Here is a 111,391-nt window from a genome sequence, read left to right on the forward strand (position 1 = left end):
CCATTCTTTCATTTTTCATCATAGATAGCTGAACGCTTTGTCCTCCAAACACAAATAGACAGATGTTTGCATGTGTAACCCACGTGTGATCTGTTGGGGGGGGGGGGGGGGGGGGTAGGGGGGGTGATTGAGATAAAAACATATTTTAGCGCAATCAGGGTCAAAGAAATGATTCATGGAATAACAACGCCTACATTTGATATTATATGACTCAGTTTGAGTATTTTGGTTTATTTTCTGTCATAAAATTCCTTGTTTTTCACAGGGGCACTGCCATTTTTAACCAAGTCGACAGAGTTTAGATTGGGTTTAAATACATATACGAGTGTTTCAGCCATCTGCTCGATTTGGGTTTTTTTTTCATTGTGTGTGTGTGTGTGTGTGATTGAATGGAAACATAAATAACGTAAATGAGTAGCCAGGAAATTTAAGTTTTATTGTTACCCAAGCGTATGACCCATTGATCAGAGGAGTGAAAAGGTACAAAGGTTGACATCCATATAAGGGCTACACATTACCAGAAAGGGTTTGTGATTGTCAGGGCAAATAAATGCAACTTTAAGGATCAGTGTGTAAGATTTAGTGCCATCGTGCAGTAAGGTAACAGATTGCAACCAATTGAATACCCCTCCCCTTCCAAGCAAGTGGGAGAACCTATGGTGGCTGGGAAACTTCCAAAAAAGGCAAAGAGTGTTTGGTTTGTCCGTTCTGGGCTACTGTAGAAATACAGCGGTGCAACACTATGGCGTTTGTGGAAAGAGACCTGCTTCCCATGTAGATGTAAAGAGTTAATTCTAAAGTAACAAAACCATTTCATAGCATTATATACTTATTAAAACATGCATGTGTATATAATTTTCTTGCATAAAAGAAATGTAAACTCCTGGTCTAATTTTTAGCAAGCTGAATTTTATTCAATACAACACTTAATTGTCATGAATCCAGTACAAAGAAGGGGTGTTATAGTACTGATAAACAACACATTAGTTACAGTAACTTTCTTGTGTTATTTATATGAGAATTTAGGTTCAAATGTTACCAAGACGAACCAACGGGGCCAAAAAATTTTTTTTTCATGCTCCAAAATTGGAAAATTAACACAGCAGTGTAAAAATAGTACCTGACTTGATATTACAACAGTGTGTTCTTGAGTTTTAAAAATACTTAAGTCAATTTCATAACAACCATTGAATCACATATTATAAGTGCATTTAGGTAACTTTTTCTTAGCTGCCCCTCAGCGACAGAATGCATTCAGGTACAGACATTGTAGATATTCCCATATTCCCAGATATTTTTTACATAAAGACTGGAGGCAGAGGTGTCTTTGTGGTTTTGTTTTTCATGTTTTAGTTGGTTAGTGGTCTGGTAACTAAATATTTGAGTGCATTTTGATATCTGATGTGCAGTGTATTTTATTGCTATTACTTATTTTTTTAAACATTCACTATTTGTAAAAGAAACAACAACAAAAACTGTACAATACTTAATTTATCAGTCTGCAGTAAAGCAAGATGAATGAAAAAAATCAATTCAGATGAAAGGGGGAACTTCTACAATGTCTTGTATCTTGAAATTTCAACTAAAAACTTCCCAACAACACACACACACACACACACATAAAAACCACACACACACATACACACACACACATAAACATATATAGTGCACAGACACAGACAGCTATGAGCAAAAAATGTCCAGGCTACTTGTATCTATTGTGAGCACTTTCAGTAGGAAATTACACTTGTAAAAAAAATTGAAAAGCCTTAACGAGTTCCTAGGAACACACCAATTAGGGAACCCAGGAGGTTCCTTCAAGACCCATTTGTCATAATTCATAACTTCACAAACCTCTATCATATGGAGGTTCTTTAAGGCGTTCCTTAAGTCTATGTTCACATACTGAAGAAGTCTACCATGACCATTTCAGCTCTTCTGGAGTCTAAAAAAATACAGCATTTAGTTTAACACTTGTAGGTGACACTGAGGTGGAAAAAGTCACAAGTAAGTCTAAAATGCTGGTACATTTGTCCCAAGTCAGGAGAGTCAGTTTGGTAATCAATATGTACTTAAACGACACAATCTCCAAAACATACTGACTTGTGTGATTATATTCAGTTTTTGATTTGTTTGTTTGTTTCGTTATCCTAGTGTTTGGTGAGGTTACTGGTCTTCAATTGAATTGAAGGGCTTTTTGGATTTTTGTCGTTAAGTATGAAGTCATTAAATCTGTGATCACATCCTGAGTGGAGTCATGTGACCCATTTCCACACCCCTAGTATTGTCTAACTTGAGCAACATAATTTTTCACTCTAAACATTTTTTTTGACTTTCCCTGGAGTTATAAATCATCATGTGCAACTCTGTGGTTGCGTTTGTCCAGCCAGGCCTTTAGCAGAGGAAAGTTGGTGTCCATCCAGCGGATGTTATCCTCGATGGTCTCGTAGGTCTGCTGGATACACCTCATCTCTGAGCCCGCCTCCTCAGTCAGAGAGCCGAAGAAGCTTTTTATCTGAATATGCAGAGAATGAAAACGTTAATACACAACCATGTTTGACATGAGATCCAACAATGCACATCCATCTTGTTAACAAGCTTCACACTAGAACAGCAAAGGGTTCTTTACACTGTCTGCTATAGATAAAAAATGACAGAAAAGTTGATATAAAACGCAACAATACAGAAAACAGTTTTGCTCCCATAAACCACCAACCCTAATTCTATATAATTTTGCAATCACTACTCAACCTTAAAGTACCAGAATACATAAATTATTACTTTGCATACAGTAAATACTATCTTCTTTCACATTTGAATCATGTCATTAATATTATTTAGCTACATTTGTACATTTGTTTTAGGGTATTTCCCTTTTAAATGTAACAGTTTAGCAGAACACGGAGATGTGGGACAAAGGTCGAAGAATTAATTTCAACCCATTTACACAGAAAGGGTCAAACCTACTGCAGCATCAGAACACCCTGCAGTATCAACTGGCTTGTTGTGGACACGCAGCCTCACTTACCTCATCCAGCATCTCCCTGGTAGAGTACTGATTGGTCACCCCAGTCACCATGTGTGCTATGGAGTGGGAGCCCAGGTCAAACCTGTGGCATTGAAGAAAACAGTTAAATGTAATTCATCACACATCTATTAACACTGTCTTTTACACTCTACAAAGGAATAGACATTATTTTAAGGTTTTTCTGATGTGGGCCATTCACAAATGCCAACATATTTTTTATGTTTATTTATTTTGAAAATCAGTTATGTGTTTTTGTCACTGAAATATTTTTTAGCCTTATGCAAAACTTGAATATATAAATACTTTAAATACTACTACTATGGTAGGCAGCATTTTTTGTATACAAGTCAAGAGCTTGTAAAGTGGGAAGCTGTCATATAACGGTACTTGATGGGACGGTTGTTTTAAATACAACTCCATTTTGTGATTTTGCCTGATAAGACCACCGTAAGTATATTTTTTTACATACAATTCACACATCTTAATAATTAGAGAGAAATGTAAAGGTATGATGAGTTGACTGACTTCTTGATCAGGGTATGCCAGTTGGCCCGCAGGAAGTCCCATCCTAGTTTGTAGCCACGGGGGTTCTTGCTGACTGAGACAACCACACCCGGGAGGTCCTGGGTCTTCATCACCTCACCACTAAGGCTCTGCTCCATCATCCTGTAGAAAGAACAACACGTGTAAGGAAGGACAAGGGAAAAAAAACTGGTACTGCTTCTTGAACTAAGATTTACTTAACATAACAAACACACCATTTCAGTTTGTCTTGCAGTGGGCTGACTGCCATCGCAGTCTTCATGCGGCTCTTTACAGACAGTTGGATTGAAGAGCGGTACTTCTCAAACAGATAGTCCCACCCCTCTGGTGTTCGAGCTCCAACAACAAACACAGCCATGGTGATGTCAACAGGGAGGCTGAAATACACGGAAGAATTTTTAAATGCCCACATATTTCAGGTTATTTTTAAAAAAAGTGTTCATCATAGTCATCATAATGTAACAATCAATCTAAAAATCTAGTTGTGTAGAAAAACTATGAAATGCAGACTGATGAGAAACAGGACCCTGACCCCTGACCTCATTTTGCCATCGGAGTCCCTCCACTGGTTAAAGAGGTGGGTGGCTTTTGTCACACAGGGAGCGTAATTCCTGACGCAGGCGAACAACAGCAGATAGCTTCTCAGCACTCGCTCAGACACTGAACCAGAGTCTTTCCACTCCTGCTGGTCGATCAACCCCCGGAACAGATCTACAATGTAACTCTGTGAAACACAAGCAGACAATGTAGAAATCAGTGCTGAAGTGGATTGTTCATAAATAAAATAACACCACAGACAGAAAATTTCTCATTTCTCAAATTTCTGTTCTACTTAGTTTGAGCAGCTAGAAATGACAAATAGTACTTAACATGTATGTAGAGCTGTTCAGTCTATGTAGAGAAGCATGACTGAGTGTGCATACTCTCGTTTTGTCACAAAAAAGCTTTGGCTTAAGTGTCTTTCTCAAGAGCTTAAAGAGAGCACTTCTTTCTAATTTTGAATGCCTTGATATTTCGGAGCTCTCTCACCAAGAGCCTTACTTCTCTGAACATCACACTTTCAAAACCCTGTTTACAAGTATAGTTTGCTGAAACAATTTCCTGCTCCTCCATCAAGTTAAACTACTTTTAATGTTGAAGGGGATATAACATGCTTTTTGGGATTTTCTGTATATAAACAGTGTCGCAGTTCCAAAACTTAAAACTATATAAATAACTGAAAATCAAAAGCCAAGGGTTCAGTTCCTTAGTCACTGCTGCTACGGTAGTTGCCAAGATTGGTCCAGGGTTTGTTCACGTTGTCCACTCATGCTTCTGATGAGATTTCGGCTCAAAGTTGTACAGATGTATTTGATAAGCTGACACTTGGAGTAAAGAAGGAAAATAAAAATTGAAATCCTACTACTTTTTTTTGTTTACATATCCTCCAAAGCCAGCTTAAGTCTGCTGAGGGGCTAACCAATCACAACAGAGTGGACTCGACAGGAGGGGGGGCTTAAAGAGACAGGAGACTGAACTGAGGGCTTGCCGAACAGGCCAGTATAACATAATATAGATTAAATGTATTCTATAGACATAAATGGAATATATATGAATTCTGTCTTCTCTAACCTTCATCTGGTTCTCCACAACAACCAGATCTCTTTTCTCCATCAGTTTGTAGAGAGGTACCAGCTCTCCGAAGCCCTGAGTCACAGGCATGATTGCAGTCTCTTTGGAGAGGTACTGAGACAGCTCCAAAGCCGTGTCCAGCCTGACCTTCCCGACACTGCAACACACACGACAGCCTTGAAATTAACAATATGCTAAAGTTTTGTCCATTTTCACAGGATATTTTGTTTTTTGACAAGCTAAGAAAATCTTAGCCCTAACCTTAAATAATACCTATGAAACGAGAAGGACTGCAGACAAACTCCCTTTCTAACACAGAGTAGGTATTTGCAAAATGTTTAAAATTTCACTGAGCTGGAGTGACTGTATCACTAAAACTACTCATTGCATGACAGAAAAATTATAAAAAACATATGATCTGCAAATGTTTCCAGACCTGACCAGCTGGAATACATTGTGGATGAGGCTGGCACGGTCATTGCTGCTGAGGGCTGTGTGGTTGTGTTTCAGCAGCTTGATAATAGAATTCCAGCCCTCGCCTTTGTAGTGAACCATGTAGTAGCCACTCATGTCCACATTGAACTTCACCCAGTCCACCTCCTCTGGTAGGTACAGGATGTCTGCAGGGAGGAGGCGTAAACACAAACTTTGGACTGGAAAAGACTTTATCTTGTATGTACAGTATGAGGGTAAAGGATGAAAATAGCAAACTAAAATCCAGCCTGATTACACTGAGCAACACACTCACCTGACTTTGTCTTAAGCAGGAAACGATGGATTGTGTTGGAGGCACTGGTCATGTAGGTTAGTGGGATCTGCCACAGGAATCTATCAATGCATAATGATTATTAAAATGACATTTAATAAAATAAAATAAAAACATAAAATTATAAGATATTCTATATATAATATCCTAATTTAAAAAAAATCATGCTGTGACCACATATGGAGCTGCTGAGGGTGTCACACTTCACACTGCTTGCTTGAACTACACTTTGTCGCCATCAGGTGGCACTATCAAGAATAACAGCAATAGATGCTACTAATTTGAATTTGAAATTATAAAGTATATACAGCTGTAATCACATAAACACATTCTAAAACACAGAACATTATATAGATATATAGACACAAAAGCAGGACAAGGGATCCTTTTGGAATAACAAATCCACCATAACAATTTCAATCTGACTTTTTACCCTTCAGTGAGCGAGGGATCATCTGTCTTCAGGTAACGCTCCTGACTGAGCCTAACCTCGCGACCTCTGACCTCCACAGTGACCAGCGGGAAGCCCTCCTGCAGTGTCCACGTGTCCATAATGGCCCGGACATCCAGCTCATCACCAGAGTACCATTTCTGCACATATGCACAGACATTAAGATACATTAGTCAGTTTTAGATATATTACATCTGTCACTGTTACATGAATTACAGTTTATACATGATGATTTTTTTGGTTGAACTTATTCTTAAAACTTACAGAGGCTTCAGAGTGAACGTTGCGGTTGGAGCAGAATTCTTTGTGTTTCATTCCGCCTTCTTTCAAATCATCTGAATTGCAAATCTGTTGGGGAAATAAGTTTAACAGAAATTCATAAGAGTACTAATATTGATGTTTACAGGAACACTCAACACTCAACACACCAATTGCCAAATTATGTTTTTACAATAGAGAAGGGAATTACTTCGGTCAAGTGTGACTCTCAATTACAATATGACAAGCAGAAAAACAGGTAACAAGACTAGTTTTAGATTTTATAATAGGTAATTAGATTATTATTATTATTATTATTAACCACTGAGTTAACTGGAAATGCAAGGCGAGGTATCACCCAATTAATGTGCACTTTCTGAAAACGAATTTGGCCATCACATCATGCAGAGGGATCCCGGCCAAAAGCATTCGTTGCATGAAGTTTCTACTTATTCATTTTGGTTTTCAAACACCAATTTCTGCCACCTTACTACAGTTACACTGATTAGTGTTCAGATTTAATTATCACAACAGTCAACAAAATAAGCAGAGTTTTTAGTGTGACACAAAACAATTATTGTTCCACATTAATATAAAAAGAAACATTGGTGATGTATTCCTCATCCACTTACTCACACGAACACATACTAACACACTAACACACACACACACACACACACCACTTACATCAGTCAGGCTCTCCCACAGGTGGCTGTTGACAGTGTTTTGGTAGCTGAAACGCTTGAGGTATCGGATAATGCCAATCTCAAAGACCTCAGGTGTCAGGAAATCTCGTAGCATATTCAGGATACATGCCCCCTAAAAAAATTAAACAGACATGCTGAAAAGGAACACATCCATGTTGTGTGATTGCTTCTATGAGTCCCCTTAATGGATTTCTAATGTTTTGTCTTGAGTTTAGCTTTGGGAGTAACTATTTATGGAATTTACAAATAGTGAATTCCCAGACACAGAATGAGACAAAAAGAGATAGACCTTGTCATACGACACATCGTCAAACATCTCCTGGATCTGTGTGGGGTTTTCCACAGGGGTGGAGACTGGGTGGGAAGAGCTGAGACCGTCTACCTCCATGGCCTCAAAACACTTTCCCAAAAAGAAGTCATCCTGGGATAAAGGGAGAGAAATGGAGAAAATGTAAGAGTGTGTATGTTTTGAGTAAGTGAGTTTGAGTTAGTTTCCTGTACTCTGCTCTCACCACATGCAGCTCAGGATAGGTGATGTCGAGAGAAATAAACTCCATGAATTTGGCAAAACCCTCGTTAAGCCACAAGTCATTCCACCACTCCATCGTCACCAAGTTCCCAAACCACTGGAACGAAAGGAAAACATATACTGCTTCATGTGCAAAGACAGGATATAATGATGTAATTCTTCAACATACTTTCCTAATACCAGCAACTTATTGTGAAACCATATTACAATTTTTATCCTACATTTTCTTGCTATCGTTGGTGGACAAAATTGATGCAGGCAGTTACCTGGTGTGCAAGCTCATGGGCGATAACTTTGGTGATACCCAGCTTGTCTGAAGCGGAGGACTTTTCAGGGTCGAAGAGTAGGCCCGCCTCTCTGTAGGTGGTCAGCCCCCAGTTCTCCATCGCACCTGATTGGAAGTCAGGGATAGCAGCCAGGTCTGCAGGGAACAACAGCAAAAATGTAAATATGTTAGATGCTGGTCTACAAAAATGTTTTTATACACATTATCTTCATCGTGCAGAATATCATTGTTACTTTACTGGCCATTTTAAAAACTGCAGCTTCCCTTTGAGTTGAATCCCCTCTTGCATCCCTCCTCTATGGTCCCTTTTTTTTTTTAAATAAATTCACTTTCCTACAGCTTGTCTGTTCAAATTAAAATTTTCATTCCCATGCTGTTTAGTTAAACCATCTTACCATGGAGTAACTTTTGATAAGAAGTTACTCTGGATGTCTAAATAACGGTCACACATGAAATGTGTTCATTTGCCATGCAAATCACAAAGTTTCCACTGACAACTGAGAGACCACATGCTGTTTGAAATGGTTAACAGAGATACAGGTGTAGCCATGAATGCTGAGTCTATCCTGTGCCATTTCTGTAGCCAATGAATGGTGTAAATAAGAACGTGGATCGAGTAGTAATAGCATAAATACATACTGCAGCTATGGTACTGTAATATCTTAATAACATGTACTTTTACTAACCTTGTTTGGGTAGTGGGTAAGGAATATCAAAGTAGTCATCGTAGAAGTCCAACAGCTTGACTGCAGCATCCAGCGCATAAGCTGTCTGGTCAATCTTCTCAGGCACAGCATAGATTGAAATCTGATAAAGAACACACTCTTCAGCATTAATATGGCACAACAGTAATATTTATTACTGTATCAGCTGTTACGCAATCATTTCAAATGTATACCATACCAAAAGTCTCTCCAAAATACTGTGCATACATTTTTTTTTGAAACTACAGCAACTACTACAACAGCCAGTCTATCTTCTTTACCTTGACACCATGCTGAGTAGTTCTGCTCACAGACATGAAGTCAGACACAATGTAGGCCACCAAGTAGGTGCTCATCTTTACAGTGGTGTCGAAGTGATCCTCAAGCAAATTGCCCGGCAACTCCACAGTTTTTACCTTAGAAACAAAGAAGTGTAGTGATGAAAATGGAGGAGTGAAACAAAAGACAAAAGAAAGAAAAGGTCAATGGGTCAAGTACAGATGGAAATTTTAAAATGTTATGTAGATCAGATTAAAATGAAAATACTTATAATAACACCAATAAAATGTCAAGTGAAATACTGCCAATAAAGACCTCATAAACTTATCCTGCAACGAACATGCATGAGGATCTATTAAATGTCATAGTATAATTAAACTACTAATTATTAGTAATAATTCCTCTTGGAGATCTGTATAAACAAAGTTATTGCACTGTTTGTGTGTACCTTGGGCATGTTGGATATGGCTATGTGGCGTGGCTCTCTTATAATACGGATGGTGTAGCTAGCCTTGAAGGCGGGCTCGTCAAAACAGGGGAAGGCTCCTCGGGCAAAGGTCGCTTCAAACTGTGTAGATGCCAGAACCCTAAAAACATATTAAAGTGAGATTATTTGTAACTTGCTGTAAGAAAAAAAACTGTGCTAGAGCTGCAATATCAATCATTTTCAACATCACTTTAACATCGCAAAACTTGTTATACTGTGGTTTAGTTAACATAAAAATGAGACATTTGTCAAGATTATTAATAGCCTCAGTCTCTTTGTAATGGTCCTGATGGTGTTTCAAGGTTGCTAATTATGTCCTCTTCCACTCATTGGTAGTTTTGCATGCTTATGTTTTTTCTATTGTTCCTTCTGTCATCTTAGCTATTACTGTATCCTGTAATATTTAGCTAAATTAATCCACTCAGATAAGGTGTTAATATACATAATCTACACTCATGTCTCAATAGTAATGTGATGATGATTAAATGATGACAAGAAAATTATGAAAATAAGTCATTCATGGTTTTACCGGACTTCTCCACTGCTGGTGCGGTAGCTGCTCTTGTAGAAACCATGGAAGCTGTCGGACAAGTTGGCAGCAAACCCCAGCTGAACTTCATACTTCCTACCTTTGGTCAGCACCTTGTCTGACACCAAGGCAAGCTGGTGGGAACGAGGATACTCCAAAACCTGCAGAGGCCTCACACCTTCAGGTGCCAGGAGCAGCACGTTGGATATCTGCATCTGCTTGGCATGGAGAATGACAGTGTTGGTGTCCTCCTTCACATCCAGCTGGATACGAACAACGCCAGTGAAGTCCAGGGTGGTGAGGTTAGGGTGAAGGCTCAGGTCATAGTGAAGGGGAAAGACGGTTTTGGGAAGCCTCATGCGGTCCCAGGGAAATGGCTGGCCATTGGTGGCTACAGGGGTCTCCTTGGCTTTGCTTTTATCTGGTAGCTGCGCTCCTGATGAAGGATACAAGGAGGCAAGCAGCAGTAGGAGAAGAGCTGCTAACATGGTGGTAAGCAGGAAATCCTCTCACCTGCTGGAGTGAAATAATACAGAAAGAAATACACATGCAGGGTTACATTCAGAAATACTAGTAGCTGTATCATATACTTTCTAATCACATTAAATTAAAATAATAAGGTAAGTTACTACCAGAAGTATTCAAAGTACTGATCATTCTTGGATAAAAAGGACCTTGCTTTATTATACAGTTAAGGTTGCAAACGTGCTACATGATCATTCAAAGATTAGTAATAGTTAATCAAACTAATCAATAGTTAATCAAACTACTAACACACAATATGTATTTGAACCGGACAATGACAACGCGAAAACAAGACAGGTGATATGCAAATGCAGTAGCCTACTTTCGATTTCACACGCGTTTCCTCTAATTCATCCACTAATTCATGTTTGCATATCCTGTAGATACAAAATGTGTATTTCACAAAAAACTGAAATGTTATGATATGTTCCCTGTTATTTCCCCAGTCTTAATATTAGTCCACAATAGCTCACAATACATCAACTTACTGTGTCGACTTGTGCACGAAGCTTCAACAAGACCGAAAGTGAAACAGTTACGGAGGAATTGCATGCTGGGAGAATTCAGAATATCTTAAGGTCACATGCATCACTTATATCCATAACTATACAGCTGTGTACACTGAGTTTTGATCTCAGGACGTCTTGTCATTTCTGCTGCTAATACACACAATCCAGAAAACATGAGTTGTAAAGAAAACCCGGTGTGTATAAGTATAAAACAATTCACGACCAGCACATTTTTTGTAAACTCATAATGATTACAGGTATAAAAAGCAATAGCTTCATAGGTATCAATTGTATCAGAATTACTGCAGAAGGAACCCATTGATTTAGGGAAACATGCAACAACAGGAAGTTCCGTGTTGAAATTATCTGCAATGATAATACTTCACCACTAGAGTGCGCCATAGCTTTGATTATCGGTGCTCTCTGTATTTTTCTGGTTGACCAGTTTACTATCATTTCCTGACTGATGATAATCCAGATTCTAACAATCCCACAGTTTTAAACAAATGTAAATAACAGAAGTAAAGTAGTTACATTTTTGTAATTGTTAACTTAGTTTAGTCAACTTAGTTTTAATAGTGTTGTTTTAGTTTGCAGCACTTTGATAGCATTTATTATATGTAGTAGGTAGGTTGTTAATTTGTTTTTTTGTCCCCCCCTTTAGGTACTGCAGTTCCTGGTGGAGTAGGTGGTGTCCTGGGAGCTCACTCACCTTTGATAGTTTGTAAGGGCACATTATTTAGTTGGTGTTTTTTGTTTTGTGTTCACAGATACTGCCTTCACACTATGGTTGGTGGCCGCAGTATGACTGTCACCTTCCTTTCCAGCAGGTACTGTTTAACTACAGCAGACAGTCATTGACAGTCGTTATCAGAAACACATCAGAAGATCAAGCCAAGCAAATTTGGCAGAAAAAAATAATTGCTATCAATTTCATTCTGTAGTCTTCAAACAACAGGGCATAAAGATGGTAACTATGCCAAGGATTTGGAGGTGTATAACCTATTACCTGCCCCTCAGTCCCACAGAAATATGAAAAGTCTTTCAGAAATATCTCTTAAAGTGACAGAGGAAGGACACCTCTAACTACCAAGCAAGAAATTACAATTATTTGTTTTCCCAACTCCACAAAGCTTATTTATGGAATAGTAAAAATAAATAAATAAATAAAAACCCCTGAACCATTCAAGTTAAGACATTTTGAACATTTTGACACTGGTGGTGGAAGAATATTCATATTCTTAGCACCAAATTCCTGCCTGAAAAATCCTATTTAAGTAAAAGTATCAGCATTAAAATGCATTTATATATATTTAGCTAGTTTAGTCCATTGGGTCCCACTCCCTGAAGGATTGTGAGATGATTAATGGGAGAGGAATTAAGAAAAAACAAAACTCTGAAACATAAATCAATTTTTTTTCTCTAATCTTTGATTTTTGGTCAAATATATTGTATCATTTGACCATGTATTAAAATTAAATCATTTGACAAGTTTAGAGGAAAAAATCACTACTTGGTGGAAATTGTCTGTAAAAGGTCAAAAGTCAGAAAGGTTGGAGACCACTGGTTTATGTTTATGTGTTGAATTTCTAAAGCTTGTTATATTATCCATTGTATCAAATCTTCATCTGAAAAATATCTAAAGCTGTCAACTAAATAGTGTGTAGTCGAATAGAAAGTAAAATATTTCCCTCTGAGTGGAAGTAAATGTACTAAGTTACTTTCCAGCCCCAATCGACACTAATCTAAAAAGTTCTTCACAATTTTTCCACATAGTAATTTGAATAGGAGCCCTCTCCCAAACTCTCCCAAACTGAATTGTATTAATGTAATAAGGAACAGAATAAAGGATTGTATACAAAAGAATGTTTTCCAACTGCCATACTGTCATGCCAAACTCTCAGCTTGAGCTTCTGTAATTCAGCTGCCCAAAGTACTATGCACAGATGAAAAGACATCTGAAATAGGTGAAAAACTTGCCTCTTAGTTACAATATGAATCAATTAAATCTATTTCAATAACCATTGATAAAACAAGTCTAATCTTCTGTCACTTGATGAGGGTTGCTCTTACATCGAGAGCTGCCTTGTCAGAAAACTCTCTCCAAATGATACGCTCACTTCAAAGGCTTGTGAGTATTTACATTTTCACACAGAGTAAACAAGCCTCTTTACAACAACCAAGCCTTGACACAATCTAAAACTCAAATATCTACAGCATATATATTTTAAAAAGTGATGCAATGAATTTGAACTGATTTACACCACCATAAACATATGCACACAAACTTACACAAAGGGGTAAAGTTCATCCCATTTGCAAACATTAATGAGTAAACTTTACGATGAGCATGTCACTTTTTCTCTGAGGGTTACTGGGTTGGACATAACATTTGGGATAATTAAACCAGATGCAAGGATTTCCTCCAGCATAAGTGTGGATTCATAAGCAACCTTCAATCCGTTTTCTTCATCCCAGACAGGAAAATGATAATTAAGGTGCTGATTGGAGTTCTGTGTGGTGCTGCTGTACTCACCGTAGGTATCCTAATCGGTCACTATGGGATCAGCAAGAGCAGCGGCTCAGCACCATCCTGGGTAAAAGATGTGGTGAAGGATGTGGACGAGACCCTCATTGAGAGGTTCCTGTCTGAGGTGAATAACATCGAGATTCAGGAGAACCTCAGGTGAGTTGATGTATGATAAGATAAGAAGTTTGTTGGTCAGTAAATCGTTATATTTAATTTGTTTATTTAGTGAAAGGGTAGAAAGGAAATACAGTCTGTGTGTGAGAGAAACAGTGTTTCATAATAAGTGGTTCATAAAAACCTATTTAAGCATTCAAGCAAATTTGGTATTTTTCTTCCTTCATCTGCACTTTTATGAAGTCCAAACAGAGTCATCTAGCCTAATAATAACTAAATATAAATAATGAGTTCTTCCCCTGATACTATAACTGGAGTTTTCTGGGGGTGGGGGTGTGGGGGTGGGGGTTGTGGAATACAAATCCTTTGTGGTTTTTCAGTCATATACTTTTCCATTCAAGTGACTTTTTGACTCCACTTTATCACACACATTTTTGGGTCAAATCTCTGTTTTTTATCTTAAACAGGGAGTTGACCAAAGTGCCCCATATGGCCACCACAGCTGGAGATGAGCAGACAGTGCAGCTTATGCTTAAGAGATGGCAGGACCCTGACTCTGGTCTGGACCAGGCCTGGAGAGAGGAGTACATGGTCTACCTGTCCTTCCCTGACCCAAACAACCCCAACAAGGTCACTGTAGGTGAGTCCACAGGAAAGGATGGTCACATTATTCTCTTCCAGTCGTTTATTACTGTAAATTTGAATATGAAAATCATTTAATTTAACCACAATTCAAGAAAGCTCATGGTTCAAGGGCAATTAGCAAGTGGCAGGTCTTTTTTTAAAAAATAAAATAAATCTAGATTTAAATGATCTGTAACATCTGTAGGATTGTTCTAGGAAAAACAAAAGTTCCCAGTTTCCCAAGCCACTCATAAATTATCAAAACCAAATCTTAGTTTTTGTGTTGTCTAACAGTGAAAAAGATTGACTTACTTAGTAGCAGACAAGTTACTATGAGTTACTATGAGTTGTTTATTTCAGTGAGTCCATCCAATGCCGTCCTGCACACTGTCAGAGAAAAAGAGAAGCCTTATACTGACGACCAAAAAGATCCTGAGGTGGTCCAGCCATACGCTGCATACTCCCCTGCTGGACACCCAAAGGTAAGAAGCGACATCACTGTATATCTGAAATTAACCAGGCTCTGGTTTGCACCAAGTGGACCTGAGACCTGGCCTCCTGTGGAAGACTGAAGAGGAAAAACACTTAAGAAGCATAAAAATAATTATTACTTCTAATGAAAGGGCACATGTGACTCTTAAGATTATTTGATTGTAATGGTGATTGGTGATGAAGAATGAAAGATAATTCAAATATACTTCTGACACCAGGACCAGGACATTCTGGGTTTAAAGAAACTAATGTTTTAAAAAGTGGTTTAGTAGTGATAAACCAAAGGTAGGTATGAAGCTGAGAGAGGGTTTGTCTATGCTGTATGTGTCTACAGTATATGACAATCTAAAAATGAGTGTGTTCATGCCTAGCTCTCCAGCATTTCTATTTCTGTATTGCCTGCTTAGACCTGTTTTTTTTTACTTTGGATTATTGCCTGGCCCTTATGGATATGTCTGTCTGTAGGACTGGTTTTCTGGTTTTGACCCTGCCTGTATCACTAAATAAATTGAGCTGAGTCGTGCAATTGAGTCCTACCATTACCGCCCGTTACAGAAGCAAATGTTAAAAAAACAGACAAAAAGTATAAGAGAACAATGTAAAAATCATTTTTTCTGTTTCTCTCTTAATTCAAAGCCAAATGTGACTGGTGGTTGACTGGTGTTTTTACCATTCTTAACTGACATGGAGACCTACAGGCCAAGTTTGTTGTATCAAGGACAGATAACATTACCATTTATGATGTAGACACACGTGAACAAACCAGCAAGAGCTTATCTTTTAAATAAGTCTGATTGATCTGTTATATTACTGCCTGTGACCATCAATTTCAGGGGCCATAACAAGGATTTTAATTAAAGAAGAGTCTGTGATAAGGAATTACAGTTCTTTTATCATATTTATGATATGATAAGATGAACTTTCATGTTGCAATGGAAATTTGTCTTGGGAAAAGTGTTAAACAGAGCTGCAGTCAAGCAATACATGACAAAATACATAATCAAAATAATACACAACAGACAAGACAATGTAGGGGTGCACTAATGCAAAAAGTGCTGCATACAACTACAAACTCAAAATACATGGCAATACCAATACCAGCTATACCCAAAGTGATTCAAGCCTGCAGGTTGCAGTAGAGCACTCAGACACCGAGTTAAGTCTATCTAGCTAGAAGAAGATAGAAGATATTGCACATAACCCATGATAAAATAAGTGAAACATAGTTTACAATGTAAGATAATAAATACAATCTGTCATAAAATCATAAAACATAATGCCTGAAATCATAGCAAATCACAATAATGCAGTAAAATGATTTGTCAGGGTGTGATGAGATGATTTTGTGAGGATTGTTATCATCTTCTGACATACTCGATTCAGAAATGTGGGGTGTAAATAGATCAGCGATTGCATCAGTGAGTTCTTACCACTGTTGGCTTAGTTTTGATTTTTCCAATATTTTCTAGGGGAAACTCGTATACGCCAACCAGGGGAAACCAACTGACTACGAGGAGCTGAACAAGACGGTGGACCTCAGAGGAACCATTGCTATCACTAGATATGGTGGAGCTGGAAGAGCTGCTAAGGTGAGTGGCACATTGCTTTAAGTTGTGGGTGACTTTCATATTGTTATCATGTTTATATTTGGTTCGGGCTTTATAAATTGAGCAGAAGCTATTTGTTCAATAGACGCAAAGAAACTTAAAATGATTCACCAGAAAGTGCCAGTTACATGTTAGCTTTTTGGAAAGTATAATAAATATAGTCAAGTTTTATCCTCATCATCATTATTTTAAACTTGACTTGCTGGGACAGATTTGTCTTTGCAGCACTGTCACTGTGAGTTCTGTTTTTGTGGCAGTGAAACAGAAAACAACATTTAGAGTTTAACTCATCATATAACTGGGCCAATGTGCTAAAAGTCTGTAAAAATATGCAGAAAATCTACAAAGTGCATTTGTTATCTCAGCTGCAACTACAAGATTTTTGGTATGGAAAGCTACCCACGATTCCCAGCAAACAAGTACATGAAACAGACATAGATACTCTTTATCAAAACCATAAAATCATAAAAATAAGATGTCATCATGGTTCCTCTATTGAAAAAGAGGTTGACAAATGTTAAAAGTGGTTACTTTTTCATGTATAAATGAGAAACTGACTTAGTGTTTATAGAGAGCATAAAGTGCACCATAAATCTGCACCATATAAGTGCAACATCCTTGAATGACTTCCTGTCAGTAACAGGTTTGTTTGTTTTTTCAAGAAGTTATATTGACAGTCATCACTTTTTTTTTACTAAAAAAAACTGTGCCCAAAACAAATGTACAAAAATGGTAATCACAAAAATTTAGCATTATCACTGTGTTTAATGGCCATTTAGTAAAATAGTGGTTCTGACTGAGGTTATTGTTGAAAAGATGAAATATCAACTATATTAAAACTTATTAACTGAGGCTGCATGTGTGTCTCCTCCAGGCCATCAATGCAGCCCCCTATGGTGTCATTGGTGTACTTGTCTACACGGACCCTTTGGATATCAATGACGGTCTCATGTCTGACACCAATGAAACATATCCTCACTCCTGGTACATGCCGCCTTCTGGTGTAGAAAGAGGTTCCTTTAACACGCACTATGGAGACCTGCTCACACCCTATCTAGCTGCTAAAGGTAACCAAACACCTGGACAGAAACAGCAATGACTGAAGAGATGTTTCTCTTTTATTGTATGTTTTTTCAACTACTGCTGAACTTTGGCTCCAATATTATGTGACAGGGGATTTTTTACAACAGTTGCAAACATTCACATAAAGATAAAAATCTGATGAAATGATTTTAAACTCTCACCAGGAGATGAGTCTATGACTCATTGTCATGAATTGTTTTGCAGAGGAAACCTACAGAATTCCTCCCGAGAACATTACAGGAAACCCTCCCATCCCAATTCAACCGATTGGATTTGAGGATGCCTACACATTAATATGGTTTGTGATAAGTCAAATCTGCATATGTAATTGATATGCAATGTTTGGTTAATAACACATTTTTACTTACATCCATTGGTTATTTCAGTGCACTGGGTGGAGTGGAAGCTCCAGCTGCATGGCGGGGAGGATTCAACTGCAGCTACAACTATGGTGGTCCAGGGTTTAAAACTACATCTGCCTTCAACAACAGGTTGGATAATTAAGGCATTAGCTGCATTGAAATCTGCACTATCTGTTATTTCACACAAGTTACGAAGAAATAAGATGAAGAAAGAATAAATATTTGTCCATGTCACCATGTAACAGCCTCATTGAAAACATCTACAGTGATTTTTTGTTTTGCTGCAACCCTGAATCCACTTCAAATTGTCTTCAACATCCCTAGAGAAAAACACTTCAGTAACTTTCTGATCAGATGCAATTTTACCTTGTCTTTATTTAATAATTCTTTAAAATTATAAAATAAACTACCGTTAGTTAGGCTGAGATCCCTCCTTGTTCTGGCAATTTAGCCTGAGTATCAGACTATTATTATTGGACTTAAGTGTAACTGAAATATGCTAGCAAAATGCTTAAAACAGCACGTAAGTATAAATGCAAACAACCTTACAAAAAAAAACACCAGTGAATTTACCAAATTTCAATACAAATTTCAATACATTCTGTTGAAGATGAGGCAAAAGTGGTGCAGTGGGATATCTATCAGTTTTTTGTTCATGTTTCTTCATACTTTTGAGTTTGAACCTCTTTTCTAGTGATGTGAAACTAGACATCTACAACTATGAAGAGATAAAGAATTCCTCCAATGTGATGGGAATTATCAGGGGGAGTGTCGAGCCAGGTGAGACTGTTGACCACGTCCATATCCATCAGAAGTCATTTAGCCTCAGTTTGTGATCACTCTAAGTGTGATATGTGTTGATGCATATGTGTATGTTTATGTCCACAGACAGGTATGTGATTTATGGGAACCATAGGGACAGTTGGGTCCATGGTGCCATTGACCCAAGCAGTGGGACATCAGTCATGCTGGAACTGACAAGGGTACTGGGCCGGATGGTCAAGCAGGGTGAGGAAATTTCATGGTTGACTGACCTACTGACTAACTGATGGAAATTATGGATGAAACGTGAATCTCTTTGCCTTTTTATGGCAGGAAAATGGAGGCCTCGCAGATCTATTATCTTTGGAAGCTGGGGAGCAGAGGAGTTCGGCCTTATTGGGTCTGCTGAATACACTGAGGTGATTTTCAATCCGCAAGTGATACACAACAGCAGGCAAAATCTAAATGTAATTGGAAATTGTATGCTGTCTTGTCTTCCCTTCAGCAATACTACAGCAAGCTCAGTGAACGCACTGTTGCTTACATCAATGTGGATATAGCTGTTTTTGGTAAGAATTTCTACATACACCATTTAAATGTAAACAGGCCAAAGCATGTAGAAACATACCATCTTAGACTCTGGGTTCAGCTTGAGATGTGCATCCATTAGTGGCACAAATTGTCACAAACTTCCTAAGCAGTAGCATTGGGAAATACATTTGGACCTTTCCAGTTTTCCAGAGGTTTGAAATAATGATCTAACTTGCCAACTAACTTATTGGCATAGATTATTTGTTCTGTGTTACAACATTTGTTACAACATTGGCTGCCAATGTAAGTTGTGTTTACTGACTACAAGTTTGGTTTTCCTTAGCCAACGCCACTCTCAGGGCTTCAGGTATGCCATCAGTGCAGAATGTCATCTTCAAAGCTGCTAAACAGGTGAGGTCTGAAATTAACTCAGATGTCACGTGAGCTGTTTGCCTGTAGCACTTTAAACTTGATTGAAACTGTCACCCAAATGCCAAGAAACTGTCACATGAAAGTGTGTTTATCTTGCAGGTCAAGGCACCTGGACTGGACTCAACGTCTGTGTATGACAACTGGAAACGATACTCGAACAGAACTAGCCCAGACCATGGACTCATTCCTAAGTAAGCAGTTACACCTTTCTGTGGCAGCAAATGATCCCACATGCTGCACTGCATCCTAGGCACACACATTCTCAAGAACTGAATTACAGAAGGAGGTTGTGCTTCAACAATGATTCTCATTGAATTGCTAAACCCAATATCCAGTAAGCATGTTCCAAAAATGTAAAAAGCTAGCACATATCAGATTTCCTATTCAAGAAGGAGTCTTCTTAAGACCGTCTTCAGACCAAGAACTGACAATATAACTTCTGCATCTCTCAAAGCAAAACTTCTATACTGGTGCATCCATACTTCATGAAACATGTGACTGAATAAATCTATAAATAAAACAATAATACTGCATTATTGAAATATAAGACAGGTTTCAATGCTTTTCATTTCCTTTTGAAAATGTGTCCTTTCCATTGTGAGTAAGCCTTTTCAATCAGTATGTGTTTTTGTTTATTAACTGTGATTTGACCATCCTTGTGTTCACATTTATATATTTGTGCAGCCTCGGGATATTTTGGGTCCATCTTTGCTTGTGCATTAAATATGTGTCATGTATTGATTGTTTTCTGTCTTCCTTTGACAGAATGGGGTACCTAACAGGAGCAGGGAGTGATTATGCTGCCTTTGTCCATTACCTGGGAATCACTTCCATGGACATTGCATACACCTATGACCGGGTATGACAAATGTCCTGATGAATTTACTGTGTGACATGTCTGGAAATCTTTGGAGGAAAGACTCACCGCTAAACATTTTTCTGGCAGTCTTACCTAATTCATATAGACCTGTAGGCTGCACATTTTTCACTGTTCATAGAACTTTTTGATTTTGCCACTTAAATTTTAAACCATTGGAAAGCAGGAGAGAGCACTTGCATAACACTGGCCATGATATTTTTCAAGATACATTCCCCCTCCCTGCCAACTGGGTCTTAAATTTATGGTACTATGTTGCCTTGGTGCAGTCTCATTTTACCTCACCTGAAATAAGCTGTCACAGAAGAAAACTTTTCATGTCAGTGTGTGCACATTCAAAATGATATGTGAACTAAACTCCATATTGTCAATCATGTAAATCCTATCATTGAAGACATTTTTCTTCCTATAGACTAAAACAAGTGCTCGGATTTACCCTGCATACCACACAGCATACGACACCTTTGACTACTCCTCAAAGTTCATTGATCCTGGTGAGCAATGCTTCCTCTCACGTTATCACATATTATATTTTCTTTTACCAAACCTCTTGTATGATTGTATCCAATAGAATCTCCCCTTCATGTATTTTTCCCACCTTCTTGATCCTGCAGATGATGCGTTCTTGAAAGTTACCGCTAGAGACAAATTGGTATATAAAGCTATATATTTCTGTCTTGCTTCCTCAGTAGATTTGTGTATAACGTTTCATTCTACCATGTCTTCTGTCAGGGTTCGTCAGTCACCAGGCCATTGCAAGGACTGCAGGAAACGTCCTGATACGATTGGCTGACAGCCTGGTGTTGCCATTAAACTGCAGTGACTATGCTGAGGGTCTGGAAAGCTACCTCAACACAGCCGTGACCCTATATGAAGATCAGCTAAAAGCTAAGGACATCTCCATGGGTAAGCACAAAACAACTGGAAATGTTTCAGTGATGCAGGAGAATATTAAAATACACAAAACACTCATAGAAATCTAAATGGAGTTCATTTTGGTTTTGTGTTTCAGTGTGTCAAATAGGTAAAATTGTGAATATAATGTCTTTATAGTTTTGACTTGTTGCTTCCATCTCAAAGCAGCTGGAACAAGAATAGCTGATGACTTACTGACTTACTGGATTCATATTTTGGACACGGATTGGCAAAATCCAAAAATGCTTCTTGTAGCAGGAATAACCAGAATTGATAAATACCTGTCTTCAGGCTGTACTTAAGAACAGAACAAGCAACAGATGCAGCATCTGTTTCTTGTACTAGCAGTCACAGAGGATTAGAAAGGAAAATGTGTTTTCTGAGAGGCTGCACAGCAGATGTATGTCTTGTTTCAGAACCATTAAAACGTGCCGTGACCAGCTTTCGCAGTGCAGCTACTCATTTGGATCAAGTAATTCGAAGTTCAGACCTGGCAAATGAAACGTAAGGGCACACACATACAGTATTGTATCATCATCTTCTCCTTCGCTGTCTGCAAAGAAAAATAATGCCACTGACCTCTTTCTGGTAGGCCGCTGAAAGTCCGAAGGATCAATGACCAGCTCATGCTGCTGGACCGAGCTTTCTTAGATCCTCTAGCCTTTCCAGATAAATATGCATTCAGGTAAGAAAATGATGTATCACCCTCATGACAAGATTAACTCTCTTGGGCACTCTGGGGTAAAAAGGAGTGGTGAACCCTGTTGATTCCTTACACTTATTAGTGATTGTAGTTTAAAATTCTAATAGAACCAGATCTCATCCAAATCATTCCTTTCTGCATGGCTGTAGCCATTAACACAAGATGTTATTGTGACTTAGTACATCTCTATTCATTGTTCAGCTGCCAATCATTGTTTGTCTCTCTACATTTCCTTGTGTATCACCCAGGCATGTTATCTGGGCCTCCAGTTCTGCCGGCAAGTCTACCTTTCCAGGTCTGGCTGATGCTTACGCCAATGCTGACTTATCAGGACAGCCCCGCGACTGGGAAAAGGTGCATTACCATCTGTCAGTCCTGAGCCAGGCCATTGAGGGTGCCGCCCACACACTGGTTGACGTCATATAGATGAAGGGGGAAGGAAAGAGGGAAGGAGAGTGGGACTGCAGTCAATCAGGGATTTTACAAAAAAAGAGACAGGATGGAGAAAGGGCAGCTAACAGCAGCACTGATTTCCTGTAGGTTGACATTACATGATGGGATTTGGGAATCATTGAATAAAGCTCATCAACTAACAGTTAGTATGACTCTTTGTGATGTTTTCTGTCTTTGTCATTGGATTGAAAATATTTAAATATTAAGAATCTTTTCATTAAAGCACTCATGATGAACTACCACAACAAATGTCTTTTGTAAATTATTCACCAACTACTATAATTTAATGCAGATATTTTAGTCTCCCCTGTGGCAAACTAAAATGTTTTACATATAGACAATGAAAATTGAGTAGAGCAGGCACATTATAGGCATTGCATTGTTACATTATAGCTGAAGGGTGCTATAAAAGTAATTTATTGGGTTTATGATCATGAACTTAAAGTTATTCAGTAGCATTAGTAGCATTTGTCAGCTGTAAAGGAGATTTATTTTTTAATGAAATATATCAGAAGGATTAGTCTACAAAATTGTGGCAGTGTCTGGCATAAACAGACAAACTGCAAACACATCAAAAACCACCAAAAATGTGTTAATTTTAGTTCTCTGTATGTAGTCTAAAACAGATAAAATCAGATTTGTTTTCATTGTCGCAGACCATTTCATGTTCTGCTTTTGATTTAGCTCCAGGTGATAATTAGCTCTGTGGTGTGTTGAGCATTGTTAATAGTTGAAGAATAAAATAATTAAATGGCTTTGCACAATATGGTACCTTTAATAAACAATGAGTTGATAAACCATATTTGGTGTCATACATTCTTTCCTTTTCAGCTTCTACAAATCAAGGCTTTCCTCCTAATACCTGAAAAACTAAAACTAAATAAAAACTAAACTAACACTAGTCAATTCTCAAAATAAAAATACAACTACGTAACCACGTCTTGTTAAACTAACTCAAACTAAACTGAAATTTTAAAAAAACAAAACGAAAAACGAAATAAAAATAAAAATTATAATTACCCTTACTGGTGAATTACAACCAGGCGGGTCTTTACTGCCACCTACTGTTGCGTTAGAGTCTTTATATTCCTGTTTTCAGTCGTGTGGGTGCTGTAAATAGGTGAAAATATGTCTCAAAACGAAGAAGAATAAGAAGTCATTTGTCAATACCGCTAGGCCAACTGCTACTGATAATAAATATAAAAACAACGTTATAAGGACAAGAATATGAGCACACGTTTCACTAACGGAACCATGAATGTATTAAGACAGATATAAAGGTCGGATCTTTACAGTGCTACACTCAGCGGAAGTAAACAAGGCAGGAGCTAGTCGTGTTAGCTACAGGGTGTGTTTGAGTTATCTGGGAGTAGCCTATCAACAACACAGTGAGACAGCTTACTGGTAATTCATCAACAATGTCTTCAGTTCATTGTTTGAGAGAGTTAATCAACGAGCGACTAACTGCTGCTGCTGAAGAAATATTCAGAGTTTTTCACAAAACTATCATCGAGTATGAAGAAGAGATCGACCGTCAGCGCAGACTGCTGGATACCGCTTGGAAACCTGAAATGGACTTAAACATTATAGGTCTGTAAGGTCTTAAGAAGAATATGACTCAAATGAGATCCCAGTGGTTGTATTTATTTGCCCCATGTGCATGTTTCTGTTGTTATATTTGTAGTAACCTGCTTCTTGTGACCTTTGTCCCTCCAGAGCTCCCACAGCAACATGTCTGTAAGGAGGAAGAGGAGGAGGAGAATCTCACTGACCAGCAGCTCTGCAACCAGGAGAGGAACTCCAGTTTGGACCAAGAGGACCCAGAGCCTCCACAGATTAAAGAGGAGCAGGAGGAGCTGGTGCTGAAGCAGGAGACTGAACCCTTTATGTTGACTCCTACTTGTGAGGAAAGTGAAGAGCAGACTCTGGACTTGAATTCTGATGAAACTCAGAGTGCAGCAGAGGACGAGCATGTTGTCAGCATGTCAGTTAAAAACTCTGTGATACCACAATTAAATAATGACGACCAGTTCCTTTCCCGTACCTCTCATGTAGCTGAGAGTCAAGATCACAAAGGAGGCAGACAAGGAGACTCAGGATCTACTAGAAATACAGAGCCAAAACCACATACAAGTCACCACAAAGGCGAAAGTCACACTGGCAATGAGGACAGTTACACCATGCTAAAGATTCACAGTGACACTTATACAGGGAAACCATCTTTAAAATGTGACACCTGTTTGAAAACTTTCTGTTCGACATCGGCACTGAACGCTCATTTAACAATCCACACAGGTGAGAAGCCATATTCTTGCGAGACATGTGGGAAAGATTTCAGATGTAATAGTGGATTAATGGCCCACATGAGAACCCACACAGGTGAGAAGCCGTACCTTTGCAACACCTGTGGAAAAAGGTTCGGCCAGTCGTCAAACTTGATAAGGCACAAAAGATTACACACAGGTGAGAAGCCATATTCATGTGATACCTGTGGGAAAAGATTTAGTAAAATGTCAGGATTGAAAACCCACATGACAGTCCACACAGGTGAGAAGCCTTATGTTTGCAACACCTGTGGGAAAACATTTTGTTTGACATCAGCACTGAACGCACATTTAGCAGTCCACACAGACGAGAGGCCATATTCTTGCAAAACATGCGGGAGAAATTTCAGATATAAAAGTGGATTGATGGTCCACATGAGAACCCACACAGGTGAGAGGCCGTATTCCTGTAACACATGTGGGAAAAGGTTTTATCACCCATCAAATGTAATACAGCACAAAAGAATACACACGGGTGAGAAGCCGTACCTTTGCAACACCTGCGGGAAAGGGTTTTGCAACTCGTCAAACTTGATAAAACACAAAAGAATACATACAGACGAACGGCCGTATCCTTGCAAAATATGCGGGAGGGATTTCAGATCTAAAGATGTATTGGTGGTCCACATAAGAACCCACACAGGTGAGAAGCCGTACTCTTGTGACACCTGTGGGAAAAGATTCAGTCAGACGTCAACGCTGAAAGCTCACATGAGAATACACACGGGTGAGAAGCCGTATTCTTCCTAAACATTGGGGGAGAGATTTCAGATGTCATTTGTTGAAAACCCACACAGAAAAGAAAAAAGACACACAAGGATCCAAACCAATTAGAGGCGATCTTCTTTCTGACTCTGGTGACCTGAAATTCCACATAAAAAGAGCCAACAAGCAAGCATTTTTCATAAAGAAGAAGCCACAAAATCTTTATGTAATAGAAGAGTTTATTATCAATGTTAACTTCATGTTTCACTAAGTTAAACTAGTGTGTCTCGCATTATATTACTGTGTTGCTCATGTGGGAGAAATGTATTTTTTAAAGGACTGTGCAAACATTGTTCTTGTACTATTTTTACTGATTGTCTACTATTTCCTGCTGGTTGAACTTCCTCCCTGGAGACTTGTGTATTTACATTCTGCATGATTCTCTTCAGCACTGTATGCTATAAAACTTGAAGCGACAACTGAGCTGAGTCTTTATTCTATTCATCAGACTGTATTACTGTTGGTAACACTAATCTCCCAAATTTCTGAACAATCTTCTTTCACATTAAGTGTATGGTGCCATTATTCTTCTCACTGCCCTCATATTTCCTTTACTTACTGTGACCATCTCTCTGATAATTGATTGTAATATTACTGTTCTTTTTTAGTGATAATAGAAGACTACCAGATTCACAACATATTTTAAGATATAAGCAAGATGATATTTAAGGCCATTGGCTCCATTCACTTAATTGTGTGGGTGTGAGCAGAGAAAGGGTATGTCAGCATGTCAGTAAAAACCTCTGTTGAACCACAACCATAAGTCATTTTTTATGGGTGAAATCATTTGACAAAAAATGAGTTACTTAGAGATGGAGAAGGTCATTTAAACAGACACAACAGATTGACATCAAGTCAGAGCACTTACATTTATATGGTGAAACATGTTGAGAGTCTGACATGATCCATTAACCTGCAGGAGGTCTGTGATGTCCTTCATGCGGGTCAACACCAGCCTCTCAAAGGACTTCATGACAGCAGGGTGATGGGCCTGTAGTCACTCAGTCCTGTGATGGAGAGTTTCTTGGGGATTGGGATGATTGTGGAGCATGTTAAGTGGGAGAGCAATTCACACAGTTCCAATGATCTGTTGAAGATCAAAAGACCTGCTACACATCCTCCTCACTGATCCTGAGTGCAGGTGGGGAGGGGTGAGGTGTACAGGGAACAGAGCGATAGCCATCTTTTAATATGGTATAGCAGTGGTCTGATGTGTTTTTATCCCTGGTGGGACTTTTAATGTGCTCTGTATATGTTGGCAGTTTCTGGTTGAGGTCTGCTATGTTACACTCTCCCAAAATAATCCTGTTTATCTGGATGTTAAATTTCCACAGACATTACCTCACTAACACAGGACTGAGGTGGGATGTACAACACAGACTGAATAAAATGGTTTACATTTGATGAAAAGAGTTGAGGACCTTTCCTCAGTTGAGGACCTTTCCCATCTAGACACCAACCGTTGTTTATGCTGAAGCAACTAACTATCAAGGACTTCTTCACATTTGGGGAATTTTACGATTTATTTAAAGATCCCCTTCAGCCATGTATGTATGTAGACGTATAAAATACATTGCTTGGAACATTTGTGTTTGGTATGGTTTTTCCACAAAAAAGTATAAATATTACTCTTTTTTTTTTTTTTTTTTTTTTTTTAAATTGCATCTTCTCCTTCCTCATTAAATGGTAATAATGAAAGAGGACATTAACAAATGTTCTGTGTGCTATTACCTTGTATCACCAGTAGGGTACGCTAAAGCACCACTGCTTAGCTCAGACAAAAAGGACAATTCAATGTAAGTTTTATCAACAATATTAAAATCTTTTTCCCCCTGATGCCTTTGCCCACAACTGCTGACCAGGGAACATAAAGACTCTGCTTAGGAGTGAAGCTCTCTCTCTCTCTGCTCCCTGCTGGCATGTTGCTTGTTGCCTTTTAATCAGTGGCTGAACACCTTGTATCTCTCTCTACACATATAGCTTCCAGCTCAACCCAACAGACCAGTTACTGTTGACTATGATGAAGATGCTTAATCTGGTCCAGGATGACTTGGCTGAAAGATTTAGTGTGTCTCAGAGTGTCGTTAGCTGAATGTTGAGATACTGGACTGACCTCATGGAAGGAAATATGTAGGAATACATTCCTTGGCTTCAGAGAGAAACTACCATTTCTAAATGCCCCGTTGCTTTAAAGAACACTTCTCAGGCACAGCACGCACCACAGACTGCTCCAAAACACCCCCTCCCCCAAAAGGCCCAAGCATGTAGGTGTTCACAAAACTAGCAAAAAACACAAGAGGCCTTCTCTAGAGCCAGAGTTTGGTTTGTCTGTTCTGGGCTACTATTGAAACATGGAGGTGCAACATGGTGGCCTCTGTGAAATAGGACCACCTCCCCATGTGGATAAATGTGTATGTATGATTAAAACACCAATGCCACTAAATTTGACACACTTCACTTTTAAGAGCCTTTTTTGCTAATTTATCTGCCTATTAATTTCCTTTAACACCCATATGAGCAGAGACCTGACAAAACTGCACTTCTAGACCCGTCCTTTAAACCTTTATGTGTATTTCTACCATGACATCTTATTTGAATTGATGACAAACCTGAGAGCTGAATCTGAGCAATTGACTATTTTTGAATGGCAGCAGATTCATTTGCCATTAGTGTATTGCAGGCATGACTGGCTGTTTTCTTAATGTGATATATATATAGACGTTCCCTTAGTATTTTGAAATCTTTTTTTAGCTAGGAGAGCATGGGCCTTTTTTCAGCAAAAGCATATTTGACATTCATACTGTTTGACATGAAAATTTGCACAAGTGCCCAGAACAACTGAAGTCTTTCTGTTCTTCGCCTCTGAGCTGTTTCAGTGGTGCAGTGAGAGTGTGTAGGAGTATGTGCCAATGAACCCAAGGATACCTTGAAGGTGACTGGTGAGAGAGAAAAATGACCATGTTATTTTCTCTCACGCAGATTTTTAAACAATCTGCCTGAGAGAGGAAATCAAACTGTAAACCTCTGTTGTCAGACTTCCTTTTATGAACACTAATCAGCTGGTGCTTACATGTGAGAAACTGTGTCAGTACCCTGGATGTATTCCTAGACAATATGCCAGACATTATGTCTATTATTTGCTTTCTCAAGCACACACACATACACATCCTGCCATTAATGTTGCCAGTTAAGTGCAGATAATTATGTTACATAGCCAAACTAAAATACTGTATTGTTATACAAGTAGGGGTGGAAAGAGAAGAAGATACCCTGCTTACATGTTAGAATAACCTAAAATATATATGTATATTTAAAATAGATACTTCATTTTAAGAAAATGGTTAAAAACATTGTCATAATTAAAGGTCTGATGCATGATCATTTTAATATGAATATGACCTCTAATTGCTCTCAAATTCGAAGGGGACAAATGATTCAAAGCAATATGAACAGACTTTTCTCCCAAGTAACTGTTACTGAGGTGAAAGTGGATAACTGTTGTTACAGCATATTCAAAACAGTGACAAGAAATACCCAAAAAGTGCAAAATACTACACCAGAAAAGAGGCTGTTGATCAAAAACAACAACAAACAGGTTCTACTCGCCAGTCGCAAAGTTTATTCTTTTAAATATACATAGACTTTTGTCCCCATCCATATTAAATACCCCACCACCCTTCCCTCCCCCATCATCCCTCCCTCCTCCCTGCCCCCCATTCCCTCACTCTCAATTCTCTGCTTTCTCCACTGCCCCCCTCCCATCCCCCCTCCCCGCCCCTCCAGAGAGAAAGGTCGTCCGGCTGAAAAACACACTCTACTTTGTGCAGCATATTGCTTATTAAGACATCTGCGAAAACATAAATTAAAAATACTACAGCTTGTTTATTTTTCTTTTTTTCATTTTCTGCTCCAACATCATACTGTTCTGAACAGAATCTAAAAAAAAAAGAAAATTTTAAAGAAAGAAAACAGCACAGTGTCCCTCAGTCTGGCTACATAAAATGAACTGGATTCCCCTGTTTTTTTCATGACATGGTATGACCCTCCTGGCTTGAACTGTACACAGCGGTCTGTACCATGATAAGAGAAATGGTTAGAAGGTAAATTGATTCTTCCACAGACGTCCTGAGTTGGGTCAGATCATGTCGGTGTGGGGTTTTTTTCAACTGATAAGACATCTGATCAAGATGACTGATCACTTTCACTAGTGCTTGTGTCTCTGCTCATCTCCTCTCCGCTGGTGTGTAAAGGATATAGAGGGGGATATACATCTTAACCACCCCACAATCGTAGCGTGTGCTAATTGTTTGTGGCTTTTTTTTTTTTTTTTTTTTAAATCACATCCAAACATGTGGAGTTATAATTATTGGTCTAGGACGATATTTGCAGCTGCAGGCAGAGTGAAGGACAGTGTGATACAGCACTAGAGGAAAACTCAGGTGTTTAAGTCACAAGGCATGCATGTTAACACTGAACTCAGAGAGTCGCCACCAGAAGTGTTTCAGCAGTGACGCGTGTAGGATGTGCTGTGCGTGAGTCTTGTCAGTCTGTTTTCGGTCTGTTGTGTGCATGTCAGTGTTTGTGCATTTCTCTGTACAGATGAAAGTATTGTAAAAGTCCTGCTTTTGATTGCCTGCATGCTGGCCTGCTGCTACACTAATGTTAAATATTGTTATACTTTCAGCATATTCTGTGAATGGAAGGTACGAGGAATGCCGTGTTTGGTTTGCAAGACATTTTCTTCCGCCAATTTGTTTTGACTGTTTGAATGTTTTTATGCAGGATAAATGTCTTAAAGTGGGACTTTTGACCAACACTGTATCATATGTGCACATGTGTCTTGTGTGCATGTGGCATGTCTCAACAAGTCTTATCAAGTTTTGTGTCCATCATTCTAGCAGTCTGTCTGTTTTCCTCCCTCCTCTTTAGGAAGCACAGGAGGGGCTGCGTAGGTGTTCAGGGAGGGGTCAAAGGGTCAAGCTGGGGTCACACACGGGGGGAGTACTTAGGGTTTCTTGGCACCTCGGTGAAAGATTTCAGCTCATAAGGGATCCCTGTGTCCACTTCGATGGATTTGCGGGAAAATAGCAGCCGGATATCATTGTGCAAGTAGATCTTCCCAGATTTGGAGCTCTGGAATCTGAGTCAGAAACAAAAAAGTGCTGTTAGCAAAATACCCAAAAATGTTGAAGGTTTTGAAACAAGCCAAAAAAAAAAAGCTGTAAAAGGAATTAAGCCTATTTGCTTCCTTGCCAAGAGTTAGATGAGATGATAAATACCTCTTTCATATCACATGTACATAAATATTAAGCTATAGTCACCAGCCAGTTATCTTATCTAACGAGGGGAAACAGCCTGGCTTTGTCCAAAGGTAACAAAAGACTACCTTCCAGCATTTCTAAAGCTCACAATTAACAGTATTATATCTCATTTGTTTAATTTGTACAAAACACACAGACTAAAAACAACGCTTTGTGTCTTCACAGGGGTTATGTGCAGGACTGTTTCTTAGGCAGATGCAGTGAGAGAGCCAGCCCAACTGTTTACCCCATTTCCTGTATTTATACTAAACTAAGCTAAGTGCCAGCTGAAAGTAGCCTCAGGTTAATTGAACTCTTGAAAACAAATGAAATTGAAATATCCCTTAAATTGCAGAAAATAACTGCAAATACACAAAAATAGCTTCCTAGCATTAAATTAAAATACAAATATAGCATTTCCTTACAGGCGTATAACAACATAATATGAATTATACCATTTTGTGTCTTTTGTGTTGATGTGTCCATTGCTTATGAGAAAAATTTCGGGTAAGCATAAAAAAATTATTAAAATAATCTCAGGATACTATTCCCAAAGTCACAACACAGGCTGATAAATCAACTATTTAAAAGTCAGGTGCACTTAAAGCATCAGCCGTACCTTAGATGTATCAGGTAACAGAGAATCTTCTTCCTGTCTAGCACTGTGCTCCCTGGAGACACCTCGCTCTTCCCCTCCGTGCCCTCCTCTACAGGCACCAGGAAGATACGATGGCGCAGGAAAGTCATGTGATTGACGGGCATGTCGCCGAAGTTGTAGGTCACCAGAAACATCTTCACCACAGTTTTGTTGGGATTAAATAAGGTCTGAGGACAAATGTCAGGACAAATCACCATTACAAAACAGGAAAAATAAGACAGCTAGCAATGATTTAGGTTGACTGGAAGAGAGTACAGCTCATCAAGTATGTAAATCAACTACGGTACATCTTTTTAGTATGGATAATATCAAAATGTTCCATGTCACTAAATTAAAGTATTGCACATGAGATATCTGTGAGATGTTTATAGGCAGCCTGGCCATTTCCCGAGCAAAGAGTGAGGTAAGGATGGAGAGAAATAAGATAAACTTACCACTTGAATGGTCCCTGCTTTGGGTATGCTGTATCCTTTCTTTCCAAGAGGCTCGAGGGATATCACCCCCTGTGAGAAAAAAAAAGCCATGTTACTGATTAAACATCCTTAAATCAGTGGAACGGTAAATAACTTATTGTTTGGCATGCATTAGTAGCTGTGAACTCTTAAAAACTTCTTAGAGAGGATAGCGGGTTTCAGTATTACAATAGAAGTTTTCATTTTGGTTTGACCAACTAATAAAACACATCTGTTTAGGTTCTGCCTGAATAACCAATTCATCATGAAAACAATACAAAAACCCCAAAACAAACACACACAAAAAAGCAGAATAACTCAAAAATGATTGCATAATGCTATAGTCACAAAGGCAGCTACACAGGGTATTATATTAAATGCCAATTTAACAATTCAAAGTGCCGAACTAAAAGATGACTGACAATCACCACTTTTATACACAACAATTCAAAGGCTACATGAGGCAGGGATCTCAGACAAGTGAAAACAGCTGGTTTACAAATGGTCCAGAATAACAACAGACACAGATTTTTATATCAACAGCATTGTTAGTATGACTAGACTATGACTGGTCCTACCTTATTTTGTTATATGATTAAATACAGTACCAGTACCATTCACTTGGATGAGAAAGTGTATCCAAACTTTTGACTGGTGCTTTATCTAATAAATGTATAGTGTTGTTCAGTGCTGATATGGACACTTGGTACAATATTTTGCATGCAAGGAAAAGTATGCCACATATTTTTTACATCTGGCTATACAGAGGCAAGCCAACATCAACCTCGTTAAATCCAGTTTTCTATTTGTTATTGTTCCGTGTTATTATTCTGACCTCTATTTTCTTCTCTTTCGAGTGCGTTATTTTCCTTCTAGCAAACAAAAGAACCTGCCATATGCAGCATACAGTGGTTTGTTGTTTGTTTTATTGTGACATAATGTGCCTACACTCACACATAATACATACTCACATACATAATCAAGCAGACACACACACACATACACAAACACACACAGACTGACCAGGAAGGGTGAGGGTGCGCTGTGCTCTGAGATGTCGTAGTATGTAACCTGCACAGGCAGGGTGACGTGTTGTGGGCAATACGAGCCACTGGCACCGATCTCTGCCGTGAAGCCTTCAATCCGGCCTGATGGGGAGAAGCGTCCCTTCAGTATGGACTCCTGAAAGACAAACGAGTACAGAGTCATCAGCAGGAGCCTTTTAAAAAGTGTCATCAGGGTTCATCAGGGGCACGGTTTACTGGTTGGCTGATGTAACAGAAGAGTGCCCTACTTTTGAATGTGAAATCTACAAATCCATACTTGATCTATTTATTTTAATTAAAACCAGATCAGTGTTGAACATAGTTATAAAATATGTATCTGTTGGCCAACAACACTATGAGCCAAGGTAGTGATGTGTTGACGCATCAACGGGTGAACCAACAGTGTTATAAATGCATATCAGCATTCCCCATCTTGAGATTTCTGTGTTAGCTACAATGACAAGAAAAGCAAGTATGTTTGACATGTTTATTGTATTATTTTGGCACTCGTTTGTTCTCTAGATCCTCTGCTAGTTTTCAAAATCCTGGGCGAGGCTCCACAACCATGACAAAAAAACTGCTAGTCCCATTTACAAACAGTGCAGGTCTCAGGCTACAAATACAAATTAAGAACTCAGCACTGGGAGGAACCTGAACCACTGTGTGTTTATTACTGGTATTCGGATATTTAGAGTGTGGGTACAATGACAGAAAATTCTGTACATTACACAACCTATCACAAAATTGTTGGTTAAAATGGTTAAAATTACATCTTATTAAAAGTCCCACAGAGAAGGTTGAAAAAACACTTAAGTACTCCACCAGTTTAGCACTGCACTCCTATGGCACTGACAGACTCACGTTGGACAGTTAAAAATATAATAAAATTGAATTTTTATTCCTTTTTTCTTGGAAAATTAGTAATTTATTTTTTATAATTTTTGTCATAATCTACATTAATTGTGACATTATGAATATTCTTTTATATTGTTGAGGTAGCAATAAATAAGGATTTTTGCAGGGGTTTTTTCCACACCCTGCACAATACCAAAATGCAAATGAATAAAAATGGTAAAATCCAAATTTTAAGATCTCTGAGCATTTGAAAATTGCTGATCACGAAGAAAAAAAGTACTTAGGACCTTCTAAATAAGGACTTAATATGTTGCCAAAGCTGAATTTATGCTCTCCTGCATCTGCAAAGGGTTTACATTGGCTAAAGTTTTGTATACTATCTTTGACCTGCAGCCGCCAGTGTCTCCTGAAGTTATTGGAAAAAACAACAACAAATTAACAATTTTTACCTCAAAATTGCCTAGTAGTGATCTGCTGATGGAAGATGAGGGCAAACTGGAACGTGTGGTACGCCCGCTGTCTGTGTGTCTGCCGCTGCGCAGCTGCCGACTGAATGTGAACACAAACCAGACCAGTGGTTAGTGGTTGAGATTACATTAATTTGACTTCACCAACATTTCAAGTCACTTTGAGTGTATCTAAATCCAGACACAAAACCCTGTAATTTGGAAAACAAACAACCCACCATAACTGCTTCAGTCTACCTGACACTGATCTTACATCCATTCACACATGTGCATACACCCAAACACACTTACTCTGGCCCCCGTGTACCTGCTCAAGTTTCAATCTTGTCCTCTCAATCTCCATTTAGTACAGTTTTTCTTCTATTTTAATAAACGTAGTATAACTTAAAAACGTGATGCAGCACTCACCTCTTTAGACGTAGCCCACTTTTTAGTCGCCTCCCTGATCTCGTGCAGTCTGTGGCAGTCTGAACACAGAGAGGGAAAAAGGGAAAATGATTAATTCATCCATCTCATTTAAAATCCTGATTGATATGTCCTCACTTATTGATTCAGAAATAAAATATTAAAAAACTAAATTCTCTGTACACAGTCAACTGAAGAATAAATAGGCATGTGTTTGTGTTTTAGTGTTTCATTAAGAGTAACTGAATGTGTAAAATGAGTAGTAGAGTATTTCAGGTGTCCTCTTACTTACTGGCCACTGACTATTGGACGTTGCATCACTCGTATAAACATTCCCCATTTCCACACTGCTGTTCCTTGTAAAGGCCACCCAACTGTCAGATGACTCGTCATTAGCCAACGCTAAGCTACCTGCTTGCCACTTGTTTACACTTAAGCCTTCACTCATTGTTAGCTTATTGGTATCACAGTATACAAAGACTCTCTACAGAGCATGGGGCTCTTCGTCAGCTTACTGTTGTTGCATCATTACATTTAATCAAAACCACAGAAAGCATTTTAGAATATTTCCCACCCTCTCTTTTTTAAGTTTCTCAAATCGCTTTTTATTTTCCGTAAATAACAGCACCTGTGACAATATAACCTCACTCCTTTTCTTTAACTATCGCTATCTCTTCCTCTGTGTCCCTATTTTGTGTTCTTGTGTCTTTCTTACACCTGTCTCTTTCTGCCTGTGCTTCCCTCACGAATACACTAAACCTATGTGATCCCTCTACTGTACGACCACCTAACTAGTGAACTAGTGAACCCATTGTAATTATCAGTACACTCCCCATCCCACGTACCCACATGCACACGCATTCAAAGCTCTTTCTGGCCTCCTTGTGTTCAGAAATGACCAATTCACTTCCAGAACCATTTTTTTAGGTGGGATGGATGTGTATGCATGTACCAGTATGTGTGTATTTGTATGTGTGTCCATGTGCATGAGAGTCACAGCACTCATGGGAGGGAACAATGGACGCTCCCTCAATGGGCTTTATTCTGGAGCTACTCAGGCTGTTCCAGCGTGGCGTGATAATGAGCCAGCCATCACTTCATTCTTTCACTTTTTCTCTTCTCTTACTTTGTCTTTTTTTTTTTATGTCTCTGCTTCTTTATTGAGCCAGACAAGACTCAAACATGCCTTACCATCGAGCACTTCCTTTCAACAAGCTCTTCCTTATTCTGGATGCAAATTCTTAGATGTCCTGTGGTCTACGGTTTGTGTTTTTGTCTAAAGTTGTACTATTTCACATGCAAATGTGCACATGCTGTGTTTTTATGTATGCTTTGTAACCACTCCATTTATAGTGGCTGTTAATTATGAATATAAACAACTGTATCACCTAGTCAAACAAAAAAAAGAAAAGAAAAGAGCTCTCCTCAGCTATCATTTACTTTCTGGATACGTTTTGTTCATTATAAATATGTTAAGGTCATGGGAATATTTTGTTACATCTATATATTCAGACACAGCTGCTATTGGAGATTTGTAACTACTGGGAAACACTTGCCAAGAGCAGCTAATTGCATTTCTGGAAAAAAAAAATAGTACTGAATATGATTAAATTCTGTGCAATTTTTGAGTGTCAATAAATTAGTTTGTCACTGTACATTGTGTGTAAAGGCAACTAGCTAACCATGCACTACAGGTGTTAGCGTCTTGTTGTCACGGCCAAGTTACAGAATAACTAACGATAGTTACAAGTTGGCGTAAAAGTGGGAATTATAGCTTGAGGTGACCAATTATTGTTTTGGTAGATTAGCTTGTACAAAGCAATTTCCATCAACAATAGAAACGTGTGTATGTATTTCAACATAAGTGTGCTTGTGTGTGTATGTGGTTATGTACATGAATGTGTGCTGACCTTAGGCCGGTCCCATGCGGAAGGCAGCAGATGGTTCCAGAAAGGTGCGGCTTTTGCATCTGTGCTGCGACAAGAGGCTGGGCCCATTCCTGAAGCTAGCAATGACAGCCTGCTCCTTTTGGAAGTGGAGGGTCCCTCATCTTCTGAACATGACTCCCCCGTGTCACTTGGGGACAAAAGCCTCTTTTTGGCTGGCCAGTGACCTCCAGAGGATAGACGGTGGCCATTACTGCTAGGAGTCTTCTCCCAGGAGGCCAGGCCATTAGAGGAGGTGGATGCAGCCTGAGTGGCACTTCGCTCCGGTGGGGAGGATTCAAGTCCAACTTCCCATTCAGTGGCCTCCCCTGGTTCCTGCAGCTCTGTGTGATGAGGGGGGGAAAAGGGGCCTGGGGGGCTGGTGGGGCTGGCGGGACTGGGAGTCTCATATGTGGATATTTCATATAAGTGGGGGCTAGGCTGGCCTCCAGACATACCATTACTACAACTCTCATTTCCAGGGCTACCTAGTGAGTAGGTGGGTGTGCGGCCCCCACTAGGTTGCTCAGTCCTGACTGAGCTTCCAAGAGAATGACCCTGATCACAGAGATGCCCATGTGGGTCACACATTGGGGGGGATCTAGGTGAGAGTGGAGCAAAGACATCAGGAATGGGCCTGTCGTGATTGTGCTGAGTTGGGCGTCGGGAGGGGTTGTGGCTTGGGGAGAGGGGTGGAGACCTGGGTGATAGTCCCCCCTCAGAGTCTCTGTGCTCCATCTGTGTGCAAGAGTATACAGAACCAGGCCCACCATGGCCCATCACTAACCCCATCCCCACATTTGGGGTTGGGGCTGGCCCACACAGCACCCCTCCCTCCAATGCTTCTCTGTCTGAGGAATCCCCCAGGTGGGGGCGCTTGTGAGTCAACTGGGGCTCATCTAGCCCCCTTTTCACACCCAACCGAACAGGTCTCTGTTGGGCATCAGTGTGAGATTCTGTGGAGGTAGAAAATCCCCCCAACTGGGAGAAAATGGAGAGCTGGTAGACCTTTTGAAGTCGCAGCTCCTCCTGACCAAAGTGCCTGGGGGCCCCTGGTCTGACCCCAGGGTCCAGGCTTTGTGTTGGAGCCGTAGGTGGAGGCAAGTCCCCCTCCTGGGCTGGAAGCTCTAATGGAGCCTTTTTGTGGGCTAACTCCACGTGAATGTGTCGCATGGTTTCTATGCTGGGGTATAAGAGTACTAACTAACTTTTGTGCAACAGGGTCAAGTAGGTCCTCACAAGTGCCAGAGGGCAGAGCAAGAGGTTCCACAGGAATAGGAAGTCCTATAGTTCCTGCTGTGATGTTGTCATACAGTGTGAATCAGGAAGCTGAGCTGCACAGCACCTGAGAGGAACAAAATACAGTATTACTGCTTAGGACAGATTAAAATAAAGTAATTAATGAAGGTAAGACTTAACGAATAATGGGAAAGATGAAACAGTATCAACAATTCAAATGAAAAGAATATTTATGGGCAGCTGTAATTTATGTGTGTGTCAATTCACACAAATTTGATATTGACACTTGCTTCAGCCAAGTGTTGATGGACTCTCCCTTTCTATTTTTACCTTGGAAGAAATGCAGACAAAAAAATGTAAAAGCTGGGGTGTGGGCTCCGTGTTTTCCACTTTCTTAAGTGTGACAGCAAAGGAATGGTATGCCTCTGATTGTTGGTTTTGACACACTGCCTTGACGATGGCTATGATGTCATGACTTCACTATGTTATGGCATATGACAGGACATCTCTAAACAGGGAGTCAGTGGTAAACTTTTCCTGCCCTAAACCATGGGGCAAATTATGTACTGTAATTTATAGAACATAACATCTAAGCACTTGTCATTTCACTTTACAGTTTAAAGCTGGATGGTCTGCTGTAAATGTCTTGATGTCATATCCAAGATGAGCATCTCACCTCTGTGCCTGTCCTTGTCTAATTCTGTCCGTGTGGACACACTGCATCTGGCACAACATCTGGAAGTTGTGTCGGAAATGGCCTAGTAAAGGAACCCATCTATCTCCATGGCAACTGCCACAGAACAACACCAACATCCCACGGTAGTTTTTAAGGAAACAGTAAGAACTCCACAGGAACCAGAGGTGGAGGAGGTGGGCACAGGAACTACAGCCTGAAGAGAAAACATAAAGAGGTCAGGTAGGAGATATCAATCAATCATCTATCAGACTTTATTTATATAGCACTTTTCATACAATAAAATGTAGCGCAGAGTGCTTTACATAATACAAGCAAGCAAAACAAAGCAGCAGTAAAGCCAAAAGCCACACACACACACACACACACACACACACACACACTTTCTCTCACACATAACACATGCATACACACTTGAAAGAAGGCAACTGAAGCGCTAACTTACTCTAAGCAATTTGCAGCAAGGAAACACCAGAGACCGGATAAAACCAAATAAATTTAAATAATTAAATAAATAAATAAAGTTCTTCTTTTTTAAATTTTATGAAAAATGACGACTTAATAAAAATAAATTCAAACCAGAATTAATAAGTAAGCATTAATTCCACGACATAATAATATAAACAACTACAATTATACAATAAATAGGCTAAATAAAAGTTTTCTGCCATCCATGACTTAATGTCTAAAATACACTTAAAAAAGGCATCAATTGGCCCTGTGTCATCAGGAGACCCAGCAATGTAAAGCTGCGTATCATCTGCATAACTGTGGAAGTGATTACGTAATGATATAATACAGGAAAAATACAGTCATCAGACACCATAGTTAAAATAGTAAAGTTACTGATGCTATGAAAGGCTTTGGGGATTTCCATGAGAAGTTGCATCAAATTGATTTGGGAAACACTAGATTGAGACACATTAACTGCATTTTGGTTGTTGTTTTTTACACTAAAGACAGAGTGGTCTCTAATGACTAACTTGCATCAAATCACCATCTTAAAGGCTAAAACTTACCGAAGAGGCGAAGTGTCAGTGATGCAGGAGGCTTCTGAGAAAAAGTGCTTCTAAATATGAACCGGAAGTGACTCTGTTGGGACTCCCTCTGTGATCGGCTGATAGCCAGACACGCCCACCATGATCACCTGGGCGTGGGGTACGCAATGACAGTGACATCATGACAGGGTCATTCCACCCAGAATTTCTGAAGAGCAAAAGAGAGACACAGAGACAAACCATCGATTAGTGAGTCCCTTATACTTTACTGTAACAGTCATTACAAGATGTGCACTGTTATGGGACATCCACAGATACACAAAGACAATGCACACAAAATATGACACCAAAACAAATGCAAAAAAAAAATCCACAGCGATACAAATACATACTTACACACGTTTCAACTTACACTCTTAAAGTAACAATGATATAGAGACACAGGTACACATAGTGTCCAAACACGCCAAGTTAAGAAGTCAATATTAAAGTGTGTTATTGTACTCAGAACAACACACAGGACAAATCAATTTAAAAAATCAATTCACTTATCAATTAACTACTCAACCGGCCTCCTAAGGGAGAAATGTCACAATCACTCTCCTTTATTTTCCACCACATGCTGCCCCACACTCTGGGTTGGTTGAGTGGAATAAGGAGAGGGGGGGCCACTCGTGCAGCAGATTTGACATTTCCAATGGTAACCTGGTGCTAAATGGGGCTAGGCCAAAAGAAGTGGGCTGTTTCTCGACCCACTTGGACCAGAACTTGGGAATGTGGAGGGGGGAAGTCACAGTGAGCCATTGCCATGACAACCAGTAGCCCAAGGATAACGGTTCCTTTGTGCTTGCCCACAAAGAGGGAGAAAGAGAAGCGGAGAGAGAGAGAGAGAGAGAGAGAGAGGGTGGGGGGTACTGGGGAGGGGGGCAGGGGGAGCCCGGCAAAGATGCTCCTCCAAGAAAATATCTACAAACACAACAAAATGGCTGAGCTCCATGAGGTGTGCACAACCAGCCAAAATGTCCACACACTGTGATGCAGGCCTGTGTTGAGTTGGCCTACACAGTGAGCCAAAGACTTTGATTGAAGTGCTTACATGTTTCATCAGAACCTTGAGATGTAAACTATAAGAGGAGTTTTAAATATAATCAAGCAACCTAATCTCTCCCACACTTTGCTTGGCACCCATATACTGTAACTCAGCAAAGAGGAAAAGTATTAGTCAATTTCAGTTACTTCACTTTCTTGCGTTTCCCCTTGAATTGTTGTGACAAAAAAGTGATGATGTAGGAGGAGATGCATTACAAATACATTATGCGTAAAGATCATGCAAGAGGAAAGACAGAAAAACTTGGTGAAAAAAAGGAAATGTAGTAAAAAGACAGGCGTTCATGGGTATTTTCCACTAGATTGAAACACACTTGAAATGTACCCACTTGTGGAACTGCTAAAGATGTTGAACCACAAATTGTGATTTTAATATGTAATGGTCAGGCTAGATTAATAAAATGGCAGGACAGGAGCTGCACTCTAAGTGTTTACATTGCTTGGCTGACAAAAAGTGTTTACATGAGCATGTATTGTGTTCCATGTCGTTTCATTCATTGGGGACAATTAAGTATTCAACTTCAACTAGAAGGGAGGAATCATCTGTCACACAAGACACAAGAAGGCGAGAGAAGCAGACAGAGGGACATAAAAGGGAACAGATTGAGCCCTACTTCCCCCCCATATACATTATGACCCGATTATACACAATTCCAGTATAATGGCATATCATCATAATCATACTTTCCAACCATTGTGCACAAAGAATCACACAGGGACAAAGTCACCTGTAATTACTCACATGACATATGGTTCCTATGCAGTCAGTGTGATGCCTTTGGGAAATGTAGATTGTGCACACTAAGAAAAACATACTTCCCCTCCCTCAACACTCAACAAAACACAGTTTTATAGAGTTCAACTGTCTAAAGCTGGACACAATGGATGCTATAAAGGATTGTTTTATGAACATAAGAGCACATTGGCAATTGTCTGTATACTCAAAACTAATCATACATCAACTGTCCAAGCTAATACTTTTGGAGGACTAATGCAGTGTAAAACAAAGCACTTGATCATTTTGCAGCTATTTCTCACGGTGGGGCACACCCTAGCATCAAACCAGACCAGTCACGCTTAAATGAGGACATCTTGTTACCTTCCTTTACTGCAATTAGTGATGTTATTACCAAGACAAAATAAAAGTTGTGAATTGATGTCCGTTTAACCAACACAATACATGGAGTCACCTCATTTTGTCACCTCCCTCTGGGGGCAGGTGGAGTCCCATGGGCAGACACAGGGAGTGGGGGATGGGAAATAACGTGTGAGGAGTCAGCACTGAGTATTTATAGTCATTGCCTCTGTCAGAGCTCACTGGGAGCACCCAAAGGCTCTGTGCTAGGTCCCGCTTGATTTCTGACCTTATTTTGAACTAGCTATACAGCAGCCTGGCAGAGGCAGCCCAGCCCTTTTCAGGCTTGATCCACGAGCCAGCAGAGGAGTGGAAACGCTCTGGCTTCACCCCAAGAAAGGCTTCAGGTTGCTCAGTGCATGTGCCAACCAAGACTTTAGAACTAATGAGCTCTATTACTGCATCGCTGAACACTGTATGAACATTTGCACCTGGCTGGTTATAATACAATGTGCCCATATACACCTTAGCTGGTACAAACTGGTCTTGTCAAATGCATGTTATGTTACTCACACAACACAAGTAAGGATATGAAAATAACAATTACAGTCCAGTATGTAATCTAAAAATGTTAAATGTGTTTGCAAACATTAGCTTTTTGCTGCTTCAAAATGTCAAATTTCTCCTATATTGGTCAATAAAACTCATTGTAATCTCATCTATCTTTTAAAACACTTTTATTAGTAGCTATTGCTATTTTTGGAAAATAATTATCATCAAAAATCATCTCACGTTTCATCGTCTGAACCTCGCTAATGTGAGGCATGAAGATGTTACACATCATTGGCAGGCCAGGTGCAATCTCACATGAACATCTGCAGCATCTCTGGAAATGGACCAGGAAGCAATCATTCAGAGAGCGACAGAGCGAGGCTGGAAATAGTGAGATGACAGACAAAGGAATGAGAAACGCCTGACAAGAGGGACGTAGCCAGACAGAGAGAGAGAAGCAATGCGAGAGAGTGAGAAAGGAAGAGGAGAACAGAGAGAGACTACAGACCTTGATGAAGGTATAAATACGGCAGGAGCAGGTAGAGGAGGGCTAGAGCAGTCAGGGCTACATAAACCAGCAGTTCTGAGAGTAGAGCTCACAGCCCATATCAAGCTGTACCAGGCTACATCCTCCTGTTCAAATCAGTACATTTATTCAACTAAAAACAATTCTTATGAGCTACTAGGACCCTCTTGTGACTAGCATTTCTTAAAAGTGGTCCAGTGGGTAAATAACTGCCTCACTACAAAGCTGCAAAAAGTCATACTGTTGTACCCAGATAATAATATTTGGCAAAATAATCAGCTATAATTACAAGGCTCAAAAATATTTTTGGTTAGGAAGAAACCCACAGAAATAACTAATTAAATAACTCAGGCTAGTCCTGTTTACTCAAGTCACATCTTAGGGTTAGGGTTGTTTTATTTGCATGCACAAAGGAGGAGGAAATACAATATGTGTGGTTGAAACAATGACAAAAACCAAGATCAAAAATAATAACACGACTTAATTGGGCACAGAAACCTGATGAAGAGGACCAATGGGACCAATTGACAAAATTTGTAAAAACAAGTTCAGTTTACCTTGGCACAGGCCTAGATTTGGAACAGAAAGTGAAGACTGAGTCATGCTTACAAAAACAATCTAATTAAATTAGCCATAAAGTAGAGATATGCTAAAGACAACAATAGGAACATTAGATGAGACAGTGGAGGGATAAATGAAATGTATTTATTTCCTGCTAGGATACACAGCAAACAAAATAGAAAAATGACCATTGTATATGTGATTTAAAAAAACTGTTTAGGAGACAGCAGACTAAAACCTGAGCTTCCTACTAAATAATTACATGATTGTAAAGTGTGTGAAAAAGTATTGTGAGCCTTCAGTTTTAGCTTTGGATCCACAAAGACATCCAAACCAGCAGTGTCAAGAAGGGCTAAAGTCAAAGGTTTTGAACCTAGTATGCATTCAGCACCTGACTTGACACATGACTGTTGTGTAGATCAAACATTTAATTTGGGAGTGGGACACACTAGTCACAGTCCTTCATCTGGCGGCTGATATTTGTTGAAATATGTGTAGGTCTGTATTTCTGTGACTTCATAAGAACATACACAAGTCTGCACATAAGCACCATTGTTCAGATCATGACCCCACAAACTCACAAGAAAACGCATTGTCAAGCTTCAAGTTATGCGCTTGTGCCTAAAACACCGGTGATTCGGACCAGTCAGCATGGCGAATCCATCTGCCTCACAAGGTAAGACAGTGACATACAGATGGTTCATCCAATCAACCTGCTGCATTTTTTTTTTTTTTTTTAAACTTCCAACCCGTTTTCATGGACAACTTTTCAGATGGTTCTGTGTGACAAACCACCTAGTGTGTCAGGTGAGTCATGAGGTCAAAGGACAAAAGTCTTGGGTCAGATGACTTACAGCACATCAGGAGGCCCAGAGGTGTTTAATGTAATCATCATGAGAGAGAGGTGGTGTAACATGTGATGGTGAAACATTGAATAGAGGCTAAGACAAAGACAAAGAATGTACTGATCTACATGTAGCAAATGACTCACACACGCTAGGTTAGATCCACTGAAAAGCCAATTAAGAGCTTGTTAAACTGAGACACTGATCACTCGTTGTAATGGCAACTGAAGCATCAGCATGTTTATCAAAAACATCTGCAGAAGAGGCAGAAGTCCAATTAAGACTCTTGGCTCACTTTACACAAACTGTGCATGGGTTCAGTTAAACTCACACACATGTTTACTCACCAACACTGAAGCACACACAAACTTATCAGAGGTATGCTGACAGCTGACCTACAAACCTGCACTCAGTGAGATGTATGGGGGGTGAAAGGGGACAGAGTTCACAACCAACACCTATACTCAGAAAATACCCTAACATTTGGCCTGTGTACATGTGCACAGGCCAAATGTCACATGCATGTGTACACACAAACTAATGCACTATGTTTACGACATTTAAAGCGTCATATATCTTTTAGCAATGAAGAAGAAACTACTTTTTAATGCAACATTAACAATAAAACTCTTACAATAAGTAGAGTTTACATGAACAACAATCACTTAATAGTTGAGAGATGTTATACACCTGTTATAACATACCATTGTGTTTATACTATGATTATACAGGCTAGTGGGTAAAGTAGATCCATAACATTCACAAGCTGCTACAGTATGGTTGAAAACTGTTTTTCCTTCACTTCAGAGAACACATTGATCATGGTTGACATATACGTGTTGTTTTATATCCTAAATTGCAGAGTTGGATGACAGCTCATGACTAGGTTATGTACCTTGGACACTAACATTGAATAATCTCTATTATTTGTTCAATTTGAGTCATTTTATACGGTGAAAGATCAACAGAAGTTTGAATCAAAAACTTAAACCTGGGAAACTATTGGCAAACTTTTGACTCTCTCTATTACAATGCTATTTTCTTTTAGTTTCAAATAAAGGAGGAAAACATGCATCAAGTTTAATGAAACCACAGAAACCAAAATGCAATGTTGTGCATCTGTGCTCGTGTTTCTATTTTGATCCTTAAAACACAAAGACAAACTGTCTCTGTTAGTTAAGAAAACCAACACTCTTTTAAATCCGACTTTTTTATGATGTGGTTATAACTGCATTAGTAAATGAAAGAGACTAACCAAATGATAAAACCGAGGAAACAATAAGTTGCCAAAGCACATCACTCAAACTTGACTTGGTTCAATATTTCTTTAAACTTTTTTCTTTTACCACCTGACATCATTTGGCTCTTGCATGGGTTAATTCTTCACCCTGTTACAGACATGACAGGGTTTTATTTTCAAATCAGTGGAACAGGCTTTCATCTTGAATGGGCCTGAGCTCTAGCTGCTCAGCTGCATTCAAGCCTCTTTGTGTCCTCAATCCATTCCTTTACACTCACAGCCTGTAACAGCGGTGTGATAGCATCAGCATGAAGTTAGCAGCCTCCCAAATGCACCGATTGTCTCATCAAGTTTAAGCTGAACCCCGCCCGAGCTACTCCCCTGGCCTGTACTGTGCCTGGAGGCTGATAAACACACACACACACGGACACACTCATGTGCACGTTCTCAAACACACAAAAAAAAAGTTAATAAGTGCTCACTGCAAACAATCATCTGTTGATTAGATTACAGGAGCCGGCTAGGGTTTAGAAATTTGATGTCACTGTGGAGAAGAGGATAGAATGACAGCGACTGTATCTGTGAGTGAGTGTCACACAAAGACAGAGACAGAGAGACAGGAAGCAACAAAAGGAAGACACAAACTGACAGAAGGAGAGAAGTAATGATTGAAACTGATAAACCTCTCAGTGAGACAGCGTTATGCCAAACCCATACAGTACTTAGGCTGGAGAGTCATGGTAGTCTAAACTAAGCTGGCTCAGTGACATAGTTGCTGAGAATGCTGTTTGACACAGGGTCCCTTTCTGACTCGCCCTCCCTCCCTTTCTGCCTGCCTGCCTGCCTGCCTGCCTGCCTATCTATCTGTCTGTCTGGCTTTCATGTGGCCATTTTAGGAGACGTTGAGTCACCCATGCCCAGCTGACAATATGACAGCAGCAACATTTAGTACACTTGACTCGAAAAGCAGGAGAACTTGTGGCACTCACCCTCTCAGAAAGATGGGGTTTTTTATCTTGCTGTCTCACTCTCTGCCTCTGTCTGTCTCCTTCCTTCCTCTGTTTCGTCTGATGAGTTGGACTGTCCTCTGTAAGTCTCTCTTCCCAATGGGTCAGGCTGACTTGCCTCTCTGTCTGTCAGTCAGTCAGTCTCTCTCTCTCTCTCTCTCTCTCTCTCTCTCTCTCTCTCTCTCGATCAGTTGTTGTCTCTCTGTGTTTCCTTCCTCCTGAATAGGTGGTGTTGAGAAAGAGAGACGAGTCAAAGTTGTTCTGCCTCTCTCTGCCTGGTTTTGTCAGGAGGCCTGATAGCATGCACTAGCTCTGCTTCTCTCTTGTTTTCTTCCTGTCTACCTCTCTTCTCCACCCTCAGTCACATCAAAAACCCATCAACAACTCTCACCCCCCACTCGTCTCACGCTTTCCCTCAAGCTCCTCTTTTTTTTCTCTCTAGCTCCCCCCCCTTGCCTTCTTTCCTCCTTTCTCTCATTCGCGCCCCTCCAAAATATCCTGGACACAAAAGCCACTTCACATGCTAGTGTTCCCCCTTTCCTCTCCTCTTCCTCACCCTCTCTTCTCCCCCTCCTTTCAACCTTCTCTCGCAATCCTATACCCCCTCTCTCTCTCGCTCTCTCGCTCTCTCTCTCGCTCTCGCTCTCTCTCTCTCTTTCGTTGTGTGTGTTTTCTTCCTGTTGGTTTCCTCTCAGCTGTTAGAGCGAGGCGTGCTTTGCTCACTCAGCAGTGAAGGCATACAGTGGAAGGGGAGGGGGGTGAAGTGGACGCTGCCAACTGATTGGTTAGAGAAAAGGGGGGTCAGCTGTAGGGGCTGATGTCCTGATTGGCCAGGGGGAGGGAGTGAAAGTGGAGGAGGGAGGAGGCATGGGGAGCCAAAACCCTGCTCTTGCTCAGCGTGCTCTGCAGAAGTAAAGAACAAGACCGAAGAACACTTAACCCAGATTGTGTGTGTTTGCTTATTAAATGTGTGTCTCTCACAGCTTCAAACAAGTTATATGTATAGTGTTTAACATAATTGTGTTATGTCTTTCTATAATGTGCCAGCCGTACATGTGGTTGTGTGTCTGCGTGCGTCTGTTGGTTAATTAAAGCAAAACAGTTAATAAAGGAGTTAATGCCCGAGAGAATAAAGATGCAAACATCTATACAATCCACACTCCCCCTCCCCTCCCCTCCCTTCCCACACACACACACACACACACACACAGGCACTTAGTGTGTAGCATGAAAAGTACACAACGCCTTAGGCCTACACCAGCACAAAAGCAGAAGGCTTATCTGCGGCCGGAGTACTGATAGAGAATGAAATGCATGTGAAAAAGTTTATCAGCTGAGTACCAGTACCAGCCCTCAGCTGTGTGTGTGTATGTGTTTGTGTGTGTGTGTGTGTGTGTGTGTATTTTGCCATCTGTGAGCTAATAAGGAACAGCATGTTGACTAGGCAGAACTATTTTGAACAGAGTGGTGCGGTTAAAGTACACAGAGCGAGGGCAAGAGTGTGTGTCACCTCTCACACATACACACACACACACACACACATACACACACACAATGTGGGGGGAGATTACACAGGTTAAAGCACTATGAACAAAACATACTCAAAGCTGTCAGGGGTACATATTTAAGCACACAACTTTGGCCGGGCTCTCGGACACAAACACACACCTCCCTGTTTGTGCTTTATCTTTATTTAGGAAACCTGGGTCTACTCGTTATCAGATGAGTGCTGGTCGAGACATGTGAGACAAACCTATTGATAGCTCGCTGTCTCTTTATGTTCCAGTGACTCTCTGTCACCGTCACATCTGCACCTACATCTCCTCCAGCTCCTCCTTCTCCATTTGTGTATGTTTCCAAAACAAGATGGAGAATGTACACTCCCCAGTTACAGGCCTATAATGTCCCTGCCATACGGGAAGACGGAGGGAACATGTAGTTTTGTGTAGGTTCTGACAAATACGGAAAGTGACTTTAAAGTTCTCTGAGTTTATTGTGTGATTAATTGCTATTTCATGATCATAAATAAATGGTTTTGACAGCTTATTACGTTTGTGAGATTAAATAATTATTTACCAACGGAATAATTATTAATGATTTATATCACAAAATAGAATATATACACATTCACTGGATTTTATTTGACAAGCAAAACTAGAATCTACCAAGTTTACTGTTACACTTTAATATTACTGTGTCTTATTGTGTTTGCATGTTGCTTTATTGCATGTTCTTTCCTGTAATTGTTTTCTGTTTCTTTGTTGTGTATGAACAGAAAGACAATACATTTTTACCTTGACCCTTGACCCAGCTGTTTTATTTAATCAAGAACTGCTGTTGATTCACCAAAAACAAAAAAGAAATGTCCTGCTTTGACTGCACAACTGTTAAACAGTCCACGCAGTCTGTGCATGCATGTACATTATGTATTCTCAGATGGAGGCAGCCTGTACAGCTCTGTGTGGAAGGATGTCACACTTGTTTTGTGTCCTAACTGTAAAAGGCAGGAGGGAGGGAAGGTTTGACAAACAACACACGTCTACAGTTACGTACCTCCAAATATAGAGAGATAGTGGAGATAGGTGGAGAGAAGGGGGGGTAGAAGGTGTAAGAAGAGAGAGGCCACAAAGACAGACATATGAAGATGAACTGACAGGGGGGAGAGATGGCAATATTTCTGTCGTCAAACAGGCTCTGCTACTGCTTTTCACAAGAAAGCTTGTAAAAAAAAAAAAAAAAAAAAAACTGCAATAAAGGGAGACTTTCTGCTCGCACGCAGCACTGCATTTAGGATCTAGTGTTTCAACATACACAAACACACACGCTCACACATTTCTGTCCCTTTAAGAGCCCATGTTGTCTTCCATATATGGCAAAAAAGAGGTGTGCTTTCTCTATGAGGACCCTCCTCTATTCAAGGGCACTGTGAGTGCAGCTGAGGAGAAAAGAAGCATTGAACACACATATTCACATTCCATCAAACGCATACATTGATGCAATCCTGACATCAGAGCATGGCATGGTGTTGTGATGTCTATATGACAACGTTTGGAGCTGGACTTTCAGCTGAGGCATGTGAAAACCCACCTCACACACATAAATGCACACACATACCTTGTTTTTCTTGGCCTCACAAAGTGACACCAGCTGTGTTTTTGAGGGGGATTTTACCCACCAGCTGTAAACAGTTGCAGACTTAAAAATAAATAAATTGAAGAGCTTCATCAATCCTAAAAACTCCTTCAGGAAATCAGTTAGTAGCAGTACATAACTGGTTTTAAATATGGAAAACAAGGTTCACTTCACCCTCCTTCTCGGGGAGGAAGAGAACAAAAGGAGGAGAGGAAGAGGGGAGGTGGAGGAAGGGTGGGAAAGGAAAGTGTGTGTGTGTGTATGAGTCCGTGTGTGAAGGGAGGGTGTCTTTGTAAAACTAACCATGTTAAAAGAGGCATGGACCCCCGTGTGTGTGTGTGTGTGTGTATTTGTGTGTATTTAAGAGCTCTAGTTCTCTTTGACAAGTATGCGATGAGAGCAAGCAGCAGCCAAACAGAGGACATGAGGAAAAGTGTGGAAGCAATTTTCACAGCTAATATTTACAAGGACATTACAAACACTCGCTGGTTCAGAAACATTTTGAACATTTTGTGATGCAACATGTTTGGTTTTACTGTAACATTTAAGTGAACCACTACAAGGTAGGATTTATTATAGGAAGGCTGGTGTTTACAGAGGCAACCACCAGTGTCTAAAATTAACTTTTGGGCCCTCTGACCTGCTAAGTATTGCTAAATTTCAACAGCTCTTATGTTGCTTCTTTAAAACCAGCTTTCTCATCTATATAGCCTTCATTTTCTATTTCTAGTGGCATCAGTCACCACATGGTAATAACATTAACTGCTTTCTTTCTTTAATGTTTCAGCCCTTATTTCTCTCTAAGTTGAAGTGGGTTATGTATGACTTTACAGTAGAAAAGGACCTCTGACTTTGAGGCTTACCTGCCCAGTTTGACTGGTATAACCCCCACCCACATTGGTTTCTTTATATTTACATTTCTAGAGCGCTGCACTAATCCAGCGATTTGAACTTTCTCCTGGAGGACGTGTTTGACCAGCTGTAGGTGATGAATAAGCTCACAAAGCTCAACAGAAGCATGCATATTCAAGTATTTGCATTTAACTAAACTACCTGGAGAAAAATAGTGTGCGTCTATATGAGAATTAACTCGATATATCTGACCAGTAAAGACCCCTCACGTGTTTGGCTTATTTTGGATTGTACACCTCAATACTCAACTTACTGTCAAGTGACTATAATGTCACACTAAAAATTCTACTGAATGTCAAGTGATATATATGGTGTCTATATATATATATATAATCAGGGTCTGTGTCAGGGTTAAAGTTGGGATTGTGGTTAGGTTTAAATCAGGCAGATGCAGCAACCTTGGCTTGTCCCAAGTTACTGAAATAACTTGTTTGTTTTTCCAAATATCCTCAGTGTTTCTCCATCCACCTCTGCAACCAGTTTATTCATTAATCCAACACCGCTGCGGCGCTGTGAAATGACTATAAGTGGAAACAGCCCCTTTTTTTTATACTTTTACTGCCACCCAGTTTATTTACATCCTATTTTCTACTATGCATCCGATAATGATCTACTATGATGATTAAATTTCCACACAGAGATAATTCACGTTTAGTTTAATCCGGTAAAATCCAATTTAATAATCCATTACTGAGAATTAGCTGTTATTTTCCAATATGTTATGTATACTGACTCATCCACAGAAGAAGAGGTTTAGAGGGTCAAAGTTTAAACAAAGCACTCTACATGTAGCTCGCTTCTACAGATTGAATATGGGAATAAAAATGGGAGGAGGGCAAAATCAAGTATAGGGACTGATGTGTACAAAGAGAAAGGAGAGAGACAGCCAGTTAGGGGAGGAAATGCGGGGATGGGGAGGAGTGTTGCACCCTGAATCTTGGTGACAAGCCGGGCCAGCTCAGAGGATGGAATGTTCCAGAGAAATATGTTGCCTATTCATGGAGGACAGAAAATAAAGCTCTCTCTCTCTCTCTCTCTCTCTCTCTCTCTCTCTCTCTCTCTCTCTCTCTCTCTCTCTCTCTCTCTCTCTCTCTCTCTCTCTCTCTCTCTCTCTCTCTCTCTCTCTCTCTCTCTCTCTCTCTCTCTCTCTCTCTCTCTCTCTCTCTCTCTCTCTCTCTCTCTCTCTCTCTCTCTCTCTCTCTCGTCCTTTCGCCTTCTTCTGCTTGTCTTTTAACCTCTCTTTTTGTCTCTCCCCCTCACTTTCTCTGCATCTGTGCTTCCTCTACCCCCTTTTCCTGGCCTTTAGGTATTTTCTTTTCTGTCCATCTTCTCTTACTTCAAATCAAGTCCTTCTTTTCTTCCTTGCATGCTCGCGGAACTTGCACAGCATGGTGGTGTTGCACCACTCTGAGTGTAGTCCAGCCTGCCATCTGGGCAGTGAAAGGAAGGGTATACAAGAAAAAAAACTTTTTTTTCCTTGTATATTTTACTGATAACCAACAAAGCCATATTGTCATTATTTAACTAGACAACATGACTGATGATTAATAACTAGCCAGACTGAATGGTGGAGAATTTTTACCCACATTTGCTTGAGCAGAGCGAACACAATTTTACAGCGACCTGTAAAATTGTGAAGTGTGAACATGAAATAATAAAGCAACGAAGCATGCACATTTCTACTGGCACACGCATGCACAAAGCAGCTCAACCATTTCGATCTGGGGGTGAAGGGCAGAGAGAGGTCTAGCTAGGGTTAATCCTGAGATCAGTCCAACGCACACACACATTTGCGGTCGTTAAGCAGCAGTTAGTGAGAAGCTTTGGTGCCACAGGAGTTGTTGCTCTGTGTTTGAGCCCTGAGACAGAGCTGTATCTGTATATATCTATAATCACAGCAAGTACATGCTGCAGAATTCAAACAAGCAACTAAAACATTAGACAAGCTTAACACAAGTTACCTAACTAAGCTGAACACAGGTCAAATATGTCCTGTCTGAAAGCCACCGATGCAAAAACCTTTCAGTTTTTAGTTTTTAAACTCAGCAAACCTTCAACCAAGTAAAATAGTAACTTATTCAGCTCTATCACCACTGTGAATGTCTCAATCATGGTAGGCCTATACGCAAAAATGGATCAAAGTATTTTCTTATAGTGATGTATTGACATCTAATGATTCTATGAAATAGGCAAACAAGCTATACAATTAAAAATGATTTGTTCACCTTGCCTGCAACTGATTGTGTCCTCCGCTCGTCACGTTGGGACACAAACAAAAGAGATCTTGCCAAGGACTCGGATCACTGCAGTTTAGACAAGAATGTTACGGCTCAGCTGTTCCCTGGCTATGATGAGACGCACAAGTCCGACCAGGCACACACACACACATTTATACAATAACACACTAATGCACCGCAGCCGCGAGTATACAAATAAAGTCGGAGATGTTCTCAAATGATAAACAAAAGGCTTCAGGGCTCCACTTTTCCCTAAATGCCTACCGTCTGAGCAGCACTCACTTCGCTTTGGCTTTAAGTGTGGAAAACAAACACACACACACACATACACACACACACACACACACACACACACACATATGCAGCCCTGTTCTGCTTGAAGGTGTTTCTGTACAGCACAGCTCTCAGACTCTTGAGAGGACATGAGACTAACTAATGCTTTCTGCCTGGCAGGAAACATTGTTTGTGTTGGGTTTTTTTTAAATAATATTAAATAAACACATGACTTGGCATACTGAGTGTTATTCAAACATACAAAGTCAGTCTCTAACATAATATCAACAACGAATTTCCAACAGGGGGTGTCACAGATTTCCAAAAGAGAAACATTTTTTCCCCCCTTCTGAATGAAAGTCAACTTAAATGACAAATCATGCAAAAAAGGCCCGAGCCTGTCATACAGGTTCAGTCTCAACAAGATGGAGAGATGGGAATGAGAGCAACAGAGGGAGATGGAGGGCTTTGATGCTGGGCGAAGGGAGAAGAGACAAATGACAACGTACTGGGGAGTAATGGACAGCGGGAACAAGACAAGGACGAAAGGGAGAGGGTGAATAGGTCTTAGCTTGATAAGCTCTGTGTTGACCTATATAATGCATAGAGATACATCTGCCTTCCAACATCTACTCACTCTTCCTGACGTTTGTGGATATTTATATAAATAACTAGGGCTGTTACTTATTATTTTCATTATCAGACAATCTATTAATAATTAAGTGGTAACTTAGAACACAAACTAGTGAAAAATGCTCATCAAAATTTCCCAAAGCCCACTTTCAACATTTCTAAATGATTTATTTCATTAAGACTAACAATCACAAACTCAAATGTATGACATCTACAGTGATTAAAAAAAAGGTAAAAAGTGTCAAATCCTCACTTTTGACTGCAACTACTGTCATTATTGATTAATCTGATTACTGATTACTTTCTAAAATATTTGATTAATCATTGAATCCATAAACTGTCAAAAAATTTGTGAAAAATCTAAAATGTTCTAAAGCCCAATGTGATGATAGTGCGTGTTATCTCTGACTAACACTTAAAAGCTTAAAACCTCCTTTTGCATTAAAAAAAAGACTCAATTAATCTTTAATGAAAATATGACCAATCAATTAATCAATAACTGTTTCAACCCTGTGGTAAATCTTTTTTTCTTGACAAATGAACGATTCATTGATTGTCAAAATTAGTGCAATCAACGTCACAGATGGACAAAGAAGAAACTCTCACATACCCACACTGCACAGACTGGGATATATCACAGCGCTTTGCTCCACTGGGTGTAATGTCAAACCATGTTGATTTATTCAGCAGGTGGTACTGTCACCTTGACATCCTCCCTCTCTCTGGATTTCTGTTGTCAGCTGTGTTTGAATAGGAGGTGAGCAGGCTGCGAGGTGGAGCTACCAAACACACTGAACATAGAGGAAGGGCACTTGACAGAGGAGAGAAAAAAAAACCCACATTGTCTCGCTGTTATCAAAAGGCCTGATGCAGGTTTTCTCCCACTGATGAAACATGAGTAGTGCAGCAGCAGAATCATAAATGACTGGTAATGTTTGATGCTCAAGAGGGCAATGTGTGCTTAAAACCTTGCTTCTTTAACATTAAAAATAAAATGACTTAATATCATGAGTTTGCAGCTCTCCTCTTTCACTGTTTCATTAATGTGCCGGTACCACCCTTTGCAAAGTTAAGCAGAAGCCACATATTTAAATTGATATGTAAGCCACTTAGCTTGGATGACTACAAAATGCGGCTTACTGTACATGACTTCCTCATTATCTGAAGTGTCCTCATTATATTATTTTATGGCTGATTGTCAATATTTAAACCACCACCATCGTTGCAACGGTCTCCCCATTCCCACTTACTACAAGCAACTTTGAATGAACTGGCATTCCCTTCACTAGCCTTTAAACAGGATCATATATTAAGCAGAATCAGTCAGTCACTTAAAAGTTAACCTACATGAACGCTGATTATATGCTTGTAAGAGGACTAACTAGTTCCTCTTATTGACAGACTGTTAAGTGGACTAACTGACCTTTAATGGTAAGCCTAAAGCTAAGTGTAGTTTCGAGTAGTGAGTATGTGTGCGTGTGTGTGTGTGTGTGTGTATGAATAAAGACCAGGGGTGAGAGAGAGAAGGCTTCAGGGTTAAAGTGGTACCCATCAGGGCTGCACCGGTGCTATTTTAAGACCTCAAGAAGAAGCTGTTATTGAAGAAAGATAGAAGATTTCAACCAGGCTCTCACTTTCTCACTCTCTGTCCCTCTCATTCTCTCTCTCTCTCTCTCTCTCTATCTCTCCCTGTCAAACACACACACACACAAATTAAAAAGTGTGATTCCTCGAATTACTTTATCTCCTTAAAACAGACCATTGCAGAAGTGACAGCCACAAAAATGTCTTCACCCCGGATGTTTCTCCTTTACAGCGTCTTTACATATGGAGGATTGCTTCTTGTGAAAAGGTGAAAATACAGGCAGACACACTCTTTATAACATGGTTTATGTTGCCCTCTGACTTGTCCTAATGTTTTTAATTTTTATCTTTCATCTCAACCCTGCTTCTGCTCTGTCTCCCAGCTGAACAAGTTATCTTCTAGCAAACAGGGTTTCTCTAATTGGCTCTCTCTCTCTCTCTCTTGCAGTGGTTCTCAAACCTGGGGCTGAGATCCCTGCAGCGCTCATGACTCGATGCACGAAATGAGAAAAACATTAGTGCCAAATAGCTCCTCTAATCTTTGTGATAAATGTTTCAATCTCAAAAAATAATAACATACTTTTTTATTTTAGTCTCTGGAATACAAAAAACATGTTTGTAGTGTCTTTTTTTTTGTTTTTACCAATCTGTGCAGAACTTAAGCAGCTAACACTATTTTTATGCTTCACTGGTAGATTGACACGGTTTATATTAAAAAGAGAAAACCAAATGAGGTAGAAGCTAAGATGACAGGTAGTACATTTTTATTCAATTTAAAGACAAGAGAGAAACATTGTTCCTGTCAATCTATCAGTCACTGTTACTGATTGCTTAAGGCTACGTATTAAAACATGGATTCATAATGACTTAAACATGCTTACGTACTTAACTACATTTGTGTGAAGCCTCCCTTAAACGTAACATTTTAACAAATAAATAGCTCTTTTATTCAAGCGAGGTAATCTAGCCTCATAAAGATGCAAGTACAATACATACACACGCACTCTGGTGATCAATATAGCCCCAGAGCTGTGTCGAGTACTGGATATAACCCACATAATCATAATCTCTGACATCAAATCCTGCAGGGACACACTGGAGGGCTGACAACAAGCCTTCATCAGCTCAACGCGTTTAATAGCCACCCCCACTTTCCACACACATACAAAGCGCTGCCACATACGGACGCAACAGGATGGACCGTAACCACTCTGTCAGATCGCCAAACATAGTCAGAGTATGTCCTGTGCAATGTCCCTGAACTTAACTCTTTTAGTGTCACAGATATGTTGTGGTTGCAAATGCAAGCAAAGCCACATGCAGGCCCGATGATTGACAGAGGCCCCTTAGTCGAGGCCTAATCTATTCAGACAGAATAAGGAGAAACTGAGCTTTCACGGCCTCTACTGAGAATCAGCCTCATGCTGACCATAATGTACTGTAACTTATCTTCCAAACAGCTTAACAAGGTACTGGGGGCTCCATATACTATCATGAAAACACACATGGCTGCTACTGACCACTTTGCTTAACTCAATGTACTTGGCAGTCCAGAAAGCACAGAGGCACACGTTAATATGTTAGTAGTGATATGTCATACTAATTCTAGTTTATTTATTTTTGTTCCAAATCATTTCTGTTTCTTTTGACATGAGAGGTTTAAGTTTCTTTGTCTCACCTGAACAGACTTCTTCTCTTTTTTTCTCTGAGTGCATTTTAGTATTAAAGAGCTTAAAGCTGATGAGTGATTGTGCACGGGACAAACCCTGACCCGGGGCCCAGGCCTGCTGAACAACATGCACCTCGCCTGCAAGGTTGCTTACAGCAACGATCTGCATGACGTCACACTCAGCTGAGGACAAAGCCCACTGGTTTCTCCCAGACAGAGAGGTGGGGGCTGGCTGTCAGAGCAACGCAAGGACAAGCAAGAGAGAGAGAGAAAAATGTAGACTTGCAGATGGATTTGCTGCAGCACTGTGCATGTGTGTGTGTGTGTGTGTGTGTGTGTTTGTGTGTGTGTATATATAAAAATCTTCTATTTACATACATGTGAGACAGCTGGTGGATTCCCATATGCACGTGCACTGTATAGCTGATGTAGGGCGAGTGTGACTGCATACACGTGTGCCTAATGAGTGTGTGTCAATGCCATCATGCACCCTGCTTGTCAGGACAATGGGAGGCAGTGCATTGCAGCTGAGCGTAATATCACTGTAATAACTGATTCTTATCACTTTTATAGATTGTATATATACTCTGGCAATGGTTTGACACCAATAAAAAAAATGCTCTCTGCACTGCATGATGCAATGCAATTCTCAAGTGCAATCCAAGGGAGCAATACGCCCTCACATTGCACTCAGGGCTACCATCTCTCCTGTGAGCTTTACAGTGATCATCATCACTCCTCCCGTTGAGCTACAGTCATAATCTCATAGATATATGCCAGTGGTGGTTGATCCCTCCTCCTTGCACAGCCCACATACAGTATGCACAATCCCAGGAGTGCATGAGTGTGCAGTTATGGCGAAAATCAAATGTATACAAAAGCATTCAGATGAGACACAGACAGACAGACACTCAGGATGGTGATTGATGCATGACGGTTGTTTTTTTTTCTTATCACTTTGTCCCTAACCACCGCATACTGCATACACGTACACAGACATGAAGAAAGAGTGAGGAAGGCAGACAAAGCAGGGGAACGCCCCCTATACCCAACAAGCTACTGTCAGGTCATCAACTGGTTTAAAGGCTGGATTCCTGACATTGCTTTTTGCTCAGATTCACAGATTAATAAAAGGTATTGATAACTAAGGAATTTAACTCAAATGATGCAAACATTGCTAACTATATCACCTGACCCCCCCGCTCCCCCCCCTCCTTGGTACAATTTCCACACATATAGCTATCTTTAAAGTTCACACAAGCTTGCCAAATTTGGAGATTTTTTTTTGTAGCCTACTTACCCAACAAGGTGGACTCAAGAGAGGCGGAGGAGGAGATTTCAAGCCTGGCAGCCTGGACTGACGCGTCCCTGTCGTCTAGGAGTTTGGCCTTTTTTTGTGTTATCTCTCTGCCGTGTTGTTGGATCCGGTGTAGCTACAGATTCACGGCGAAAATCGACCTCGAAGCTTAAACGCCGTGAAGTCACTGTATCTGGATGTCGGATGGCTAAAATGATCGGACACTTTCAGTCTCGTCCTGCCACATAGCTCGCTTGTTGGCTTGGCTACGTCCCTTCCTCTCTCTCTCTCTCTCTCAATGTGTGTGTGTGCCTGTCTTTTTTTCTTCTTCTTCTTGTACTCGCAGCTGTTTTCGTTGTTTCAGCCTTTGCCTTGAAATTCCTCCTCTGGCCCTTTAAGCGACGACGTTTCCGGGGTTTGCAGGTTAATATATAGGGGGCGGTGCTTCACGGCCAGCTGAGCGCCTGTCATTTAAGCGATTGGCTGCTTCTATTCGGTGTAGCCAATCAGCGCAAGGGGATCACGCCTTCTTTAAATCATGCAGATTTATTCAAAAATCGCGCCCTGTGATTGGTCTGCGGATTAATTTAAGAGACGCCCAGTACACGTGCTTTTTATCCCCTCCCATCGGTTGTGCAGAAACTCCGATGAGTCAATAGATCCTGTAATATTTAATAGAAAAGTGCAACAAAGCATGCACTGTCCTGAAAACAACTGCACACCTAATCCAGCACTGACACTGGAAGGTGATACAACTATTCACAACCAAAGTTAAATGTATGCATTCAAATGTACACAGGTCAATCTTTTCTTCAGTTTATAGGCTATTGCATCGGTCATAGCCATGTTGTCACAGAGCTAAGAATAGATCAGCTACACGTCGTATCCCCATATTGCCTTGCAGCTGCACTGCGCTCCACGCCCATCTACCCAGAGCACACTGGGGCCTGATTACACTTTTCCGTGGAGGAGGAGGAGGAGGAGGAGGAAGAGGAGGCCTGTAGAGATAAAACTGCACTCCTGTGAGCTCAGGGAGTGGACTATATGATATTGCATTTATTGCCCTTGGCCATCCATCTATCCTCTTTGGAAGTACATTCACCAGCCACTTCATTAGGTACACCTGTGAAGTCTAATGCAATCCAATACAACAGATCTGCTTTAAATTTTACATTTGTACATGAAGCTTGTACATTTTTAGTTCTTGGTGTCAAGAAGGTGATCATTCTACTTTGTTTATCATTGAGGTCATATTATCACCTTTTGACAATGTTAACAAGAACTGAAAATGTATAAACTTCATATATTCAAAACTGTATAATTTACAGTTGTATTGGAGTGCCAAAGTGTACCTAATGAAGTGGCCATTGAGTGTAAGTACTGCATAATCTCACACAGTACCTGTCAATGGAAAATCACAGTTTCTGAATTGGTTTTTATTCCAGGTGTGTATCTTGTGCATTAGACTCAAATGATCATAAAACCAGTTATCAATTGGCATATCATTTTCTGCACCAAAAACTTATTCTGCATGGCCAAAACGATCCCTCAACATGGATGAATTTAAGAGAACAGAAGTAATTTAATATGCATGCAGACAAAATCTGGATTTTAAGGCTTTCCATCTCCCCTGCTCCATATATCATGAGTGTAAGACTGCCTTTGATAAGTGAAAAATAAAGTTTCAATCATGGATTCGGTTTTAGTGCCCACAGCTCAAGCACAAGCACATAAAGGAAACTCAGTCCTGTTATCTAAATCTTTTTAATTTGATACCCGCCCATCTTTTATTTCACATCTGGAGACCAGAAATGTCCCTGAAGAGTATCTTGTGTGCCCCCCCCCACCCCACCCCACCCCACCCACACAAACACACCAGTAAAAACTTAACTCAAAGAAATCAACTTCCTTCTTTCTAGAAAAAAAGGATTAGAAAGCAGGTTGACCTTTCTAGTCTTAAGAGTGCGCTGCATCTATTGACAAAAAGAGAAGATACTTATTTGCACATTCATAATTGTTTTCAGATAGTTTATCACATTTTATCTCAAAGTGACACACACATTTGGATATATGCAGCCTTTAAGCCTTTCCAGGCGTAACATTATCTGAAAAGGGAAATGAAAGTTCATCTTTTGGCGTTTATTGTTCATGGTCTTGGAAACAATTTTTTTTGCCACACTGGGACATACATTCTTCAAACTGGATACTACAGTTTAGGTTTTTACCATGTAATTATCTGAGAGTTGGCTTTTTTTTTAGAGTGCCTTTATGTCAGCTCTTATCTCATCAAATGGTAGGTGCCTATGTTAGTTGAGTGGCTGGCGCCCCCTGTTGCTTACTTGCTAAAACAGTCACATCCTCAATAAACTTGCTGCTGGGAGAATTTAGGCAGGATAAGTACTTGAAATGAAGGTTTTCTGTCAATCAATCCATTGATTGATCAATCCATTGATTGATTGATTTCATTTATGAGTGTGCCTCAGAGTATTGGTAATTGGTAGTATTTAGAAATGCTATGGTGAAGTTGGACCATAAAGTTTTATACAAAAAATAATTTATCAAAATGTAACTTTTAGCATAAATATATCCAAAAGATACTCCTTAATATGCTAAGTTAATATTTATACTGAAAACTGGAATGTGTTTCTAATTATGTTATAAATGTTACATACAATTTCCCATATATACACACACTGGGCATTTCTGCTCAGTACAATTCTTCACAAACAGTAGAACACCTCATTCACATGTTGCAAACTATCCATACATCTCTCCACTCCAACACAACATACTCCATTTTAAATGCTGTCAGAATTTGTCGGCTGTTCAGTCGTTTTAGCCTTCTTTGACCCCTCTGTGCCGTGCTCCTTCTTCCTCTTCTGTCTGTTCTTCTGACCTTCCTCTTGTCTGAATTGGTGCCTGTTTTTAAAAAAAGGGAACATTTGCATGCAGAAACCAGAGAAGTTAATCCAATGAGCCAGAAATGTAATCATTACGTGCCTTTTTAATGTTTGGCCATGGACAACATGTGATAATAATAAAAGGAATATGACAAAAAGTGCTTTAGTATTTAAGTTTTGGCAGCTTTCTTCAGTTTGCAGGTGCTATAAAACACTGTTGGAATAATAACAAATACAAATCCATGTGCTGTTTAAGATAATTGAAAGCCATCAGCCAACAGCACCTTGTAGATAAAAAGGTTGGTTTGCAGTGTGCTCACATTCTCACTTGCATATATCTATATTTAAATACCTAATTTTTTACATAAACACGTTACTCAGCTGATATCCAGAAAGAGAGAATGCAGCTATATGAATAAATAATAGTATGCCATCCAAATTTGTTATTTTTCAAACTGCTGTTATTTGGGTTGTTTTCAGCATGAAAGGAATCGAAGAAGCACAACATAACAGGAAGACTGCCTCTCTATAAAAAAATGAATTTGCCCTTGTGTCCTTGTATATATAAATATGTAGTCCACTTCAGAGTATTCAATAGTCATTCATATTCAATGTCGCTGCAGTAAGTTTCCATGCATACTGGTGATCATCTATCAAAGTGGCTGGTAGTGCACACAACTAGATTTCACACACATCTGTATCTGTGTAAAACTGTATGGGACAGACTAAGAAGAGTGATGGATTATAATCACTCTGTACTACTCTCAGGTGTAGCAGGAGTGTTGTGATCTCACCTGGACTGCCAGCGTCGGCCACTGTTCCACACTCTGCCAAACGATGGGAGCCAGTTGGCATCTGTATGTGAGCTGTGATCAAAGTTGGCCCCCACTCTGTTGGGTGGAAGCTTCCTTAGCTTCTCTTGCTCCTCTGGCGAAAGACAGACAAAGACATTTAAATTATGCATCAATCTTTGTGAGATTTTGATAGTTTCATCTATAAATGCATATGGATAAAATCCTTATATGATTACTAATGACTCAGGCGAAGATCATGGACCAATATGTTGATACTGCTCAAGTGTTCAAGTGAAAAATGGTACAGCAGTATCACCTACATTTAAATTTGTTGCTGTGATTTTGCATATAGCATTAATGCCATATACCATAAGCATATGCAAGTATGTGTGTGATGATACAACAACCAATGAAACACAATTTCAAAGGTCTCATAGAAATGATCTTCATGGCTGGAATAAATCTTTGACATTTACATAACACACAACACCATTTCTCTTGTGTGTGATTCCTACTCTGTTTGAGGAACTCTTGGAGCGATGGTCCGATCTCCAGATGTGTTTCAGCTTTGGAGGTCCCCTCCACAGGATCGTCCTGAAGCCAAGGAGGGACGGCTCCTACAACACACAGAGGGAATACGCTTAATGCTCACCAATCACATGCAAGAGGTATACTCAGCTCAAAACTGTAAACACAGGTTTTCTGTGCAAGCTTTGAGGGGTATTGGCTTGATTGGATTCATTTGGCTCCAGATAAACTTTTAAATACATTTATGCACCGAAGGAGGACTGTGGATTTGGTGCCCCACCACTTACATAGGCAGTGAATTATGAAGAGATCTTCTATGAGTTGGATTTAGCAAAGCAAGGATGTTGGTTAAGATATAATATTAGAAATTGTTGTTAATATGATAGAAAACTAACTAACTATTTGTAATGGATTTGTACACATACTGTATGCATTTCCTAGTTCATTTTGGAATCTCTGCAGATACCTTACAATTACATAAATGAGTAAATTACTTTACCTGTGTGAACATTTCCACTATTTGATGAATCCTGTAATAGAGAAAAAAAAACAATAAAAAAGGGATAGTTTGTATTTTTTGAAGTGGGGTCGTACATAGTTTAAGTGAAATGTTTGCGTGTATGAAAAAAACAAAACAATCAATTATTCATGTTGAACAACTTCTTAATGAGAGCTTTCCTACTACCTGATAACCTATGAAAGTCAGGCCTTGTCCCGTTGCAGCCCACGGTAGTTCAACCATCGAGTCGACAAAGCTGCTTCCCGCCTGCTGGTCTGACCCCTGAGCAGTAAACTGAGAGCTGTTCCCCAAACAACAAGATGAGCCCCAAACCAACAAAAGTCATTTAAAGTGTTTATTATGACACAATGCAAAAAGGATAGAAATGCAGGTAGACATGGTGTTACCTGATGGCATCATCTGCAGACATGTCTGTGCTGTTGGGTCCATTGGATGACTCTGGCTCTGCGTCACGCTGATATTGATTCAGGAAAAGCCAACAGTGTTTCACAGAGGAAGTCTGACTACTAATAATGCCTCATCTCAGCTATTATCATCACGATCCTGATAAAATGCTTTGCCTTAAATGGTAACATAAACCTCTCTATAGTCTCTATAGTCGGTTTTCCCTTCAAACTTACATCCATGTTCATCGTCTTCATCTAGCTTTACAACTACAATCCTTTTTTTAGATTTTTATTATAACCTGACAATGAAAATTAAGAATTGCTGTTTACCTAATTTAGAAGATACAATTAGCTACAAAATGGTGGCGCTTCCCATCTCCCACTCAAAATCATGAACAGTCAAGGCCACAGTGATGGATACTGCCACTGCATCGTGGAAAAACAAACCTCTAAAAGAGCCTGAAGGACCTCTTGACGATTCTTCTCCTGGGCCCGGATGTGATCAGCTTGCTGAGACCATGGAAAAAAAAAAAACAAGGAATAAAGACTGATTACCATCAACAGAATTCAGGTCTGGTTAGGACATTTTTTGGCCACGTAAGCAGCATGGCTCTAGAGATGGCAGTGAGTCTGTCAGTCGGTCCACCATTAAGGTCCTGACCAAAATTTCTCATAAACAATTGGATGGATTGCCATGAAGATTGATCCAGACATTCATTCAGCTGTTAATGACTTTGAAGTTGATGCCTTGCCTTCTCTTGTGTCACCATAAGTTTGACATTTATAGTTTTGAGTGAAATATCATAACAACAATTGGATGGACTGCCATGAAATTTAACACAGAAATTCATGTCCCTCTCAGGATGAATTCTAATAACTTTGGTGATATCCAGACTTTTTATCTAGAAGGAATTTTCAAATCGTCCAATACTTCAGTTCATAGTTCATACCCAAATACCTGAAGAATTAATGACATCAGCCCCTCAGCAGGGCGTGTATCTAATGCTACAGTAAGTAGCAAATGCTAGCATGCAAAACTAAGTTGGTGAAGATGATGACCTGCTTAACACCAGCATGTTTGCATTATCTTTGTGAGTATGCTGGCATGCTAATGTTACTGCTGTGATTATTGTAAGTACAGCCTAACAGAGTTGATAGCATGGCTGGAGACTCTTGGTCTAGTTGTCTTAGACCTTGTCTTCAAGGTCAATGTGGATTTAATTTCTTTCTTTAAAAGAAGTGGTTTTGCATTACCTGTTTAATGAACTCATCTTCCTTCTCCACAAATGTTTCCAACACTTTTTCCACCTCGACTTTAAACCTGAATAAAAACAGACAATGATCTTAGCAGGGAATCTCTCAATTCTCCAAACAAACTTTACTGATGTTGACTTTTGGCTCACCAGACCCACCTTTCAGTTTCCTCTTCTGAGATGAGGACCTTGTCTCTGAGCTTGGGGTCGGCCTTATTTTCCCACCAGAACTTGTGTGTGTTCTTCCTGTGGTCTGGGCTGAAACCAGACACATTTGCAATGTCAACCAACAACCAGAAGACAAAAGCTGTTCATCACAAACATTGATAAGGACAAAAGGACAAAAGCACTGGCATGAACCACAGACAAATAACAACATAATGTAACTCAATTACAGTATAAGCTCAAGATGACCAAAAACAATGGCCTGAAGTCATTTTCTCATGCTCACAACATAATGCAGATCATATCCTAAGGCTATTTACAAGGGTGGATATGGTGTGCTTTTAATAATTTATTGTGATATGGAGTAATTGATGATGCTGGTATTAATTAATACTTTTGATTTCAAAAAGTTACTCACAAATGTTGCAGCTGTTATAAATTAGCACAGAACCTGCTGTGATCTCCTTCTTAATTAACTGGTTATAGTAGCTTTTCATATGCATAATAATGAGCCACTAAAACTGAGGTTATTTTTTTCAAACCCTGGTGTGCTCAGTGGAGAACATCCTGTTGTTGTACTAGGTAAACATGAAGCAAGACAACAGTGACAACAGATTAAGATACAGTAAATAAAAGTTACTCACGTGGCCATGTGCTCTAATAGGCCTCCGTACAGCACCGTCATGTTGTTGTCTGTAACATTTCTTTCAATTTCAAGCGCACAGCAGTAGCACCAGAATGTCTCCTTGTGCTGAGTGCAATCAAACTTTTCTACTTGAGGTTTTTTCAGTGTTCGACGGGCTTCCTTCACCTGGTAGACAGCAGACAAAACAAACACAGGAAACGTAAATGTTACACTCTTAACTATAACTAATGCAGTCGGTAAATAAAACCCAGCAAAACAATCCTAAAAGTTAAAATGCTGTTTAGGTCATTTGGAGGCTGTAGTGTGTGGTATTGTTTCTAATATTATTTTCTATCTGTTTTTATGTCACTGAATTATTGATGTGAAACAAAAATGGCGATTAGATCTTATCAGCACTGGTTATATAATACTAATACATGGAGATAAGATGGTGAGCTTTTACATGATGAGGTGATGATGATTTATTAGGGTGCATTATATTGAATGGTGTTGCTAATATTTCATCCACTCCATTAACAGACATGAGAGGGGCAAAGTATTAGGAACACCAGTCAATATAATGCATATCAGTACACCACCACCACTTAGTACGACTTCAATAATAAATATAAAGTAAAATTATCACTTTTTTCACAATATCAAAAAAAAAACTGAAAATGTATAAACTTCAAAAAAGTAGAATTTAAAGCAGTGCTGTTGTATTGGATTGAATCAGATTGTGTATATTTATTCAAAAATGTTAAAATAACAAAATAAAATATATAGGCAGCAAAATAATAGCCATTCAATGTTGGAGAGGGTGTAGGATGAAGTAAGGAACTTTTCTAGTCTCAGCCCTTTTTATCCTTTTCTTTTACTTAATTTAAACTCTAATCTAATAATTGAAAACAAGATTGTACCTATTTAAGTGGCCAGTGACTGTATATATATATGTGATATACAGTACAGTGTTTTAGACTGCATAAATGCAAATATTTATTCTAGTCTTAATGAAAAACACTGTACCTTTACGGGTGTATGAGACATAATAAATACATATGCCAAAACCCCCGACCATTTTGCAGATGTTAACGCAACCCCAAATCAAACATATTTCAGTGGATTAAAAACATTGAAGTTCAGCAAGATGGAGGAAAAAGTAAAATACTGCATGACATGAGTAAGAACCAGTTGATATTAACTACTTACCTTTTCTAAGAATTTAAGAAGAACTACTCTCAGCCTGCTCTGGTGATTTTTTCCGAAGATGTGTCCCTTTCCCGTGAATGTCGTCTGCCTACATATGGCACAGTAAAACGCGCCCATTTAGACAGCATGTAGAAACTTAAAAAACACACTAAAAGCTGAGTTAAGGAATGACTGAAGGGAAATAACTAAGCTTTCTGTGCGGTCTTATTTCTCCTAGCTAAAACAAGGTAACGCTTATGATAACAGGAAGTGATTCCGTCTCCTTAATGTTTCCCCTCTGAAACAGACCGGAGAGGACCATGTGGAACCCTGCAACAGGACACAGGTACATCTTACTGGTAATTTAGCAACAATGTCTTCAGCTCAGTATTTAAGAGAGTTCATCAACCAGAGACTAACTTCTGCTGCTGAAGAAATATTCAGAGTTTTTCACAAAACTATCGTCGAGTATGAAGAAGAGATCGACCGTCAGCGCAGACTGTTGGATACCGCTTGGAAACCTGAAATAAAGCTACACAGGATAGGTCTGTACAACCTTAACATTCCTTTAAAAAACAAACAAACAAACAGACTTAACAAACTTATTTTGATATGTCATTTCTTCTGTGTTCTTCCTTCTGTTCTCCATTTAATTTGCTCAATTTCTCAATGTGCATTTTATTATACTGTATTGGTTACTTACTTCTTGTGTCCTTTTGTCCCTCCAGAGCTCCCACAGCAACATGTCTCTAAGGAGGAGGAGGAGGAGGAGGTTCTCACTGACCAGCAGCTCTGCAACCAGGAGAGGAACTCCAGTTTGGACCAAGAGGACCCAAAGGACCCAGAGCCTCCAGAGATTAAAGAGGAACAGGATGAACTCTGCGTCAGTCTGGAGGGAGAGCAGGTGCTGAAGCAGGAGACTGAAACCTTTATGTTGACCGCTACTTATGAGGAAAATGAATATCAGACTCAGGACTTCAGTCTTGATGAAACTCAGAGTGCATTAGAGGATGAGCATGTTAAAAGCTCTGAGGTACCAGCATTAAATAATGATGACCAGCTCCTCTCCTATACCTCTCATGTAGCTGAGGGCCAAGATCACAAAGGAGGCAAACAAGGAGACTCAGGACCTACAAGAAATACAGAGACAAAAGCACAGAAGACACAGTATGAAAGTGAAAGTCACACTGACAATGAAGACACCTCTACTATGTTAAAGACAAACAATCATACTCAAGAGAGTTTTCACAGTAGTGAAAAGTCTTTCGAATGTGACACTTGTGGAAACGAGTTTAAGCATATGTTCAATTTGCGAAGACACCTGACACTCCACAGAGGTGATGGACCACAGACTTGTGGAATATGTGGGAGAGATTTCAGATTTAACAGTGGGTTATTGGCCCACATGAGAATTCACACAAGTGAGAAGCATTACTTTTGCATCACCTGTGGGAAAAGATTCAGTCAGAGGTCAAACTTGAAAAACCATATGAGAACACACATAGTTGATGAGACTAACCCCAACGAAACTTGTGGAAAAACATTTGACTTCTCATTAATCGAGAGGCATATGAGAACCCGCAGAGGTGAGGGGCTGTTCCGTTGCAACACATGTGGGAAAAGATTCACTCAGAAGTTAAATTTGACAAGACATATTAATATGTACCACGGTGGTGAAAAGCTGAATAAGTGCAGCATGAAAGATTCAGGGTAGGCCAAGACCAAAAAGACAGGTCAGTTTTTATTTATAGGAGCAAAATGACACATTTCCAAAACACAACAGAACCCACACTGGTGAAAAAAGCAGTAAAAGCATTCATTCAAGCATTCAACATTCATAATTTCCTTTTGAAACATTACCTCAGTGCAATGAAAGATTGCGGTGGTGACAATATGAACAAGCTTTTGCAAATAACCTCAGTTGTTTTTCCCCCATTTGACATTACTGTTTATTTGTGAAGATCTTTGTTTAATAGTATACACAGTAGTGGTCGTCAAACTGATGGTTGACGACTGTCATCTTGTGGATTTTGTTTATATTCTTAACATACAGTCCATACACAGGAGTTGACACTAAAAACTAAAGAGTATCACATTTATAATAATAATAGTTAACATGTAAGCTGTATTGTAATATTTCACTACATTTCCAAAGCAAATATTGCACTTAATATATTTTTTACACCAGTACATTTCTATAGGCAGCAGGGCTGATATTACTTGCTGATATTAGCCTGTCACAGATATATCACTGTCAGTGTTTATGTGGTCTAATTTTTTTAAAGTTACATAGGTAACATTTTATGTATATTTGATCATTTTTCTTTATTCAGGTTTAATATACACGTTTTTTGGTTCTATTTTTTATTTAGTTATTAAATTCCTAGTGAAGTTTACTGTTTCTTTGTACTGATGTCATTGATGATTTTACAATAAAATGTATTGTTAATCTGTAAAATATCATGCCTCCATATGCCTCCACTTTTATCGTGTTGCAAAACAGTGCATCAGTCTATGCACTCTGTGCTGTTTTCTGAGCGCTGTGTCAGTGCTTCATTCTCAGCTCTGTGGGTCTCTTTCTAAATTACTCAATGAATACAGTCTAGTCCTGCTCCATGCGAAAGGTGCCTCAAAATAACTAACTGATGTGATTTGGCCCGAGATTGATTGATCGAAGTCATGAGCTTCCACCACCAGTGTCTGGACTCCATGAGGGAATCTATCATGCTGCTGCTCAGGACTGACATCCTTCGATTCAAAAATTCTCCCTGCAGAGTCCAAGTGCCAAAGGCTTTGATAATACCTAATCATTAATATCATCTGTATAATAAACATTCCTTTATTTCATTCTCTGGTCTCTCCTGATTGAAATAGAATTACAGACTGGTTGTCAGTTCATACAGCTGAGACTGTAACAGTGGTTATTAGTCTTTAGTGGGAAGGAGAAGTAGGATCTGACAGAGTAGACCTGTGTATTGACTCTGTTGCATTTCTTCTTCGATCACACTGGTTTAAATAAGACACTATTTTTATTGGGGAAAAGTAAAGTCACAAACACATGCATATTGTAATATAATTGAAAATGCTGAATACTTACTAATGAAGAGTCAGTTTACAACAAAGGATGAGAGATGTCAAACAGAGACAGGGTTTGGAAGGGATACTAGGAACTAGTGGTAATAAAAATGTGTTTTTGTATTTTGATTTATGTGAAGTCCCTTTGGGATCAATAAAGTTATCTCTCTATCTATCTATGAATCTGGTATATGTTTATTATCACCTCATGAAGCAAAGTCAAATTAAAATGAATGCAAAAGATCACAAAGTATTTTGTTGTATATGCTTGTTTAGGCATTTACTGTATATAATACTAACACTTCATGTCAATCAATGAAATTACAAATATCAGTTTGAGAAGCCATTATCAAAAAACATTTTATTGTCAATATAATATTTCACCATGTAGTACATCAGATACAATTGGTGTAAGTCATCAATACAGCTGCAAACAACAAAACATGTATCTCAAATTAAACTGTGAAAACAAATACAAACTGGAGAATTGAAAATAAACACTGAAGACAAAAAGCATGTAGTTGGCAATATACAAGATTTTAGTCACTAAACATCTGTATCTTATGTATCATCAGGACTCAAATCCAGAGTTTGGTCTTCACTGTCTGTCACTTTCCTCACAAATAGCAGTCATCATGAAGGTTTGAGTCTCCTGCTTATCAGAGAAACCAGCTCAGCATACAGTTCGGCTTACAAAAGAGTCTTTTTTAACTTCATGCGTTCTCATGTGGATGTTCAACTGATGTCGACGTATGAATCTTTTCTCACAGGTGGCACATGTGTACGGCTTCTCACCTGTGTGAATTCTCATATGCACTTTTAATGAGCCCACCTGAGAGAAACTTTTCCCACAAGTGTCACATGGGTACGGCTTCACACCTGTGTGGATTCTCATATGCACTTTCAATACTTTCTGTTGAGTAAATCTTCTCCCACAAGTGTCACATGGGTATGGCTTCTCACCTGTGTGGAGTCTCTCGTGTACATTCAACTGGGAAAGATACTTAAAAGTTTTTCCACAAGTGGCACAATCCAAAACCTTTTTACTTGTTTCAGTATACAGCTGAATCTTAGATGTGGTAGGGCTACGTACATTGTCACTGTGACTTTTAGTTTTAGTCTGTGGTTTTGTCTCTGTATTTCTAGTAGATCCTGAGTCTCCTTGTTTGTCTCCTTTGAGATCTTGGCTCTCAGCTACATGAGAGTTATGAGAGAGGAGCTGGTCATCAATGTTTGTTTCTGGTACCTCAGAGCTTTTAACTGACAAGCTGACAACATGCCCATCCCTCTCTTCACAAATATCAGTTGACATAAAGGTTTCAGTCTCCTGTTTCACCACCAGCTGTTCTATCTCCAGACTGGTGTAGAGCTCCTCCTTTTCCTCTTTAATCTGTGGAGGCTCTGGGTCCTCTTGGTCCAAACTGGAGTTCCTCTCCTGGTTGCAGAGCTGCTCATCAGCAAGAACCTCCTTCTCCTCCTTAGAGACATGTTGCTGTGGGAGCTCTGGAGGGACAAAGAAGATGGAAATGATGGACTAAATGGTTGGTTTGTCATTTCAAATCACTGTTAGACCAATTCGTTTTTGATCGGGATCTTGTCTAATGTGGTGTGAATGGAGAAATACAGGTTTCACAAATCCAAAAAGAGTAAGTAGTACAAAAATAGACAATCAGCCACTAAATATAATTATTTATGTTTAACCCATAGAGTGTATAGAAGAGGGAAACTGCAGCGTCGCAGAAATAAGAGTAAATAATTACAGTTATATATCTTAACAACTGTGGTGTTATATAGAGCTAATACTTCTGTTTTATACAATTATAATCGCGGCTTTACAGACCTGCTCTGTGTAGCTTTATTTCAGGTTTCCTAATGATATCCAGCAGTCTGCGCTGACGGTCGATCTCTTCTTCATACTCGATGATAGTTTTGTGAAAAACTCTGAATATTTCTTCAGCAGCAGCAGTTAGTCTCTCGTTCAGTAACTCTCTCAAATGCTCAACTGAAGACATTATTGATTAATTACGGGTAATATTTCTCAATACCCTGTTGAGAGACTTCTTCAACCACAGGACACAGAGAAACTAACGTGACTGATGTGTTGTTTACTTCCGCTGGGTGTTGCACTATTAAGTTCCGACAGAGGAGTCTTGTGTCTTTTCGTTCCGCTAATTGCAATAAGTTGTCTCACTGTAATGATTTGTAAATAGACAACACTAAAAGTACAGGGGTTTCGTGTTTTTAAACTAAACATAGGAACTGTTTGGTTATTAGTCTTTAGTGGGAAGGAGAAGTAGGATCTGACAGAGTAGACCTGTGTATTGACTCTGTTGCATTTCTTCTTCGATCACACTGGTTTAAATAAGACACTATTTTTATTGGGGAAAAGTAAAGTCACAAACACATGCACACTGTAATATAATTGAAAATGCTGAATACTTATTAATGCACTGTGTGAAATATAATGAAGAGGCAGTTTACAACAAAGGATGAGAGATACCAAACAGAGACAGGGTTTGGAAGGGATACTAGGAACTAGTGGTAATAAGGTGAGGGAAATTCAGAGAGGGGTAAATAGTAAATAGTGGATTGTTTAACAGAATATAGTATTGTTTTGTAACATGGAGGTTCAAGGATTCCCTAAGTTCCCTTCATACATTGGTTAATAAAACCGCAAGAGCATTTCTACACATAACAGATGACGGTTTCAAATATAATTGACAAAACATAATTGTTTTTGTATTTTGATTTATGTGAAGTCCCTTTGGGATCAATAAAGTTATCTCTCTATCTATCTATGAATCTGGTATATGTTTATTATCACCTCATGAAGCAAAGTCAAATTAAAATGAATGCAAAAGATCACAAAGTATTTTGTTGTATACCTTTGTTTAGACATTTACTGTATATAATACTAACACTTCATGTCAATCAATGAAATTACAAATATCAGTTTGAGAAGCCATTATCAAAAAACATTTTATTGTCAATATAATATTTCACCATGTAGTACATCAGATACAATTGGTGTAAGTCATCAATACAGCTGCAAACAACAAAACCTGTATCTCAAATTAAACTGTGAAAACAATACAAACTGGAGAATTGAAAATAAACACTGAAGACAAAAAGCATGTAGTTGGCAATATACAAGATTTTAGTCACTAAACATCTGTATCTTATGTATCATCAGGACTCAAATCCAGAGTTTGGTCTTCACTGTCTGTCACTTTCCTCACAAATAGCAGTCATCATGAAGGTTTGAGTCTCCTGCTTATCAGAGAAACCAGCTCAGCATACAGTTCGGCTTACAAAAGAATCTTTTTTAACTTCATGCGTTCTCATGTGGATGTTCAACTGATGTCGACGTATGAATCTTTTCTCACAGGTGGTACATGTCTACGGCTTCTCACCTGTGTGAATTCTCATATGCCCTTTTAATGAGCCCGCCTGAGAGAAACTTTTCCCACAAGTGTCACATGGGTACGGCTTCACACCTGTGTGGATTCTCATATGCCTTTTCACTTTTGTCATATCACTAAATTTCTTCCCACAAGTGTCACATGGGTACGGCTTCACACCTGTGTGGATTTTCATATGCACTTTCAATATTTTCTGTTGAGAAAATCTTTTTCCACAAGTGTCACATGGGTATGGCTTCTCACCTGTGTGATTTCTCATATGCACTTTTAATGAGCCCACCTGAGAGAAACTTTTCCCACAAGTGTCACATTGGTACGGCTTCACACCTGTGTGGACTCTCATATGGTCCCGTAATCCGCACATATAAGAGAATCTTTTCTCACAGGCGTTACATGGGTACGGCTTCATACCTGTGTGGAGTGTCATATGCACTTTCAATACTTTCTGTTGAGAAAATCTTTTCCCACAAGTGTCACATGTGTACGGCTTCTCACCTGTGTGGAGTCTCTCATGTACATTCAACTGGGAAATATACTTGAAAGTTTTTCCACAAGTGGCACAATTTAAAACCTTTTTACTTGATTCAGTATCCAGCTGAATCTTTGATGTGGTAGGGCTACGTACATTGTCACCGTGACTTCTAGTTTTATAAGGTCTCTTCTGTGGTTTTGTCTCTGTATTTCTAGTAGATCCTGAGTCTCCTTGTTTGTCTCCTTTGAGATCTTGGCTCTCAGCTACATGAGAGTTATGAGAGAGGAGCTGGTCATCAATGTTTGTTTCTGGTACCTCAGAGCTTTTAACTGACAAGCTGACAACATTCTCAATCATGAAGTCTAGAGTCTGCTCTTCACTGTTGTCACTTTCCTCACAAGCAGCAGTCGGCATCAAGGTTTCAGTCTCCTGCTTCACCACCAGCTGTTGTCTTTCCAAATTGTTGTACAACTCCTCCTTTTCCTCTTTAACTTGTGGAGGCTCTTGGTCCAAACTGGAGCTCCTCTCATGGTTGCACAGCTGCTCATCATTGAGAACCTCCTCCTCCTCCTCCTCCTCTTGTTGCTGTGGGAGCTCTGGACAGACAAAGAGGAAAGGGTTAGAAAAAATGTGGCCCTACTTTGTGGGAAGGCACCCTTTAAAAGGGTGGACTAAATGGTTGGTTTGTCATTTTGAAGAAGACTGTGGAGGTCATACCATTGCGTTTACCTTCTTATTGTGTGTGTTAAAGAAATGTTAAAGTTCTTGTGTTATTCCTTAGAGGACCACTAAAGGGCTTGTGAATAACATTTTCTAAGTCATCAGTAAGTGGTGCTGTGTTCCTAAAGAATTTAAATTAAGTAAATGTTATTGTGGTATAGAAAGGGAGATTTTACACAACCTGGCAACCCAAAAACTAAGCTTATTAATGGATTGTAAAGTATTGATAGAGCACTGGTAAATGAATGATCGATTATGCCTTTGGTTAATTCTCTGCTTTTGCACCACTTACACTTGTGGAGAATTGTTACACATTGTAGCAAAAGCCTTAATGCTGTTTATTTCCACTTTCAGATTTGTAAAACCTTTATCTAGCATTTGAAAACAGAAAAAACTACGAGGTGCAGATCAAAAACCACTGCACTTCTATCAAATCACTACATGTTTCTCTAGGAGTGTTTTTTCTCTATTAATGTGGTGTGAATGGAGAAATACAGGTTTCACAAATCCAAAAAGAGTAGTAGTGCAAAAATAGACAATGAAATATAATTATTTATGTTTAACCCATAGACTGTATAGAAGAGGGAAACTGCAGCGTCGCAGAAATACGGGTAAATAATTACAGTTATATTAAAAACTGTGGTGTTATATAGAGCTAATACTTCTGTTTTATACAATTATAATCGCAGCTTTACAGACCTGCTCTGTGTAGCTTTATTTCAGGTTTCCTAATGATATCCAGCAGTCTGCGCTGACGGTCGATCTCTTCTTCATACTCGATGATAGTTTTGTGAAAAACTCTGAATATTTCTTCAGCAGCAGCAGTTAGTCTCTCGTTCACTAACTCTCTCAAATGCTGAACTGAAGACATTGTTGATTAATTACGGGTAATATCTCTCAATGCCCTGTTGAGAGACTTCTTCAACCTCAGGACACAGAGGAACTAACGTGACTGACTGATGTGTTGTTTACTTCCGCTGGGTGTTACACTATTAAGTTCCGACAGAAGAGTCTTGTGTCTTTTCGTTCCGCTAATTGCAATAAGTTGTCTCACTGTAATTTGTGATTTGTAAATAAACAACACTAAAAGTACAGGGGTTTCGTGTTTTTAAACTAAACATAGGAATATGTCAGGCTGTGAAAAGGGATACACAGTAGATGTTGCAATTGTGGATAAGAGCAAAACCATGCTACTGATTACTGAATCTGCAGTGTCTGAGATATCTGACAAATATTACCAGACAAATTTCTCCCATTCTCCCTGAAATTCAGCTTCCAGATTAACACTGAAATTATACTCGGGCCAAAGGATTGTTGTCCGAGGTACAGTACAGTACAAAAGTGCTAATGCAGGCAGAGTGTAACCCAGGAGTCCCAGAAATGATACATCATCACCATGCAGTGTTTTTTTTTTTGTATTCGAGGTTTCAAAGTCAAAATGCGGACAAAGTCTGACACCACACCAATCTTCTGCAAAGCTTGTCTAGTTCCTTATAAACTCAAGGAAACTGTAAAGAAAGAGCTGGACAGATTGGAGGAAGCGAGAGAAACAGAATCAAACACACAGGTCAGTGCAAATCCTGAAACAAGGCCTGATGAAAGATGTGCTGGAAACAGGTAGTAAGGCTCCTTTGCCACTCTGCCACTGACTGGCCAATTTTCTTCTCATATACCACAGTACACACCACACTGTGACTGGTCGGACACCTGCTGAGTTGTTTCTGAAACGACAGATCCGAACCCATTTCAGTTTGCTGAAGCCTGAGCTAGACAAGCCGCACATAAGCATAATCATGACCATGGAGTTTCACCTGCTATTGTTTTTCTAGAAGGAAAGACTTGTCCGCATCCAAAATTCCAGGAGGAGGAGTGGAGAAATGGATTCAGGTAACAGTTCTGAAGAGACTGGGAACTGTCATTTACCTGATACAAGAGGGACAGCAACAGTGTACAGTGCAACAACATGTTACCATGGCAAGACGCTGTTGGGAGACCTCCAGTTAGGTTGTTTCAACCAGCAGAGAGCCAAACAGTCCCAACACAATTGCTGTGAGAGCTGAGTTTTCGTTCTCGGCAGCAAGTCAGACCTGTTCTAGGTGGGTGTTACGCTCCCCCAAGGCTGTCCCTTGTCAACAATTCTGTTTGTTTCATGAACAGAGTCTCAAGACACCACAGAGCAGAGGAGAATGTCTTGTTTGGGGACCTCAGAATTGCTTCTCTCTTTTTTGTAAATAATGTGATTCTGTTGGCCTCAACACATCATAACCTCCAACAGGCACTGGGAGGGTTTGCAGCCTTATGTAAATCAGTTTGGATAATGGTCAGCACCTCCACATTTGAGGCCATGGTGCTTTTCTGGAAAAAGGTGGACTTCCCCTTCAGGGTTTGGAGAGTGGCTGCCCCAAGTGAAGAAGTTCAAATATCTCAGTTTTATTCATGAATGAGTATAAGATGGAGCATGAGCTTGACAGGCAGATCGTTGCAGCATCAACAGTGATGCAGGTGTTGTACTGGACCATTCTGGTGAGGATAGAACTGAATATGAAAGTGAAGCTCTCAATTTACCAGTCAGACTACATTCAAACCCTCACCTATGGTCACAAGTTTTGGGTAGTGACCAAAAGAATAAGATTGCGGATAGATGAGAAATGGGTTTCCTCCAGAGAGTGTCTGGGCTCAGCCTTAGAAATAGGGTTTAGAGTTCAGACATCCACGGAAGGCTAGGAGTAGAGCCACTCCTCCTTCGCATCAAATGGAGCCAGCTGAGGTGGTCTGATCAGGATGTCTCCTGGATGACTCCCTTTAGAGGTGCTCTGGGCACATCCAACTGGGGGCAGGGAGGAGATCCCGGGGCAGACCCTAAACACACTGGAGGGATTATATACTGTATCTCTTCCGATTTTGGAATGCCTTGGGATCCCCCGGGAAGAGCTATGGAGAAGGATGTCTGGGTTTCATTGCTGTACCTAATGTCACTGCAACTCAGTCCAATATAAGCAGTGAAAAAAGGATGAGTGAATGGATCACTTAGAACATCTCCATGATGTTGCTCTCTGTTAAATTTAAAACTCTTCTCTTCAAGGCACCTAATGGTCAAGCACCATCTTATAGTAAAGAGCTCATGGTGTCCTATTACTCCACAACAAAACTGTGCTACCAGAATGCAGACTTACTCTTTGTTCTTGTAGCCCCGTTGCCATGTTACTACTTCATCAATATCCACCTGACTTGGAGTAATGTACAGTGTAATTTAACATTTTAACATTTGTAATAGAATGTTTGTAATAGAAGTTTCTCTGAAGAAAAGCACATACGATGGAGTGATGAATCTTTCTCTTTTACTCAGTACATGCCAGCATGGAGAAGGACACACAGTCGTTCTGCCAAGCAATAACTAGTCTCAGCTTTTATACACTACCTCCCAGTGGAATTTGAATAAGACAGGGTGACAAAGTAATAAAGTACAACAAATGAAGTCGTAAAGTAACAAAAGACAGAAACCCTTCACAGACTACTGGTATCATGTGCTGACCCCCTACTAGGTCAAAAGATGGTCAGTTTGCTGTTGATGTCTTATCTAGTATAACAAAAGGCCTGAGGCTTAAGTGTTTACAGTCGTTACAGCCCACCTGACACAATGAGTCCCTCATGACACAAAAATTCCCTCACACATTGATGAGCAGTGTATACTCAGTAAATGGTAAATCATAATTATGGTGACATCTCTTGTCTCTATTATCATTTTATATAATTGATTTAGTACATTAAGTTATTGTATACAATTTACCATTTCATTGTATTTGTTTCTTTGACCTACATCATTTGTGTATGTTGATTCATGTCAAGTAGCTGCTGTAACACTTTCATTTCCCTTTGGGTCTAATAGTCATATATCTATCTACCATTCTATGAACCTGGATAGTTACTGTATATATTCTCATCTCATGAAGCAAATATTAAAATGAAAAGATGAGATAAAAACAAAGCATTTTGTAGTCTACTTTTTTAAGCATTAATTGTATATACTGCTAATACTTAATGTCACTTTTAGTTGTTCTTATGAATATCAGACTGAAAAGACATCATGAAATCATATTTTATTGTCAATAAAATGTGTTGATGTCACCATGTAGTACATCAACTACTATGTGTGTGTCATCTCTACAGAAACAAACAACAAACGTTTGAGCTCAAGTTAAACTGGGGAAAAAAATACACAAGTATAAAATTGAAAATAAACATGAAATAAATAAAGTTAAGAGAGCAACCTGCAAAATACCACCATGTAGTATATTAATAAATTATTGTCATCATTAAAGCAGCAAATAATAAACATTTTATCCTGCCTTATCGCAAAAAGAAAAATACAATAAAATTATAACATTAAAAAAATGCTTCAGACAAGGAGACTCTAGTTGACAGTATAAAAAACTTAAATATATATGATTGATTGATTGATTGATTGATTGAACCCATTCATGCATTCTTGCTGTTCAATAGAAACTGTTATAAATTGACTTTTTTTTATCTAGTTTTAATCCACATTTTAACAATATATATTTTATTCATTTTTAACTATATATTTTAACAGGATGAAAGATATTAATCATCAGACATCCGGATCTAACATTATCAGAGAAACATGCTCACCAACCATTAGTAGAAGCTTAGCTTGCAACCCCTCCGGTTCACAGAATAACTCCAGAGAAACAGACTTTTATTTGAAATGATACATTTTCTTATATGGATAAATTCTTTGGTGCTTTTTCAAATTTTTTCTGGTGCATGCATTCTCATGTCGATCTTGAATTGATGTCTGTGTATGAAATCTCTTTTGAGTTTTGCAATTGCACAGCTTCTAACCTGTGTGGATTTTCATGTGCACCTTTAAATTGCCCAGTTTAGCAAATTTTTTCCCACAAGTGTTACATAGATACGGCTTCTCACCTGTGTGGACTCTTATATGCGATTTTAATGCGTCCAGCCGAGAGAATCTTTTGCCACAAGTGTCACATGGGTATGGCTTCTCACCTGTGTGAGTTCTCATATGCTTGTGTAATGCACACAGATGAGAAAATCTTTTCTCACAAGTGTCACACGGGTACGGCTTCTCACCTGTGTGTACTCTCATATGCTGTTTTAATGCACTCAGCTGAACAAATTTTTTCTCACAAGTGTCACATGGGTATGGCTTTTCACCTGTGTGAGTTCTCATATGCTTGTGTAATGCACACAGATGAGAAAATCCTTTCCCACAAGTGTGACATGGGTACAGCTTCTCACATGTGTGGACTGTCATATGCTGTTTTAATATTCTCTGCAGAGAAAATCTTTTCCCACAAGTGTTACATGTGTATGGCTTCTCACCTGTGTGGACAGTCATATGACTTTTTAATGCGCTCTGCTGAGAGAATCTTTTCCCACAAGTGTCACATGGGTATGGCTTCTCACCTGTGTGGACAGTCATATGACTTTTTAATGCGCTCTGCTGAGAGAATCTTTTCCCACAAGTGTCACATGTGAACGGCTTCTCACCTGTGTGGAGTCTCTCATGTACATTCAACTGGGAAATATACTTGAAAGCTTTTCCACAAGTGTCACACTTCAAAAACTTTTCACCTATTTCAGTATCCAGCTGAATCTTTGATGTGGTAGGGTTACATACATTATCACCGTCCCTTTTAATTTCATAATGTCCCATGTGTGGTTTTGTCTCTGTATTTCTAGTAGATCCTGAGACTCCTTGTTTGTCTCCTTTGTGATCTTGGCTCTCAGCTACATGAGAGTTATGAGAGAGGAGCTGGTCATCAATGTTTGTTTCTGGTACCTCAGACCTTTTAACTGACACGCTGACAACATCATCAATCATGAAATCCAGAGTCTGCTCTTCACTGTTGTCACTTTCTTCACAAGTATAAGTTGACATAAAGGTTTCAGTCTCCTGCTTCACCACCAGCTGTCCTATCTCCAGATTGGTGTAGAGTTCCTCCTGCTCCTCTTTAATTTGTGGAGACTCTGGGTCCTCTTCGTCCAATCTGAAGTTCGTCTCCTGGTTACAGAGCTGCTCGTCAGTGAGAACCTCCTCCTCCTCCTCCTCCTCCTCCTTACAGACATGGTGCTGTGGGAGCTCTGGAGGGACAAAGAGGAAAGGGTTTAACATTTTTTGGTCCTACTTTCTGTTAAGGCACCCTTTTAAATTGTTTATAAGCATTAATTAATGTCTTAATGACTAGTTAATAAATCATACACTAATTCTCATTATTTAACAAACCATTGACATTAACACATAATACATTAACACAATAACCTTTTATTAATTATTCATACTCATACCCACCAGGACTGCTGATTATTATGAAACTGTTAAAGAAATGATTGGCCAAATGGTTGGTTTGTCATTTCAATACAAGACTGTAGAAGTCAGACCATTGCTTTTACCTTCTTACTGAGAGTGTTAGAGAAGAAAGTTCTTGTGTTATTCATTAGAGGACTATTGTTCTTGACTTAGCCTGGCTCAGGTCCAAATAAGGTAGAAGCTTTGGGTTTTGGTATGAGCAAAACATGATCAAGGGTCAAGAGTCAAATGGCTTGGGGCACTTAGTTTCCTGTGTCTTGGGGAGGTATAGCTTTCGTATAACATATATACATGCAGATGTATATCAGCTGATATGTTTGACCAGTCACAGATCATTTCTGTGTTCCTTCAGAAACTAAAATAGATTAGTTTTATTCTTTGCTCGAAGAGACGAGCTGATGCCAGTCTTGTGTGTGTATGTTCCAGAGGTACTCACATTCTGTATTTTAGTAGATACTTGTGTAAAAAAACACTCTGGTAAAAGTAGAACTTCTTTACTCAAGTAAAAGTAAGAAAGTACAGGCTCTGAAAGTACAAAAGTAAACAGTATTTTTGCCGTTAATAATAAATAATACCCCTTTTGATAACTCTGCAAAACAAAAAAGCTCTCGGCAAACAATCAATGATAGTTTTCCTCATTTATAAACAACCTGCTGAGAAAATAAAAATCACTACACACAGTCTAGTTACCGGGGCGACACGGAACGCACACAAAAAAAAAAGAAGAAAAAAGAAGATGGGTTTTATATTGCTTATTTACATGTCATGTCTTCTTTTCATAATATCACCGAGGTTGAAACAAGTAATGAGTCTGTTTTGACAATTTAAGGAGTAGAAAGTCGTATAAATATAAATAAATAAATACTCAAGTACAGTACAGATACCTGGAAAATCTACTTAAGTACACTAACAAAGTACAAATACTTTGTTACTTCCCACCTCTGGTGTGTTTTGTCTCCTTATTGTACAACTAACCATCAATTCCTTAATTAATGCTTATGGATCATTTATAAGAGGTGCCTCATCAGAATGTACAAAAAATGCAGATATCTGACAATGTTAAATTACCTTTTAATCCAGGCTAAAGAGAGAAGTTTTGGGGAAACTGAGGGGAAACTGAAATAATGATATACAGGGGCTGATTCTCCATTTTACATCATTTACACTTGTAAAAGCTGTTAGACATCGTAACCAAAGCATGTTGTTTAGGACCACTTTATATTTGTTTATTTAGCTTAGGGCAATTTCACAGAAATGTCTACGCCCACACCCCTTTGGACCAGGTCTAGATAAAATACACACTTATATTTGTCAAACCAGGAATCTCACATCACTGTAGTTCAATGAGTCTTTAGAGTTTCCATGTTAAAGCCCTAAAGCTGATTATTCTGTTTTATTATTAGAATAATTAAGGTTTTACAGACCTGATCTGTGTCGGTTTATTTCAGGTTTCCAAACGATATCCAGAAGTCTGCGCTGACGGTCTATCTCTTCTTCATACTCGATGATAGTTTTGGAAAAAACTCTGAATATTTCTTCAGCAGCAGCAGTTAGTCTCTCGTTCAGTAACTCTCTCAAATGCTCAACTGAAGACATTGTTGATTAATTACGGGTGATATCTCTCAATGTCCTGTTGAGAGACTTCTTCACCCTCAGGAAAGAGAGCAACTAACGTGACTGACTCATGTGTTGTTTACTTCCGCTGGGTGTTACACTATTAAGTTCCGACAGAGGAGTATTGTGTTTCTTTCCTTCCGCTTGTTGTTACATTTTGACTCACTGCAATTTGTGTGTGATCCATTGCACAGATTGCAAAGAATTGATTTTTTTTTTCAATTATACATTTATTTAATCGCTCTGTTTTTCTAAACCCCCCCCCACCACATTCCTCCTGCCAATTGCTTTTTGGATGGACAGTGTAATATTTGTTTTTGATGCCACCCTGTAGCTTTAATATCAAACTGCTGTTGTTATGTTATTTTATTGTTCCCCAAAAATTTAAGTCTCTATATACCCAGCCCTACTAACAAACTTGTGGTGTTGTCTGTTTCCTAAAGTCTCTAAGTAAAGACATGTTACTGAGCTCAAAATACATTACAATGGGGACAAGGATTTTAAAAGTTTCTACTGCATGCAAGGACTTTGTGAAATACTGTACACTGGTCGTATACGAACAAACTGACATTACCATGCAGGTGGGTCGTATGGGCGAGTACAATAAGTCAAAGGAGTATCTGTTTCTTATCTGGAGCGTCTGGAACAGTGTATGTTGGCTAATGACAAGAAGGTCAAGAAATGTAACCAGAAGGAATAGGAATCAGTTTCTGATTATGTTGTGGCTTTGAGGCAGTTGTCAGCCACATGTGATTTTGGACAGTATTTGGACGATGCCCTGAGGGATCGTTTTGTGAGTAGACTTCTGATGCAGTGCAGTGCTGTTTGCTGTCAGAAAAGGACCTGAACTTTTCGTGGGCTTGTGAGATTGCAGTATCAATGGAGCTTGCATCCAAATATACAATAGAGTTTTCTGGATACAGTGAACCTCACCAGATAAATGTCCTGTGTACCTTTTCTGACAATGGGAGGAAAAGACAGTTCAGATGAGAAACAGTTTAGTTTCTTAGTACTACCCCACTAGATTGTGCAAATGCACCCATTCCTATCGCACAATCTAGTAGGGTAATACTAAGAAACTTGTCAAGCCACACAGGGGAGCTAGTGTTATTTGTGGAGGAGGGAGGGGTTTGCTTGTGATGACTGAGAATGGACAGGTGTGGACATGTGTTGTGGGATAGTCAGTTAGATGGAGAATTCCAGAGGAGTAGAAAATATTGTCATACAGAGTCTGTGAAACAAGGCCATTTGGGTGAATACCATCAGAGTGGAAAAGGGCTGGCCATTTCCAGAAGAGATTAAAATTGTCAATAAAAGTTTGATTGAGCCAGTTATCTCTCTGTCTATCTATGAATAATTTGGTATATGTATATTATCACCTCATGAAGCAAAGTCAAATTAAAATGAATGCAAAAGATCACAAAGTATTTTTTGTTGTACAAGTTTTTGCACAACTTTGTTTAGCCATTTACTGTCTATAATGCTAACACTTGATGTCACTTTTAGTTTTTCTTACCATACAATCAATAATAATAATAATAATAATAATAATAATAATAATAATAAATAATAAATGCTTTATTTTTAGATAGGGACAGTGCACATTAATGAACATCGATATTTAAATATCTCTGTAAACATGCTGGATTAGAGCAAAGCTGCTCATTTGCATCCGTAGTCCCTAATAAATAAATAGATAAAATACAAATAGAAGAGACAATACACACAAATTACAAATATCAGAAAATCAAAAAACATTTTATTGTCAATATAATATTTCATCATGTAGTACATCAGATACAATTGGTCTAAGTCATCAATACAGCAGCAAACAACAAAACCTGTATCTCAAATTAAACTGTGAAAACAAATACAAACTGTAGAATTGAAAATAAACACTGAAGACAAAAAGCATGTAGTAAATTTTATGAAAAACATAATGTGCATCAATACAATTTGTGTCGTCACTAAAGCAGCAAAGAACAAAAATGTTGTCTTAGTTTTAACGGAAAGTGAAATATAATAAAATGATCAAATACAAATTTAAAGATAAAGGAGTCTATAGTTGGCAATATAAAAACTTAAAGGCCCAATATGTGATATATTCTGCATTAACATTTCTAAAAAACAACTACAACCATATTATATGTTTTGTTGAGTTGTGTACTTAAATTGACCCAAATGTTTCCAACACTGTTTAAACCCAGAGAAATCCATCATTTTAATCAAGGTAACAGCCCATTTCATTTGATCACCTGTCATGTCAATTTACTTTTTATCCAGTTTTATGCCACATTTAAGCCACATTTTGCCTTGCCTTGATTTTAACTACATATTTTAACAACATAATTGATTTTAGTCACTAAACATCTGTATCTTATGTATCATCAGGACTCAAATCCAGAGTTTGGTCTTCACTGTCTGTCACTTTCCTCACAAATAGCAGTCATCATGAAGGTTTGAGTCTCCTGCTTATCAGAGAAAACAGCTCAGCAAACATTAGAGGTAGTTTGGGTCATTTTCCACTTCATGCGTTCTCATGTGGATGTTCAACTGATGTCGACGAATGAAATCTCTTCCACAAGTTTTGCAATTGTAGAGCTTCTCACCTGTGTGGAGTCTCATGTGCATTTTTAATGAGCCCACCTGAGAGAATCTTTTATCACAAGCGTTACATGGAAACGGCTTCTCACCTGTGTGGATTCTCATGTGTGCTTGTAATACGGCCATCTGAGAGAAGCTTTTCTCACAAACGTTACATGGGTACGGCTTCTCACCTGTGTGGACTCTCATATGTACTTTTAACGCACCCGGCTCGCAGAATCTTTTCTCACAAGTGTCACACGAATAGGGCTTCTCACCTGTGTGGACTCTCATATGCTTTTGTAATATGTACAAATGAGAGAAGCTTTTCTCACAGATGTTACATGGGAACGGCTTCTCACCTGTGTGGACTTTCATATGCCGTTTCACTGCACTTGGATCAGAGAATCTTTTCTCACAGGCGTTACATGGGTACGGCTTCTCACCTGTGTGAATTCTCATATGCACTTTTAATGCGCCCAGCTGAGAGAAACTTTTCCCACACGTGTTACATTGGTACGGCCTCTCACCTGTGTGGATTCTCATATGGTTGTGTAATCCGCACACATGAGAGAATCTTTTCTCACAGGAGTTACATGCATACGGCTTCTCACCTGTGTGAATTCTCATATGCACTTTTAATACGGCCAGCTGACAGAATCTTTTCTCACAGCTGGGACATGGGTAGGGCTTCTCGTTTGTGTGAGTTTTCATATGCTGTTTCACTTTTGTCATTTCACTAAATCTCTTCCCACAAATTTCACATGGGTATGGTTTCTCACCTGTGTGGGTTCTCTCATGTGAAGTCAACTGGGAAATATACTTAAAAGCTTTTCCACAAGTGTCACACTTCAAAACAGTTTTACCTGTTTGAGTATCCAGCTGAATCTTTGATGTTGTAGGGTTACATACATTGTCACTTCCCCTTTTAGTTCTATAATGTCTCTTTTGTGGTTTTGTCTCTGTATTTGTAGTTGATACTGAGTCTCCTTCTTTGTCTCCTTTGTGATCTTGGCTCTCAGCTACATGAGAGTTATGAGAGAGGAGCTGGTCATCACTGTTTGTTTCTGGTACCTCAGACCTTTTAACTGGCATGCTGACAATATGCTCATCCTCTGCTGCACTCCAAGTTTCATCAGGACTGAAGTCCAGAGTCTGATATTCACTGTTGCCCCTTTCCTCACAAGTATCAGTTGACATAAAGGTTTCAGTCTCCTGCTTCACCACCAGCTGTTCTATCTCCAGACTGGTGTAGAGCTCTTCCTCTTCCTCTTTAATCTGTGGAGGCTCTGGGTCCTGGTCTAAAGTGAAACTCTCCTGGTTGCAGAGCTGCTCATCAGCAAGAACCACCTCCTCCTCCTCCTCCTTACAGACATGTTGCTGTGGGAGCTCTGAAGGGACAAAGCAGAGAACAAACAGTTTAATAAACTATTAAACTGAAAATTTTTTACCTGTCTGTCCTGCAGTTTTATTAATCACTAGATAGTAAGGACTTGGAAAGAGGACAGGGTTTAAAAAAGAAAATGGTATCACTTCTTGAGAAAAAGCCCACCACCATCATCCTCCCCCTCACCACCACCATCATCATCAGCTATGGGGCCATCACCCTTCCCACCACCACCACCATCATCTATGGGGCCCTCAATCTCCCCACCACATGAAAACAGAAAAAAAACAGTGAGGTGCAGATCAAAAACTACTGCACTTCTATCAAATCACTACATCTTTCTCTAGGAGCTTTCTTGTTAATCTAGTTCAGATTTGGCAAATCACTGTTAGACAAAATGTTTTTTGATCGGGACCATGTCTAATGTGGTGTGAATGGAGAAATACAGGTTTCACAAATCTAAAAAGCGTCAAGCTTTTACTGCCTTATGCTTTTTCACAAGAGTAAGTGGTGCAAAAAATAGACAGTCAGCCACTAAATATCATTATTTATGTTTCCTTTAGCCTCAACGTTTCCATCAGACGCTAACTTCAGCGTCGCAGAAATAAGAGTAAATAATTACAGTTAAATTAACAACTGTGGTGTTATATAGAGCTAATGCTTCTGTTTTATACAATTATAATCGAGGCTTTACAGACCTGCTCTGTGCAGCTTTATTTCCGGTTTCCAGGCGATGTCCAGCAGTCTGCGCTGACGGTCGATCTCTTCTTCATACTCGACGATAGTTTTGTGAAAAACTTTGAATATTTCTTCAGCAGCAGCAGTTAGTCTCTCGTTCATTAACTCTCTCAAATGCTGAACTGAAGACATTGTTGATTAATTACGGCTTACGGGTAATATTTCTCAATGTCCTGTTGAGAAACTCCTTCAACCACTGAACACCCTGCAGCTGATACATCTGGCTCCCGTATTGTTTACTTCCGCTGGGTGTTGCACTATTAAGTACCGACAGAGGAGTCTTGTGTTTTTTTCGTTCCGCTAATTGCAACAAGTTGTCTCACTGTAATTTGTGACTTATAAATAAACAACACTAACAGTACAGAGGTTTTGTGTTTTTAAACTAAACATAGGAACTGTTTGCTGTGTGAGGTTGATATTATTTACCCTCTCACTGTAATTTTACATCCCCCTTAAAACTAGTGGATGATTCATTAGGTTTGAGGTACTGCATTTGAATTTTGTGCAGTGTTTGATATCCATTGCACAAAGAATGCGCGTGTTTTGGCGACCGCCCCCCCCCCCCCTCCCCCGTGCACACCACTGTTAACAGCACACTTTTCTGTGGTATGTCAAACTCAGAACACATTTATTCTTACTTTACACGGACCTTATAAAAGTTAGAACCGCCCACCTCATTAACATATGGAGACAGAAATAAAAAAAATGTGGAAATGTAGAAATACAGAAATAAATAAATACATAAATGTGGCTGTGTCAGGTCATTTGAATGGAGTGATTCATTAATATTTACTGTGGCCAAAATAAATAGTTTTATTGTATTGTAGTTTATGATTTGTGGTGTATAAAAAGATTCAACATTTATCAATAGAAGATGAACAAAATGTACATAATTATAATGAGTAATATAATACAACTAATATAATACAACTAAGAATAAAATTTAAAAAAGTATAATAAAATCTAATAACAATGTAACAAGACATTTCTCAAAACCAGAATATGATCAGGGTGACTTTTAAACACTAGAAATAAATCATGTACGCATGTATGCATTCTCATGTTGATCTTGAATTGATGTCTGCGTATAAAATCTCTTGCACAAGTTTTGCAATTGTTCAGCTTCTAACGTGTGTGGACTCTCATATGCATGTTTAATGTGGTCTGCTGAGAGAATCCTTTCCCACAAGTGTTACATGAGTATGGCTTCTCACCTGTATGGATTCTCATATGATTTTTTAATGTGCCCAGCTCAGCGAATTGTTTCCCACAATTGTCACATGGGTATGGCTTCTCACCTGTATGGACTCTCTTATGTACTTTTAATGTGAACAGCTCAGCAAATTTTTTCCCACAAGTGTCACATGAATATGGCTTCTCGCCCGTGTGGATTCTCATATGTGATTTTAATGCATCCGGCCGAGAGAATTGTTTCCCACAAGTGTTACATAGGTACGGCTTCTCACCGGTGTGAGTTCTCATATGCTGTCTTAATACAGACAGATGAGAAAATCTTTTCTCACAAGTGTCACACGGGTACGGCTTCTCACCTGTGTGGATTCTCATATGCTGTTTTAAAGCACTCAGCTGGGTAAATTTTTTCTCACAAGTGTTACATGGGTATGGCTTGTCCCCTGTATGCATTCTCATATGCCTTTTCACTTTTGCCACTTGAGTAAATCTTTTCCCACAAGTGTCACATGGGTACGGCTTCTCACCTGTGTGGACTATCATATGCTCTTTTAATATGCCTACCTGTGAGAATTTTTTCCCACAAGTGTCACATGTGTACGGCCTCTCACCTGTGTGGACTCTGTGGTGTACTTTCAAGTGAGAAAGATACTTAAAAGATTTTCCACAATGGCCACACTTCAAAACCGTTTTACCTGTTCCAGTATCCAGCTGAATCTTTGATGTGGTAGGGCTACGTACATTGTCACCGTGACTTTTAGTTTTATAATGTCTCTTCTGTGGTTTTGTCTCTGTATTTCTAGTAGATCCTGAGTCTCCTTGTTTGCCTCCTTTGAGATCTTGGCTCTCAGCTACATGAGAGTTATGAGAGAGGAGCTGGTCATCACTGTTTGTTTCTGGTACCTCAGACCTTTTAACTGACACGCTGACAACATCCTCAATCATCAAGTCCAGAGTCTGATCTTCACTGTTGTCACTTTCCTCACAAGTAGCAGACGATATAAAGGTTTCAGTCTCCTGCTTCACCACCAGCTGTTCTCCTTCCAGACTGGTGCAGAGTTCCTCCTGCTCCTCTTTAATCTGTGGAGGCTCTGGGTCCTCTTGGTCCAAACTGGAGTTCCTCTCCTGGTTGCAGAGCTGCTTGTCAGTGAGATTTTCCTTCCTACAGACATGTTGCTGTGGGAGCTCTGGAGGGACAAAGAGGAAATGGTTAAAAAATGTGGTCCTACTTTGTGGATAGGCACCCTTTAAAAAGGTTTCTAAGCATTAATTAATTGCACATCTGAATCTACCCAAATCAGAAACCCTGGATGTCAAAAGACGTCCAGGCATTCCTCAAAACCATTAACATTAACACACATAATACATTAACACAATAACCTTTTATTAATTATTCATACTCATACCCATTTAAACCCTCCAGGACTGTTGATTATTATGAAACTGTTAAAGAAAAGTTCTTGTGTTATTCCTTAGAGGACTATTGTTCTCTACTAACCCTGTCTCATATCCAAATAGAGGCTTTGGGTTTTGGTATGAGCAAAACATGATAAAGGGTCAAGAGTCAAATGGCTTGGGGCACTGAGTTTCCTGTGTTTTGGGGAGGTATAGCTTTCGTATAAGATATGCATGCAGATACAAGCTGATATGTTTGACCAGTCACAGATCATTTCTGTGTTCCTTCAGAAATTAAAATAGATTAGTTTTGTTCTTTGCTCGAAGAGACGAGCTGATCCCAGTCTTGTGTGTGTGTGTGTGTGTGTGTGTTCTGTCTCCTTATTGTGCAACAGCAACTTTTAAATCTTCAACCCAGCAGTGTTTTATGTATTATTTCATATGTGTGTGTAGTGTTTTCAGACAATTTCCATGACAAAACAATAATTGAGGGTTAAATGACATTCTGATCATTCGTCAGGTCTTAAAAGTTGTTGATAAAGGGATTGTGAATAACATTTTCTAAGTCATCACTAAGTGGTACTGTTTTCCTAAAGAATTTAAATAAAGTAAATATCATTGTGGTATAGAAAGGGGAATTTTAGACAACATAATAAATTATTTTTAAAGCACTGGTAAATTAATTATTAACCATCAGGGCCTTAATTAACACGTATGGACAATTTATAAGAGGTGCCTCATCAGAATGTACAAAAAATACAGATATCTGACAATGTTAAATTATCTTTCAACCCAGGCTAAAGGGACAAGTTGTGGGGAAAGTGAGGGGAAACAGAAATAATGATGTACAGTATGGGGTGCCGTTTGTAAAGCAGCTCACGCTGAAAATAACAGCAACATTTTGTCACATTTAGCTTCAAACCATGTTTAAAAAACTGGTGTGAATTTTTGAGAGTCACTTTTTTGCACATTTACAAAAATATTTGTCAACTTAGAGATATTTTAAATATTTAAATCCAAATGTTAAATGTTAAATTTAAATGTTAAATCTAAATCTAAATGTTAAATGTAAATCTAAATCTAAATGTTAAATCTAAATGTTAAATCTAAATCTAAATGTTAAATCTAAATCTAAATCTAAAACTAAATGTTAAATCTAAATGTTAAATCTAAATCTAAATCTAAATGTTAAATCTAAATCTAAATCTAAATGTTAAATCTAAATGTTAAATCTAAATCTAAATCTAAATGTTAAATCTAAATGTTAAATCTAAATCTAAATCTAAATCTAAATGTTAAATCTAAATGTTTCGAGTGAAACTAAATATTTAGCTAATATTCAAATTCAAATGCCGGTAACAGGAAGTACCAAAATAAAAGCTCGAGGATCTCAGAGTGTGTTTATAGTGGCAAATAATAAATGAATAAACCCCATCTTATCCGGGGAGATGGACTCTTGGACATGGATTATCGTGATAATAACTACCTAAAATGACAAACACGGTTGGAGAAACTTTATTTGAAGAGTGCTGTGAGTTTTTAGTGTCACTTTTATGAAGGGTGCCGGACTTATGACCTGTAGCCACTACAGTCAGCCACAAGGGGGCTCACTATGACTGAACTGTCATCCTACACACTCGGTCCTCCACCCGGTGCACTGTACTGTCGGCCATGGTCGCGCTGCAAACATGACTCAATCTGCTTTAGGTTTTGGTGGCCCTGTGGCAGTTGCTGTCGCCGATGTTCTCAGCTAAGGCTGAATAAGTCATGCTTGCAGCGCGACCATGGCCGACAGTACAGTGCACCGGGTGGAGGACCGAGTGTGTAGGATGACAGCTCAGTCATAGTGAGCCCCCTTGTGGCTGGCTGTAGTGGCTACAGGTCATAGTCCGGCACCCTTCATAAAAGTGACACTAAAAACTCACAGCACTCTTCAAATAAAGTTTCTCCAACCGTGTTTGTCATTTTAGGTAGTTATTATCACGATAATCCATGTCCAAGAGTCCATCTCCCCGGATAAGATGGGGTTTATTCATTTATTATTTGCCACTATAAACACACTCTGACCTCCTCGAGCTTTTATTTTGGTACTTCCTGTTACCGGCATTTGAATTTGAATATTAGCTAAATATTTAGTTTCACTCGAAACATTTAGATTTAGATTTAGATTTAACATTTAGATTTAGATTTAACATTTAGATTTAACATTTAGATTTAACATTTAGATTTAGATTTAATATTTAGATTTAACATTTAGATTTAGATTTAATATTTAGATTTAACATTTAGATTTAGATTTAACATTTAGATTTAGATTTACATTTAACATTTAGATTTAGATTTAGATTTAACATTTAGATTTAGATTTAACATTTAAATTTAACATTTAACATTTGGATTTAAATATTTAAAATATCTCTAAGTTGACAAATATTTTTGTAAATGTGCAAAAAAGTGACTCTCAAAAATTCACACCAGTTTGTTAAACATTGTTTGAAGCTAAATGTGACAAAATGTTGCTGTTATTTTCAGCGTGAGCTGCTTTACAAACGGCACCCCATAGTACAGGGGCTGATTCTCCATTTTACATCATTTACACTTGTAAGTTGTTAAGACATTGTAACAAAAGCATTCATGCTGTTTATGCCCACTTTTATATTTGTGAAACAAAATTAGCTTTTGACAACAGAAAAAGGGCAATTTCACAGAAATTTCTATATTTAAAAAAACAAACGACTGTATTTAGATTTGTCAAATCTGGGATCTCAAATCACAGTTTTTTAATCAGTCTCTGAAATCTGAAAAGAGTTAGGGGTTTTGCTACGATGTCTAACCCTTTATTCAGAAGTGTAAATCAGCCGCTAAATATAATAGTTTCCCCCTAATTTAACCACACCTTTTCCCTCAGAAGCTAAATTCAGTGTTCAGAAATACGAAATTCTGTTTCATTATTAGAATAATTAAAGTTTTACAGACCTGTCCTGTGTAGCTTTATTTCCGGTTTCTTAATGATATCCAGCAGTCTGCGCTGACGGTCTATCTCTTCTTCATACTCGATGATAGTTTTGTGAAAAACTCTGAATATTTCTTCAGCAGCAGCAGTTAGTCTCTCGTTCATGAACTCTCTCAAATGCTCAACTGAAGACATTGTTGATTAATTACAAGTAAGACGCATCAGAGTCCTGTTGAGAGACTTCTTGAACTACTGGACTCCCTGCAGCTGACACATCTGGAGCATGTGTTGTTTACTTCCGCTGGGCGTCACACTGTTAAGTTCCGACGGAGGAGTCTTGTGTTTTACATTCCGCTCATTGCAATAAATGGTCTCACTGCTGTGTGGGATTGATATTTGCCCTCTCACTGTAATTGTACATCCCCCTTAAAACCTGGAAATGGAAAATTCATTAAATAACCTGTTCCTACACAACTGCTGTGAGAGCTGAGCAGCAAGTCAGACCTGGTCTAGGTGGGTGTTATGCTCCCCCAGATAGCAGCCTTAAGTAAATCAGTTTGGATGATAGTCAGCACCTCCAAATTTGAGGCCATGGTGCTCTTCTGGAAAAAGGTGGACTGCCCCTTCAGGGTTTGGAGAGTGCAGTGAGATGAGCCTCTCACTGCCACAGTTGCTCTCCTGCGCTTTGAAGATGTTGTACAGAGGGTGTTTGGGGTTGTTCATTATGACTTTTACCTTTGCACCTGGAGCCCTTTCAAAGTAAAATTAACATGAAAAGATGAGATAAAAAGAACACATTTTGTTGTCTACTTGTTTAAGCATTAAATGTATGCTAATACTTAATGTCATTTTTGGTTGTTCTTATGAATATCAAACTGGAAAAACATGAAAACTTTTTTTTATTGTCAATAAAATGTGTTGACTTCACCATGTAGTACATCATCTCTACAGAACAAACAACAAACATTTGATCTCAAGTTAAACTGGAAAAAAAATAGTATATTGTAAATGAACATGAAACATCACCTGCACAACACCACCATGTAGTATATTAATAAATTAGTGTCATCATTAAAGCAGCAGATAATAAACATTTGATCTCAGGTTAAACAGGGAGATAAATACAATCAAATTGTAACATTTAAAAAAATGCTACAGACAAGGAGACTAGACCCCATATGTGACTATTTTGCAATTTAAAAAAAACTAAAAATGACTAGAAATATATCATCCCCTCCATGAACTGCTGGTCAACACTGGAGCACTTTCAGTCAGAAACTTCTTAAGACTCTGCTGTGACAAAGAACACTAGGGGCTTATTATGAAATATTGAAAATAAAAAGATTCTTGTTTTTTAAAGTATAACAATTGGCACCACCTTTAAAACATTGAAATTGCACCATAACTTAATTAACAAAATGCTGTAACAGTAACAGGGAGAAAAAACAAAAAAACAAAACAGGATTAAATTGAAAAAATGTGTAGAACTGTTGGAAATGTACAACTCACATGAAGATATTCTGACCTCTTCTTCATGGAGACTATTTCTTATTAAATCACAATGTTGGGGAACACTTACAGAACTCGATTGTTTCTCCTATTTACCAATTTCATTATGCAACATTTCACAAAAACACAAAGCTCCACCTCATGTATCACAGTTATAGAGCTTTACGTCTGGATGTTTCTATGTGTATTTTTTAGTCTGACATCTGAATGATCTTTGATGTCTATGTATGAAATCTCTTACAAGTTTTGCAATTGTTCAGCTTCTAACCTGTGTGGATTCTCATATGCACCTTAGCGTTGTACAGTTTACTAAATCTTTTCTCACAAGTGTTACATGGATATGGCTTCAGACCTGTGTGAATGCTCATATGGCGTTCTAGAGTGCTCACATCAGAAAATCTTTCCTCACAAGTGTTACATGGATACGGTTTTTCAATTGTGTGGATTCTCATATGATTTCTCAATGCATCCAGCCGAGAAAATCTTTTCTCACAAGTGTCACATGGGTATGGCTTCTCACCTGTGTGGATTGTCATATGCCTTTTCATTTTTTCCACTTGAGTAAATCTTTTCCCACAAGTGTCACACGCGTATGGCTTCTCACCTGTGTGGACTCTCATATGCCTTTTCACTTTTGTCATATCACTAAATTTCTTGCCACAAGTGTCACATGGGAACGGCTTCTCACCTGTGTGGACTTTCCTATGTTTGTGTAATACAGACAGATGAGAGAATCGTTTCCCACAAGTGTGACAAGGGTATGGCTTCTCACCTGTGTGGACTCTCATATGCCTTTTCACGTTTGTCATTTCACGAAATTTTTTCCCACAAGTGTCACACGCGTATGGCTTCTCACCTGTGTGGACTCTGTAGTGTACTTTCAAGTGAGAAATATACTTGAAAGCTTTTCCACAAGTGTCACACGGATACGGCTTCTCACTTGTGTGGACTTTCATATGCTGTTTTAATACCTTCTTCTTAGAGAATCTTTTCCCACAAGTGTCACGTGTGTATGGCTTCTCACCTGTGTGGACTCTGTAGTGTACTTTCAAGTGAGAAATATACTTGAAAGCTTTTCCACAAGTGTCACAAGGGTATGGCTTCTCACCTGTGTGGACTCTGTGGTGTACTTTCAAGTGAGAAATATATTTGAAAGCTTTTCCACAAGTGTCACACTTCAAAACCTTTTTACCTGTTTCAGTATCCAGCTGAATCTTTGATGTGGTAGGGCTATGTACATTGTCACCGTGACTTCTAGTTTCATAATGTCTCTTCTGTGGTTTTGTCTCTGTATTTCTAGTAGATCCTGAGTCTCCTTGTTTGTCTCCTTTGAGATCTTGGCTCTCAGCTACATGAGAGTTATGAGAGAGGAGCTGGTCATCAATGTTTGTTTCTGGTACCTCAGACCTTTTAACTGACATGCTGACAACCTCCTCAATCATGAAGTCTAGAGTCTGCTCTTCACTGTTGTCACTTTCCTCACAAGCAGCAGTCGGCATCAAGGTTTCAGTCTCCTGCTTCACCACCAGCTGTTCTATCTCCATATTGTTGCAAAGCTCCTCCTTTTCCTCTTTAACTTGTGGAGGCTCTTGGTCCAAACTGGAGCTCCTCTCATGGTTCCACAGCTGCTCATCATTGAGAACCTCCTCCTCCTCCTCCTCCTCCTCATGTTGCTGTGGGAGCTCTGGACGGACAAAGAGGAAAGGGTTAGAAAAAATGTGGTCCTACTTTGTGGGAAGGCACCCTTTAAAAGGTTTATACACATTAATTAATGTCTTAATCAGAAGTTAATAAATCATACACTAATTCTCAATATTTAACCATCCATTAACATTAATACATTAACACAATAATCTAGCCTTTTCAAACAATTTCCATGACAAAACGTTAATTGAGGGTTAAATGACATTCTGATAAATTGTCAGGTCTTAAAAGTTGTTGATAAAGGGCTTTTGAATAACATTTTCAGTAAGTGGTACTGTGTTCCTAAATAATTTAAATAAAGTAAATGTTTTTGTGGTATAGAAAGGGGAATTTTAGACAACCTGGCAACATAAAAACCATGCTAATTATGCAAGCTTTCATTAATGCTTATGGACCATTTATAGTAGGTGCCTCATTAGAATGTACAATAAATGCGGATATCTGACAATGTTAAATTACCTTTTAATTCAGGATAAAGGGACAAATTTACAAAATACTGTTGAACATTGTAACAAAAGCCTTAATGCTGTTTAGGACCAATTTATTGTTTGAGAAACCTTCATTTAGCTTTTGAGAACAGAAAAAGGCAATTTCACAGATATTTCTACATCCACACCACTTTGGACCAGGTCCATATAAAACCCACTTTACTTATTAGTCAAATCTGGATGCTGAAATCACTGTATCTCAATGAGTCTGCATTGTTTTCTTGTTACTCTAGTCCAGATTTGACAGCTTTTGATCTGGACTTGGTATCAGTGAAATCACATTTTCTTCTTTTGAAGAAAGAATAATACAGGTTTCACATTTTCTGTGTTGCAGTAAGTTCTTCTCATGTATATTTTAAAATCACCACAAAGCTCCACCTAATGTATCGCAGTTAAACAGTTTCACACCTGGATGTTTCTATGTGTATCTTCAAGTCTGACATCTGAATGATCTTTGATGTCTATGTATGAAATCTCTTACAAGTTTTGCAATTGTTCAGCTTCTAACCTGTGTGGATTCTCATATGAACCTTAGCATTGTACAGTTTACTAAATCTTTTATCACAAGTGTTACATGGATATGGCTTCAGACCTGTGTGAATGCTCATATGGCGTTCTAGAGTGCTCACATCAGAAAATCTTTTCTCACAAGTGTCACATGGGTATGGCTTCTCACCTGTGTGGACTGTCATATGCCTTTTCATTTTTTCCACTTGAGTAAATCTTTTTCCACAAGTGTCACACGCGTATGGCTTCTCACCTCTGTGGACTCTCATATGCCTTTTCACTTTTGTCATTTCCCGAAATCTCTTCCCACAAGTGTCACATGGGAACGGCTTCTCATCTGTGTGGACTTTCATATGTTTGTGTAATACAGACGGATAAGAGAATCGTTTCCCACAAGTGTCACATGTGAACGGCTTCTCACCTGTGTGGACTCTGTGGTGTACTTTCAAGTGAGAAATATACTTGAAAGCTTTTCCACAAGTATCACATGTGTACGGCTTCTCACCTGTGTGGACTCTGTGGTGTAATTTCAACTGGGAAATATACTTGAAAGTTTTTCCACAAGTGTCACAAGGGTATGGCTTCCCACCTGTGTGGACTATCATATGCCTTTTCACGTCTGTCACTTCACGAAATCTTTTCCCACAAGTGTCACACGAATACGGCTTCTCACCTGTGTGGACTCTGTGGTGTACTTTCAAGTAAGAAAGATACTTGAAAGCTTTTCCACAAGTGTCACACGGATACGGCTTCTCACTTGTGTGGACTTTCATATGCTGTTTTAATACCTTCTTCTTAGAGAATCTTTTCTCACAAGTGTTACTTGGGTACGGCTTCTCATCTGTGTGTGTTCTGCTATGACTTTCCATTTTTGCCATTTGGTGAAAGGTTTTCCCACAAGTGTCACGTGTGTACGGCTTCTCACCTGTGTGGACTCTGTGGTGTACTTTCAAGTGAGAAATATACTTGAAAGCTTTTCCACAAGTGTCACACTTCAAAACCTTTTTACCTGTTCCAGTATCCTGCTGAATCTTTGATGTGGTAGGGCTACGTACATTGTCACCGTGACTTCTAGTTTTATAATGTCTCTTCTGTGGTTTTGTCTCTGTATTTGTAGTAGATCCTGAGTCTCCTTGTTTGTCTCCTTTGTGATCTTGACTCTCAGCTACATGAGAGTTATGAGAGAGGAGCTGGTCATCACTGTTTGTTTCTGGTACCTCAGACCTTTTAACTGACAAGCTGACAACATTCTCAATCATGAAGTCTAGAGTCTGCTCTTCACTGTTGTCACTTTCCTCACAAGCAGCAGTCGGCATCAAGGTTTCAGTCTCCTGCTTCACCACCAGCTGTTCTATCTCCATATTGTTGCAAAGCTCCTCCTTTTCCTCTTTAACTTGTGGAGGCTCTTGGTCCAAACTGGAGTTCCTCTCATGGTTGCACAGCTGCTCATCATTGAGAACCTCCCCCTCCTCCTCCTCTTGTTGCTGTGGGAGCTCTGGACGGACAAAGAGGAAAGGGTTAGAAAAAATGTGGTCCTACTTTGTGGGAAGGGACCCTTTAAAAGGTTTACACGCATTAATTAATGTCTTAATCAGTAGTTAATAAATCATACACTAATTCTCAATATTTAACCATCCATTAACATTAATACATTAACACAATAATCTAGCCTTTTCAAACAATTTCCATGACAAAATATTAATTGAGGGTTAAATGACATTGTGATAAATCGTCAGGTCTTAAAAGTTGTTGATAAAGGGCTTTTGAATAACATTTTCAGTAAGTGGTACTGTGTTCCTAAATAATTTAAATAAAGTAAATGTTTTTGTGGTATAGAAAGGGGAATTTTAGACAACCTGGCAACATAAAAACCATGCTAATTATGCAAGCCTTCATTAATGCTTATGGACCATTTATAGTAGGTGCCTTATTAGAATGTACAATAAATGCGGATATCTGACAATGTTAAATTACCTTTTAATTCAGGATAAAGGGACAAATTTACAAAATACTGTTGGACATTGTAACAAAAGCCTTAATGCTGTTTAGGACCAATTTATTGTTTGAGAAACCTTCATTTAGCTTTTGAGAACAGAAAAAGGCAATTTCAAAGATATGTCTACATCCACACCACTTTGGACCAGGTCCATATAAAACCCACTTTACTTATTAGTCAAATCTGGATGCTGAAATCACTGTATCTCAATGAGTCTGCATTGTTTTCTTGTTACTCTAGTCCAGATTTGACAGCTTTTGATCTGGACTTGGTATCAGTGAAATCACATTTTCTTCTTTTGAAGAAAGAATAATACAGGTTTCACATTTTCTGTGTTGCAGTAAGTTCTTCTCATGTATATTTTAAAATCACCACAAAGCTCCACCTCATGTATCACAGTTATATAGCTTCACGTCTGGATGTTTCTATGTGTATTTTCAAGTCTGACATCTGAATGATCTTTGATGTCTATGTATGAAATCTCTTACAAGTTTTGCAATTGTTCAGCTTCTAACCTGTGTGGATTCTCATATGCACCTTAGCGTTGTACAGTTTACTAAATCTTTTCTCACAAGTGTTACATGGATATGGCTTCAGACCTGTGTGAATGCTCATATGGCGTTCTAGAGTGCTCACATCAGAAAATCTTTTCTCACAAGTGTTACATGGATACGGTTTTTCAATTGTGTGGATTCTCATATGCATTCTCAATGCATCCAGCCGAGAAAATCTTTTCTCACAAGTGTCACATAGGTATGGCTTCTCACCTGTGTGGACTGTCATATGCCTTTTCATTTTTTCCACTTGAGTAAATCTTTTCCCACAAGTGTCACACGCGTATGGCTTCTCACCTGTGTGGACTCTCATATGCCTTTTCACTTTTGTCATATCACTAAATTTCTTCCCACAAGTGTCACATGGGAACGGCTTCTCACCTGTGTGGACTTTCCTATGTTTGTGTAATACACACAGATGAGAGAATCGTTTCCCACAAGTGTCACATGTGTACGGCCTCTCACCTGTGTGGACTCTGTGGTGTACTTTCAAGTGAGAAATATACTTGAAAGCTTTTCCACAAGTGTCACACTTCAAAACCTTTTTACCTGTTTCAGTATCCAGCTGAATCTTTGATGTGGTAGGGCTATGTACATTGTCACCATGATTTCTAGTTTTACAATGTCTCTTCTGTGGTTTTGTCTCTGTATTTGTAGTAGATCCTGAGTCTCCTTGTTTGTCTCCTTTGAGATCTTGACTCTCAGCTACATGAGAGTTATGAGAGAGGAGCTGGTCATCAATGTCTGTTGCTGGTACCTCAGAGCTTTTAACTGACAAGCTGACAACATCCTCAATCATGAAGTCTAGAGTCTGCTCTTCACTGTTGTCACTTTCCTCACAAGCAGCAGTCGGCATCAAGGTTTCAGTTTCCTGCTTCACCACCAGCTGTTGTCTTTCCAGAATGTTGCAAAGCTCCTCCTTTTCCTCTTTAACTTGTGGAGGCTCTTGGTCCAAACTGGAGCTCCTCTCATGGTTGCACATCTGCTCATCATTGAGAACCTCCTCCTCCTCTTGTTGCTGTGGGAGCTCTGGACGGACAAAGAGGAAAGGGTTAGAAAAAATGTGGTCCTACTTTGTGGGAAAGCACCCTTTAAAAGGTTTATACACATTAATTAATGTCTTAATCAGAAGTTAATAAATCATACACTAATTCTCAATATTTAACCATCCATGAACATTAATACAATAATCTAGCCTTTTCAAACAATTTCCATGACAAAATATTAATTGAGGGTTAAATGACATTCTGATAAATTGTCAGGTCTTAAAAGTTGTTGATAAAGGGCTTTTGAATAACATTTTCAGTAAGTGGTACTGTGTTCCTAAACAATTTAAATAAAGTAAATGTTTTTGTGGTATAGAAAGGGGAATTTTAGACAACCTGGCAACATAAAAACCATGCTAACCATGCTCATTAGAATGTACAATAAATGCGGATATCTGACAATGTTAAATTACCTTTTAATTCAGGATAAAGGGACAAATTTACAAAAACTGTTGGACATTGTAACAAAAGCCTTAATGCTGTTTAGGACCAATTTATTGTTTGAGAAACCTTCATTTAGCTTTTCAGAACAGAAAAAGGCAATTTCACAGATGTCTACATCCACACCACTTTGGACCAGGTCCATATAAAACCCACTTTACTTAGATTAGTCAAATCTGGATGCTGAAATCACTGTATCTCAATGAGTCTGCATTGTTTTCTTGTTACTCTAGTCCAGATTTGACAGCTTTTGATCTGGACTTGGTATCAGTGAAATCACATTTTCTTCTTTTGAAGAAAGAATAATACAGGTTTCACAAATGTGAAAAGCTTTAAAGTTTCGCGCCAAAACAGACAATAAGCCGCTAAATATAATAATTTATGTTTCCACCGACTTTGACCTCACCTTTACCCCCAGAAGCTAACTTCAGCGAATACATTTAATGTATATTAATCCCTGTGGTGTTATATAAAGCGGATTATTCTGTTTTATATTATTAGAATAATTAAGGTTTTACAGACCTATCGTGTGCAGCTTTATTTCAGGTTTCCAGGCAATATCCAGCAGTCTGCGCTGACGGTCGATCTCTTCTTCATACTCGATGATAGTTTTGTGAAAAACTCTGAATATTTCTTCAGCAGCAGCAGTTAGTCTCTCGTTCATTAACTCTCTCAAATGCTGAAGTGAAGACATTATTCATTAATTACGGGTAATATTTCTCATTGCCCTGTTGAGAGACTTCTTCAACCACAGGACACAAAGCAAATAACGTGACTGATTCATTTGTTGTTTACTTCCGCTGGGTGTTACACTGTTAAGTTCCGACAGAGGAATCTTGTGTTTTTTCGTTCCGCTTGTTGTAAAATGTTTGTGGTTTATAAATAAGCAGCAGTAACTACATGGAGACTTTATGTTTTAAAACTAATCATAAGAGCTGTCTGCTGCTTCAGGTTAATATTTACTGTCTCACTAATATTTCACACCCTCCTTAAAACCTGAAAGTAGGAAATTCATTATGTACATATGCACTTGACTTTATCCAAAGCAGAAACATTTTCATACTTTTAATGTCGCTTCATCGCACAGCTCTGTTTGTTTTTTCTTTTTTGTTAATCTATAGTTACATAGAAGCATCAGTCTTTTTTTCTGCAGTGGAGACTCCTGTATGTGTTTCCCACAGAATTTTGAGACTATGGTGGTGGGGTCTGAAGTCCAACTAGTTCACTACTTATGAACATATAAAATACTTTCCTACATTGTGTTTCTTCAAATAACTAAACTATTTATTAAATCATTTATTTGTAATGATGTATTTTGATATCAATAAAAAGTTAATTACATAAAAAAAGACGTGTTGTTTCCTAGGGAGCTGTAGTGTCAAATAAATATCTAATACTTCATTGTTCAAAAGATGTTTGAGTCTCAAAATATTCAATCAGAAATCACCAGGAGTCATCCAGCTGAATGCAGTTAGACTTTTATTGCCGGTCGTAAAACTCGGAACCAAAACACACAGACAGTGTCTACGCAGAAATGACACAATGATACAAAGTTCAGGGTTTCTATATATACGAACAATGTTTCTGACCACCGTGGGAAAATGTGAACTCCCCAACAGCCAAGTGAATTTCAACCAATCAGCTTTCGTTCAAAACAACATTATCTCATCTTCTTGGCACCTATTACCATGGTGATACAGCTTCTTCATTTTGGTTGCTGCTTCACCCAACTCTTGGTCTTGATGGACCTTATTCTGGGCATTACTTTTTTCATTCATCAGCAGTTTTGAAACTCAGTCCTCAGTATTTTCAGATAATATGGTTTGGTATATTTAATCATATACATGTTAGTTTATATTTATCAGCTCACAAAAGTGTTTATTCACTCAGTAAGTGCATAATCACATACTTCTCTTCTTTTAACATAATGACCTCAGTTGATTATCTTTAGCAAATAATAGTCAACAATCAAGTATCTGTTTAGCAGATACAACATTATTCACTGTTAGTAATTATGACCCAAACTTTATACCACAGAGCCTAAAAACATTGCTTATAGCTTTAGGATTGGTTGTGATCAAGACCCAGGAGATGGTTGTGGATTTTAGGAGGACCAAAGCAAGAATAGGGCTTGGACCATGTGTGGGTAAGATGTCACAAATCTTCTACTTTTCAATTGTGGCAGGTGCAACATTATAATATTTTTCACTGCAATCTGTTGGAGCAACAGCATCAGAGGGTTAGGGTTTCTTTTTGGTTAGTCTACATAGTTACACAGAGGCTTCAGCCTTTTCCTGCAGTGGAGACTTCTTGATTTAAGGCACAATACCAAACAGAATAAGATAATGCAGCTTTACGTGTTGATCTACAGACCTGTGCAGTTAGGACCAAGTGTGGTAAGATGTTGCAAATCTTCTACTTGTCATTTGTGGCAAGTACAATATTATAATATTCTTCACTGTGATCTGCTGGGGCAACAGCATCAGAGACACGGACACAAACAAACTGAACAAACTGATCAGGAAGGCTGGCTCTGTGCTCCTCTGGATCTGGTCTAAATTCACTGGAGCAGGTTGAGGAGGTTGAAGATGCTGCACATCATACATCCCCTCCATGAGCTGCTGGTCAACACTGGAGCACTTTCAGTCAGAAACTTCTTAAGACTCTGCTGTGACAAAGAACGCTAGAGGCTTATTCTGAAATACTGAAAAGTAAAAAGATTATTGGTTTTAGAAAGAATAATAATTGGCACCAGCTTTGAACATTTAAATTTTACCATTACTTTATTAACAAAATGCTATTCACCATTAGTTACTAAGCAGTTACAGTAACAGGAAGAAAAGAAAAAAACAAAACAAAACAAAAGCTCCACCTCGTGTCACAGTTAAACAGCTTCTAGCCTGGATGTTTCTTATGTGTATTTTCAATTCTGACTTCTGACTGAATCTTTTACCACAGCATCCATTCTCATGTTGATCTTTGATGCCCGTGTATGAAATCTCTTACAAGTTTTGCAATTGTTCAGCTTCTAACCTGTGTGGATTCTCATATGCACCTTAGCATTGCACAGTTTACTAAATCTTTTCTCACAAGTGTGACATTGATACGGCTTTTTTACTTGTGTGAATGCTCATATGGCGCCTTAGAGTGCGTTGATCAAAAAACTTTTTCTCACAAGTGTTACATGGGTAGGACCTCTTACCTGTGTGGACTCTCCTATGCAATTTCAATCGATCCAGCCGAGAAAATCTTTTCCCACAAGTGTCACACGGATACGGCCTCTCACCTGTGTGGACTCTCCTATGCAATTTCAATGCATCCACCTGAGAAAATCTTTTCTCACACGTGTCACATGGGTATGGCTTCTCACCTGTGTGGACTATCATATGCCTTTTCACTTTTGTCATTTCACGAAATTTTTTCCCACAAGTGTCACACGAATACGGCTTCTCACCTGTGTGGATTCTGTAGTGTACTTTCAAGTAAGAAAGATACTTGAAAGCTTTTCCACAAGTGTCACACGGATACGGCTTCTCACTTGTGTGGACTTTCATATGCTGTTTTAATACCTTCTTCTTAGAGAATCTTTTCTCACAAGTGTTACATGGGTACGGCTTCTCATCTGTGTGTGTTCTCCTATGACTTCCCATTTTTGCCATTTGGTGAAAGGTTTTCCCACAAGTGTCACGTGTGTACGGCTTCTCACCTGTGTGGACTCTGTGGTGTACTTTCAAGTGAGAAATATACTTGAAAGCTTTTCCACAAGTGTCACACTTCAAAACCTTTTTACCTGTTCCAGTATCCAGCTGAATCTTTGATGTGGTAGGGCTACGTACATTGTCACCGTGACTTCTAGTTTTATAATGTCTCTTCTGTGGTTTTGTCTCTGTATTTGTAGTAGATCCTGAGTCTCCTTGTTTGTCTCCTTTGTGATCTTGGCTCTCAGCTACATGAGAGTTATGAGAGAGGAGCTGGTCATCACTGTTTGTTTCTGGTACCTCAGACCTTTTAACTGACAAGCTGACAACATTCTCAATCATCAAGTCCAGAGTCTGCTCTTCACTGTTGTCACTTTCCTCACAAGCAGCAGTCGGCATCAAGGTTTCAGTTTCCTGCTTCACCACCAGCTGTTCTATCTCCATATTGTTGCAAAGCTCCTCCTTTTCCTCTTTAACTTGTGGAGGCTGTTGGTCCAAACTTGAGTTCCTCTCATGGTTCCACAGCTGCTCATCATTGAGAACCTCCTCCTCCTCTTGTTGCTGTGGGAGCTCTGGACGGACAAAGAGGAAAGGGTTAGAAAAAATGTGGTCCTACTTTGTGGGAAGGCACCCTTTAAAAGGTTTATACACATTAATTAATGTCTTAATCAGAAGTTAATAAATCATACACTAATTCTCAATATTTAACCATCCATGATCATTAATACATTAACACAATAATCTAGCCTTTTCAAACAATTTCCATGACAAAATATTAATTGAGGGTTAAATGACATTGTGATAAATCGTCAGGTCTTAAAAGTTGTTGATAAAGGGCTTTTGAATAACATTTTCAGTAAGTGGTACTGTGTTCCTAAATAATTTAAATAAAGTAAATGTTTTTGTGGTATAGAAAGGGGAATTTTAGACAACCTGGCAACATAAAAACCATGCTAATTATGCAAGCCTTCATTAATGCTTATGGACCATTTATAGTAGGTGCCTCATTAGAATGTACAATAAATGTGGATATCTGACAATGTTAAATTACCTTTTAATTCAGGATAAAGGGAGAAATTTACAAAATACTGTTGGACATTGTAACAAAAGCCTTAATGCTGTTTAGGACTAATTTATTGTTTGAGAAACCTTCATTTAGCTTTTGAGAACAGAAAAAGGCAATTTCACAGATATGTCTACATCCACACCACTTTGGACCAGGTCCATATAAAACCCACTTTACTTATTAGTCAAATCTGGATGCTGAAATCACTGTATCTCAATGAGTCTGCATTGTTTTCTTGTTACTCTAGTCCAGATTTGACAGCTTTTGATCTGGACTTGGTATCAGTGAAATCACATTTTCTTCTTTTGAAGAAAGAATAATACAGGTTTCACATTTTCTGTGTTGCAGTAAGTTCTTCTCATGTATATTTTAAAATCACCACAAAGCTCCACCTCATGTATCACAGTTATATAGTTTCACACCTGGATGTTTCTATGTGTATTTTCAAGTCTGACATCTGAATGATCTTTGATGTCTGTGTATGAAATCTCTTACAAGTTTTACAATTGTTCAGCTTCTAACCTGTGTGGATTCTCATATGCACCTTAGCGTTGTACAGTTTACTAAATCTTTTCTCACAAGTGTTACATGGATACGGTTTTTCAATTGTGTGGATTCTCATATGCATTCTCAATGCATCCAGCCGAGAAAATCTTTTCTCATAAGTGTCACACGGGAACGGCTTCTCACCTGTGTGGACTCTGTGGTGTACTTTCAAGTGAGAAACATACTTGAAAGCTTTTCCACAAGTGTCACACTTCAAAACCTTTTTACCTGTTTCAGTATCCAGCTGAATCTTTGATGTGGTAGGGCTACGTACATTGTCTCCATGACTTCTAGTTTTATAAGGTCTCTTCTGTGGTTTTGTCTCTGTATTTCTAGTAGATCCTGAGTCTCCTTGTTTGTCTCCTTTGTGATCTTGGCTCTCAGCTACATGAGAGTTATGAGAGAGGAGCTGGTCATCAATGTGTGTTTCTGGTACCTCAGAGCTTTTAACTGACAAGCTGACAACATTCTCAATCATGAAGTCTAGAGTCTGCTCTTCACTGTTGTCACTTTCCTCACAAGCAGCAGTCGGCATCAAGGTTTCAGTGTCCTGCTTCACCACCAGCCGTTGTCTTTCCAAATTGTTGTACAACTCCTCCTTTTCCTCTTTAACTTGTGGAGGCTCTTGGTCCAAACTGGAGCTCCTCTCATGGTTGCACAGCTGCTCATCATTGAGAACCTCCTCCTCCTCCTCCTCGTCCTCCTCCTCCTCTCGTTGCTGTGGGAGCTCTGGACAGACAAAGAGGAAAGGGTTGGAAAAAATGTGGTCCTACTTTGTGGGAAGGCACCCTTTAAAAGGTTTATACACATTAATTAATGTCTTAATCAGAAGTTAATAAATCATACACTAATTCTCAATATTTAACCATCCATTAACATTAATACATTAACACAATAATCTAGCCTTTTCAGACAATTTCCATGACAAAATATTAATTGAGGGTTAAATGACATTCTGATAAATCGTGAGGGTTAAATGACATTCTGATAAATCGTCAGGTCTTAAAAGTTGTTGATAAAGGGCTTTTGAATAACATTTTCAGTAAGTGGTACTGTGTTCCTAAATAATTTAAATAAAGTAAATGTTTTTGTGGTATAGAAAGGGGAATTTTAGACAACCTGGCAACCTAAAAACCATGCTAATTATGCAAGCCTTCATTAATGCTTATGGACCATTTATAGTAGGTGCCTCATTAGAATGTACAATAAATGCGGATATCTGACAATGTTAAATTACCTTTTAATTCAGGATAAAGGGACACATTTACAAAATACTGTTGGACATTGTAACAAAAGCCTTAATACTGTTTAGGACCAATTTATTGTTTGAGAAACCTTCATTTAGCTTTTGAGAACAGAAAAGGGCAATTTCACAGATATGTCTACATCCACACCACTTTGGACCAGGTCCATATAAAACCCACTTTACTTATTAGTCAAATCTGGATGCTGAAATCACTGTATCTCAATGAGTCTGCATTGTTTTCTTGTTACTCTAGTCCAGATTTGACAGCTTTTGATCTGGACTTGGTATCAGTGAAATCACATTTTCTTCTTTTGAAGAAAAAATAATACAGGTTTCACAAATGTGAAAAGCATTAAAGTTTCGCGGCAAAACAGACAATCAACCGCAAAATATAATAATTTATGTTTCCACCGACTTTAACCTCACATTTTCCCCCAGAAGCTAACTTCAGCGAATACATTTAATATATGTTAACCCCTGTGGTGTTATATAAAGCTGATTATTTTGTTTTATATCATTAGAATAATTAAGGTTTTACAGACCTATCGTGTGCAGCTTTATTTCAGGTTTCCAGGCGATATCCAGCAGTCTGCGCTGACGGTCTATCTTTTCTTCATACTCGATGATAGTTTTGTGAAAAACTCTGAATATTTCTTCAGCAGCAGCAGTTAGTCTCTCGTTCATTAACTCTCTCAAATGCTGAACTGAAGACATTATTCATTAATTACGGGTAATATTTCTCATTGTCCTATTGAGAGACTTCTTCAACCACAGGACACAAAGCAAATAACGTGACTGATTCATTTGTTGTTTACTTCCGCTGGGTGTTACACTGTTAAGTTCCGACAGAGGAGTCTTGTGTTTTTTCGTTCCGCTTGTTGTAAAATGTTTGTGGTTTATAAATAAGCAGCAGTAACTACATGGAGACTTTATGTTTTAAAACTAATCATAAGAACTGTCTGCTGCTTCAGGTTAATATTTACTGTCTCACTAATATTTCACACCCTCCTTAAAACCTGAAAGTAGGAAATTCATTATGTACATATGCACTTGACTTTATCCAATGCAGAAGCATTTTCATACTTTTAATGTCGCTTCATCGCACAGCTCTGTTTGTTTTTTCTTTTTTGTTAATCTATAGTTACATAGAAGCATCAGTCTTTTTTTCTGCAGTGGAGACTCCTGTATGTATTTCACACACAATTTTGAGACTATGGTGGTGGGGTCTGAAGTCCGACTAGTTCACTACTTATGAACATATAAAATACTTTCCTACATTGTGTTTCTTCAAATAACTAAACTATTTATTAAATCATTTATTTGTAATGATGTATTTTGATATCAATAACAAGTTAATTACATAAAAAAGACGTGTTGTTTCCTAGGGAGCTGTAGTGTCAAATAAATATCTAATACTTCATTGTTCAAAAGATGTTGGAGTCTCAAAATATTCAATCAGAAGTCACCAGTAGTCATCCAGCTGAATGCAGTTAGACTTTTATTGCCGGTCGTAAAACTCGGAACCAAAACACACAGACAGTGTCTATGCAGAAATGACACAATGATACAAAGTTCAGGGTTTCTATATATACGAACAATTTTTCTGACCACCGTGGGAAAATGTGAACTCCCCAACTGCCAAATGAATTTCAACCAATCAGCTTTCAAAACAACATTATCTCATCTTCTTGGCACCTATTACCATGGTGATACAGCTTCTTCATTTTGGTTGCTGCTTCACCCAACTCTTGGTCTTGACGGACCTTATTCTGGGCATTACTTTTTTCATTCATCAGCAGTTTTGAAACTCAGTCCTCAGTATTTTCAGATAATATGGTTTGGTATATTTAATCATATACATGTTAGTTTATGTTTATCAGCTCACAAAAGTGTTTATTCACTCAGTAAGTGCATAATCACATACATCTCTTCTTTTAACATAATGCCCTCAGTTGATTACCTTTAGCAAATAATAGTCAATAATCAAGTACACATTTAGCAGATACATTTTTCACTGTCAGTAATTATGACCCAAATTTTACACCACAGAGCCTAAAAAAATTGCATATCCCTTTAAAAGCCAGACTAAGAGAAAAGCTATGGAAAAAATATTTTTTTTTGCATTTTTTGGTTTATTGTGACACAAATAACAACAAACTATTTTTTTTTTTGGAACTGACCACACAGTTTTATTTTTATAAAGATCTGCCAAACGGTTGAGCCGGCCACTTATGGTAAAAGTGCATTTTCTACAAAAATCATAGATTTTGATGTTTTAAACTGAAATAAAACTCAATTTTGCTTATGCTTACATACTTAACACCTTTCTTGGAAAATGAACAATACACAAAACCAGATATATTGTTAAAAATTAATAAATTATAATAGATAAATCTAGGAAAAACAAAAAACGTAATGCAAAATGTCAATGTCTTGTCCATTTCCTGTGTTGGCCTGTGTTAGCTCAAAGGGACATGCTTCTGCTAGCGTGGACAGATAGTCTGGATCGAGTATTTCGTCGTCATCATCACTTAGATCCTCCGCGTCTGATTCTTGGGGATTTGCTGATATCACAGCCAGACGATTGTGGGGCCTTGTTCCATAAAAAAGTTTAGCATCCATCTATCAATTATAAAATAGAAGGGAAATTGAAATGAAATACATGCTAGAATGTTAGAATTATGTTAGTTTGCAAATATCTGAGCTGAAATTAGGAGTACTACTACTAGTAGTAGTAATACTATGAATCTAGAGGATTATTTAGCATATTTTCTTTCAAAATGGCTCTGAAACTGTGAAAAAATCATAAAGCTAATCACATATCCATGAAATAAGAAGTACTACAAGTATTAGTCATAGTACCATTAATATACCAATTATTTACCATGTTTTCTTTGAAAATATCTCTGAAACTGTGAAACAATAATGTAGCTAACTTTTACTATACAAGGCCAATTCAACCATTTGGTTACATGTTTTTCAAAAAACTATTTAGACCCTTTCTAAGATTTTTTTTGTGCAACAACTTTCATAATTCTGTTAAGCAAATCTTCTGATACTATAGTATGTAAAAATAATATGCTTACCTCCGAAAAGTTGACCAAAATCACCAAAGATCTGAGGAGTGAATTTTCCAATTTTCACTTCCTGTTAGGAAGCCGATTGAAAAACCATGCTGAACAGCAACACAGTGGCATCTAGTGGTTGTTTTGTGAATAACATCTGCTAGCCAAATGGTAGAGATGGTTCAATCAGGTGAAAAAAAATTTTTTTTTCAACATGATATCAAGTCTCAAAATGTGCTCTACCAAACGGTTGAGGGGGGCATTAAAGGGTTAAAGCTTTAGGATTGGTTGTGATCAAGACCCAGGAGATGGTTGTGGATTTTAGGAGGACCAAAGCAAGAATAGGGCTTGGACCAAGTGTGGTAAGATGTCGCAAATCTTCTACTTGTCATTTGTGGCAAGTACAATATTATATTCTTCATTGTGATCTGCTGGGGCAACAGCATCAGAGACACGGACACAAACAAACTGAACAAACTGATCAGGAAGGCTGGCTCTGTGCTCCTCTGGATCTGGTCTAAATTCACTGGAGCAGGTTGAGGAGGTTGAGGATGCTGCACATCATACATCCCCTCCATGAGCTGCTGGTCAACACTGGAGCACTTTCAGTCAGAAACTTCTTAAGACTCTGCTGTGACAAAGAACGCTAGAGGCTTATTCTGAAATACTGAAAAGTAAAAAGATTATTGTTTTTAGAAAGAATAATAATTGGCACCAGCTTTGAACATTTAAATTTTACCATAACTTTATTAACAAAATGCTATTCACCATTAGTTACTAAGAAGT

At 38.9% G+C, this 111,391-nt stretch overlaps 10 protein-coding genes across 12 annotated transcripts; 2 read left to right on the forward strand and 8 right to left on the reverse strand.

The window, feature by feature from the left end:
• Window positions 1–1,639: 1,639 nt before the first annotated feature.
• Window positions 1,640–12,029, reverse strand: erap1b (endoplasmic reticulum aminopeptidase 1b). Of its 2 annotated transcripts, none has more exons than XM_053325148.1 (19): window positions 11,925–12,029; window positions 10,179–10,694; window positions 9,611–9,749; window positions 9,165–9,299; window positions 8,866–8,986; window positions 8,160–8,314; window positions 7,877–7,990; window positions 7,654–7,785; window positions 7,345–7,476; window positions 6,664–6,747; window positions 6,382–6,539; window positions 5,931–6,010; window positions 5,619–5,802; window positions 5,183–5,339; window positions 4,111–4,295; window positions 3,787–3,948; window positions 3,554–3,694; window positions 3,029–3,110; window positions 1,640–2,515 (listed from the first exon to the last, which is right to left on the reverse strand). In XM_053325148.1, exons 2-19 carry the CDS (start codon window positions 10,664–10,666, stop codon window positions 2,345–2,347), a joined length of 2,820 nt encoding a protein of 939 aa, XP_053181123.1. In that variant the 5' UTR covers window positions 10,667–10,694; window positions 11,925–12,029; the 3' UTR covers window positions 1,640–2,344. The 2 variants fall into 2 exon arrangements, with proteins under 2 accessions (XP_053181123.1, XP_053181122.1); XM_053325147.1 differs by lacking the exon at window positions 11,925–12,029 and adding an exon at window positions 11,192–11,302.
• A 1,568-nt stretch (window positions 12,030–13,597) lies between these two features.
• Window positions 13,598–22,931, forward strand: naaladl1 (N-acetylated alpha-linked acidic dipeptidase like 1). Its single transcript, XM_053326022.1, has 19 exons — window positions 13,598–13,898; window positions 14,324–14,496; window positions 14,841–14,962; window positions 16,442–16,561; window positions 17,454–17,646; window positions 17,867–17,960; window positions 18,049–18,153; window positions 18,719–18,804; window positions 18,913–19,032; window positions 19,120–19,205; window positions 19,292–19,355; window positions 19,661–19,728; window positions 19,849–19,940; window positions 20,515–20,608; window positions 21,039–21,120; window positions 21,359–21,532; window positions 21,958–22,045; window positions 22,134–22,226; window positions 22,493–22,931. The coding sequence occupies exons 1-19, from the start codon at window positions 13,699–13,701 to the stop codon at window positions 22,668–22,670; spliced, it is 2,232 nt and encodes a 743-aa protein (XP_053181997.1). The 5' UTR covers window positions 13,598–13,698; the 3' UTR covers window positions 22,671–22,931.
• A 973-nt stretch (window positions 22,932–23,904) lies between these two features.
• Window positions 23,905–25,840, forward strand: LOC128365332 (zinc finger protein OZF-like). The gene is made up of 2 exons (XM_053326027.1): window positions 23,905–24,287; window positions 24,414–25,840. The coding sequence occupies exons 1-2, from the start codon at window positions 24,116–24,118 to the stop codon at window positions 25,769–25,771; spliced, it is 1,530 nt and encodes a 509-aa protein (XP_053182002.1). The 5' UTR covers window positions 23,905–24,115; the 3' UTR covers window positions 25,772–25,840.
• A 3,722-nt stretch (window positions 25,841–29,562) lies between these two features.
• LOC128365329 (atos homolog protein B) lies at window positions 29,563–58,851 on the reverse strand. 2 transcript variants are annotated; one of them, XM_053326024.1, is made up of 10 exons: window positions 58,479–58,851; window positions 39,847–40,033; window positions 38,810–39,023; window positions 36,880–38,239; window positions 34,973–35,031; window positions 34,547–34,646; window positions 33,220–33,378; window positions 32,179–32,247; window positions 31,706–31,911; window positions 29,563–30,926 (listed from the first exon to the last, which is right to left on the reverse strand). In XM_053326024.1, exons 4-10 carry the CDS (start codon window positions 38,065–38,067, stop codon window positions 30,773–30,775), a joined length of 1,935 nt encoding a protein of 644 aa, XP_053181999.1. In that variant the 5' UTR covers window positions 38,068–38,239; window positions 38,810–39,023; window positions 39,847–40,033; window positions 58,479–58,851; the 3' UTR covers window positions 29,563–30,772. The 2 variants fall into 2 exon arrangements, with proteins under 2 accessions (XP_053181999.1, XP_053181998.1); XM_053326023.1 differs by lacking the exon at window positions 58,479–58,851 and adding an exon at window positions 46,721–47,186.
• A 1,596-nt stretch (window positions 58,852–60,447) lies between these two features.
• Window positions 60,448–67,076, reverse strand: cenatac (centrosomal AT-AC splicing factor). The gene is made up of 11 exons (XM_053326032.1): window positions 66,856–67,076; window positions 65,666–65,832; window positions 65,016–65,114; window positions 64,858–64,924; window positions 64,051–64,113; window positions 63,604–63,671; window positions 63,383–63,497; window positions 63,197–63,227; window positions 62,685–62,786; window positions 62,170–62,302; window positions 60,448–61,394 (listed from the first exon to the last, which is right to left on the reverse strand). The coding sequence occupies exons 1-11, from the start codon at window positions 66,970–66,972 to the stop codon at window positions 61,274–61,276; spliced, it is 1,083 nt and encodes a 360-aa protein (XP_053182007.1). The 5' UTR covers window positions 66,973–67,076; the 3' UTR covers window positions 60,448–61,273.
• A 3,506-nt stretch (window positions 67,077–70,582) lies between these two features.
• On the reverse strand, window positions 70,583–71,998 carry LOC128364878 (zinc finger protein 239-like). Its single transcript, XM_053325500.1, has 2 exons — window positions 71,750–71,998; window positions 70,583–71,412 (listed from the first exon to the last, which is right to left on the reverse strand). The coding sequence occupies exons 1-2, from the start codon at window positions 71,919–71,921 to the stop codon at window positions 70,583–70,585; spliced, it is 1,002 nt and encodes a 333-aa protein (XP_053181475.1). The 5' UTR covers window positions 71,922–71,998.
• Window positions 71,999–73,200: 1,202 nt separating this feature from the next.
• LOC128364879 (zinc finger protein 391-like) lies at window positions 73,201–75,490 on the reverse strand. Its single transcript, XM_053325502.1, is given in 2 exon segments — window positions 73,201–74,399; window positions 75,223–75,490. Coding segments are annotated over 2 exon segments (1,371 nt in total). The 5' UTR covers window positions 75,395–75,490.
• Window positions 75,491–79,321: 3,831 nt separating this feature from the next.
• On the reverse strand, window positions 79,322–80,449 carry LOC128364880 (gastrula zinc finger protein XlCGF8.2DB-like). The gene has a single exon (XM_053325503.1). It carries the CDS (start codon window positions 80,447–80,449, stop codon window positions 79,382–79,384), a length of 1,068 nt encoding a protein of 355 aa, XP_053181478.1. The 3' UTR covers window positions 79,322–79,381.
• A 7,804-nt stretch (window positions 80,450–88,253) lies between these two features.
• Window positions 88,254–92,996, reverse strand: LOC128365333 (gastrula zinc finger protein XlCGF57.1-like). The gene is made up of 2 exons (XM_053326028.1): window positions 92,763–92,996; window positions 88,254–89,578 (listed from the first exon to the last, which is right to left on the reverse strand). The coding sequence occupies exons 1-2, from the start codon at window positions 92,932–92,934 to the stop codon at window positions 88,326–88,328; spliced, it is 1,425 nt and encodes a 474-aa protein (XP_053182003.1). The 5' UTR covers window positions 92,935–92,996; the 3' UTR covers window positions 88,254–88,325.
• A 295-nt stretch (window positions 92,997–93,291) lies between these two features.
• LOC128364881 (zinc finger protein ZFP2-like) lies at window positions 93,292–98,491 on the reverse strand. The gene is made up of 3 exons (XM_053325504.1): window positions 97,033–98,491; window positions 94,853–95,020; window positions 93,292–93,482 (listed from the first exon to the last, which is right to left on the reverse strand). Exons 1-3 carry the CDS (start codon window positions 98,306–98,308, stop codon window positions 93,292–93,294), a joined length of 1,635 nt encoding a protein of 544 aa, XP_053181479.1. The 5' UTR covers window positions 98,309–98,491.
• Between the last annotated feature and the right edge of the window lie 12,900 nt (window positions 98,492–111,391).

This window comes from Scomber japonicus, chromosome 9, assembly GCF_027409825.1.
Source record: "Scomber japonicus isolate fScoJap1 chromosome 9, fScoJap1.pri, whole genome shotgun sequence".
Lineage (NCBI taxonomy): Eukaryota > Metazoa > Chordata > Actinopteri > Scombriformes > Scombridae > Scomber > Scomber japonicus.

Excerpts from the sequence above, each read along its gene's own strand:
- LOC128364878 (XM_053325500.1), bottom strand. The coding sequence starts at position 71,921 with ATGTCTTCAGTTGAGCATTTGAGAGAGTTACTGAACGAGAGACTAACT. Across the intron at positions 71,413-71,749 it reads AATAAAGCTACACAGAGCAG|AGCTCCCACAGCAACATGTC; the intron begins GTCTGTAAAGCC and ends TTGTCCCTCCAG.
- LOC128364880 (XM_053325503.1), bottom strand. The coding sequence starts at position 80,449 with ATGTCAACTTATACTTGTGAAGAAAGTGACAACAGTGAAGAGCAGACT.
- cenatac (XM_053326032.1), bottom strand. The coding sequence starts at position 66,972 with ATGGGCGCGTTTTACTGTGCCATATGTAGGCAGACGACATTCACGGGA. Across the intron at positions 63,228-63,382 it reads TGACTTTCATAGGTTATCAG|GATTCATCAAATAGTGGAAA; the intron begins GTAGTAGGAAAG and ends TCTCTATTACAG. Across the intron at positions 61,395-62,169 it reads GGCCGACGCTGGCAGTCCAG|GCACCAATTCAGACAAGAGG; the intron begins GTGAGATCACAA and ends TTTTAAAAACAG.
- LOC128365333 (XM_053326028.1), bottom strand. The coding sequence starts at position 92,934 with ATGTCTTCAGTTGAGCATTTGAGAGAGTTCATGAACGAGAGACTAACT. Across the intron at positions 89,579-92,762 it reads AATAAAGCTACACAGGACAG|AGCTCCCACAGCAACATGTC; the intron begins GTCTGTAAAACT and ends TTGTCCCTCCAG.
- erap1b (XM_053325148.1), bottom strand. The coding sequence starts at position 10,666 with ATGTTAGCAGCTCTTCTCCTACTGCTGCTTGCCTCCTTGTATCCTTCA. Across the intron at positions 9,750-10,178 it reads ACCAGCAGTGGAGAAGTCCG|GGTTCTGGCATCTACACAGT; the intron begins GTAAAACCATGA and ends ATATGTTTTTAG. Across the intron at positions 8,315-8,865 it reads TTACCCACTACCCAAACAAG|ACCTGGCTGCTATCCCTGAC; the intron begins GTTAGTAAAAGT and ends TGTTCCCTGCAG.
- LOC128365329 (XM_053326024.1), bottom strand. The coding sequence starts at position 38,067 with ATGCGACACATTCACGTGGAGTTAGCCCACAAAAAGGCTCCATTAGAG. Across the intron at positions 34,647-34,972 it reads AGTGGGCTACGTCTAAAGAG|TCGGCAGCTGCGCAGCGGCA; the intron begins GTGAGTGCTGCA and ends GTTCACATTCAG. Across the intron at positions 31,912-32,178 it reads AAGCAGGGACCATTCAAGTG|ACCTTATTTAATCCCAACAA; the intron begins GTAAGTTTATCT and ends ATTTGTCCTCAG.
- LOC128364881 (XM_053325504.1), bottom strand. The coding sequence starts at position 98,308 with ATGGAGATAGAACAGCTGGTGGTGAAGCAGGAGACTGAAACCTTGATG. Across the intron at positions 95,021-97,032 it reads CCATATGAGCATTCACACAG|GTGAGAAGCCATACCCTTGT; the intron begins GTCTGAAGCCAT and ends GAGTCCACACAG. Across the intron at positions 93,483-94,852 it reads GCATATGAGAGTCCACACAG|GTGCAAAGGTAAAAGTCATA; the intron begins GTGAGAAGCCAT and ends AAAGGGCTCCAG.
- naaladl1 (XM_053326022.1), top strand. The coding sequence starts at position 13,699 with ATGATAATTAAGGTGCTGATTGGAGTTCTGTGTGGTGCTGCTGTACTC. Across the intron at positions 19,356-19,660 it reads TGTGGATATAGCTGTTTTTG|CCAACGCCACTCTCAGGGCT; the intron begins GTAAGAATTTCT and ends GGTTTTCCTTAG. Across the intron at positions 19,729-19,848 it reads TCTTCAAAGCTGCTAAACAG|GTCAAGGCACCTGGACTGGA; the intron begins GTGAGGTCTGAA and ends TTTATCTTGCAG.
- LOC128365332 (XM_053326027.1), top strand. The coding sequence starts at position 24,116 with ATGTCTTCAGTTCATTGTTTGAGAGAGTTAATCAACGAGCGACTAACT. Across the intron at positions 24,288-24,413 it reads AATGGACTTAAACATTATAG|AGCTCCCACAGCAACATGTC; the intron begins GTCTGTAAGGTC and ends TTGTCCCTCCAG.